At 37.2% G+C, this 144,179-nt stretch overlaps 2 protein-coding genes across 4 annotated transcripts; one reads left to right on the top strand and one right to left on the bottom strand.

The window, feature by feature from the left end:
- Window positions 1-24,603: 24,603 nt before the first annotated feature.
- Window positions 24,604-85,538, top strand: NBDY (negative regulator of P-body association). 3 transcript variants are annotated; one of them, XR_016508615.1, is made up of 3 exons: window positions 24,604-24,948; window positions 26,707-26,842; window positions 85,210-85,537. XR_016508615.1 is itself a non-coding variant. In XM_090265026.1 (2 exons), the coding sequence occupies exon 1, from the start codon at window positions 24,716-24,718 to the stop codon at window positions 24,920-24,922; it is 207 nt and encodes a 68-aa protein (XP_090121152.1). In that variant the 5' UTR covers window positions 24,604-24,715; the 3' UTR covers window positions 24,923-24,948; window positions 85,210-85,538. The 3 variants fall into 3 exon arrangements, 1 of the variants encoding a protein (XP_090121152.1); XR_016508616.1 differs by lacking the exon at window positions 85,210-85,537 and adding an exon at window positions 27,996-28,054; XM_090265026.1 differs by lacking the exon at window positions 26,707-26,842 and having other exon boundaries at window positions 85,210-85,538.
- A 41,349-nt stretch (window positions 85,539-126,887) lies between these two features.
- On the bottom strand, window positions 126,888-128,546 carry LOC149991324 (spindlin-3-like; the record flags this gene model as incomplete). The annotated part of the gene is made up of 2 exons (XM_090264094.1): window positions 126,888-128,161; window positions 128,501-128,546. Coding segments are annotated over 2 exons (819 nt in total), but the record flags the coding sequence as incomplete, so codon positions are not given.
- Window positions 128,547-144,179: the final 15,633 nt, after the last annotated feature.

Below are 144,179 nucleotides of genomic sequence, written 5' to 3'. Positions count from 1 at the left end.
ATTTCTTGTGTACATCTTCACACACCATTTTTTGTGGTGTGCATATATTTAATGGGGTGAATTGGGGGAAAAAAAAACCATAGCTTTTTCTTTTGTTTAAAGCAGATGTTCTGCCTATTACATTTTGTGTGTTCTTAACCAATTAAAGAAGCCAATGACATTTTTAGTTTTATATTGTCTATGCTTTTCACTAGTATATCCCTGTTGATTTGCTGATTTGTGTCCTTTATTAAATGCCATTAAAAACTTTTTTCAATAAAAGGAAAAAGGTTTAAAAAAAAAAAGAATCCAGAAACAAACTAACATGTAGTTGAGAAAATAATTTTCAGTAAAAAAGCCAAAAACACACCATGGAAAAAATAAAGCCTCTTCAATAAATAGTGCTGGGAAAATTGGAAAGCCACATGCAAAAGGATGAGACTAGACTGCCATTTGACATACACAAAAATTAACTCAAAATGGATCGAAGACTTGAAACAATAAATTACATAGAAGAAAATGTAAGTACTATACTTGTGGACCTTGGTCTTAGAGAGTATTTTATGAATTTGATGTCAAATGCAAGGGTAGCAAAAGAAAAAAATTGAAAAGGACTACGTCAAACTAAAAAGCTTCTGCATAGCGAAATAATCCACCAATAAAACAAAGAGGCAACCAATTGAATGGGAGAAGATATTTGCAAAGAATAGCTCTGACAATGGATTAATATCTAAATATATTTAAAAACTCATACAACTCCATGCCATAAAAAACAAACTATGCCATTTGAAAAATATGGGCAGAGGATCTGAGCAGAGACTTCTTTCAAAAAGTCATAAAAATAGCCAACAGATCTGTGATAAGATGCTCAACTTCACTAGCTTTTAGGGAAATGCAAGTCAAAACTACAATGAAATATGACCTCACACATGTTAGAATGGCTGTTATAAACAAGACAAGTAATACATGTTGGAAAGCTTGTAGAGAAAAAGGAAACCTCATTTACAACTGTTGGGAATGAAAACTGTATAGCTGCTATGTAAAACAGTATGAAGGTTCCTCAAAAAATTAAGAACAGAGTTACAATATGACACAGCAACTCCTCTTCTTGGTATCTACTCCCAAAATTGAAAACATTTATTCATAAAGATATGTGCACCTCTATAGTCATTGCAGCATTATTCATAATGGCCAAGACATGGAAACAATTGAAGTGTCCTTCAATAGATGATTGGATAAAGAAGATGTGGTACATATATACAGTGGAATACCACTCAGCCATAAGAAAAAATGAAATACTTCCATTTGTGACAACATGGATGGATCTTGAGAATATCATGCTAACCCAAATAAGTCAGATAAAAAAGTCAAGTACCATATTATTTTACTCATACATGGGATATAAAACTAAAAGCAACAGAAAAACAATCAAGGCAAACAAACAAACCAAAACTTATAGACACAGATAACAGTATGGTGGTTACCAGATATAAAGGGCATTGAGGGAGATGTAGTAAAGTGCTTCTTAGACAAGGTAAAGCTAAAGGAGTTCATCACCACCAAGCCATTATTATATGAAATGTCAAAGGGACTTACTTAAGAAAAAGATCAAAATTATGAACATTAAAATGACAACAAACTCACAACTATCAACAACTGAATCTAAAAAATAAAAATAAAATCCAACTAAGCAAACCAAATAGGAACAGAATCATAGGTATGGGGATCATTTGGAGGGTTATCAGCTGGGAGGGGGGAGGGGGAGAAATGTGGAAATGGTGCAGAGATTAAGAAACATAATCGGTTGGTACAAAATAGACAGGGGACAGTCAAGAATAACATAGAAAAGAGTGAAGCCAAAGAACTTATATGCACGACCCATGAACATGAACTAAGGGGGGTGGAATTGCTTGAGGGAAAGGGGTTACTGGGCAGATGGGAGCAAAGGAAAAAAATTGGGGCTACTATTACAACATAAACAATAAAGTATATAGTTAAGAAAAAAGAAATATAGACTTTAAAACAAAGGCTGTAACAAGAAACAAAAAAGGGCATTTCAAAATGAAAAAGGGAAGAATCCAACAAGAGAACATAACTCTTGTAAACATGTACATGCCAAACAAAGTAGTACCTAAATATGTAAAGAAAATATTGACAGACATAAAGGGAGAGATTGACAGTATTACAATAATAACAGGGATCTTAAACACTGACATCAATAGATAGATTATCCAGACAGAAAATCAACTAATAAACAGTGGCCTTAAGTGTACATTAAAACTGATAGATTCAATATATATTTTTGGAACATTTTACCACAAAGAAGCAGAATTTATATTCTTTTCAAGTACACATGGAACATTTTCCAGAATAGACCATATCTTAAGTTGCAAAACAAGTCAAAAAAATTAGGAACATTGATATCACAGCAAGCATCTTCTATGATCACTATGGTATGTAACTAGAATCAATTACAAGATGAAAATTAAAAAAAAAGAAACACAAACAAGTAGAGGCTAAATAATTTGCTACTAAGCAATAAATGAGTTAACAATGAGATCAAGGAAGAAATCAAAAGATAATTTGAGACAAATGAAAATGAGAACACAGTGACCCAAAAACTAAGGAACACAGACAAAGCAGTTCTAAGAGGGAAATTATGAGCAATACATGTCTACCTAAAGGAAAGAAAATATCTCAAATAAATTGCATCTTACACATAAAGGAACTAGGAAAATAAGATCACTGTCTAAACAAACTAGAAGGAGGAAATGATAAAGATCAGAGAGAAAATAAATGAAATAAAGGCTAAAAAATAATAGAAAACATTAATGAAATGAAGAGCTGGTTCTTGAAAAGATAAACAAAATTGAGAAGCATTTAGCCAGACTCATCCAGAAAGAGAGAGGACAAATTAAATAAAATCAGAAATGAAAGGAGCGAAGTGACAGCTGACATCACAGAAATACAAGGGATTATATAAAAATACTATAAAAATTACATTCCAAATAACTGAATACCTTGGAAGAAATAAATAAGTTCTTAGAAACATACAATTTTTCTAAGACTGAATCAGGAAAACACAGAAAATCTAAACAGAGAGATAACTGGTAGCAAAATCAAATCAATAATCAAAGAACTTCTAAGAAACAAAAGTCCTGGACCAGATGGCCTCAAAGATAATTTTTATAGAACAATCAAAGGAAAATTAATACCTATCTTTCTCAAACTATTTCAAAAAAAATTGAAGAGATGACTTCCAAACTCATTTTATAAAAACAGCATTACCCTGATTTCAAAACCAAAGACATTACAAAAAAAAAAAAGAAAATTATAGCCCAATATCCCTGATGAACATAGATGCAAAAATCTTTAATAAAATATTAGCAAACTAAATTCAACAATACATAAAATGATCCAACACCACGAACAAGTGTGATTTTCCTGGGATGCATGTCAATATCCACAAATCAATGTAACACAACACATAAACAGAATTTAAGATAAAAATCATGCTATCATATCAGCAGATGCAGAAGAAGCATTTGAGAAAATCCAACATCCATTTATGATAAACACTGTCAGCAAAGTAAGGTTAGAGATAGCATACTTCAATATAATAAAAGCCATATTTGACTAACCCACAGTTAACATCATCCTCAAGCACAAGAAGCCTTTTCTTTAAGATCAAGAACAAGATAAGAACACCCACTTTCTCTACTTTTATTGAATATAGCATTGGATATCTTAGCCACAGCAATCAGACAAGGAAAAAAGACATTTAAATAGGAAAGGAAGATATAAAACTGACATTATTTTCAGGTAACATGATAATATATAGTAAACCCTAAAGAATCCACCAAAAATATTAGAAATAATAAATGAATTCAGTAATGTAGCAGAACACAAAATTAGTACTCAGAAATCGGTTGCATATTTATGTATCTATAACAATCAGAAAGAAAAAATAATAAAGCAATCCTATTTACAAATGCAGCAAAGAGAATAAAATAACTAGCAATAAATTTAACCAAAAAGGTATGAGTCCTGTTCTCTGAAAGCTATAACATTGAGGAAAGAAACTGAAAAAGACATAAATAAACAGAAATATATGACATGCTCATTGATACAAAAAATTGCATTGCTAAAATTTCCATACTACCCAAAGCAATCTACAGATTCAATGTAATCCTTATTAAAATAACCAATGGAAATTTTCACAGAACAAGAACAAATAATTCTAAAATTTTTTTGAACCGACAGAAGACCCTGAATAGCCAAAGCCATCTTGAAGAAGAACACAGTTGGAGGTATACCACTACCTAATATCAAACTATGCTACAAGGCTATAGTGCTCAAAATAGCATTGTACTTGCATTAAAATAGATACATAGATGCCCTGGCTGATGTGTCTCAGTGGATTGAGCACTGTCCTGCGGACTGAAGAGTTGCTGGTTCGATTTCCAGTCAGGGCACATGCCTGCGGGTTGGGCCCCCATTTGGGGGCATGCAGGAGGCAACCAATCAATATTCCTCTCACACATCGATGTTTCTCCTCATTTCTCCCTCTTTCCCCCCAAAAGAAAGAAAAAAAATAGATACATAGATCAATGGAACAGAATAGAGAGCCCTGAAATAAAACTTCACACATAAGGTCAATTAATCTATGATAAATGAGGCAAAAATATACAATGGGATAAAAACAGTCTTTTCGATAAATGGTGTTGTGAAAACTGGACAGATCTGTGCAAAGAATAAAACTAGACCACTTTCCTACACCATGTGTAAGAATAAACTCAAGGTAGAATGAAGATTTAAATGTAAGGCCTGAAACCACGAAATTTTTAAAAGAAAACTTAGACAGTAAACTCTTTGAATCACTTTTAGAAATACTTTTGTATATCTCCTCAGGCAAGAGAAATACAAAAAAATAAATAAATAAAAATAAGGAAATGGGACTACATCAAACAAAAAAAAATTTCTGCACAGTGAAGGAAACTATCCACCAAATGAAAAGAGAGCCTACTGAATAGGAGAAGGTATTTCTCAATGATGCATCAAAAAATGTGTTAATATTAAAAAAATATAAAGAACTCATACAACTTAACACTAGAAAAACAAACAATCTGATTTTAAAATGGTCAGGGGACTTGAAGAGACATTTCTCCAAAGAGGCCATACATATAGCCAACAAACATATGGAAAGATGTTCAATATCACTAATCATCAAGGAAATGCACATTGAAACAACAATGAGATATCACCTCACACCTGTCAGAATGGCTATCATCAGTAAATCAACAAGCGTTGGTGAGGATGTGGAAAAGGGGAACCCTCTTGCACTGTTGGTGAGATTGTAAATTATTGCAGCCACTCTGGAAAACAGTATGCAGTTTTCTCAAATAGTTAAATATAGAACTACCATGTGACCCAGTAATTCCACTTATGGGTACTTATCTGACGAAATCGAAAACACTGATTCAAGAAGACGCAGGTACACCTATGTTCATTGCAGCATTAAATATATACAAGATATGGAAGCAACCTAGGTGTTTATCAATAGATATATGGGTAACAAAAATGTGATGCATAATTACACTGGAATATCACTTAGACATAAAAAGAATAAAATCAGACAGAGAAAGACAAATCCTATATAATTGTATTTATATGTGGAATACATAAAACAAAATAGATAAACAAAGGAAACAGAAACAATTTGATAAATATAAAGAACAATTTGATGGTCACCAGATTGGATGGGGGGGTGGGTAATAAGGTGAAAGGGACTTCCGGTCAAGACAAGGCATAGGTAAACACACCTCGCCTCTGCACACAACTAGAGCAAAAAATACAACTAGACTACAAAACAAATATCACTCAGAATTGCCCCAAAAATGAGCTGTGTGGAAGTCCTACAAACAAGGATTTAAAGAAGCCACATTCATCCAGATGGGGAGGAATGGTGGAGACGTGGAGAAGTGGGGAGAGATGAGGAGAGGCACAGAGGCTCAGAGATGCAGAGTGGTTCAGAAAGGGTGGAGATGGGAATGGTAGGTCCCACATCCACATGGCATGGGTAAAAATTGGGAGGGATACCTCAGGAGCAAGGAGTCCCAATCCCAGACCAGACCACCCAGGCCAGGGTTCCAGTGCCAGGAAGACAAGTCCCCATAACTTGTGGCTGTAAAAACCAGTGTGGGTTGGTAAGCAAAAGAAACTGCAAGAGTCTCAAGAGACTCCTCTTAATGGGCCCACAATAAACTTAAGACTCACACAAACCCACTCCCTCTGGGATTCAACACCAGGGCAACAGCTAGAAGGGCACAACTGGCATACGGGGAGTAAATGAAATGACTGGCATCAAGGTGAGAGAAGGGAGACAGCTTCCTCCTGGGCAAAACTCCAGAGGCCATGTAGCTGGACTGTCCCCTCTCTGAGCCCTCCTCCACACAGAGCAACAGAGTGGTGATACAGGTTGCCCTGCCTTGGTGCATACCTAAGACTCTGTCCCGTACAACTTAACAGGTGTGCTTGTCTACAATGGGCCACACTATTAAGACAGGGAGTCAAAGCAGCTCTACTGTAATACATAGAAACAAATACAGCGAGGCAGCCAAATTGAGGAGACAAATAAATGTGGCCCAAATGAAAGAACAGAATAAAACTCCAGAAAAATAACTAAACAAAATGGAGATAAGCAACCTGTCAGATGCACAGTTCAAAACACTGGTTATCAGGATGCTCCAGGAACTCACTGGGTACTTCAACAGCATAAAAAAGGCAGATATGAAGGTTGCGTTTGGTGAAATAAAGAAAAATCTACAGGAAACCAACAGTGGAGGGTATGAAGTTGAGAATCAAGTCAACGACTTGGAACAAAAGGAAAGAAAAAGCATTCAATCAGAGCAGCAAGAAGAAAAAAGAATGAAACAAACAAACAAACAAACAAGGTTAGGCTTAGAAACCCCTGGAACACCTTTAAATGCACCAAAATCTGAGTCATGGGGGTGCCAGAAGGAGAAGAGGAAGAGCAAGACATTGAAAACTTGTTTGGAAAAACAACAAAAGAAAACTTGCTTAATTTGGTGAATAAAATAGACATACAAGTACAGGAAGCACAGAGAATTCCAAACAAGATGGATGTAAACAGGACAACACCAAGACACATCAAAATTAAAATGCTAAAGGTTTAATTAAAGAGAGATCTTAAAAGCAGCAGGAGACAAGAAGAGACTTACCTACAAAGGGGTTCCCATGGGACTATCAGCTGATTTCTCAAAAGAGACTTTGCAGGCTAGAAGGGACTGGCAAGAAGTATTCAATGTGATGAAAAGTAAGGACGTACAACCAAGATTACTCCATCCAGCAAAGGTATCATTTAGAATGGAAGGGCAGATAAAGTGCTTCCCGGACAAGGTCAAGCTAAATGAGTTCGTCATCATCAAACCATTATTATATGAAATGCTAAAGGGAACTATATTTATTTTATTTATATTTTTATTTTTCAATTACAGTTGTCCCATTTTTCCCCAGGGAACTATATTTTAAAAAAAGAAGATCCAAACGATGAACATTAAAATGGCAATACATTCACAATTATCAAGAATTGAATCCAAATAATAAATGAAGCAAACAAACAGAACAGGAACAGAATCACAGATGCGGAGATAATTTGGAAGATTCTCAGCTGAGATGGGGAAAGGTGAGAATTGGGGAAAAGGTGCAAGGATTAAGAATTACAAAGTGGTAGGTACAAAACAGATAAGGGGATGTTAAGAACAGTATCGGTAATGGAGTAGCCAAGGAACTTATATGCATAACCCATGAACATGAACTAAGGGAGGGAGATTGCTAGAGGGAATGAGGTTACCAGGTGGAGGAGGGCAAAGGAAAAAAATTGGGACAATTATAATAGCATAATCAAAAAAAGATACATAAAAAATGAAAAAAGGTGAAAGGGATTAAGAAGTACAATTTGCCAGTTATAAAAAGCCATGTGGATATAAAGTACAGCATAAGGAATATACTCAATAATCTTGTAATAACTATGTATGGTGCCAGATGGGTACTAGACTTATTGGCATGATCACTTCATAAATTATATAAATGTCTAGACACTATGCTGTACATCTGAAACCTATGTAACACTGCATTTCAAACATAATTGAAAAATAAATTTAAAAGGATAAATTTAAAGATTAAAATCATATGAAGCATCTTTTCTCAACAGTACAAATTTAGAAATCAAGTAGAAGAAGAAAGCTGATAAAATTACATTTGTGGAGATTAAACAACTTGCTACTAAATAACTATTGAGTCGATTAAAAAATAAAAGAAGTAATACAAAAATATGTAGACTGAAAATGAAAATGTCACATTCTACAGTCTTCAGTATGCAGCAAAAGAAGTACTAAGAGGGAAGTTGATAGTAATACTGGCCTACCTCAAGAAAAGAGAAAAATCTCATGAAGACAATTTAACATTATACCGTAGGAAGTACAAAAAACAAGCAAAAAAGCCAGAGTTGTAGAAGGCTGGGAAAAATAAAATTCAGGGTAGAAATAAATGAAATAGAAACTAAAAGGACAATAGGAAAAATTAATGCAACAAAGAGCTAGGTCTTAGCAAAGATAAACAAAATTGACAAACTTTTATCCAGACTCACTAAGAAAACAGAAGGAAGGTTCTATTAATAAAATCAGAAAATGAAACAGGGGGAGTTACAACAGATACCACAGAAGTATCAAATATTATATAATTGTACTATAAAAGATATATGCCACCTAATTGGACAACCTAGAAGAAATGGACAAATTCAACCTTGATGGGTTGAATCATGAAGAAATAGAAAATGTGAATAGACCCATTACAAGTAAGGAAATTGAAACAATAAAACTTCTCAAAAATCAAAATTCAAGGACCATATGGCTGCACTGGTGAATTTTACTAAACATTCAAAGAAGATTTAATACCTATTCTCAATTAAAAAAAAAAAAACCTGAAGAGAAAGTGATTCCTAACTTGTTGTATGAGGCCAATATTACCCTAATACCAAACCAGGCAAGGAAATCTCCCCAAGGGAAATTATAGGCCAATATCTCCAAAGAACATAGATGCAAAATTCCTCAACAAAATACTAACAAATCAAATAAAACTACATTAAAAGGGTCATACACTGTAATCTAGTGGGATTCATTCCAGGGATTCAGGGATGGTTTGACATCTGCAAATCAATCAACCTGATACACCACATTAACAAAATGAAGAATAAATAACCTAAGATCATATCAGTAGATGTTTAAAAAGCATTTGACAAGATATAACAACGATTTATAATAAAAAACTTCAATAATATTGGTATAAAAGTACAGGCCAGCAGACACGAGGGAACACCACTGGCTGGCCCACTGCCAGCGCAGGGGAAAATGACCAGCCCGTGCAGCCCCAGCCAGCATGGGAGAATGGCCTGGCCTATTCATCGGCATGCAGAGGAATGCCCCTGGCCTGCGTGCCAGCACAGGGGAACACACCCCTGGCCCTCAAGCCCACCCGCCACCCTGACCCACCTACCAGCTGGCAGAAAAAAGCACACGCCACATTCTACCTGGGCTGGAGCTGAAAGAAAGTAAAATTAACTAGAGGAATTTTGGAAAATTTTGAATGCTGGTTCTGGAGAAAAAACTGGAGGAGCAGCAGAACAGATCCCAGGGCAGACTCAATCTCAGTGCTATGGGAGAAGTCTCATAAGCAGACTACTCCCCTCCAAGAGGCATCAGCAAGAGGCAGTTCAACAACTGACAGAAGTGGGCAGAATGACTCTCAGTCAGCTTATTTAAGAAAATGACCCACCAAAGAGCAACACACAAACAAAACCAAATACTTCTAGAGAGTCCAAATAAAAGGCATAAAGGGCAACCCAAGAGCATCAAGTTAAGGAGATCAAGGAGTATGCACCACTGAATCACACAGATTCCTACCACAGAAGGTCACACCACAAAGGCAGAAAATAAAAGCAGATCAATCTAAGAAGCAGAGACAAACAAGAACAGACATCCAAATTGGGGAGGTGGAATAACATCCCACCAAAAAAAAAAAAAAGAAGAAATTCCCAGAAGGAGGGATAGATGAAATAGAGGCAAGCAAACTATCAGACATGGAATTCAAAACAATAGTAATGAGGAAGCTCGATGAACCCAACAAACTAAAAGAAAACTACAACAAACTCCAGGGAAACTACAAAGAACTTCAGGAAAGCTACAAGAAACTTACTGAGAACCACACCAGCATAAAAAAGGACATAGAAAGTATCAATAAGAACCAGGAATAAATGAATAATACAATTTCTGAACTGAAGAACACAGTAGAAGCAATCAAAAGAAGGCAAAACAACGCAGAAAATTGAATCAGTGAGTTAGAAGACAACGTAGATAAAAATTCCCAGACAATGCAACATAATGAAAAAAAAATTAAAAAGAATGAAAATGGTTTAATAGAACTGCAGGACAATATGAAATTAAACAATATCCATATCATAGGGATTCAAGAAGGAGAAAAAGAGGAGCATGGGATGAAAAACCTTATTGAAAAATTAATGGCAGAAAATTTTCCTAACTTGATGAGAGAAAGAGTCATGCAAGTCCAGGAAGCACAGAGGGTCCCAATGAAGATGAAACCAAAAAGGCACACTCCAAGGCACATGATAGCTACAATGGCAACATTCAAAGACAAAGAGTGAATCCTAAAAGTGGCAAGATAGAAACAGCTAATAACATACTAAGGAACTCCAATAAGGCTAGTATATTTCTCAGCAGAAACATTACAAACCAGAAGAGAATGGCAAAAAATATTCCAAGCAATAAAAAACAAAGGCCTACAACAAAGACTACTCTATACAGCAAGACTCTCATTAAAAATGAAAGGTGAAATAAGGAGTTTCCCAGACAAAGGAAGACTAAAGGGATACATCTCCACCAAACCAGCATAGCAAGAGATGCTAAAGGGAATGCTTAAAGAAAAAGAAGGAAAAGAGAGAGGGAGAGGAACACAGGTACAAGAGGAAATGAATAAGTCCCTGCCAATAATAACATTAAATGTAAACGGATTAAATGATCCGATCAAAAGACATAGGATAGTGGAATGGGTATGAAAAGATTACCCACATATGTGCTATCAACAAGAGACACACCTCAAAACAAAAGATCTACACAGACTGAAAGTGAAGGGATGGAAAAAAGTATTCCAAGCAAATGCACATGGAAAAAAAGCTGGATTAGCAATATTATATCAGACAAAATAGATTTCAGAGCAAAGGCCATAAAAAGAGACAAAGAAGGACATTTCATAATACTTAAGGGAAGAATCCATCAAGAAGACATAACCCTGGTCAACATATATGCACCCAACATATGAGCACCCGAAACATAAGGAAAATCTTGGAAGACTACAAGATGAATATAAACAGCAACACACTTATAGTAGAGGATTTTAAAACCCCATTGTCAACAATGGACAGATCTTCCAAGCAAAGAAACACCAACAATATTGAGGCATTAAACAACACTCCAGAACAAATGGACTTAGTTGATATATATATAGAACTTTTCTCCCCAAAGAAGCAAAATATACATTCTTTTCAAGTGCACATGGAACATTTTCAAAGATAGACCACATGGTAGAACATCAAACAAGCCTCAACAAATTCAAGAACATAGAAATTATATCAAGCATCTTCTCAGATTACAATGCTTTGAAACTGGGAATTAACCTCAAGGAAAAAACTCAAAGACGTTCAAACTCATGGAGAATGAAAAACATGCTACTAAATAATGACTGGGTTAACAATTACATCAAGGAAGAAATCAAGAAGTTTCTGGAAACAAATGATAATGAATACACAACAGCCCAAAACCTATGGGACACAGCAAAAGCAGTCCTGAGAAAAAAGTTCATAGCAATACAGCATACCTAAAAAGAATCGAAGAATCTCAAATAAAAAAACCTAAACCTACAGCTACAAGAACTAGAAGAACAACAACAAAGTGCAGAGTGCATAGAAGGAAGGAAATTATCAAGATCAGAGAAAATTAAATGACATAGAGACTAAACAATTCAAAAGTCAACAAAAGTAGGAGCTGGTTTTTTGAAAAGGTAAACAAAATCGACAAGCCTTTAGCCAGGCTCATCAAGAAAAAAAGAGAAAGGACCCAAATAAACAAAATCAGAAATGAAAGAGGAGAAATCACAACTGATATCACAAAAATACAAAGGAATGTGAGAAATTACTACAAACAACACTATGGCAAGAAACTTGACAAACTAGATAAAACAGAGAAGTTTCTAGGAACATATAATCTTCCAAAACTGAATCAAGAAGCAGAAAGACTGAATAGACCGAAACAAAGAATGAACTTGAAGCAGTAATCAAAAAAGTCCCGACACACAAAAGCCCTGGACCGGGTGGATTCACAGGCGAATTTTACAAAACATGTAGGGAAGAACTAACGCCTACCCTTCTCAAACTATTCCAAAAAATCCAAGAAGGAAGACTTTCAAACACTTTCTATGAAGTCAGTATTTCACTAATTCCAAAACCAGGTCAAGACACAACAAAGAAAGAAAATTACAGGTCAATACCACTGATGAACATAGATGCTAAAATCCTCAACAAAATATTGGCAAACCGGATCCAGCAACACATTAAAAAGATCACACAACACGATCAAGTGGGATTCATCCCAGGGATGCAAGAATGGTTTAATATTCGCAAATCAATAAATAATACACCATATAAACAAAAGACAAAAATCACATGATCATATCAATAGATGCAGAAAAAGCATTTGATAAAGTTCAACACCCATTTATGATGAACACACTCAGAAAAATGGAAATAGTGGAGCATATCTCAACATAATAAATGCCATGTATGAGAAACCTGAAGCCAACATCATACTAAATGGACAAAAACTGAAAGCATTCCCCCTGAGATCAGGAACAAGACAAGGGTGTTCACTTTTCCACTCTTTTTCAATATAGTGTTGGAAGTTCTAGCCACAGCAATCAGACAAGAAAAAGAAATAAAAGGCATCTAAATTGGAAAAGAGGAGATAAAACTGTCATTATTTGCAGATGACATGATAGTGTACATAGAAAACCCTATAGACTCCACAAAAAATCTACTTGACGTAATTAGTGAATTTGGCAAAATAGCAGCGTACAAAGTCAATATTCAGAAATCGAAGGCATTTCTGTACATCAAAAATAAAATATCAGAGATAGAAACTAGAAGAAAGGTCCCATTTACCATAGCAACAAGAAAAATAAAGTACCTAGGAATAAACTTAACCAAGGAGGTAAAAGACCTGTATTCAGAAAACTACAGAACCCTGAAGAAAGAAATTAAGGAAGATACAAATAAATGGAAACATATAACATGTTCATGGATGGGAAGACTCAACATCATTAAAATGTCCGTACCACCCAAAGCAATTTACAGATTCAATGCAATCCCTATTAAAATATCAGTGACATATTTCAAACACCTAGAACAAATACTTCAAAAATTTACATTGAACAAAAAAGACCCCGAATAACCACAGCAACCTTGAGACTAAACAACGCAGTAGGAGGAATCACAATACCTGATATCAAACTATACTACAGAGCCACTGTTATCAAAACAGCCTGGTACTGGCATAAGAACAGACATATAGATCAATGGAACAGAATAGAGAGCCCAGAAATAAACCCAGGTCTATATGGTCAACTAATATTTGACAAAGGGGGAAGGAACATCAAATGGAGTGAAAAGAGCCTCTTCAACAAATGGTGCTGGGAGAACTGGACAGGGACGTGCGAGAATAATGAAACTAAACCAACAACTTACACCGCATACCAGAATAAACTCAAGATAGATCAAAGACTTAAATGTAGGCCGTGACACCATAAAAGTCCTAGAGGAAAACATAGGCAGGAAAATTTCAGATATCCCATGTAGTAATATTTTCATCAGTAGATCTCCTAAGGCAAGGGAATAAAGGAAAGAATAAAGAAATGGGACTACATCAAACTAACGCGTTTCTGCTCAGCAAAAGAAAACAGCAAGATGAATAGGGATCCAACCATATGGGAAAACATATTTGCCAATGATACCTCAGACAAAGGATTGATCTCCAAAATATATAAAGAACTTACACATCTCAAAACCAAGAAGACAGCCCAATTAAAAAATGGGCCAAGGACCTGAACAAACACTTCTCCGAAGAGTATATAGAGAGGGTTCATAGGCATATAAAAGAATGCTCAACATCATTAACCATCAGAGAGATGCAAATAAAAACCATAATGAGATACCACTTCACGCCAGTCAGAATGGCCATCATCAACAAATCAACAAACAACAAGTGCTGGTGAGGATATGGAGAAATGGGCACCCTAGTGCACTGTTGGTGGGAATGCAGACTGGTGCAGCCCCTATGGAAAACAGTATCGAATTTCCTCAAAAAAACTTAAAATGGTTCTGCCTTTTGAACCAGAAATTCCACTGCTAGGATTATACCCGAAGGATCCTGAAACCCCAATTCAAAAGAACTTATGCACCCCTATGTTCATAGCAGCGCTATTTACAATAGCAAAGTGCTGGAGACAGTCTAAGTGTCCATCTGTAGATGAGTAGATTAAAAAGCTGTGGTACATTTACACAATGGAATACTATGCAGCAGAAAGAAAGAAGGAACTCCTGCCATTTGTGATAACATGGATGAAACTAGAGAGAATTATGCCTAGCAAAATAAGCCAGGGAACAAAAGAAAAACATGATGTGATATCACTTAGTATAGGAGATTAATGAACAACACAAACAAATGAACAAAATTGAACCAGAGGCATGTAAACAAGGAACAGAGTAACAGTTACTGATGTGGGGAGGGATAGAAGGGGGATAAGTATGGGAAGGGTTTAGTAATGGAACTAGTATAAATAACCCATGGACATGGACAGTAGAGTGGGGATTGACTGTAGGAGAAGGGGTGGGCTGGGTGGGTGGGGGACCAATGGGGCAAAAAGTGGGACAACTGTAATAGAAAAACAATAAAAATAAATTTAAAAAAGAAAGAAAGAAGGAACTCCTACCTTTTGCAACAACATGGATGGAACTGAGGAGTATTATGCTCAATGAAATAAGCCAGGCAATGAAAGACAAATATCATATGATCTTATCTACTACAGGAAACTAATGAACAACACAAACAGATGAGCAAAACTGAACCAGAGACATGTAAATAAGGAACAGACTGACAGTGACCAGAGGGGAGTGGAGAGTAGGGGAAAGGCAGAAAGAAGGGGAAGGGGCTAGTCAAGAGAGTAGCATGAATGATCCACAGACATGGACAACAGGTGGAGATTGAATGTGGGAGGGTGTGTGTGGGGAGTAAGGAGGAGCAATGGGGGAAAAATGGGACAACTGTAATAGAAAAACAATTAAAATCACATGTATATCTATTAGCCATAAATACAGCCTTAAAAAAGATATGTAATTTTATGGAAAAAAAAAACTATGTTGAAATTGAAGATTCTTTAGAAAATACCAGTGACATGGTATTGGAGAGGAGGAATGCCTAAAATACTGAATGAGGTATGGGAATATGTTCCAGGAATGACTATACTATTCATGTTATGTTAAACTTTCAGATGACCCATATATGTTTTCTTTTAATATGAAAAAAAAAGAAAAGAAAGAAATACTGCAAATAACATAAGTCCTAGAAAAAAAAGGAGAGAGACCCATTGAATGTACTTGGATCTTCTTACTACAGCTTGAGCCTGTATTCACTACCACCTCATCTGCCGAGCTGGGCGGCAAGTCCCGGACACTCTCACCCTGACGTGCCGCCTCCCCTGAACTCCCAGGACAAGAATCCCACCACATGCTTTAATGGTGGGAAATAACTATTAGACGTAGCATCCTCTGTTTTTTTTTAAACCATTACTTGAGGATATAGTTTTATTAATTTAAAAAGAGAGGAAATGGGGAGAGAGACAGGCAGGGAGAGAAAGAGAGAGAGATATATAAATTTGTTGTTCCTCTTATTGATGCATCATTGGTTGATTCTTGTATATTTTCCTTGACCAGGGATTGAAAAAAAAAAGAAAGAAAAGAAAAGTACACAAACACAGTAACGGCCATTTATGAAAATCATACAATTAACATTATACTCAATAGAACAAGACAAGAATGTTCATTCTCACCATATGTATTCAACATAGTAGTGGAATACCCAGCTAGAGCAATTAGGTATGAAAAGTAAAGAGATAAAAAATTAATATACAAAAACCTGTTGCTTTTGTATATGCTAACAACAAACTACAAAAAGAAATGGGGAAACATCACTTACAATTGCAACAAAAATAATAAAACAACTACAAATAAACTTAAAGTAGTGAAAGATTTATGCATTGGCAACTATGAGATGTTATTTAAAATCACCGAAGAAGACACAAAGAAATTGCAAATTATTTTGTGTTCACTGAATGGAAAAATTACATTGTTAAAATATCCACATTACTTAAAGCAATCAACAGATTTGATACAGTAGTTATCAAAATCTCAATGGTACTTTTTACAGAAATAAAACAAAAAATCCTAAAATGTTTATGAAGCCACAAAAGACCCTGAATAGCCAAAGCAATCCTAAAGGGGGTGAGGTGGGGGGAGGGACAACGAGGCCAGAGGTATTACAGTTCTGTTTTTAACTACACTACAAAACTATAGTAACCAAAAAGTATAACACCATCATAAAAACAGACACACAGATCAATGAAAAAAAGAGAGCATAGAAATAAGTGGATACATATATGGCAACTAATTTATGAAAAAAGAGCCAAGAATATACAATGTTGAAAGGAAAGCTTCTTCAATAAATGGGGTTGGAAAAACTGCACAGCCATATGCAAAAGAATGAAACTATACCATTAATTTTCACTAAACACAAAAATTAACTTAAAATAAATTAAAGACTTGAATGTAAGACCTGAAAATATAAAATATATAGAAGAAAACAGATATTAAGCTTCTGGATATCGGTCTCTGTGATGTTTATTGTGAATTTGCTTCCAAAGGGAAGGGAAACAAAATATAAAGAAAAAGGACTAATTCAAATTAAAAATTATCTGCACAGCAAGAAACCATAAAATAACAAAATGACAAATAACCCAATGGGAGATGATATTTGCAAATTATATTTCTTTTTTTTTAATGTATTTTATTGATTATGTTACAGTAGTCCCAATTTTTTTCCCTTTGCTCTAATCTGCCCAGTACCCCTCTTCCGTCCAGCAATCCCACCTCCCCTTAGTTCATGTCCATGGGTTGTGAATATAGTTCTTTGGCTTCACCCTTTCCTATATTATTCTTAACTCCCCCGTCTATTTTGTATCAACCAATTATGCTTCTTGAACCATTTCCCCACTTCTCGCCCTTCCCCCTCCCAGCTGATAACCTTCCAAATGATCCCCATATCTATGATTCTGTTCCTATTCTTGTTTGCTTACTTGAATTTTGTTTTTATTTTTTAGATTCAGTTGTTGATAGTTGTGTTTCTTGAAATTTTAGTGTTCATAGTTTTGATCTTCTTTTTCTTAAATAAGTCCCTTTAACATGTCATATAATAATGGCTTAGTGATGATGAATTCCTTTAGCTTTACCTTGTCTGGGAAGCACTTCATCTGCCCTTTCATTCTAAATGATAGCTTTGCTGGATAAAGTAATCTTGGTTGTAGGTCTTTGCTTTTCATCACATTGAATACTCCTTGCCAGTCCTTTCTTGCCTGCAAAGTTTCATTTGAGAAATCAGCTGATAGTCTTATAGGCACCCTTTGTAGGTAACTCTGCTTTTCTCTTGCTGCTTTTAAGATTCTCTTTTTATCTTTAACCTTTGGCATTTTAATTATGATTTGTCTTGGCGTGGGCCTCTTCAGGTCTAGGTTGTTTGGGACTCTCTGTGCTTCCTGAACTTGTATGTCTATGTCCTTCACCAAATTTGGCAAGTTTTGCAACATTATTTTTTCACATAAGCTTTCAATTTCTTGCTCTGCCTCTTCTCCACTGGCACCCCTATGATTAGGATGTTGGCATATTTAAAGTTGTCCCAGAGGTTTCTAAGCCTCTCCTCATTTTTTTCAATTCTTGTTTCCTCAGTCTGTACTGGCTGTTTGTTTTTTTTTTTTTTTTTTTTTTTTTTCTCTTTATGTCCTACATTATTGAGTTGAACCCTGGTTTTCTTCCCTTCACCATTGGTTTTGTGTTGATTTTCCTTCACTTCATTTAGCATAGCCTTCACTTATTCCTTATGCATTTTCTGTACTGAAGTACATATGTCAAAATGGAACAACTGTAATAGGACAACAATTAAAAAATCTAAGCAAACAAAAAGAATAGGAACAGAATCGTAGATATGGGGATCATTTGGAGGGTTATCAGCTGGGAGGGGGAAGGGGGAGAAATGGGAAAATGGTGCAGGGATTAAGAAGCATAATTGGTAGATACAAAATAGACAGGGGGAAGTTAAGGATAATATAGGAAAAGGTGAAGCCAAAGAACTTATATGCACAACCCATGGACGTGAACCAAGCAGGGTGGGATTGCTGGAGGGAAGGAAGTACTTCGTGCAGGGGAGCAAAGGGAAAAGAAATTGAGACCACTGTAACAGCACAATCAATAAAATATACTTAAAAGTGAATGGATATGTATATGCATTAAAAATTAAAGCTTGCCTTTGCAAAAATATGGGTGGATTTTAATGCATTATGCTAAGTGAAATAAGTCAGAAGAGAAAAGCAAATACCATATGATCTCACTTATATGTGTAATCTAAAACAAAAACAAAACAAGCTTATTGATACAAAGAATAGATTGGTTGCCAGAGGTTCAGGGGTGTGGCTGGTCAAAGTGGGTGAAGGAAGTCAAAAAGTACAAACTTCCAGTTATAAAATACATAAGTCACGGGGATGTAATGTACAACATAATAATAATGGTGTACTGCATATTTGAAAGTTGCTAAGAGAGTAAATCTTAAAAGCCCTCATCACAAGAAACAAAATTCTGTAACTATGTATGGTGATGAATAGTAAGTAGGCTTTGTGATGATCATTTCACAATCTATACAAATATTGAATCATTATATTATATACATGAAACTACACTACAAGTTTTAAAAAAGGCTGTGAAGAAACAAGAAAAAAATAATAATGACCACCATAAAAAGCCCAAAATACAATAATTATTGGTGAGAGTGTGGAGATGTTGGTGATAATGTAAAATGGTACAGCCACTATGGAAAATATTATATTTCTTCAAAATATTAAACATAAAATTTCCATATGATCCAGCAATTCCACTTCTGGTTTATATCCAAAAAAACTTTAATTTAGATCTTCAAGAGATATTTCAACACCCATCTACATAAGTACATTATTCACAATAGCCAAAAGGTAGAAGCAACCCAAGTGTCCACCAAGGGGGTGAATGGATGAACAAATATAATTTATACAATGGAATATTATTCAGCTTCTGAAAGGAAGGACATTCTGACACATGCTACAACATGAATAAATCTTAAGGAAATTATGCTAAGTAAAATAATTCAGTCACAAAATACAAGTGTCATATAATTATATTTATATGTGGTGCTACAGTAGCCAAACTCATAAAAACAAAAAGTAGAATAGTGAGTGCCAGGGGCTGGGGGCAATAGAGAAAGATGAGTTGTTGTTTAATGAGTATAGCATTCAAGTTTTGCAAGATAAAAAGAGGTCTGGAAATTGCTTGAAAAACAATGTGAATATACTTGAACACTACTGAGCTGTACCCTTTAAAATGGTTAAGATGGTAATATTTATCTCAATTTAAAAAGAATAAAAATATAGTACATTTTATGTTATGTATATTTTACCAAAATAAAAAATAAATAAATAGCCCTGGCTGGGTGGAGTGTCATACTGTTCACAGGAGGGTTGCAGCTTCCATTCCCGGTCAGGGCACCTACCTAGGTTTCAGATTTGATTCCCAGTGGAGGAATATGCTTCCCTTTCTCTCTCTTTCTCTCCTCTATCCTTCTCTTTCTCTCTCTCACTTCCTCTCTCTATAGCATCAATAAACATATCCTCAGGTAAGGATTAAAAAAGGAAGGAAGGAAGGAAGGAAGGAAGGAAGGAAGAGAAAGAAAGAAAAAAGGCAAGAAAGAAAAAGAAAGAAAGAAGGAAAGAAAGAGAAAGAAAGAAAGAAAGAAAGAAAGAAAGAAAGAAAGAAAGAAAGAAAGAAAGAAAGAAAGAAAGAAAGAAAGAAAGAAAGAAAGAAAGGAAGGAAGGAAGGAAGGAAGAAAAGAAGGAAGAAAGAAAAAAAAGAATGAAGTACTGATGCATAGTTTATAACATCATGAATCTTGAAAATATTGGGTTGGCAAAAAAGTTCATTTTTTTTTCCATATGATCACTCTAGTAGGGCTTTGTTGTCTTTACTAATGGGGACATGCTTTCTTTATGGGAGTGATGGAAATATTCTAGTATAGATGCACAATTTTGTAAATATATATATATATACTTAAAAACTGAATTGTATACAATATAAAGGTGAATTTTATGGTATGTAGATTCATTTTAAATTTTAAAAAACTGGAAACAACCAACATGTTGACAAACATCCATTCATTGAGAATTAGTTAAATAAAAAATTATGGTAAATCCATAAATTAGGATTGTGTGCAACCTTTAAATTTTAAAGTGAGAAGAAAGAATGTGTTATCTGGAAAACTCACTAAGTTGCATGGTTAAGTTAGAAACAAAGCAAAACAAAAAACTAAGTACAAAAACTGAATATTTCATAAAATTCTTAAAAATTCCTAGCAAAATACATCAAAACCCAAAATAAAACAAACAAAAAAACCCATAGGTGTATTCTCCCTATAAATCATTCTTATTTTCCACTTCATGAGAATGTTACAGAAACTTCATGATTCTTGTCCGTAGTTATATACTTAAAAAACAATTAACAGAAACATTCTTTATATGGCTACATGGAAGAGGAAAATTCTTGGCCTTGAGATGAAAGCTCATTTCTAAAATAAATCACAATGAATCAAACAACATCTCAATTAAAAAAAAAATTAAATGAAAACAAATTACTATTACCCAGAGGTAGGTTCAGTTTTGTTCTTTGTTTTTGTTCTCTCTGTGGTCATTTTAAATTATGGAAGAAACTCAGATTTATAGCACTTTTCAAATCTAGTTCTTCAACCTAACAGTGCCCTCTTCTGGTTCCATGATTCACATTCAGCTAATTCATCAATGCTGAGAAAAGAAAAAAAGCTTAACTTGAGAAAGATAATGGGGAAAAATAATTTTGAAACCTAGAAGTAAAAGGTCTTAGTTTTCCATTTTGCTATGACAAAAATAAGTGAACAAAAGCCCAGTTGCGACTATAATGGTAGTTGCCAAGGGCTGGGGAGAGAGGAGAGTGGAACGGTATGTCTAATGTGTATGAAAAATTTCTGGAGGTTGTACAACATGGGCAATATACTTAACACTATTAAACTGTACACTAAAATGGTTAAGGTGGTAGATTTTGTTATATGTATTTTACCACAACTAAAAATAAAAATAGGTAAATCCAGTTGAAACAGAAAGAGTCCAGAATGATGGCAGCAGCTCCAAATTGAGACTTTTCACCTCAAGTCAAATGTTGACGATAAATCAAAGTCACCTGGATTTAATATAACATTTAATTCCTATCATTTCACTAAAATAGGCACATATTTCTCTTAATTTATGAAAACTATAGCTATAAAACAACCTCATTTCAACTTTTAAAGTCTTTAGTCTTGCAGATTTAGAGAACCATGTAAAAGAAGAAAAATTTCACTTCATTTACTTTGGGAAAACATTAAAATATTCTGCAACACCAAAAAGGAAAGACTCCAAAATTTGACTTCTACTGGGTTGAAGGCATAACATTCACTGAGATGAAAAACACTAGAAAGGGAATAAGTGGGGTGCTACTGGCCTGGGTTGTGATACTGCTAAGCATCCTTCAATGCACAGGACAGTTCCCCTGCCTTCCCAAGTATGATCTGGCCTCAAATGTCAGTAGTGTCAAGAATGAGAAACTCTGGGTTAGAGTTCTTTCCTGGGACTTTGGCTATTTTTTTAGCCTTGTAGTAGGTTTCTCTTTTATCTCTAATTACTCACTATTCTGATTGCCCTTGGCTGGTTTGGCTCAGTGGATTGAGCGTGGGCCTGCGAGCTAAGTGTCGCTGGTTCGATCTTCCAGTCAGGGCACATCAGAGAAGGAAAACTCTGACTCCAAAAAACCTCCGCTGCCTTGCGGCATACCTCTTCAGGGGAAAGGCTAAGGGAGTAAACCCCGACAGAAAATCCGGAGCCGGAGTCCCTAAGGCGGTTTGACGTTGTAGTCAACACCGGCAACTCCTGCGGCGCACCTGAAGCCAAGCTGTATTGACTCCGTCTTTCCCTTGGACCCTTCAGCTGCGAAGAGAGGGGGGGTCTGCTGCATGGGCAACAGCAGACCCTCCATATCACCCTGCCCAGGCTCTGTAGCTTCACTGGAGAGGACACTCCAGCGTCATCGCAAGATGTCGATTCAACACGGGAGGAGACAGATACCGTGTCACTCCCGAGTCGGACTGCACAGCCATTCTCGGCGGTGCAGATAGACTCTTAAGAAGCTACACCATCGTCTCTCGAGACGGATGGCTGCCGACGACATTTTATCTTGGGGATTTAATCCTTTTTCATGACTTCACTACCACATCTATGTTACTGATTCCCACATCTATATGTCTAGTCCCAACCAACCACTCTTTAGCTCTAGAACCTTGTTTCTCTTGATTTCCCTTCACAAATATTCATTAACCTACTGCTACATTTCCTGTCTTTATTAGTAGCATCTGTAGAAAACCACAGGGTCATTTACATTCCAAACACTTCCTGAGTGTCTAGTTTGCATAAAGGGCTGTGCTGGTACTTTGAGAAAGGTAGTGATGGTGGAGATGAGAGGTAATCTTGGTTAGTAAGCACTTTAATTGCATTATCCCTGATTATGGCCATATTTCTGCAAAGAAAAAAATTATCACCTGGAAACTAAAGCTCAAAGTGTTTAATCAACTACTTAAATATTGCAAAGCTTGCATTTAGCAGAGTATTTTAAAAGTTAGTTATATTTTGATATTAAAGATTGGACTATCTGCATTTTTTAAAGTAAAAAGAAATGAGGACACCTACGACCCAGTGATTCCACTTCTGGGAATTTATCCCAAGAAACCCGGCACACTATTTCTAAAGAATATAAGCACTGCTATGTTCATTGCAGCATTATTTACAATCTCCATGACCTGGAAGCCCAAGTGTCCATCAGTAGATGAGTGGACGAAACACTAAGGGAGAATGAAATATTACTGGGCCGTAAAAAGAAGAAGAAAATTTTACCTCTTGTGACAGCATGGATGGACCTGGAGAACATTATGTTAAGTGAAATCAGCCAGTCAGAGAAAGGCAGGTGCTATGTGATCTTACTCAAATGTGGAATCTAATAAACTGAGCTAACAAGGAAAACAGAGAAAGACTCATAGATACAAAGCAGGCTGAGGGCTGGGTGAAGGGGTGAAGGGGTGAAGGGGTGAAGGGATCCAGCAAAAAAGAAAGAACTCATTGACCGGGACAACAACGTGGTGACGAGGGTGCGGGCAGGGAGAAGACGATTCAGGGAAGATAAATGGTAATGGAAAACACAATAAAATGAAATATTAAAAAATTGAGGACAGTGCTGGAAATATGTGGTCTAGTTTGTTTCATAGCCAAAGGGAGATGGGTGTGAATGGTGAAAAGTTCCCCTAGCCTTTTCTTCTAAGCCAATTTGCAACCGCTCCTGGTCAGTTACCATATATTATAGAATATAAAACACTTGTGACAGGAAGATGAATCATTATTTTCCATAACTCTAGGAAAAAATAAACATTACCAATTAAAGTATGACATACAATCAATTTTCCAAGCTGTCCTAGATGTTGAAACATTTTTAAAAAGGTAAGCCTTAAGAGGTTTCTAATTTGTTACAATATGAAAAAAATGTGATCTTAGATTCTATGACATACGGTAAACTTATTGCCCATATTATATCTCCAAGGTCAATGCTAGTGTGCAATTCTGCACTTTAGTCAACTAACACGCTTGTATATTGTTTTTTAAACCGTCGGAGGTAGTTCCGTAGCTTTGTGTTTTGCATCTGCAACGAGATCTTAAAGCACTTACTTAGCTCTTCAATAATTTCTTTGTTCGCCCGCCCCGCCCCTCACACTCTGGGCGGCTCCACAATTCCAGCAGAGTTCATCAGTCAGGAGTAAACCTGAATTTCTTCTATTCATAAAATTGCACAAATTTTATAAAACAGCCCATAGATTTAGTTACACTACGGGGAGAAGCGATGGGAAAACGTTATATTATATAAACGCATCATTTAAGACCCATCCTCATAGAAACGTGAAAATGGGGTAGGGTAGGGAGCTGCGGCGGAGGCGGAGAGGGGATATACGTCTCAGGATACAGGAAATACGGTAAGAGAGAAACCGGGAGGAAGCTCTGTGGCTGGAGGGGACCCGCCGCCATCTCAGCTCTCTTTGCCTCGCTAGTAACCACCAGAGAAAGCTAACGCCCAGGTCCTATAATCCTTATGGGGGACCAACCTTGTACCTCCGGGAGATCCACGCTCCCACCTGGAAACACGCGGGAAACCAAGCCTCCAAAAAAGCGCTGCCTCCTAGCTCCCCGGTGGGATTATCCGGAAGGGACCCCCAACGGAGGTAGTACCCCTCTCCCCTCCGCACCTCCTCCTGCATCACCTGGCCTGAAGTCGCACCCTCCTCCTCCGGAGAAGTAGATTATACTTCTCCCACCCTAAACCAGGTCAGATTCTTTCTCCTCCGGGACATTCTGGCTCTCTGAAAGTTAATTACGCATTTCATAGATCGCCTTCCCGTTTTCCCTGATCTCTCCACGACTTTAAAATTGAAGAAAGAATATGCAAGCATTAAATAGCTCTTCCGCAAAATATGCTTGGGTGTAATTTTTGATATTTAACGACATTAAGTAATTATTTTTAATATATTGTGATAATTGGGGGTTATAGTAAGACGTACACTTAAATGTTTTGCTATGCTTGAAAGTATTGTAATTTAGTGGGGTCGAGGTGGGGGTTATGAACAAAAGGTTCTTGAGTTGATAACTGTTAAAGGTAGGTGATGTATTTATGGGGATTCATTATAATATTCTCACTACTTCTGTGTACATTTGAAACTTTTCAGTTTAAAAATGCTTTGTTTAAGATCAATAACAACAATGTATTCAAGGCCTAATTCCTATGCCTAGAATTGTGCTAACAGAAGGTATTTATAAGGTGAGCTATAGAAGTGTATGATTGTTTCCCTGTGTATGGTGGAAGAAATTAAAAAGTAAAAACAAAGTTACAATATGGTAAGTCAAACCCAAGTGCCTAATGTTTGCTTGTTCAAGGTATTCAGGAAGCAACCTAGGATGGACCCAGTCATTCTGCCTGGTAGTAGTAATCATGAACTTTCAGAAAGGAAAAGGGAAATTTGGGTCAGCCTTAAAGGGTGAGTGACATCTGCCTTGTGGAGGGGGAGAGAATGTGTTTCAGGCCTAGTGTTTCTAGAACAAAAGCCCCAAGACAGACTTGTTCTGGGAAGAGGTTGACTATAACTCAGATCTATGAGAAGAACTAAGAGGTGAAACGGAATATTGCAGGGCCCTGAATGTTATGCAATGGAGTATGCAGTTTAATCTGCAAGCATGGCAACCGTTGGTGATTTTCAAGCAAGTGATGGATGTATTTTAGGAGTCCAGTTTTTTACTATCAGAGACAAATCTATTTACATGAGCTTATAGAATGCAAACAAAAAACAAAAAAACAATCCAAATCTGATCTAAACTTCACAAATCCTTGTAATCCAAAGGAGACAGGGCTTTTTCTTTCATCATTTATGCAATAAACCTCTCTACGAAGCCCCTGCAATGGACTAGGCATTGTGCTGGCAGCTAGAAGGGATGATGACCAAGGCATAGTGCCTGGTACATAGTAGGAGTGAAACAGATATTTGAATAAATGAATGATAGGACAACAGTGGCAACTACAGGGGTTCTGAGTTTAGGGCTTGGTGGTATTGCATAGAAAATGAATGAGCCCTATTTCACTTGAAAGCATCACCAGGTCATTCCTTACAGCCTGAATTCCCTCAACTTTACTTCTGTGTCCAAACAGGTAGTGATGGTGAGTGGGAGAGCAGAAGAATAGCAGTGCTCAGATAGAAAACAAAGAAGGTAGTATAGGGCAAGAAATGCAAGAGCTACATAATTTCCTCCAGTGATTTAAATCATTGAAAATTATAATAGTAGATATTTACTGAACATTTTTATGTACCAAATACCATTCTAAAGGGCTTCCATAGTCTAGGCTTAGTATTTTGCTATTATTATTATTATTGCTATGCAATAAACCCTTTCTAATACAATAAATATGTGTATAACTGTTTTACATGAATCATAATTGAAATGGGAGAATGGTGGAGCATAAGGACTTGAGGAGGCCAGGGGGAAGAGATAAACAGTAACAGAAAAAATTATTTTACCTTATTTATTATTTTTCAGTCTTTGAGGGATTGCAGTATGACTCCATTTCTTGGTGCATTAGTAAAATAGTTTATTCAGTGAAGACAACGAAGATTACTCACAGTACTGCCCTACTTTTCCTGTTATCCTGCACTGGAAAGTTGTGATTTTTAAGGTAATGTCTTTATCAAAAATTTATTAAGGGGGGAAGAAAAATAATAGTTGATTATGACACTAAGTTGATTTTGACATTACAAATGACTAGGCAATCAAAAATTTAAAAAAACTATCACCAAATGATAAAATTGAAACCATTTTCTATGCTAAATGATAACACATAATAATGCTATCTATAAGCTGTTTTGTTAGATTAACTCCTAATTACTAGTTTCTGTTGTTACTGTGAAATGTATATTTTAAATCACATTTTCTGACTATTTCTGGTAAATGGGAACATGATTGATATGTTTACATACTGATTTTATATGCTGCAACCTTTCTTAATTCTATTTACTCTAATAACTTATGGATTCTCTGTTAATTATATTGGGAATAATGACAGTACCTTCCTGTCCAATATTTTTTAGCTTGTCCAATATATATAGAAAATTTTGGTTTGTTTTCTGTGGTAGCTATGAGCTTCAGTAGAACAAAAAAAACAGAAGTGATAGAGAATTTCCTTGTTATCTACTGAACTTACAAGGGAATTTTATAAATGTTTCATTATTTTTAGTAGATTTTATTTTTCAGCTTAAAGAAGTTCCCTTCTATTCTTAATTTGCTGAGAGTTGTTATTATAAATGAGTATGGAGTTTTTTCTCCAGGTACTTTGTAAATATTCATTGCCATGATCATGCCGGTTTTTTCTCCACATGACAGTATGACAATGTGATAAATTACAATAATCAATTTCTAATACATTTCCTGTTTTTGGTTTCATTATGTCTCCATTGAATATTTTCTTTTTTATGTTACTAATTTTTGCTTTTACTTTTTTCCTTTTCTTTCTGTTTGCTCTTCTTCCAATTGATTTATTTGGACCTTTAGCTCAGTAATTTTCAGTTTTCTTTTTCTAAAGTAATTTATGACTAAGTGTTTTACTATGTACAACTTTAGAAGAATTTTACAGGTTTTTATTTGTAGTAATTTGTTACCATTCAATTATTTTATTTTCTCTTATGATTTCTTTTTGACTCGTGAGTTTTGTTTTGTTTTTAATTCACAAACACGTGTGTCTTTTTAAAAACCATATTGTGAAATCATTAGTTCAATTACAGATGAACTTCATCTTTCTGCTCTAAAGTGTTTAATGCTTTTTTATCTTTCAGGTAACAAAAAACAAAATCATACACTGAGCCCTCATCCCAATAGATTTTAAAAATGTAAAACTTTTCCTTTCATTAAATACATAGGAAAAGAGTGATTATATTTTTCAATGGTGGAATTATTGCTGGTGTTTATGCTTGTTTTTAAACTTTTAAATTTTGATCTAATTCTACACTTAAAGAAGATTTGTAAGAATATTACAACAAACTACCATATACACTTTACCCAGATTCACCATTAACACATTGCTATGTTTGCTTTATTATTTTCTATTTCTATATCATTCTTTATCATTTTTATCATTCCACCCCCTCTCACTTCCCTTTTTTCCTTTTCTCCTTCCCCACCTGTTTCCCTTTCCTCTACCTCTCCCTCTTCCTCTCTCCTCCTTCTTTTCCTTCTCTCATTTCCTTTCTCTGAACTATTTGAGAGTAACTTGCAGACATCATGCTCTTTTACCTATAAATACTTCAATGTATATATCCTCAGAACAATGTTTTTCTCTTACATAAATCTCAGTACATGTGATAAAATAAAAATTTGGCATTGTTCCATAAATGTTTGCTGTCAAGATAATACACTCATACTTATTGAAAAAGGGATGAGTTTGGGAAAACATATATTTTAAATAGAAAATGTAAGCTGTGTTCTTTTTTCCAGCTTCATTGAAATATATTTAATATAACATTTTGTATGTTTAATATGATTATTTATTATACATATGTATTTCAGAATGATTAGCACAGTACCATTAGTTAACACATCAGTCATTTCACACTGTTACCATTTTTGGTGTGTGGTTAGAATTTTTAAGATCTATGCTCTTAACAACTTTTAGATACTATGACTATAGTTATATAACTATGTATAAATATATTGTGGTATTATGTACATTATGCTGTACATTAGATCCTCAGAAATTGTTATAGTTAAAGGTTTATACCCTTTGACCAACTTCCTCCATTTCCCCCACCCTCCCACTCCAAGGAAACCACCAATCTACTCTTTCTAGGAGTTAGGCTTTTTTAGATTTCATGCATAAGTGAGATTATACAGAATTTGCCTTTCTCTGTCTGGATTATTTCACTTAGCTTAAGGTCCTCAAAGTTTATCCATTATGTCAAAATGGCAGAGTTACCTTTTTATGGCTGAATAATATTCCATTGTATATATACCACATTTTCTTTGTCCAGTTATCTCTCTGTAGATATTTAGTTTGTTTTAATGCCTTAGTTATTATAAATAATGATGCAATGAATATTGGAGTGCATATATCTTTTGGCAATAGTAATTTCATTTCCTTCAGCTATACATATTCCCAGAAGTAGAATTGCTGAATCACATGGGAGTCCTATTTGTAATTCTTTGAGGAACCTCCATACTGTTTTCCATAGTACGTGTAACAATTTATGTGCACATCAGTGGTATACAATGATTCCCTTTTCTCCACATCCATGTCAGCATTTGTTATCTCTTGTCTTTTTGACAGTAGTCATTCTGACATGTGTGGGATATCTCATTGTAGTTTTGATTTGCATTTCCCTGACGATTAGTGATGCTGAGAAAATTTTTATGTACTTATATTTTGGATATTAATTTCTTAATATGTGGTTTGCAATTATTTTCTGTCATTATATAGGTTTTCCTTACAATTTGTTGTTTATCTTTTCTTTTGCTGTGCAGAAGCTTTTTAGTTTGATGTAGTTCCACTTGTTTTTTTTTTTTTATTATTATTGCTTTTTCTTTGGGTGTTATATCCATAAATTCATTGTAAAGACCAATGTCAAGAAGCATTTTCACTGTTTTTTTTTTTCCTAAGATTTTTACAGTTTCAGGTCTTACCTTAAGTCTTTAACTCGTTTTGAATAAATTTTTGCCACTGGTATAAGATTGGGTTTCCACTTCATTCTTTTTCATGTGACTATCCAGTTTTCCCAGCATCATTTATTGAACAGACTATCTTTCTCCATTGAGTACTCTTAGCTTCCTTATCAAATATTAGGTGACCATATATGTGATGGTGTATTTCTAGGCATTCGATTGTGTTCTATTAGTCTTTTTAATTCCAGTATCATGACATTCTTTTCTGTAAATTTTTGTTAAAGTATAGTAGCTATGCAATATTGTATTAATTTCAGGTGTACAGTATAATGATTCAACATATATATACCTTACAATGTGATCACACTAAGTCTAGTAACCATCTGTTACCATACTAAGTTATTACAATGTTACTGACTATATTCCCTGTGTTGTACACTAGATCCCAATGGCTTATTTATTTTACCACTAAAATTTTGTACCTCTTATTCCCCTTTATATTTTCACCTATCCCCCAACCACCCACCCCTCTAGCAACCGTTAGTTTATTCTCTGTATCTGTGAGTCTATTTTTGTTTAGTTTGTTTTATTTTTTAGGTTCTCCATGTAATTGAAAAAATAAGGTATTTGTCTTTCTCTGTTTGACTGATTTTACTCAGCACAACATTCTCTAGGTCCATTCATGTTGTATCAAGTGGCAAGATTTCATTCACTTTACGACTAATTCCATCGTGTGTGTGTGTGTGTGTGTGTGTGTGTGTGTGTGTGTGTGTGTGTGTGTGACGTCTTCTTTATCCATTCATCTATCAGTGGACGCCTAGGTTGCTTCCATATCTCAGATATTGTTAGTAATGCTATAATGAACATAGAGGTGCATATATCTGTTCAAATTGGTGTTTTCATTTTTTTCTGGTTGATACTCAGAAGTGGAATTCCTGGGTCGTATGGTAGTTCTGTTTTTAAATTTTTGAGGAATCTCCATACTGTTTTCCATAGAGGCTACATCAATTTACAATTCCATCAAAACTGCATATCGGCTCTGCTTTCTCTCCTCATCCTTGTCAGCACTTGTTATTTGTTGATTTATTAATGACAGCCATTCTGACACACGTGAGGTAATATCTTATTGTGGTTTTGATTTGTATTTTGTTGATGATTAGTGATGTTGAACATCTTTTCATGTCTATTGGCCATCTGTTTGTCTTCTCTGGACAGTGTCTCTTTATGTCCTCTGCCCATTTTTTGATTGGGTTGTTTACCTTTTTTGTAATTGAGCTGTATGAGTTCCTAATATATTTTGGGTATCAACTCCGTATTGGAGATATCATTTTGCATATAGTCTCCTATTCAGTAGGTTGTCTTTTTGTTTTGTGATGGTTTCCTTTGCTATGCAGTAGCTTTTCAGTTTTACAAAGTTCCACTTGTTTCCTTTTTTTGCTTTGTTTACCTAGCTTGAGAGGACATATCCAAAAAGATATTACTAAGATGATGTCAAATATTATACTATCTGTGTTTTATTCTAGAAGTTTTATGATTTCTGCTCTTTCATATAAATCTTTAATGTATTTTGGGTTTATATTGGTATATGATATAAGAGGTGTCCAGTTCCTCTTCTTTTTTTGCATGTATCTGTCCAGTTTCCCAACACCACTTGTTGAAGATACTGTTGTTTCTCTATTGTATACTCTTGCCTCCTTTGTCTCAGGTTTGTTGACCATACAACCAAGGGTTTATTTTTAGATTATCTATTCTGTTCCATTGATGTATGTATCTGTTTTTGTGCCAGTACCATATTGTTTTGATTATTATAGCTTTGTAGTATAGTTTAAAACCAGGGAATGTGGCACCTCCAACTATGTTCTTCTTCTTCAAGATTGCTTTGGCTGTTTGTAGTCTTTTGTGGTTCAATATAAATGTTAGAATTATTTTTTTCTAGTAATGAGAAGAATGTCATATGTATTTTAAAAAGGATCTCATTGAATCTCTAGATTGTTTTGGAAGTATGGTCCTTTTAACAGTATATCCTTCCATTTATTTGTGTCCTCTTTTTCTTTTCTTTCTTCAATGTCATATAGCTTTCAAATAATCTCATTGGTTAAATTTATTCTTAGGGATTTTATTCTTGTTGGTACTATTGTAAATGGGATTATTTTCTTAATTTCTCCTCTGATCATTTGTTATCAGTGTATAGAAATGTGATGGATATGTATATTTATTTTTGTATCCTGCTACATAACTGAATTTATTTATTAATTTTTGGTGGTTCCATTAGGGTTTTCTATATATAGTATAATGTCATCTGCAAATAGTGACAGTTTTACCTCTTCTTTTCCAGTTTGGATGCTTTTTATTTCTTGTCTGATTTCTGTGGCTAGAATTTGCAGTACTGTATTGAATAATTGTGGTGAGAGTGGGCATCCTTGTCTTATTCCTAGTCCTGGAGGGAAAGCTTTGAGCTTTTCACCATAGAGAATGATGTTAGCTATGGGCTTCTTATATATAAACTTTTATCATGTTGATGTAAGTTCCTTCTTTTTTCCTTTTTTGAAACTCCCTGTATTTTATTTTATATTTAAGTATATTTTATTGATTATGCTATAATAGTTGTCCCAATTTTTTCCCCTTTGCTCCTGTCTGCCCGGTATCTCCCTTCCCTTCATAACCCCCACCCCGCGCAGCTTAGTTCATGTCCATGGGTCATGCATAGAAATTCTTTGCTTCTCCATTTACTTTACTTTCCTTAAAATCCCCCTGTCTATGTAGTACCTACCAGTTATGCTTCTTGATCCCTGCACCTTTTCCTCTATTCTCCCACGTCCCCCTACCTGCTGATAACCCTCCATATGGTCTCCGTATCTATTATTCTATTCCTGTTATAGTTGTTTACTTATTTTTTTGTTTTTTATATTCATTTGTTGATAGTTTTAAGTTTGTTGTCATTTTAATGTTCATAGTTCTGATCTTAATTTTCTTAAATGTGTTCCTTTAACATTTCAGTTAATAAGGGCTTGGTGATGATGAAATCCTTTAGCTTTACCTTGTCTGGGAAGCACTTATCTGCCCTTATATTCTAAATGATAGCTTTGCTGGATAGAGTAATCTTGGTTGTGGGTCCTTCCTTTACAGCACTAGGAATACTTCTTGCCAGTCCTTTCTTGCCTACAAAGATTCTTTTGAGAAATCAGCAAACAGTCTTATGGAAATGCTTTTGTAGGTAACTCTTCTTTTCTCTTGTTGCTTTTAAGATTGATTCTTTATCTTTAACCTTTAGCATTTTAATTATGATGTGTTTTGGTGTGGTCCTCTTTGAGTCTAGCTTGTTTGGGCCTCTGTGCTTCCTAGACTTGTATGTCTGTATCAAATAAGTTTTCAATTTCTTGCTCCTCTTCTTCTCCTTTTGGCACCCCTATGATCTGGATGTTAGTATGTTTAAAGTTGTCCTAGAGGTTCCTAAGCCTCTCCTCATTTTTTTCAGTTCTTGTTTCTTCATTCTGTACTGGTTGACTGTTCATTTCTTCCCTATATTCCAAATCATTGATTTGAACCCCAGCTTCTTTCCCTTCACTATTGGTTTCATGTGGATTTTTCTTCATTTCACTTAGTGTAACCTTCACTTCTTTCCTTATGTGTTTGCCATAATAAATCATTTCTGTGAGCATCATTATCACCAGTGTTTTGAACTTTGTGTCTGTTAGGTTGGCTATCTCCTCCTGGATTAGTTCTCCCTCTAGAGCCTTGATCTGCCCCCTCTTTTGAGTCATACTTAACTGTCTCCTCAACTTGACAGCCTCCTGTGTTTGCCTGTGTCTTAGGTAGAGCTGTCACGCCTGTTGTGTTGTAAGGAGCAGTGCCTCAGGTATTCGTCAGTGATGGGCGACCAGTTTCACCACCTTGTGGTGCTTTATGTGTGAGAGGGGTCAGAGATGGAAAATGCTTGCTTGGAACTTGCCCCTTTTGCAGTCACTTTACCCGTTTCCTGTATGCAACTTGCACCCCTCTAACTGTTGCCCTGGTGATGGTTCCCAGAGTGGGTGAGTTTGCGTTCCTTCTGGGACCATGGGGGCCCTCTAAACAGACTCTCCTGAGAAACTAGCAATTTCTTCCACTACCCCAACCCCCACTGGTTTCACAGCCAGAAACAATGACGCTTTATTTTCCTGGTACTGGAACTGTGAGTTGTCTAGTCTGGCCTGGGTCTGGGATCACTCTCCAGGTGTCTCTCCCCGTGTTTATAATGTGTGGCTTCTTGTTCTGCTGGCCGGCTGCAGCCACTGCCTTGCTGCCACCACCACACTGTGTCCTCTCCACCTGTCTCCCCATCTCCATCCCTCCTACCTGTCTGGATAAGTATTACTTCTTTATATCTTTGTTTGTGAGACTTACGTGCAGTTTGATTTTCTGGTAGTTCTGATTCTCTTTGTTTTGAGGTAGGTGTAATCCTTATGGTTGTGCAAGGAGGCAAAGCATGTCTACCTACACTTCCTTCTTTTGCTGGAAGTCCCGAGGTGAGTTTCTTCTATACCAACTTCTATGAGAGTTTTTATCACAGATAGATGTGAATTTTGTGAAATGCTTTTATGCACATATTGAGATGATATTTTTATCTTTTTTGTTCATGTGGTCAATCACATTGTTTTGTGGACACTGATCCACTCGTGCATCCCTGGAATAAATCCCACTTGATTATAGTATATAATTCTCTTAATGTTGAATTTCATTGGCCAGTATTTTGTTGAGAATTTTGGCATCTATATTTATCGGGAATATTGGCTGGTAATTCTTCTTTTTCTTTCTTTCTTTCTTTCTTTTTTTTTTTTTTTTTGTATTGTCTTTTTCTGGTTTTGTTATAGAAAAACCCTAGCCTCTTACAATAAGTTTGGAAGCATTCCTTCCACCTCAAGTTTTTGGAGTAGTTTGAGGAGCATAGGTATTAATTCTTCCTTAAATGTTTGGTAGAATTCACCTGTGAAACCATCTGGTCCTGAACTTTTATGTGTTGGGAGGTTTTGATTACTCCTTCAATTCCATTGCTAGTAATTGGTCTTTATAGATTCTCTGTTTCTTCCGTGCTTAGTATGAGCAGGTTTTATGTTTCTAGAGATCAATTTATTTCTTTTAGATTGTCTAATTTGTTGGCATATAATTCATAATGTTCTTTAATCATCCTTTATTTTTGTGGTGTCAGTTGTAATCTTGCTGCCTCTTTCATTTCTGATTTTATTTATTGGGCTCTCTTTTCGTGATGAGTGTTGGTAGAGGTTTGTCAATGTTATTTATCTTTTCAAATATCTAGCTTTTAGATTCATTAATCTTTTCCATTGCTTTTTAGTCTACTTTGTTTATTTCCTTTCTGAATTTTTATTATCTCCTTCCTTCTACGTATTTTGTGTTTTGTTTTGTTTGTTTGTTTTTTTCTTTTTCTAGTTTCCTTAGGTGTCAAGTCACATTGTTCATTTAGAATTTGTTGAGGTAGGCGGTATAGCTATGAACTTTCCTCTTATAACTGCTTTTGCTGTATCCCATGAATTTTGTAAGGCTATGTTTTCATTTTCATGTGACTCAAGGTAGTTTTGACTTCCCATGATACATTGTTTGTTTGGCACCATGCTGTATAATCTCCACATATTTGTGCTTTTTGTCTTTTTAAACAAATCCTCACCTGCGGATATATTTATTGACTTCGGGGAGGTAGGGAGGGAGGGAGAGAGAGAGAGAGAGAGACAGACAGAAACATCGATATGAGAGAAACATCAATTGGTTGTCTCCCGTAGCGCCCCTACAGGTGACCGAACTTGCAATCTACATATGTGCCCTGACAGGGAATTGAACCCATGACCTTTTGGTTTACGGGACAATGCTCCAACTAATTGAGCCACACTGGCCAGGGCATCCACAATTTTTTTCAGTCTTTCTCTTGTAGTTAATTTCTAGTTTTATGCCATTGTGGTCAGAAAAGATGCCCAATAAAATTCCAAGCTCCTTCAATTTATTGTGACTTTTTTGGTGGCCTAATATGTGGTCTATCCTGGAAAATGTTCCATGTGTACTGGAGAAAAATGTGTAATCTGCAGCTTGGGGATGAAACTTTTTATGAATATCTGTTAAGTAAATAATCTGGTCTAATGTGGCATTTAAGACCATTATTTCCTTATTAATTTTCTGTCTGAATGATCTATCATAGTAAGTAGGGTATCAAAGTCCTCAACTACTACTGTATTACTCTTTTATTTTATGCCTTTATGTCTATTAATATTAGTTTTATATACTTGGGTGCTCCTATGTTGGGCCCATAAATACTTATGATTGTTATATCCTCTTCTTGAATTGATTCCTTTATCATTATGGAAAGTCATTCTTTGTGGGTTTTTTTTTTTACATTACTTGTTTAGAGAGTATTTCATCTGATATAAATATTGCTCCCCAGCTTTTTTTTCTGCTGTTTCTATTTGCATGAAGTATCTTTTTCCATCCCTTCACTTTCAATTGATTTGTGTTTTTGACCTAAACTGAGTCTCTTACAGGCAGCATAGAGGTGGGTCTTGTATTTTATACATTCTGCCACCTTATGTCTATTAATTGGAGTATTTAGTTCATTTACATTTAAAGTAATTATAGGTATGTGCTTATTGCCATTTTGTTAATTGTTTTTTGGTTGTTTTTGTTGTTCTCTGTTCCTTTCTTCTCTTGATCTCTTCTTTTGTGGTTTGTTGGTTTTATTTAGAGTTTTTTTTTTGTTTTTTTTTTTTTTAGTTTTCATATCTATTTTTGATGTGTATTGTAGTTTTTGATTGGTGGTTACCATGAGGTTCGTATGTATCAATCTACATTTATAGATATTTAAGTCTGGGCACATTTTAATAGAACTGCATTTTTACTCCCACTCCATACTTTTAAAAAAAGATTTTATTTAGTTATTTTTAGAGAAAAAGGAAGGAAGGGAGAAAAAGAAGAAGAGAAACGTTGATGTGTGAGAGAAACATCCGGGACCGGGCCCACACAACCTAGACATGTTCCCTGACCAGAAATTGAATTGACAACCTTTTGCTTTGTGGAATGACACTCAACCAACTGAGCCACGCTAGTCAGGGCCATACTTTGTTTCTGATGTCATATTTTAGATCTTTTTTGTTTTCTGTATCCCCTAACTACTTATTGTAGCTATAATCTGGGTTCAAATATAATTTCTTCATTTTCTGATTATATACCTGAAGCAAGCTATTGAACTTCTGAGTCCAGTTTTAGTCTCTGTAAATGAGGATATTAAATATCGGTAACATTTGACTTATAAGGTGTTTTGAAGGTCAAGTGACATAAGTAAAATAAAAGAACTATGTGCATATAACAATATATTAAGATAAACCTTGCAATTTTAGTTTTGGCAGAACTCTCAAATCAGTATGTATCAACTCCTCCAAGCTTCCAAAGTCAGCCATGACACCAGCACACTTGACCTGCAAAAAGGTGAATGAAAGCTAGTTTTGTGACTATTACCTTCAACCATAAAGAATATAAGGGTCCACAGGGATAATAGAGGCAGAAATTTTTCTACCAGTGGACAATATGTACCCCATACCCTCTAATAAAGGTGAGAAGTAATTTTTTTTAAATATGGGTAATATTAGCTTATAACATTATATAAGTTTCACGTGTGCAACATTATAATTCAATATGTGTATTTACTACATAGTGCTAACCACCAAAAGTATAGTTTCCAATTTTCACCATAAAATTGACCCTTTTTATCTTGTTCACCTTCCCTCCATTTCACATCTGCTAAAGAATGATCTGTTGTCTATCTCTATGAGTTTGTTTTTGTTTTATATTCTACATATGAGTGCCATTATATGGTATTTATTTTTCTCTCTCTGACTTATGTCACTTAACATGATATTCTCAAGGACCATCCATGCTTTCACAAATGGCAGGATATCACCCTTTATAATGGCTGAACTGTATTGTGCCACATTTTTATTTGCTTGTTTCCATGTCTTGTCTATTGTAAATAATGCTGCAATGAACATAGGGGTGCATGTATGTTTTCATATTCTTTGGATAAATACCTGGAAGTGGGATAGCTGGATCATGTGATAGTTTTTGCCCTTTTTTTTTTTTTTTTTTGGATCAATCTTCCTATAGTTTTTCATAGTGGCTGTACATTCCCCCAACACAATACAAGTTCATGTTTCTCTGCATTCTTTCCAACACTTGCTTCTTGTGTTTTTGATGATAGCCATTCTAACAGGTGACGTGATATCTCACCCTGGTTTGGATTTACATTTTCTAAATAATTCGTGATATTGAGCATCTTTTCATGTGCTTGTTGGCTACCTGTACATCTTTTTTAGAAAAATTTCTATTCAGATCGTCTTCCCATTTTGTTTTAGAGAGAAGGGATAGGAGGGAGAAAGAGACAGAAGCACCATGTGCGAGAGAAACGTCAATCAGTTACCTCTCGCATGTCCCCAACTGGGGCCCTGGCCCACAACCCTGTCATTTGCCCTGACTGGGAATCAAACAAGCAGCATTTTGGTTCATAGACCAGTGTTCAATCCATTGCACCAGGGCCATCTGCCCATTTTTAATTCGTTGTTGTTGTTGTTGAAATGTATTTCTTTACATATTTTGGACAGTAACCCCTTATTGGATGTATGGTTTGCTAATACCTTTTTCTGTTTGGTAGGGTGCCTTTTCATTTTGTTGATGGTCTCCTTTGTTGGGCAAAAGCTTTTTAGTTTGATGCAGTTCTATTCCATTATTTTTGCCTTTGGCATCAAATCCAAAAGGGCACTCCTGAGACCAATGTCAAGATGCTTATTGTCTATATTTTCTTCTATGTGTTTTATGGTTTCAAGCCTTATATTTAATACTTTAATCTATTTTGAGTTTTTTTTTAATGTGTGTATGGTGTAAGACAGTCCAGGTTCATTCTTTAGCATATGGCTGTCCAGTTTTCTCCACACCATTTATCCTTTCCTCATTGTATATTCTTGGTTTCTTTGTTGTAAATTAATTGAACATATATGATGCATGGTTTTATTTCTGAATTCCGTATTCCATTCCATTGATGTGTGTGTGTGTGTGTGTGTGTGTGTGTGTGTGCATATATACTTTTAGCCTCATCCAAGGACACGCTTATCAATTTTAGAGAGAGGGAAAGGAGGGAGAGACAGAGACAGGGACAGAGACATCGATTGGTTGCCTCCTGTGTGCATCCCTACCGACAACCAAACCTACAATTCAGGCATGTTCCCTGACTGGGAATCGAACCCACAACCTTTCAGTTTACAGGACAACACTCCAACCAACTGAGCCACACTGGCCAGGGCCTATGTGTCTGTTCTAATGTCAATGCCATACTTTTTTTTTATTACTATTGCTTCATGATAGTTTGAAATCAGGAAGTGAGATGCCTCCTCCAGCTTTGTTCCACTTTCTGTAGATTGCTTTGACTATTGGAGGTGTTTTGTTGTTTCATACAAATTTTAGGATTTTTTTCTCTTTCTGTGAAAAATGCCACTGAATTTTTGCTAAGGATTGCATGGAATCTGTAGGTTGCTTTGTAGTAAGGATATTTTCACAATATTTATTCTTTCCATCTATGAGCATGGATTATCTTTTTTCCTTCAATTTCTTTCAATAATGTCTTTTAGTTTTTAGTGTATAAGTCTTTCACCTCAATTAATTTTATTACTAGATGTTTAATTATTTTTAATGCTCGTAAATAGTATAATTCTATTATTTTCTCTTCCTGATATGTCATTATTAGTGTATAGAAACACAGCAGATTTTTGTATACTATTTTTTTTTCTGCAACTTTATTAAATTTAATCATTTGTTCTAAAAGTTTGGGGTGTTTTTAGGATTTTTTATTTTAATTTGTTATTAACACATAATTGACATACAATATCCTATTTGTTTCAGGTGTACATCATAGTGACTGATATTTCTTTATATTCTGTAATGATCCCCATGATAAGTCTAGTTATCACTTCTAACCATACAAAGTTACAGTATTATTGACTATATTCTTTATGCTATATGTTACATTTCCATGGCTTATGTATTTTATAACTGGCAGTTTGTACCTCTTAGTTTCTTCACCTATTTCACTCACTCCCCAACCTCTCTCCTCTCTGGTAGCCACCAGTTTGTTTCTCTCTTATCTGTGAGGACATTTCTGGCTTTTTATTTATTTATTTGTTTTGATTTTTAGATTGCACTTAATAAATTAAATCATATGGTATTTATCTCTCTCTGCCTCACTTACTTCACTTTGTATAATACCATCTGGGTACATCCATGATACACAAATGGCAAGATTTCATTCTTTATATGCCTAAGTAATATTTCATTTAATATATATATCTTCCTTATCCATCAGTCTATTGATGGACAGTTAGGTTGCCTCCATATCCTTGCAATTGTAAATAGTGTTGCAGTGAACATAAGGGTGCATATATCTCTTTGAATTAGTGTTTTTGTTTTCTCTCTATAAATACCCAGAAATGGAATTGGTAGATTATATAGGAATTTTACATTTCATTTTTGTGGACTCCCCATACTGTTTTCCATAGTGGCTGCACCATTTTATAGTCTCACCAACAGTGTACAGGGGGTCCCTTTTTTCTATATCATGCCAACATTGGTTACTTCTTTTCTTTTTGATATTAGCCATTCTGACAGATTTGAAGTGATATTTCATTGTTGTTTTGATTTTCATTTTTCTGATGATTAGTGATGTTGAGCATCTTTTCATGTTCCTGTTGGCCATTTGTATGTCTTCTCAAGAAAAATGTTTGTTGAAATCTTCTGACTTTTTTTTTTTATATTGTTGTGTGAGTTCTTTATATATTTTGGATATTAACTTCTTATAAGAAATATGATTTCTTATAAAAAGTTGGTTACTTTTTCATTTTGTTGGGTTTTGTTTTTACTGTGCCAAAGGTTTTTATTTTGATGTAGTCACATTTGTTTATTTTTGCTATTATTACCCTTGTCTAAGCACACTGATCCAAAAAAATATTACTATGACCAATGTCAAATAGCATACTGTCTGTTTTTTTCCAGGATTTTTATGGTTTCAGATCTTGCATTCAAGTTGTTATTTTGAACTTGTTTTCATATATGGTATAAGATAATATTCCACTTTTCTGTTTTGCATGTATCAGTCCAGTTTTTCCAACTATATTTATTGAAGAGACTGTTTTTGCCCCAGTGTACATTCTTGCCTCCTTTGTCATAGATTAAATGACCATGTATTTGTGGGTTTATTTCTGGGTTCTCAATTCTATTCCATTGTACTATGTGTTTCTTTCATGCCAATAATATACTATTTTAATTATTGTAGCTTTGTAGTATAGTTTGATATCAGGGATTGTGATGTCCCCAGCTTTGTTCTTTTTTTCTCTCAGGATTTTTTTGGTATTCAGGGGTTTTCGTAGTTCAATACAAATTTTAGGATTCTTTGTTCTAGTTCTGTGAAAAATACCATTGGTATTTTGATGGAGATTACATTAAATCTCTGGAATCTTTTGGGCAATATGGACATTTAACAATAATAATTCTTCTAACCCATGAGTATGATATATTTTTCAATTTATTTCTGTCATCTTTAATTTCTTTCTTCAATGGCTTGTAGTTTTAGAGATTTTTTACTTGCTAGATTAATTTATCCCTGTGTATTTGATGCAGTTGTAAATGGGGATCTTTAAAATTTCTTTTTCTGATAGCTCATTATTATTGTATAGAGAGGAAGTCAATTTCTCTATGTTAATTTTGTATCTTGTAACTTTACTGAGTTCATTTATTCGTTCTACTTGTTTTTTGTGAAATCTCCAAGGCTTTCTATATAAAGTATCAGGTCATCTGCAAACAGTGACAGTTTTGTTTATTTATTTCCTATTTAGATGCCATTTATTACTTTTTAAAAATTAATTGCTGTGGCTAGGACTTCTAATGCTATCATGAATACAAATGGCAAGAGTGGATATTTTTGTCTTGTTCTTGATCTTAGAAGAAAAGTTTTAACCTTTCATCACTGAGTTTTATGTAAGTTGTGGGTTTGTCATATATGGCCATTACTATGTTAAGGTATGTTTCTTCCATAACCACTTTGTTGAGGTTTTCATCATAAATGGATGTTGAAATTTTCATATGCTTTTTCTGCATCTATTGACATGAGCATATGATTTTTATTTTTTGTTTTGTTAATATGTATCACATTGATTGATTTGCATATTTTGAGCTGTTTAAGACTTCTTACATATAATATCATGCCATCTGCAAATAGAGATAGATAGTTTTACTTCTTACTTTCTAACTTGACTATCTTTTTTCCTTTTTCTTGCCTAATTTGTCTGGACAGGTCTTACAGTACTATGTTAAATAGAAGTGGTAAAGAGTGGGAATCCTTTGTATTGTTCCTGATCTTAGAGGAAAAGCTTAGATTTTCTTTGTTTATCATATAGAGATGTTTCATTTATTCTTTTCTTATTTATTCTTTTACAGTTGCCCCAATTAATTTTTTCTCTTTTGTCCCCCTTCACCCAGCCCACCCCTCTCACCCACAATCAGTCCCCTCCCCATTGTCAATGTCCATGCACCATTCATACATGTGTACATGTTATTTGACTAGTCCCTTCCACTTCCTTCCACCATTCCTCCTCTCCTTCCTTTCTTCTTATAGCTATCAGTTTGTTCCATGTTTCCATGCCTCTGGTTCTATTTTGCTCATTAGCCCTTTGAGTGTCATGCGTAATTTGAAATTTGGATCAACATGAGAAAGAGTTATATCAATATATAACCTGAGGTACAAAAAAAGAGAACAAAACATAAAATATGAATTATTCCATTGTTATTTACATTTATAGCCATCAAAAAAAGAGTCACTGAGAGCAACGCTGGCACTTTTGGGAAAATTTGTTAGAGTCGCTCACAGCGATGTTGTCACTCAAAGGGTTAGTTTATTTTGTTCTTAGATTCCAATTATAAGTGAGGTCATATGGTATTTGTCTTTCGCCGACTGGCTTATTTCACTTAGCATAATAGTCTCCAGTTCCATCCATACTATTGTAAAAGGTAGAACTTCTTTTTTTCTTTCCACTGCATAGTATTCCATTGTGTAAATGTACCACAGTTTGATCCACTCATCCACTTGATGGGCACTTGGGCTGTTTCCAGCACTTAGCTATTGTAAACAGCACTGCTATGAACATAGAGGGGCATAAGTTCTTTTGAATGGTGTTTCAGGTTTCCTCAGGTATATTGCCAGCAGTGGAATCACTGGGTAATAAGAAAGTTCCATTTTTAATTTTTTGAGGAAATTCCATAGTGTTCCATGGTGGCTGCACCAGTCTGCATTCCCACCAACAGTGCACTAGGATGCCCTTTTCTCCACATACTTGCCAGCACTTGTTTTCACAACTGAGTATAATGTTAGCTGTGGGCTTGTCATATATAGCATTTATTACATTGTAGTACATTCCTATTATATCCACTTTGTTGGAAACATTTTTTTCATAAATGGATGATTAGCTTTGCTTAATCAGTTTCTTGCATCTATTGAGATGATTATATGATTTTATCCTTTATTTTGTTTGTGGCATGTCATATTGGTTTCTTTGTGTATGTTGAACCATCCTTGCACCCCTGAAATATGTCTCTCTTGATCCTACCTTATGATCGGTTTCATGTGTTGTTGAATTCAATTTGCTAATATTTTGTTGAGGATTTTTGTATATATTTCATCAGGGATATTTGGCAGGTAATTTTTCTTTCTTGTGGTTTCCTTTTCTGGTTTTGGCGTCAGGATAATGTTGGCCTTGTGAAGTGAGTTTGGAAATGTTCCTTCCCCTTCTATTTTAAGAAGGATTTGTATTAATTCATCTTTAATGTTTGGTAGAATTGAGCAATGAAGCCATCTTATCTTGGACTGTTTTGGGGAAACTTATTGTTACTGATTCAATCTCTTTCATAGTAATTAAATTTTCAAATTTTGTATTTTTTTTCTCACCCATTCTTGGAAGTTTGTATGTTTAAAGAACTCAATTTCTGCCATGTTTTTTTAAATTTTTGGTGTATAATTGTTCTTAGTAGCCTCTTATGTTTCTTTGTATTTCTGTGTATCTGTTGTAAGGGTCCTCTTTAAATTCTGATATTATTATTTGAGCCCTCTCTGTGAGCCTTGCTAAAGCCTTGTATATTCTATTTTTCATTTTAAAAATCAGCTCTTAGTTAAATTTATTATTTCCTATTTTCTTTTTAGTGTCTATTTGATTTATTTCACTCCAGTCTTTCTTATTTTCTTCATTCTAAGACTTAGTTTGTTCTTTCTTCTAGTTCCTTGAGGTGTAAAGTTAGCTTGTTAATTTAAGATCTTTCTTGTTTCTTCAAAGTAGTGTTTATTGCTGTGTTCCTCCCTGTTAAAAACTGCTTTCGTTGGCCCTGGCCAGGTGGCTCAGTTGGTTACAGCGTCATTCCCATATACCAAGGTTGCAGATTTGGTCAGGACACATACAAGAATCAGCCAATGAATACATAAATAAGTAGAACAGCAAATCAGTGTCTCTCTCTCTTTCTCTCTCATCAATAAATAAAACCATTAAAAACCTGCTTTTACTTCATACCATAAAATTTAATATTTTATTTCAATTTTCATTTGTCTCAAGGTTTTAAAAAATTTCTCTTTTGATTTACGCTTTGACCCATTGAATTTTTAGTAGCATGTTATTAGGCTCTACATATTGGTGGGTTTTCCAGTATTCCTATTGCTTTGTACTTTCATACCATTATTGTCTAAAAAGATTGTTGATATGATTTCAATATTCTTCAATTTATTAATTATTGTTTTCTGTCCTAAAATGTGATCTATTTTAGAGAATATTCCATATGTTCTTCAGAAAAATGTGTGTTCTCCTGGTTTTGGATGGCATATCTTGTAAATGTTAATCTGGTCTAATGTGTTATTTAAAGCAAATGTTTCATTACTATTTAAAAATTTTTTACTTTATTTTTATTGTTGACAGTATTATAGATGTCCTCATTTTCCTCCCTTTGCCTACCTCTACCCACCCTTCCCTCTGGCCATCACCACACTATTGTCTGTGTCAATGAGTTATGCATAGAGGTTATTTGGCTAATCCCTTCACCTTTCTCCTCCACTCCTCCACTCCCCTTCCCTCTGACAACTCTCAGTCTATTACTTACATCCATGCCTCTGTTTTTATTTTGTTCCACAGTTTATTTTGTTCATTAGATTCCAGATATAAGTGCAATCATATTGTATTTGTCTTTCTCTGACCGGCTTATTTCTTATAGCATAATATCCAGGTCTACCCATGCTATCACAAAAGGTAAGATTCCCTTCTTTTTTATGGCCATGTAGTATTCCATTGTGTAAATGTACCACTGCCTTTATTTTTTTAATTCTCACCCAAGGATATGTTCTATTCATTTTAGAAAGTAGAGCGAGAGAGAGAGAAACATTGATGTGAAAGAGAAATATCAATCGGTTGCTTCCTGTATGCACCATGACAGGGGATCGAACCCACAACCTAGGTATGTGCACTGACTGGAAATTGAATCTGCAACCTCTTGGTGTACAAAATGACACTCCAAGCAGCTGAGCCACCCTGACAGGGCTGTACCACTGCTTTCATATCCACTCATCTACTTATATGCACTTAGGCTGTTTCCAGATCTTGGCTATTATAAATAATGCTGCTAGGAACATAAGTGAGTATATTTTTCAAATCAATGTTTTGAGATTCTTAGGATATATTTGCAGAAGTGGGATCTATGGGCCAAAACGCAGTTCCATTTTAATTTTTTGAGGAAACTCCATACTGCTTTCTATAGTGGCTGCACTGGTCTGCGTTCCTATCAACACTGCATTAGGGTTCCCGTTTCTCTACATCTTCACTAGCACTTGCTTATTGATTTTATTGATGGTAGCCATTCTGGCAGATGTGAGGTGATATCTCATTGTGGTTTTAATTTGCATCTCTGATGATTAGTGACATTCAACATTTTTTCATATGTCTATTGACCATCTTTATGTACTCTTTGGAGAAGTGTCTGTTCAGGGCCTTTATCCATTTATTAATTGGATTGTTCATCTTCCTGGTGTTCAGTTGTAGATGTTCTTTTTATAATTTTGAAATTAACCCCTTATCAAATGTATCATGCTGAATATGTTCACCCATACAGTGGGTTCTTTTTTCATTTTGTTGGTGTTTTTTTTCAGCTGTGCAGAAGCTTTTTAGTTTGAGATAGTCCCATTTGTTTATTTTTTCCTTTGATTCCCATGCCCTAGGAGTCATAATGAAAAAATATTGGTACATGAAATGTATTAGATTTTATTGCCTATGTTTTTTTTCTAGGATTTTCATAGTTCTGTCACTTACATTTAAGTATTTTATCTATTTTGAGTTTATTCTTGTATAAGGTGTAAGTTGGGTTTTTTGTATGTACCTAATTTTCCCAACACCATTTATTGAAGAGACTGTCTTTACTTCCTTGTATGCTCTTGCCTCCTTTGTCAAATATTAATTGACTATATAGCCACGGGTTGACTTCTGGCTCCTTGCTCTTCTATTCCATTGATCTATATACCTGTTCTTATGCCAGTGCCAGGCTGTTTTGATTGCAATGGCCTTGTAGTATAATTTGACGTCGGTATTGTGATACCTCCAACTTTGTTCTTTCTCAAGATGGCGGAGGCTATTCGAGATCTTTTTTGGGTTCCATGTAAATTATTGAAATATTTGTTCTATATCTCTGATATATGCTATTGGTATTTTAATAGGAACTGCATTGAAACTATTGATTACTTTGGGTAGTATAGACATTTTAACGATGTTAACTCTTCGAATCCAGGAACATGGTATGTGATTCTACTTATTTATATCTTCCTCAATTTCTTGCTTCAATGTCCTATAATATTCCAAGTACAAGTCTTTTACATCCTTCATTAAATTTATTCCTAGTTACCTCATTTTTACTTGTTGTTGTAATAGTAAATGGATTGTTTTCTTAGTTTACATCCTTATAGTTTATTAATGATGTCTGAAAATATGGCTGATATCTAAATATTAATTTTGTATCCCACTACTTTTCCAAATTCATTTAGTAGATCTAGTAGTTTTGTTGTGTTTTTTATTTATGTAGCATAATACATTTATTTGAATAATATTGGTAATCTGAGATACACAGACCTTTTTATTGTTGACACATATCATTATGCAGTATCAAAGCTCACATTCATTAATATCACTCTCAATCTCAAAAAAAAGTCTCAAGATTGGGAAGCTATCAAGCTCACAGAGGTAGATTCACATTTTTGAAAATTTTTGCTTGAAAGCTCACAGATTATCATTGGTTAAAAATTCTGTCAGTTGTTTTTCCTTCCAGTAGGCTCCCTTCATTCAGTTTTGAATAAAGGTCAGCAAAATATCCAGATTGAATAATCATGTCATCACTCTTTCAAGTGAAATTGGTGTTCTGTGAGATAAAACAGCTTATTCAACTTTCTTTCTCTCTCTCTCCCTTCCTCCTTCCTTCCTTCCTTCTTTTTTTTCTTTCTTATTTTTATTGTTTTTGTGTTACAGTTGTCCAATTTTTTCCCCATTGTTCTCCCTGCCCCGCCCACTGCCTCCCTCTCCCACAGTCAATCCCTACCCTGTGGCCCATGTCCATAAGTTATTTATGCTAGTTATTTGACTATACCCTGCCCATTCTTTCCTCCCTTTCCTCCCTCCTTCTTCCCCTCAGTTCACTGTCTGTCTGTTCCTTGTTTACTTGCTTCTGGTTCTATTTTGCTCATTAGTTTGTTTTGTTCATTAGGTTCCTGTATTACGTGAGATCATATGGTATTTGTTTTTTGCTACCTGGCTTATTTGACTAACCATAATATTCTCTAGTTCCATCTATGTTATCGCAAAAGAGTTCCTTCTTGCTTTCTGCTGCATAGTATTCCATTGTGTAGATGAATCCTAATTTTTAATCCACTCATCCATTGATGAGCACTTAGGCTGTTTCCAGCACTTGGCTATTGTAAATAGTGCCGCTATGAATATAGGGGTGCATAGGTTCTTCAATTGGTCTTTCAGGATTCTTCAGGTATAATCCTAGCAGTGGAACTGCTGGATCAAAAGGCAGTTCTATTTTTAGTTTTTTTAGGAAATTCCATACTGTTTTCCACAGTGGCTGCACTAATCTGCATTCCCACCAACAGTGGACTAGGGTTCGCTTTTCACATCCTCACCAGTACTTGTTGTTTGTTGATAAGTTAATGATGGCAATCCTGACAGGTGTGAGGTGGTATCTCATTGTAGTTTAATTTGCATCTCTCTGATGGCTAGTGATGTTGGGCATCCTTTCATATGCCTATAGGTCCTCTGTATGTCCACCTTGGAGAAATGTCTGTTCAGGTCCTTTGCCCATTTTTCTATTGGATCGACTGTCCTCTGGGTGTTGAGTTGTGTAAGTTCTTTATATATTTTGGAGATCAAACCCTTGTCCAAGGTATCACTGGCAAATATGTTTTCCCATAGGTTGGTTCTATTTTCATCTTGCTGATGTTTTCTTTCACTGAGCAGAAACTTTTTAGTTTGATATAGTCCTATTTTTTTATTCTTTCCTTTATTTCCTTTGCTGTAGGAGATACAGCAGCAAAAATATTGCTATGTGGGATATTTGAGATTTTTCTGCCTATGTTTTTATCTAGGGTTTTTATGTTGTCACAGCTTACATTTAAGTCTTTAATCCATCTTGAGTTTATTCTAGGGTATGGTGTAAGTTGGTGGTCTAGTTTCATATTTTGCATGTCCCTGTCCAGCTCTCCCAGCACCATTTGTTGAATAGGCTCTTTTCACTCTATTTTATGTTCCTTTTTCCTTTGTCAAATATTAGTTGTCCATGTAGACCTGGGTTTATTTCTGGGCTCTCTATTCTGTTCTGTTGATCTATATGTCTGTTCTTATGCCAGTACCAGAATGTTTTGATTACAGTAGCCTTGTAGTATACTTTGATATGAGGTATTGTGATTTTTCCTACTGTGTTCTTATTCCTCAAGATTGCTGCAGCTGTTCATGGTCTTTTTTTGTTCCATATAAATTTTTGAAGTATTTGTTCTAGGTCTGTGAAATATGCCATTGGTATTTTAATAGGGATTGTGTTAAATCTATAAATTGTCTTGGGTAGTATGGACATCTTAATGATGTTAATTCTTCCCATCCATGAACATGGTATATGCTTTCATTTGTTTGTATCTTTCTAAGTTTCTTTATTTATTCAGTGTTTATAGTTTTCCAGAAACAGATCTTTTACCTCCTTAGTTGAGTTTATTCCTACGTACTTTATTTTTCTTGTTGCTATAATAAGTGGGATTTTTTTTTCTAGTTTCTATCTCTGATATTTCATTGCTGGTGTACGGAAATGCCTTCAATTTCTGAAATCTGAGTTTGTACCCTGCTATTTTGCCAAATTCACTTATTAGGTTCATTAGTTTTTTGGTGGAGTCTGTAGAGTTTTCTATGTATACTATCATCGTCATCTGTAAGTAATTACATTTTTCCTTCCTCCTTTCCAATTTTGATGCCTTTTAATTATTTTTCCTGATTGATGCTTGATATAATTTCAATTTTCTTGAATTTGTTGAGGCTTGTTTTGTGTTTTACCCTGTGCTCTATCTTTCAAAATGTTCCATGTGTATTTGAATAGAATGTATATTTTGCTTCTTTGGGGTGAAAGGTTCTGTATATATTAATTAAGTCCATTTGATCTAGATTGTTGTTCAGTGCTTCAATATCCTTGGTGTTTCTTTGCTTAGAAAATATCTCCATTGTTGACAATGGGGTATTAAAGTCCCCTACTATGAGTGTGTTGCTGTTAATATCCTTCTTGAAGTCCTCTAAGATTTTCCTCATATATTTTGTTGCTCCTATTTTGGGTACATATGTGTCTCAGGATTATATCTTCTTGATGGATTGTTCCCTTAAGTATTATGAAATGTCCTTCTTTGTCTCTTTATATGGCCTTTGTTGTAAAATCTATTTCGTGTGATGTAAGTATTGCTACCCCAACTTTTTTTATGTCCATTTGCTTGAAATATTTTTTCCATCCTTTCACTTTCAGTCTGTATAGGTGGGTCTCCTGTAAACAGCATATATGTGGGTCATGTTTTCTTATCCATTCAGCTACCCTATGTCTTTTGATTGGAGCTTTTAATCCATTACATTAAGGTTATTATTGATAGGTACTTGTTCATTGTCATTTTTCCCCTTTGTACTTTTGTTCCCCCCCCTCTCTCTTTTTCTTTATCTTCTTAGAGTAATCCCTTTAGTATCTATTTCAATGCTGGTTTGGTGGAGATGTATTCTTTTAGCCTTCTTCTGTCTGGGAAACTCCTTTTTTCACCTTCCTTTTTTTTTAATGTGTTTTATTGATTACAGTGTTACATTTGTTCCAATTTCCCTTCCCTTTGCTCCCCTCCACCCAGTGGCCCCCCTCCCTCCCCTTGTTCCCCCCCTTTTAGTCCATGTACATTGGTGGTGCATATAGTTCTTTTCAACCTCTGTCTATTCCATTCCCTCCTACTATGTTTCTTAATTCCTATACCATTGCCCTCCCTCTCCCCCTTCCCTCTTCCTGCTGACCTCCTCCCAATATGCTCCCCATACCTATAGTTCTTTTTCCACTCTCATTGCCTATTTAATTTGCCTTTGTTTCAATTCCGTAGTTTCTGTTGTTGTTTCTTGTGATGCAGTTTTCATTTTAGTGTTCATAGTTTTGATCCTCCTTTTTCTAAACCAGTCCCTTTAACATCTCATATAACAGTGGTTTGGATCTAATGAACTCTTTCAGTTTTATTTTGTCCTGGAAACACTTTCTCTGCCCTTCTATTCTGAATGACAGCTTCGCAGGATAAAGTATTCGTGGTTGTAGGTTTTTGCTTTTCATTACTTTGAATATTTCTTGCCAGTCCCTTCTTGCCTGCAGGGTCTCCCTTGAGAAGTCAGCTGATAGTCTAATTGGGACCCCTTTGTACATGATTCTTTTCTTCTCTCTTGCTGCTTTTAAGAGTCTCTCTTTATCTTTAACTTTTGACATTTTGATTATAATGTGTCTTGGAGTGGTTCTCCCTAGGTCCAGTTTTTCTGGAACTCTTTGTGCTTCCTGGACCTGTAAGTCTATTTCCTTCCCCAAGTTTGGGAAGTTCTGCTTTATTATATTTTCACTTAATTTTTCTATTTCTAGTTCTTCTTCTTCACCCTCTGGCAATCCGATAATCCGTATGTTCAATCTCTTATAGCTGTCCCAGAGGTTACGGATCCTCTCATCATTTTCCTTGCTTCCCGTTTCCTCTCTCTGCAGTGGTTGACTGTTTGTTCCTTCTCTATGTTCTAGTTTGTTGCTTTGAACTCTGGATTTTATTTCCTCATCATCTGTCTCATATGTGGTTTTGTTCCTTTCAGTATGAGTGTTTTTCAATTCTTTCTCATCTTTTTCCAGATCTTTTGTTATTCTGTAAGCCACATGATAACAATGGCCCTGAACTGAGCCTCTGACAGGTTTCTTATTTGTTCATCTGTCAGGTTCTTCATCTGTTGCCTGGTGAGCTGCACCACCAGGATTTCTATAGTTGTCTGCCTCATTTTGACAGATGCGTTTTGTTTTCTTGGGCCGGCTATAGGGGGCAGTGCCTGTGTACTCGTCACAACCCAGCGACTGGCGGCAATCCGCAACCTTTTTTGCCGCGCTGTGGCCCTTTGTCGTCACCACCCAGCGACTGGTGGTGATCCGCAACCTATTTTGCAGCGCTCTGGCGCTTTGTGTGGGGGCGGGGGTCCAAGATGGATTCCTGCAGTTATTCTGCTAGGAGACCGGGATCCGTCCTCCCGCCCTCTGGGCCTCACCGTTCGAGGTGATGTGGTGGCTACTTTTTTCAGCGTTGGGGTCGCAAGCTGCCGGGGTTAGACTGCAGCTGAGATTGCTCTCCCTGCCACTGCCCCTGGTGCTACCGCAAAGAGCACCGCCCCCTTTTGCTCTTCTTACCTACCCAAAGAGCGCTGCTGGTTTGTAACTTTGTACGTTGGGCTTCCGTGTAGTTTTGTTTTCTGGAATTTCTAGTTATCTTTTGTTTTGAAGTAGTTGTATTCCTCTCTAGTTGTAGAGGGAGACCGAGCGTGTCCGTCTAAGCCTCCATCTTGGCCGGAAGTCCCACCTTCCATTTTTTAATGAGAGTCTTGCTGGGTAGAGTAGTCTTGGTTGTGGTCCTTTGCTTTTCATTGCTTGGAGTATTTTTTTGACATTCTCTTCTGGCTTGTAGTGTTTCTGTTGAGAAATTGGCTGATAGCATTATCAGAGCTGCCTTGTATGTTATTTGCTGTTTTCTCTTGCTGCCTTTGGGATTCTCTCTTTGTCTTTGAGTTTTGCCATTTTAATTATGATATGCCTTAGAGAGGTCCTCTTTGGGTTCATCTTCATTGGGACCCTCTGTGCTTCCTGGACTTCAATGACTTTTTTCTCTCATCATGTCAGGGAAGTTTTCTGTGATTACTTTTCAAACAGGTTTTCTATCCCTTGCTCTCCTTCTTCTCCTTCTGATATCCCTATGATATGTATATTATTATGTTTCATGTTGTCCTGCAGCTCTCTTAAGTCCTCTTAATTCTTTTTCACTCTTTTTTTCATTTTGTTGCACTGTCTGGGAATTTTTTTCTATGTTGTCCTCTCACTCACTGATCTGATCCTCTGCTTCATTTAGCCTGCTTTTGACTTCTTATACTGTGTTCTTCAGTTCAGAAATAGTAGTCTTCATTTCCTCCTAGCTCTTATTGATAGTTTCTATGTCCTATTTAATGTTGGTGTAGTTCAAAGCAAGTTCCTTGTAGCTTCCCTAGAGTTCTTTGTAGTTACCTTGGAGTGCTTTGTAGTTTCCTCTGAATTTGTTGGGTTCATTGAGCTTCCTTATAACCATTATTTTGAATTTCATATCTGATAGTTTGCCTCTATTTCATCTAGCATTCTTTCTGGGGTTCCTTCCTTTCCTTCCATTAGGGGGTTGTTTCTTTGTCTCCCCATTTTAGGTGACTCTTCTTGTTTGTTTCTCTGTCTTAGATTGGTCTACTTTGACTTCCTGTCTTCATGGTGTGACCTTATGTGATAGGAGACCTGAGGGATTCAGTGGTGCAATCTCTTTGATATCCTGAACTTGATGCTCTTGGGATGACCATTATGCCATTTATTTGGGCTGTCTGGTTGTATTTCAGTTTGGGTTGTTGTTTTGTTGCTCTTTGGTGGGTCGTTCCCTCTGGCTAGCTCATTGAGAGTCACTCTGCCTACCACGTCTTCTATACTTTTGTGGAGGTGGGCAGAGTGACACAACCCAGGCAAGAAACCCACACCTACAAAAATAACCCTATCCACAATCATACTATCAACAACAAATGAGCCAGTTTAATATAGATGTAAATCAACTAAGACTATTATACTAAAGGAAAAACAGATAAGAATTGACTAACTGAGAGAAAAATGATTTTTGACTGAGGTGCTGGAGAAGCAATAAGAATAGTGAGTAGGGACAAGGCAGTGTGAGAAAGAAAGTAAAATTTCCATTGTATGTAAGAGAGGAAGGAAAGAAGGCAGAAGGAGGTAAGAGAGGAGAAGCATATACTATTAGGTTTAAACAGAAGTTATAAAACATATATATAGTGCGAGAGAGAACATAAATTAAACAAAAAAAATAAGAAGAGGAAGAAAAAATATGAACCAAATTAGAGAAAAAGTTTCTCCCCAGTATTATCAACAACCACTGAGCAAAGAATAATATAGGTGGGATGGGAATAAGTGGGAATAAAGAAACAAAGAAAAGCTTAAGAGATGTCTGAAGGAAAGGTAAGTGTTTTTGAGATGATAGAGAAATAAGGAAAACTAAGTGTGAGGAATGAAAACCAGGCTAAAAGGGAAAAATTCAAATTTAAGATTAAAGAAAGGGCTAGATGAAGGTACTAATCCATTAGTAGAGGGGAATGGCAGGATTTGAGATTTGAAATACCAAAACAGTGAAGATCTATGAATAAAACTGCAGTAATGCCACTACCACCATATTCATAAACAATGAGCAAAGACTGACCAAGGTGGAGAGAGAATAAGTGTTTGGTTTTTTTTGTTTGTTTGTTTGCTTTTTAAGAACGGGAAGAAGAATGTGAGATGACTAATGAAAAGAAAGATGGTTTTGAGAGTTTGGAGAGGGGAAAAGTAGTATGAGTGCAGAATGGATACTAGTCGTAGTCAAAGAGAAGATAGAATTTAAAACAAATGTGAGAAGAGGAGATCAGATGATAAAGTGGAGTAATAGAAGGGAGGAGCAAAATTTGAGATTTAAAATAAGCAACAATATGAAAACTAGTGACCTAAAATGCATAAATTGGGAGGACAAAAAAAGAACTCATGAAGAAAACCCCAGTGGAATTCATCTCAGTAGTACATGGTTTTTACCACTTTCTTCTCTTTCTGGAACCACCCCTGGTCAAAGTTCCATGGATTTTTTATCTTCCTTTCTGGCTGGCTGTGAGGAGATCTAGCTGGATGCTGAGGCTGCTGTTCTCTTGCTTGTGAGTCTGCTGACTTTTCCCCTTACTGCAGCTCTCCTCTGTGAGCCACACTGTGTTGGGTCCCACCCACTGGTCCTGTGGTACCTTCTAGTACTCTTCTATTTGTTTAACAGAGCCTCTGTTCCCATGCACTGGCATTGGAGCCCAGGGTTCCTGCCGTGTCTCGGGTTTTGCCTCCACCCTTCTTCCAAGAGTCTCTGTGTCATCCCCAAACTGCAGCACTAGCCCCTCTGCATTTTTGTTTAGCAGAGCTACTGGGTCTGTACACAGGTGCATGAGCCCAGGTTCCATTTCATTTAGTTCTCTTCTCGAGATTCCTCCTGTTCTTTTATTTGGAGCCTATTTCTTTGTCTCCCCATATTGACTATGTTCTTGTGCTTGTTTCTATGTATTAGATAAATCTGCCATGACTCCCTGTCTTTGTGGCATGGTAGTAGGAGATATCCTGTGGGACCCAGTGGTACAGTCTCCTTGATCTCCTGAACTGGGGACTCTAAAAATGTCGCTTATGTGGGTCCTTCTGTTGTAACTGAGTCTTGATTGCTATTGTCCTGTTTGTGAGTGTGATTGACCCTCAGGCTGTCTGAATGTGAGGCTCAACCCTGACCTTGGCATGTAAGCTGCTGTACAGATGCAGTCTTGATGTGGCTTCTTCTGTAAATCTTTGGTTATAAGACTCCTCTTCAGCTAGTCTTTAGTTGGTTATTCAGGTTGATTCTTATTTAATTTAGTTGTATTTCCAGTTTGGTCCTGGGAAGAGTTAAGTATAAGATCTACTTACTCTGCCATCATCTTGAAAGTCCTAAAATATTTCATTATTAATTTTCTGTCTGGATGATTTATTCTTTGTTGAAATTGGGTTATTGGAATCCTCTACTCTTAATATGGACTATTTTTCATTGTATGTCTGCTAATATTGCATTATATAATTATTTGTCCCTGTGTTGGCTACATTAATATTTACAAACATTATGCCCACCTGTTAGATTGACCCCTTTGTCATGATATAATGACTTCCTTTGTCTGTTATGAATGCCTTTCTTAAAGTTTTTTTTTATAACATAACTTCCATATTTCTTTGGTTTCCATTTGCATGGAATATCTAATCATATACCTTTGCTTTCAGTCTGTTTCTTTAAAGCTGAAATACATCTCCTATTGGCAGCATATAGTTTAGTCTTGTTTTTTAATCCATTTAGGCACTCTTTTTTCTTTTTCTTAGAAAATTTAGTTCATTTTCATTTAAGTAATTATTGATAAATATGAATTTATTGATATTTTGATATCTTTTTGCCTGTTTTGTATTTCTGGTGTTCCATTTGCCTTAATTTCTGCCTTCTTTTTTGAACTTATGATTTTTTTGTAATGGTATTATTTGATTCCATTCTTTTTATTCTTGAATCTACCATAGTCTTTTGCTCTGTGACTTTCATGAGGATTACATAAAGCATATTATAGATTTAACACTCTTATGAAGATAATAACTTCCATCTCACATGAAAACTTTTCTACTGCATATTGAATAATAATTATTGTAGCTATAATTATTTTTAGTAGTCTTGTTCTTTGTTATTATAGTAAGGAGCTAATATTCCACTATGTTACAGTATTTGAGTAGTCTGAGTTGTACTGTATACATACCTTTACCAGTGTGTTGTGTATTTTCATGTTTCCATGCTGCTAATTAGTATTCTTTATAGGTTGGAAGAACTTCTTTCAGCATTTATTGTATGGCAGATCTAGTAGTGAAGAAGTCTCTTAGCTTTTTGTTTATTTCTGAGAGTCTGTCTCTCCTTCATTTCTGAAGAAAAGCTTTGTTAAGTGAAATATTCATGGGTGGAAGGTTTTTTTTCAGCACTTAGAATATATAATCCATTGACAGAATAATGTGGGTTCCCTTGTAAGTTACAAACTTCTTTTCTCTTGCTGCTCCTAAGATTTTCTATTTTTGATTTTTTATAGTGTTAGTACAATATTGTATAGAGATAAGTATTTTAAGTTGATTTTCTTTGGTGATCTTTTAGCTTCATGAACTTGGATATTTAAATCCTTCCCCCAATTTGGGAAATACTTGGCCATTATTTCTTTTCACATGCTTTTCTGCCCCCTTTTCTGCTCTTCTCATCTTGAAACACTAATATTTCACAAAGTGGTTCTTTTAATTGTCTATCACAGGTCATGTAAGTTTTCTCTATTGTTTGTTATCCTTTTTATTTTTAGTTATCCTCTGACTTTTAATTTTGAAGATCCTTTCTTATATATGTAAGAGTCTATCTTCTGATTAATCAAGTCTGCTGTTAATGCTCCCTATTGTATTATTCCATTTCATTCATTTCATTCTTACACTCTATCATATATGTTTGATTCTTTTTAATTTTTTATTTAAACTTTATTATATTTTTTCCATTACCATTTTTATCCCTTATACTCCCCTCCCCCAAGCGATCACCAACTGTTGTCTATTTTCATGAGTTCTTTTTCCTTTTTGCTCAATCCTTCAACCCCATAACCTCCACCCTTGCTGTCATCTTGCTCTCCATCTATAACTCTGTCCCCATTTTACTTATTACTTCAGTTTGTTCATTAGAGTCCACGTACGAGTGGAATCATATGGTATTTGTCTTTCTCTGACTGGCTTATTTCACTTAGCATAATATTCTACAGGTTCATCCATACTGTCACAAAGGGTAAAATTTTCATCCTTTTATAGCTGAGTAGTATTCCATTGTGTGAATTTCCTATAGTTGTTTTATCCACTCATCTATTGATGGATACTTGGGCTGTTTCCATATTTTAGTGAGCGTAAATAACACTGCAATAAACATAAGGGAGCTTAAATTTTTTTGAATTAGTGTTTTGGGTTGCTTTGGATATATTCCCAGAAGTGGGATAGCTGGGTCAAAAAGCAAATCCATTTTCATTTTTTTGAGGTATCTCCATACTTCTTTCCACAGTAGCTGCACCAATCTGCATTCCCACCAAGAGTGCAAAAAGTTTCCCCTTTCTCCACATCCTCCCAAGCACTTGTTTTTTTTTTAATTTATTATGATAGCTGTTCTGACAGGTATGAGATGATATCTCACTGTGGTATTAATTTGGATATCTCTGATGATTAGTGGTGTTGAGCATGTTTTCATGTCTATTGGCCATCTATGTCCTCTCTGGAGAAGTGTCTAGTCATGTCCTTTACCCATTTTTTAATTGGTTGTTTTTTGGTGTTTTGTAAGTTCCCTATAAATTTTGGATATTAACCCTTTCTCAGATTTATCAGCGAGTATGTTTTTCCATTCTGTGGGTTTTCTTTTTATTTTATTTTGTTGCTGTTTTCCTTTGCTGTGCAAAATTTTTTTAGTTTAATATAGTCTTATTTGTTTATTTTTTCTTTTGTTTCCTTTGTCTGGGGAGATATATCTGATAAAATATTGCTACAAGCAATTTCTGAGATTTGCTGCCCATGTTTCTTCTATGACTTTTTTGGTTTGTACCTAACATTTAAGTCTTTAATCTACCTTAATTTATTCTTGTGTATGGTCTAAGAAGGTGGTCTAGTTTCATTGTTCTGCACATATCTATCCAATTTTCCCAACACAATTTATTGAATAAATTATCTTTAGCGCATTGTATGTGCTTGCTTCCTCTGTTGAATATTAATTGACTATAAAGGTGTGGGTTTATTTCTGGGCTCTCTATTCTTTTTTTAATGTATATTTTATTGATTATGCTGTTACAGTTGCCCCCCTCAGCTCAGTACCTCCCTTCCTTCCAGCAATCCTTCCTCCCCTTAGTGCTGGCTTGGTGATGATGAACTCCATTAGCTTTACCTTTTCTGGGAAGTATTTTATCTCCCCTTCCATTCTAAATGATAGCTTTGCTGGATAGAGTAATCTTGGTTGAAGATCCTTAGTTTTCATCGCTTTTAATACTTTTTGCTAGCCCCTTCTTGCCTGCAAAGATTCTTTTGAGAAATCACCTGATAGCTGATAGTCTTATAGGAGTTCCTTTGTAGGTAACTCTCTTCTTTTCTCTTGCTACTTTTAAGATTCTCTCTTTATCTTTAACCTTCCGCATTTCAATTATGATGTGTCTTGGTGTGATCCTCTTTGGATCCAAATTGTTTGGGACTCTGTGCTTCCTGGACTTGTGTGTCTATTTCTTTTGCCAAATTAGGTAAGCTTTTCTTCATTATTCTTTCAACTGAGTTTTCAATTTCTTGCTCTTCCTCTCCTCCTCCTGGCATGCCTGTGATTCGGATGTTGGAGTGTTGTTATAAGTTGTCCCAGAGGTCCCTAATCCTTTCCTCATTTTTTTAAATTCTTGTTTCTTATTCCTGTTCTGGGTGAATGTTTATTTCTTTCTTTTACTTCAAATTGTTGACTGGAATCCTGGCTTCCTTTCCACTGCTGGTTCCCCATATATTTTTCTTTATTTCACTTTGTATAACCTTCACTTCTTTAACTTGTGGCTGTACTCAATCATTTCTCTGGGCATCCTGATCATCAATGTTTTGAACTTTTCATCTGGTAGATTGGCTATCTCTGTTATGTTTAGTTATTTTTCTGGGATTTTGTTCTGTTCTTTCATTGGGCCAAATTTATTTGCCTCCTAATTTGGCAGCCTCAGTGTGTTTGTTTCTGTGTATTAGGTAGAGCTGGTTTGACTCCATGTCTTGGCAGTGTTGCCTAATGTAGCAGGTGTCCTGTAGGGTCCAGTGGCACAGCCTCCCCTATCACCCAAGCTGGGTAATTGAGGTGCACCCTTCCTGTGGACTGAGTACACCCTCATCTTGTAGTTGAGCCTTGGTTGCTGTTGGCAGATCAATGGGAGGAATTTTCCCAGGCCAGTCAGCTGCAAGGACTGGTTGTGACCACTGAGACCAACCTCCACCCTCCGTGGAAAATCAGCTGTGCCAGGGCAGGGTGGTGGTGCTCCGATGTGGTCTATAGCTTTCCACTGGTGCACTGGCCTTGGGGTTTCCCAGGTGGTGCAGTCCAAAGTCAGCCCACGCCTTTGTTTTCCCCAGGGCTGCCCTTTCTGAGCTATAAAGCAATCTGAGATGGCTGCTAGTTGTGCTGGGCTTAGACATTCCCAGGTGAAGCCAAGGTGTGAACCTAAGCTGTCTGCTGGTGGTGCAGGGCCTTGAGCTCACTGAGGCCAGATGTTGCTTGTTTGATAGGATTTAGGAAGTTGTGAAGCTTGAGCCAAGATAAGCCATTCATATGGAAAATCAACTTGGGTGGGACCCTAAGTTGGGTAGGACGGAGTCTCTGGGGATCTCCAAGGCAGGTCAAACAGTGTTAGACAGGTTGATGGAGTCTTAGATATGGCACTAGCTTGCTGGCTCTGTCTCAATGAATATGGTTTCTTGAATTCCATTGTTGCCACACTTCCATTTAACTCAATTTCTGACAGTTCTAGCTGATGGTTGTTTTATATTTTAGTTATAATTTTGATGTGGTCGTGTTAAGAGGTAAGCCATGTCTGCCTATGCTGCCATCTTGACTGGATCCTGGGTTCCTATTCTGTTCAGTTGATCTAAGCGTCTGTTTCTATGCCAGTACCCTGCTGTTGTGATTATTATTGCCTTATAGTACAGTTTTATATTAGGTAGTGTGAATCCTCCACCTTTGTTCTTCTTTCTCAGGATCAATATTGCTCTGTGGGGCCTTTTTTGGTACCATATAAATTTTTGAAATATTTGGTGCAGTTCTGTGAAATACATCATTAAAGTCTTGATAGGAATTGCATCGAATCTATAGATCACTTTGGGTAGTATGGAGATTTTAATGATGTTAATTCTTCCTATTCATGAACATGGTTTGTACTTCCACTTATTTGTATCTTTCTTAATTTCTTTCTTCAGTGTCTTATACTTTTCTGAGTACAAGTCTTCTACATTCTTGGTTGGGTTTATTCCTACATATTTTATTCTTTTTGAAGCAATTGTGAATAGCAGTGTTTTCTTAATTTCCCTTTCTGTTAGTTCATTGTTGGCATATAAAATACAAATAACTTCTGGATGTTAATTTTGTTTCCTGCTATGATCCAGAATTCATTCATTAGTTATAGTAGTTTCTTGGTGGATTCTTTAGGGTTCTTTATGTACAGTATCACATTATCTGCAAATAAAGACAGTTTTACTTCTTCCTTTCCAATGTGGATGCCCTTTATTTCTTCCTCTTGTCTGATTGCTGCGGCTAGGACCTCCAGTACTACGTTGAATAAGGGAGGTGAAAGAAGACATCCCTGTCTTGTTCCCGATCTTAAGGGGAACACTTGTAATTTTGCCCATTGAGTATTATGCTTGCAGTGGGTTTGTGATATATGGCATGTATGATGTTTAGGTATGTTCCCTCTAATCCCTCTCTGCTGAGAGTTTTGTTCATAAATGTGTGCTGGGTTTTATCATATGCTTTGTTGCAGTTATTGATATGATCATGTGGTTTTATACTTCATTTTGTTTATGTGGCAAATCACATTTATTGATTTGCAAATATTGTACCAACCTTGCATTCCAGGAATAAATCCCACTTGATTATGATCTTTTTGATGCATTGCTGTATTTAGTTTGCTAATATTTTTTTGAGGATTTCAACATCTTTGTTTATCAGAGATATCCAATATGCCCATACTTTTCTTTCTTTGTAGTGTTGTTCTCTGGTTTTGGAATTAGGACAATGCTGGCCTCATAAAATGAGCTGGGGAAGCTTCCCTCCTCTTGAATTTTTTGAAATAGCTTGAAAAGGAGTGGTGTTAGTTCTTCTTGGAATGTCTGATAAAATTTACTTGTGAAGTCATCTGCTCCAGGGCTTTTGTTTGTTGGGAGTTTCTTTATTACTGCTTCAATTTCACTAGATATAATCTGTCTATTCAAATGCTTCGATTCATCCTAATATAGTTTTGGAAAATAGTGTTTTTCTAGAAATTTATCGACTTTATCCAGAATATGAAGTTTGTTAGCATATAGTTGTTCATAATATTTTCTTATAATTATTTGTATTTCTTTGGTGTCTGTTGTTATTTTTCCTCTTTCATTTCTGATTTTATTTATTTGGATCCTCTCTTTTTCTTGATGAGCCTGGTTAAAGGTTTATCAGTGTTGTTTATCTATTCAAAGAAGCAGCTCTTAGATTCATTGATGTTTTGTATAATTTTTTAGACTATTTTTTTTTTCTGCTCTGTTCTTTATTATTTCCTTCCTTCTACTTACTTTGGTCTTTGTTGTTGTTTTTCAAGTTACTTTAAGGGTAAAGTTAGATTGTTTATTTGAGGTTTTCTTGTTTTTAAATTTTTTCATTAAAAAAAATGTTTTAGTTAGGTCTGTATTGCTATAAATTTACCTCTTGGGATTGCCTCACAGATTTTGGACTGTTGTTCCTTATTTCATTTGTTTCAAGGTATCTTTTGATTTCTTCCTTGATCTCATTGTTTACTCATTCATTGTTTAATAATGTGTTATTTAGCTTCCATGTCCTTGTGTGTTTTTCAGTGTTCTTCCTGTGATTGATTTCTAATTTCATAGCATTGTGGTCAGAGAAGATGTTTTATATGAGTTCAGTCTTCTTATGTATTGAGACTTATTTTGTGTCCTGACATGTGGTCTATCGTAGAAGACATTCCATGTGTGCTTGAAAAGTATGTATATTTTTCTGCCTTGGTATGAAATGCTCTGAAGATATAGATTAAATCCATTTGATCTAGTGTGTCATTCAAGGCTGCTCTCTTCTTGTTGATTTTCTGCCTAGAAGATCTATCCATTGAACTCAATGGGGTGTTAAAATCCCTGACTATGACTGTATTTCTGTCAATCTCTCCATTTATGTTCATCAAGATTTGCTTCACATATTTAGGTGCTCCTGTGTTGGGTGTGTAAATGTTTACTGGGGTTATATCCTCTTGTTGGATTGTTCCCTTTATCATTATGTATGTCCTTCTTTGTCTCTTTCTATAGCCCTCGTTTTAAAGTCTATTTTGTCAGATGTAAGTACCGCTACTCCAGCTGTTTTTCCTTTCAATTTGCATGAAATATCTTTTTCCATCCCTTTACCTTTAGTCTGTGTGTATCTTTCAATCTGGGGTGGGTATCATGGAAGCAGCATATATATGGGTCTTGTTTTCTTATCTATTCGGCTACCCTATGTCTTTTGGATGGAGCATTTAAGCCATTTACATTTAAGGTGATTATTGATAGATATCAATTTAGTGCCATTTTATTGTTAGACTATTTTCTTCTGGTTCTTCCTTTATTTATTTTTGGGGAGAGGGGAAGGGAAGGAGAAAGAAATAGAGAGAAACATCAATGTGTGAGAGATACATTGATATGTTGCCTCTCGCATGCCCTCAACTGGGGACCTGGCCCGCAACCCAGGCATATCCCCTGGCTGGGAATTGAACCTGCAACCATTTGTTTCACTCTGGCACGCAGTTCACTGAGTCATACCAGCCAGGTCAAGCCTTACCATTTTAATTAATGATATTTCTCACTATAGGCCTCTTTTTGTCCAACTTGTTTGGGACTCTCTGAGCTTACTGTATTTGCATCTTTTTTTCCTTTAATAGATTAGGGAAGTTTTCAAATAGGTTCTAGATCCCTTGCTCACTCGCTTCTCCTTCTGGTATACCCATGATGTGAATGTTGTTACCCTTCATGTTGTCCAAAATATTTCCTAAGGTCTCCTAATTTTTTTAAATTCCTGTTTTCTTTTTGCTGCTCTGCCTTAGTGTTTTTTTCTACGTTGTCTTCCTGATCCCTTATTTGAGCCTCTGATTCATCTAACCTACTGTTTATTCCTTTCAGTGCATTATTTATTTCAGGTATTGCATTTTTATTTCTGACTGGTACATTTTATGTTTTGTATCTTTTTTTTTTCATGCTGCTGAGTATCTTATCTGATAAATTATTTCCCTCCATTTCATCTAGCTCTTCTAGAGAATTTGCTTGTTCATTTTTTCAGGGGTCTCTTGTTGTTTTCCCATTTTGGCTGCTTCTTTGTATTTCCTGTATGTATTAGGTAGATCTGCAAAGACTCTGGTGTAGGCCTTTGTCAGACACTGCTTATGACTGGCCCTGGTCAACCTGTTTGGAGCTATTAGTGATCCACAGTGTATGGCTCTATATGTGTGCAGAAAGAACCAGGTTGTACACCAAGACCATCTTTCAGCACCATATGTGTGCAGAAAGAACCAGGTTGTGTGCCAAGATTGGCCTTTATCACTACCATCCCTTGGTGGGGGGGGTCAGCTGAAGTCTCAGAGAGCTCCCACAGATCTGCCTTAGTTGGTAAACTAATGAGTGATAGAGCCTCCAGCTGTACTCAGCAACCCAGCTGAAGTTCCACAGGGTGGGGCAGAGTAATTCCTACAGGCAGGGCTATTGCTTTCCCCACAGGCTGATGCCTCAGGAGAAAGATGGCTTCTGCAATATGGGGAATGACTCAGCACAGGGATCCTGGTGGCTGTCCCTTTGGTTCTCTCTCCAGAGCTCCCAACCCCAAACTTTCCTCAAGCATCTCTAGTCCACTGTATCCTCTCTCCACTGGATCCCAGGGTAAGTGGCTGCAAATGAAATTTCATGCATTGACTCTTTAAGAGGCTCTCTGAGTCTCTAGCCATCTCTCCATAGCAGACAAACATTGCTGCTTTTCATAGCTAGGTGTTATCTGGCTTCCTTTCTAGCTCTGATGCTGTAGGCTGGGGATCCCAGCTTGGAATTTAGACCCTACATGTCTCAGAGGGAGCCCCCCAGCTGCTTACATTTCCCTCCGGAGCCTCAGTTTCTACTCGTGGCAGCCTAGCCAGCCCTCTCATTACTCCTTTGCACTCCCTACCAGTGTTGTGGTGACGTGGTTTCTTCTGTCTGATGGTTACAAAGCTTCTCTCCAGCTAGTGTTCAGCTGGTTACTCAGGATGTTTTCTCTACAATTTAGTTGTAATTCCAGATTGGTCTTGGGAGGAGGTTAGGTCAGCCTCCACTTACTCTTTTGCCATCTTGGATCATTGTTTGGTTCTTTCTCAAATGACTTGTAATTTTTTGTGTGTTCCAGAGTGACATCTTTAAATGGGTTGGTATCAATTATATCATATTTTCTGTGACTTTTTAATTCCCTGGCCATACAAATAGACTTATTCTAGATTGACATTGGGTCAGTTTGTGTTCCAGATTCCACTCATCATTCTTCTTTTCTCTTGGTAGATCTAAGGTGAGTCTGTCAACTGAGAACTGTACAATTGGGAAACTGTAGTATAATTCAGAGAGTTATAATAAATACAGCTTTCCTAAGGAGGTAAAATCAGTAATACCTTGTGAGTCAGTGAGACCTGGCTTGAGCTCAGCCAGACCTGCAGCCTTCCTGTGCATCAGTATCCCCAAGGGCAACCTCACAGGATAATTTAAAGAGTCAAGAGAAACAGTGGGTAGGCAAGTGATTTGTAAACTCTTTCGTGTGCTTTGTGCATGGGAGGAAGATTGAGATGAGAAAATGATGACGATGATGATGATAAAATTGTTGTGTTCTTGAGGTTTAAGGTGTGAGGAGAAAAGTGGAATAAGTAAAGGCAAAACTTCACATTTCTTATTTAATACATGGCCTGAGGAGGCTGCTGCTCAAAATGAAAGCAGTCACAAAGCACCAAGGCAGCCAGGGAAGGGGTTCAACTTAAGAACAAAGGCAGCCTTTTTGGTATAAAACAGAACCTGTGAGTCTAGTTTGCACTTCATCTGTGTTCTGTTAGATGGCCTGCAGAGCAATGTATCCTGCCTTTTTGTCCTCAGTTTAATTTATTTTTAATTTTGTTTCACTCCTGCCCCAAACCACCTCCCCCTTGGAAACAATCAGCTTGTTCTTTGTATCTATGGTTCTGTATCTGTTTAGTTTAGTTTATATTCTACCTGTTAAGTGAAATCATTTGGTATTTGTCTTTCTCTGTGTGACTTATTTCACTTAATATAGTACCCTCTTGGTTCATCCATGTTGTCACAGATGACATTCTTTTCTAATTGTTGAACAATATTCCTTTTTATCTATACCGCATCTTATTTTCTTTTCATCTATTGATGGACATCTAGCTTGGTTCCATATTTTGGCTATTGTAAATAATGCTGCAGTGAGCATACAAATGCGTTAATCTCTTCAAGTTGCTTCTTTTGTCTTCTTCACATAAATATCCAGAAGTTCTATTGCTGGGTCTATGGCAGCTCTATTTCAGTTTTTTGAGGAATCTAAATAATTGTTTTCTGTAATGGCTGTACCAGTTTACAATCTTAACCACAGTGTATAAGAGTTCCTTTTTCTCTACATCCTCACCAGCACTTTTTATTTGGTGATTTATAAATATATTTTTTGCTCATTGCCATTCTAAGAGGTGTATGCTGTTGTAACAGAACCCCTGGGCTGCTTCGATTGAAACAGAACCCACGGGCTGTTTAGTTAGGGGCCCGATTGCCCGCCACCAGAATCATAACTCTGAATACCAGAGTTGGTGGAAAGAAAAAGAATTGTTTATTTGCACATAGTCCTGCCTCCCCCTCCCAGACCTGGCCAGTCTTAGGAAAGTCAGAAACACCGTTTCCCTACTTCCTAAGCACAGTTCAGCTTTACCAGTAGCTGCCAATCACTCAGTTCTGATTGGGGAGGTCCTTTCTGTGCTGTGGTGCCCTCCAGTTCTCAATGCAGGACCGCCTGGATTCTCAGCCTCCTTGCAAACTGCCTTCTTCCTGCAAACCGCATGGATCTCCTCTCCTTCTCAAAGCAGCCTGGCAAGAGCCTCTTCTTAAAGCAGCCTGGACATCCCTTCTCCAAGCCACATAGAGGGAGCCCACAAGAGCCAGAGAGTGAGGGCGTGAGGGCCAGAGAGAGCCTGAGAGAGAGAGCCTCCTAGAGCCAGAGCCAGCCCAAAATGTCTGCAGCTCCTTCTCTTCTCCCTCCCTGCCTCCTCTCTCCCCCTGCCTCCTCTCACGCAGTGGGTGTTGCAAACAGTTCTGACAATTCACAGAACCCTACCTAGGCTCTGTCTGCTTCTTCCGTACCAGCCCACAGTCCAAGATCCCTCCTATCTTCCTGAGTCTTGGAAGTAAAGCGGATCTTTGCAACAATGTATCCAGCCACTAGCTCCAGGCATGCAAGGGCATCCTGAAAGCTGCTTCCTGCTCCCTACCTCCCAGCCGCAAACTCTGGGGTTTGTTTTTGGACTCCCCTGTTTCTGTAACACTGTCATCTCACTGTGGTTTTGATTTGCATTTCCTTAATGATTAATTATGTACATCTTTTCATATGTCTGTTGGTCATCTGTTTGTTCTCTTTGGAGAAATGTCTGTTAAGGTTCTCTGCCCATTTTTTAATCAGATTGTTTTTATGGTGTTAATTTGTATGTGTTCCTTATAAAGGATATTAACCCTTTATTGGATATATCACTTGTGAATATCTTCTCCCATTCAGTAGGTTGTCATTTCATTGATGCTTTCCTTCATTGTGCAAAAACTTTTTAGTTTGATATTGTCTCATTTGTTTATTTTTTCTTTTTTTGCCTTTGCCCAAGGAGACATATTTAAACTGTTTTACTAAGACTGATGCCATAGAGTTTACTGCCTATATTTTCTTCTAGGAGTTTTATGGTTTGGGTCATACATTTCAGTCTTGAATCCATTTTGAGTTTATTTATATATGGTGAAAGAAAGTGGTCCAGTTGCATTTTTTTTTGCATTTATCTCTACAGTTTTCCTAACATACTTTTTGAAATCTCTTTATACAATTGTATTATCTTGCTTCCTTTGCCATTGATTAATTGACCATGTAATAGAGAATTTATTTCTTGACTCTCTGTGGTATTCCATTGTTTTTTTATTTTTTAATTTAAAATAATTTTTTATTGTCATTCTGTTACAGTTGCCCCAATTTTCCTGCTTTTGCCCTCCTCTGCCCATCCCACCCCCAACTCCCACACTCAATCCCCACACCGTTGTCCATGTCCATGGGTCATTCATACATATTGTTTAGTTCATTCCCCTTCTTTCCACCATTATCCCCCTTCCCGCTCCCCTATGGTCACTTTCAGTCTGTTCCATGTTTCCATGCCTGTGGTCTATTGCTTTATATGTCTGTTTCTATGCCAGTACCATACTATTTTGATTGTTGTATCTCTTTAGTATAGTTTGAAATCAGCGCACATTATACTTCCAGCTTTGTTCTTTCTCAAGATTGCTTTGGCTGTTCAGGGTCTTTCGTGGTTCCATATAAATTTTATGATTAGTTTTTCTAGTTCCAAGAACCACTACCATTGGTATTTAAGTAGCAAGGACATTTTAACAGTATCAATTCTCTGAATCCATGAACATGATATATCACTCCATTTATTTATGTCTGCTTTGATTTCTTTCTTAATTTTCCAATAATTCTATGAGTACAGGCCTTTTACCTCCTTGGGTAAGTTTACTCCTAGGTATTTTATGCTTTTCAGTGCAATTGCGATTGGTGTTGTTTTCTTAATTTCTCACTCTGGTAGTTTATTATTGGTGTATAGAAACACACCAGATTTCTGTACATTGATTTTATATCTTCCAACATTACTGAATTCATTTATTAGTTCTAACGGTTTTTTGATGAAGTCTTTAGTGTTTTTTAGATATAGAATCATGTTGTCTGCAATTAGTAACAGTTGTACTTCTTCCTTTCCAATTTGGATATCTTTAATTTTTTTTCATGGCTAATTGCTGTTTTTAGAACTTCTGATACTATGTTGAGTAGAAGTAGTTACAGTGAGTGTCCTTGTTTTGTTCCTGACATTAGAGGAAGGGTTTTCTGCTTTTTGCCATAGAGTATGATATTGATTGTGGTTTGTCATACATAGGCTTTATTATGTCGAGGTATGTTTCCTCTGTAACCACTTTTTTGAGAGACTTTTTTTTTAATCATAAAAGGATGTTGAATTTTATCATCTTTTCTGTACTTATTGAGATGGTCATGTGATTTTTCTTCTTCTTTTTTAAAATATATATTACATTGATTGATTTACAGATGTTGATACATCCTTCCATCCCATATATAAATTCCACTTGGCCATGGTGTGTAATTCTTTTAATGTGTTGTTGGATTCTGTTTGCTAATATATTTTTTGAGAATTTTTGCATCTATGTTCATTAAGGATGCTGGTTTGAATTTTTTTCTTTTAGTAATGCCTGTTTCTGCTTTTGGTATCAGTGTAATGGTGGCTTTATAGAATGAGTTTAGAAATGTTTCTTTGTCTTCAATTTTTTGAATACTTTAAGGAGCATAGGTATTAACTTCGGGTTTCTTTCTCTTTTTAGCTCTTCAGGTGTAAATTTAAGCTATTTAGGGATTTTTTTTGTTTCTTGATGTAATCCTGTATAGGTATGAATTCCCTTCTTAGAATTACTTGTGCTGCATCTCATAATTTTGGAAAGTTGTGTTTTCCTTTTTTGATTTAATATTTATTGTATTTTAGTCCCTTATACCCTTCTCCCCCCCAGCAATCACCACACTGTTGTCCATGTCCATAAGTCCTTTTTCCTTTTTGCTTAATCCCTCCATTTGTCTTAAGGTAGTTTTTTCATTTTCTGTATGATTTCATCCCTGATCCATGGTTGTTTAATGTTGTGTTATTCATTCTCCATATATTTGTGTGGTTATTTTACAGTTTTCTTGTTGTTCATTGCTAGTTTCAAGCAAATTGTGGTCAGAAAAGATACTTGCTATGATTTTAGTCTTCTTGAATTTATTGAGGCTTGTTTTGTGGCTTAATATGTAACTGGTCCTGGGGAATGTTCTATGTGCACTTGGAAAACGTGTATTCTGCAGTTTCTGGATGAATTTTTCTATCATATCTAATAAGTCAATCTGCTCTAATGTGACATTTAAGGTAATTATTTCTGTATGAATTTTCCATCTGTATTATCTACGCATTGATGTCAGTGGGATAGTAAAGTCCCCTATTATTATTGTAATACTGTAGAATTCTCCTTTTATGTCCATTGATATTTGCTTTATATATTTAGATGCTCTTCTGTTGTATGCATAGATAGTTATGATTGTTATATCCTCTTCTTCGACTGACCCCTTTAAAATTATGTAATGCCCTTATTTGTCTTATTTTACATTCTTTGTTTCCAAATCTATTTTGTCTTATATGAGTATTGCTACCCCAGCTTTCTTTTTGTTTCTATTTACATGGAATATCTTTTTTTTACCCACTTAACTATCAGTCTGTATGTGTCTTTGAATTTGCAGTGTGTCTCTTGTAGTCAGCATATAGATGGGTCATGTTTTTTAATTCATTCAGGCGCCCTGTCTCTTTTTATTGATGCATTTATTTTATTTATATTTAAAGTAATTATTGATAAGTATATAGTTATTTTCATTTGGTTAACTGCTTTTTGGTTATCTTTATAGTTCTTCTCTGTTCCACTTACCTCCTCTCGATCTCTTCCCTAGTGGTTTGATGGTTTTCATTAGTGTTTTTTGGGGGGTTTCTTTCTCTATATTTTAGGGGTTTTGTTTGTGGTTAGCATGAGGTTTATGTACATCATTTTGTAACAGTCTATTTTAAGCTGATAGACATTTAAGTCTGAATATATTCTAAAAGGACTACATTTTTACTTTCCCCCCCATGCTTTATGTTTTTATGTCATAGTTTTAAGAGTTTTTGCTTTCTGTACCACAAACTACATGTTGTGTTTTTTATTTCGAGTTTTGACTTTTGTCTATTGATCTTCATATTAGCTTTTAAAATGGTTGGTTTTCTGTGTTTTTAAATATGTGCCTTTATGAGTTTTTTCTATCATATTTTCTTATATCTGGTTATGGTCTTTGCCTTTCTGCTTTAAGAAGACCCTCTAACATTTCTTGTAAAGCTGTTTTACTTATCCAGAAAAGTCTATTCTTCTATTCTAAATGATAACTTTGCCAGGAAAAGTTTTCTAGATTGTAGGTTGCATTCTTTCAACACAATTTATTTTTTTCAATATGTTTTATTGGTTATGCTGTTACAGTTATACCAATTTCTTTTCCCTCTGCTCCCCTCCACTAGGTGGCCCCCCCTCCCTCCATTTGTCCCCCCCTTTTAGTCCATGTCCATTGGTTGTGCATATAGTTCTTCTCAACCTCTTCCTGTCTACTCCATTCCCTCCTACTATGTTTCTTAATTCCTGTACCATCTCCCTCCCTTTCCCCTTTCCCCCTCCCCGCTGACCTTCCCCCGATATGTTTCCCATACCTATAATTCTTTTTCCACTCTCATTGCCTACTTAGTTTGCCTCTGTTTTGATTCCCTAGCTTCTGTTGTTGGTTGTTGTGATGCAGTTTTCATTTTAATGTTCATACCTTTGATCCTCCTTCTTCTAAACCAGTCCTGTTAACATCTCATATAATAGTGGGTTGGATCTAATGAACTCCTTCAGTTTTGCTTTGTCCTGGAAGCACTTTCTCTGCCCTTCTATTCTGAATGACAGTTTTGCTGGATAGAGTATTCGTGGCTATAGGTTTCTGATTTTCATTACTTTGAATATTTCTTGCCAGTCAGTCCCTTCTTGCCTGCAGGGTCTCCTTTAAGAAATCAGCTGAGTCTTATTGGGACCCTTTTCTACATAATTCTTTTCTTCTCTCTTACTGCTTTTAAGATTCTCTCTTTATCTTTAATTTTTGACAATTTGATTATAATGTGTCTTGGAGTGGTTCTCCCTGGGTCCAGTTTTTCTGGAACTCTGTGTGCTTCCTGGACCTATAAGTCTATTTCCTTCCCCAAGTTAGGGAAGTTCTGCTTCATTATTTTTTCACATAATTTTTCAATTTCTAGTTCTGCTTCTTCGTCCTCTGGCAATCCTATTATTCGAATGTCCGTTCGCTTATAGCTGTTCCAGAGGTTTCTGAGCCTCTCCTCACTTTCCTTACTTTTTGTTTCCTCTTTCTACACTGGTTAACTGTTTGTTCCTTTCCTATGTTCCGATTTGTTGATTTGATCTCCGGATTTTATTTCCTCACCACTTGTCTCATGTGTGTTTTCGTTTGTTTCAGCAGGACTAGCCTTCATTCCTTCCCTATCTTGTTCCAAATCTTTTGTTAATTCTGTAAGCAACCTTATGACTATAGCTCTGAACTGAGCCTCAGAAAGATTTCCTATTTGTTCATCTGTCAGGTCCCGCATCTGCTGCCTGGTGAGCTGTGTCACTGGGATATCAATCATTGTCTGCTTCATTCTGACAGTCTTGTGTTTAGCTTTGCTTCCTGATCAGGCTATAGGAGGCAGAGCCCCGTGCACTCATCACTACCCTGCAACCGGCGGCGATCGGCGACCTTTTTTGCTGCACTGTAGCGCTTTGTGTGGGGGCGGGGGTCCAAGATGGATTCCTGCCATTACTCTCCACTGAGAGACCGGGATCCATCCCCCTGCCCTCTGGGCCTCACCATCCGAGGCAATGGGGGACTGCCTTTCCCAGCTTTGGAATTGCGAGCTGCAGGGTCTCGGCTGCAGCCAGGATTGCTCCCCTGGCATTTCTCACAGTCCTGCCGCTATCCCCACTGCTACCATAAACAGCACCGCGGTTTCTTGCCCCTCCTACCCGTCCGGACGAGCACCGCTGGCTTATAACTTCAAACACTGGGCTTCCATGTAGTTTTATTTTCTGGATTTCTGGTTATCTTTTGTTTTGAGGTAGTTGTATTCCTACTTAGTTATAGAGGGAGACTGAGTGTGTCAGTCTAGGCCTCCATCTTGGCTGGAAGTCTCTCTTTCAACACTTTAAATATGTTCTGTCATGCCCTTTTGTCCCGTTAAGTTGCTGTCCAGATATCAGCTGATAGCCTGGCATGTAACTGTTTGTTTTCCTCTTTTTGTCTTCATGATTATCTTTAAATTTTGTCATTTTAATTACAGTATTCTTGGTGTAAGTCCCTTTGGGTTTATCTTGTTTGGTACGTTTTGTAATTTGGATATAGATGCTGTTTATTAAACTAGGAAAGTTTTCAGTCAGCATTTCTTCAAATAAACTTTCTGCTTCTTTCTTTCTTGCTCTCTCTCTCTCTCTCTCTCTCTCTCTCTCTCTCTCTCTCTCTCTCTCTCTCTCTCCTCCCACCCCTACCCCGTCCTTCTCCTCCTCCTGGGATTTCTATAATGTGAATATGTGTGTGCTTGATGACCATTTACTTGAATTGGTCTTTATGACCATTTATTTGAATTCTTTTCCAGCAAATTACTTGTCTCTGTTTCATTAGTTTTCTCCCCTTGGGGATTTTTCTTGTTATTTACTTGAGATATTTTCTTCTGTCTTCTCATTTTGACTTCCTGTGTTTGTTTATATGAAGTAGACAAAAAGTTACCTCTCCACGTCTTGGAAAAGTGACCTTGTGTAGAAGCAACTTCTGTGTAGAATGTATGTGTTGGGTGGTTTTGGCCTGTTCATTGCAGCCATGCGCAGAAGGAGCCATCTATAGGGCAGGGGAGGTGTGTTGGTGAGACACATCGGTTATCGTGGTGCCCATGGGACAGTTCAGGGGATCTGTAGGTGAGGCTATCCTATTGGGCAGGCTATGTTATGTACTTTTTAATTCACTTAGTAGGATCTGCATCCCTTTAATGTCTTTAAGTGTCCTATCTGCTGCTCTCCTTGCTTCTTCCTATTCCTCCCCTTCATATAGCTCCTGACTGTACTGAGGATGGGGTTAGAGAGGAATGATCCCCATTGTCAAAATTCTGCACAACTAGGGAACCTGGGTGTCCACTCATAAGTTCTCTCTTTCATGGGATGATGAATTCTCTTCTTTCCTTAAGCTTTGCTGCCTGGGTAAGTGGTAACAGAGGTAAAGATAACCATTATCCTTATCAACTCCAGTATATCTAATCTTGTATTTGTTTTTTTTGTTCCAATGGAATTTGGAACTTCTCTCAATACCAGGACATCCACAAAGACTTTCTCATCCATGTGTGATGGTCTAATTCAGTGTTCTCCAGGGGTTCCCTGATTGTGGCTAAAAGGAGCTGGAGCCAGTTCACAGACCTCTGCATCCTCCACAGCTGGAAATGAGGTTGTCTGCCTGTTTCAATATGTATGGGTGGGTAAGAGTCATCCTGGGTCCCTTTGCATAAGGTGGTGAACTCAACAGCTCCCTTAAAGGCACTGTTATCCTGTATGTTTGTGGAATTTTTTTCTTTATTTTTATTGATTATGCTATTACAGTTGTCCCAATTATTCCCCCTTTGCCCCCTCTGCCCAGTACCTTCCTTCCATCCAGGAATCCTCCTTTCTTAGTTCATGTCCAAGGGTCATGCATATAGGTTCTTTGGCTTCTCCACTTGCTTTACTATTCTTAATGCCTCCTTGTATATTTTGTACCTACCAGATATGCTTCTTGATCCCTGCACTTTTCCCCCATTCTCCCCCTTCCCCCTCCCCACTGATAACACTCCATATGATCTCCATATCTATGGTCCCATTCCTGTTCTAGTTGTTTGCATAGTTTGCTTTTGTTTTTTAGATTCATTTGTTGATAGTTGTGAGTTTGTTGTCATTTTACTGTTCATAGTTTTGATCTTCTTCTTTTCCTTAAATGTGTCCCTTTAACACTTCATACAATAAGGGCTTGATGATGATGAACTCCTTTAGCTTTACCTTGTCTGGGAAGCAGTTTATCTGCCCTTCCATTCTAAATGATAGCTTTCCTGGATAGAGCAATCTTGGTTGTAGGTCCTTGCTTTTCATCACTCTTAGGAATAAGATCTGGGTTCTGGGAATTCAGGTCTAACTTTAGCAAGCCCCAATAAATCTGCTGCCCCCATAGTAACTGCTGACTCCAGTGACTGCCTATGTCCTTCAAAGTTATCTTTGCTGACAAGAATTTAGTAACTTCTCTGTTCTCAGAAACAGCTCACCCATTGGACCATCTGCAGATAGTTCCTTCAACTCCCCCAGAGCCATCTGCAGAAGGTCCTGCCAACTCCCCCACCCCTTAAAAACCCCTACCTTGCTGCTACTCAGGGCTGACCCCACTTTGCTCTCAAGCAGCCTGTTTGCAGCTGGCTGAATAAATCATATAAACTCATTGCCTGTTCTATCACTTGTCCTCTCACTCGGCTGAACCTAACAATCACTTTGAAAACTGTTAGTCCCTTCTTGCCTGCAAAATTTCTTTTGAGAAATCAGCTGACAGTATTATGGGAACTCCTTTGTAGGTAACTCTCTTCTTTTCCCTTGCTGATTTTAAGATTTTCTCTTTATCTTTAACCTTTGGCGTTTTAATTATGATGTGTTTTGGTGTGGTCCTCTGGTATAGGTTGTTTGGGACTCTCTGTCCTTCCTGGACTTGTATGTCTATTTTCTTAACCAAATTAGAGATATTTTCCTTCATTATTTTTTCAAATAAGTTTTCAATTTCTTGTTCCTCTTCTTCTGGCACCCCTATGATTCAGATGTTGGTACGTTTAAAGTTGTCCCAGAGGTTCCTAAGCTTCTGCTCATTTTTTTCAATTTTTGTTTCTTCATTCTGTACTGATTGCTTATTTCTTCCTTATGTTCGAAATCTTGATTTGAGCCCTGGCTTCCTTCCCTTCATCATTGCTTTCATGGGGATTTTTCTTCATTTCACTTAGAATAGCCTTCACTTTTTCCCTTATGCATTTGCCATACTCATTCATTTCTGTGAGCATCATTATCAATTGTTATCACCAGTATTGTGAACTCTGCATCTGTTCAGTTGGCTATCTCCTCGTCACTTAGTTCTCCCTCTGGAGCCTTTTGGGCCATACTTCTCTATCTCCGCAACTTGACAGCCTCCTCTGTTTGCTTCTGTGTCTTTGGTAGAGCTGTTCATGTAAGGGGTGGAGCCTGAGGTGTTCATCAGTGCAGGGGACCCATTTCACCGCTTTGTGACACTTTATACGGAAGAGGAGTCATAGAGGGAAAATGCCTCTTGCTTAGCACTCACACTTTTTCCAGTTACTGTACTTGCTTCCTGTATGTGACTGGCCCCCCTCTAGCTATTGTCCTGGTGATGGTTCCCGGAGTAGGTGAATTTGCAGATGTTATAGGACCATAGAAGCCCTCTAAACAGACTCTTTTGAGATATCAGCAGTTTCTTCTACCACCCCAACCCCTGACTGTTTTCACAGTCAGAAGCAATAAGGCTTTATTTTCCCAGCACTGTAAGTTGTGCTGTCTGGCCTGTGACTGGGATCACTTCCTTGGTGTCCCTCCGACTTTTATAATATATGACTGCTTTTTCTGCTGGCCAGCTGCAGCCTCTGCGTTGCCACCACCACTGTCCCACATCCTCTCTGCTTCAGCTCCCTGTCTCCACCACTCCTACCCAGCTGAATGAGTATTACTTCTTTATATCTTTGTTGGGCTTCCATGCAGTTCAGTTTTCTGGTAGTTCTTGTCATTTTTTGTTTTGAGGTAGATATAATCTTTCTTATGGTTGTGGTAGGAGGTGAAGCGTATCTACCCATGCCTCCATCTTGACCAGAAGTCTCTCTGGAATTTTTTTTCTTTTAGCAGTGGAACATAAATGAGGAATGTCTTATGCCTCAATTCATTTACACTGATATTCAATCATTGATAGGTAAGAATTTACTATTTTCGTTTTTAAAAATTGTTTTATGACTCTTGTAGTTTCTTTCTGTTATGCTGTCTTTATTTCTGGTTTGTTGATTTTTAGTGGTATATTTTGATTCTTTTCTCTTTTTTTTTACCTACTACAAGTTTTTTAGTTGTCATTACCATGGGGTTTAAATAAAATATCTTACAAATATAAGTTTATTTTAAAGTGATAAATTCAACTGTATATAAAAACTCTACAATTTAAATTCTCCTCTGCCCACATTTTGTGCTATTAATGTCACAATTTACATTTTTTATATATGGTGTGTCCCGTAATACATTATTATAGCTGTATTTTATTACATTTTTATTTTACCTTTATACCAGATTTAAGCTTGGTTTATGTACCACAATTACATTATTTAAGTATTCTGAATTTGACTACAGTCATGCACGGCTTAAAGATGGGGCACCATTGTGCGAACATCATAGATTGTATTGTACTTCCAAAAACCTAGATGGTATAGCCTACTACACTCCTAGGTTATATGGTATAGCCTATTGCACCTAGTATACAAGGTTGTATAGCATATTAATGTATGAAAACAATACATGATTAAATTAAGTGCAAAAGAAAGTGATTCAATTAAGTGATGTAGTAAGCACAGTATGTGTGAGGCTGCTGCTGACATAATACAGCATATTGTTTGACACAAACTTTTTTATATGTGGAAACAGTACATTCTACAATTATGACAAAAGTATAGTATATAGCAAATACATAAACTGGTAACATAGCATTCTCAAGTATTAGGTGCTGTACACACTTGTACATGCTATACTTTTGGATGACTGTGAGTGCAGTAGGTTTGTTTATACCAGCATCACCACAACCACATAATGTGTTGCACTACAATATCATTACAGCTACTACTTCGCAATAGGAATTTTTCAGTAATTGGTCAAAAAGTCATTATGTGGCACATGACTGTACATTCTTACCTTTATAGTTATTTTTATACTTACATTTGTTGATATGTTATAATCATCTTTTCATTTCAACTTAAAGAACTTCCATTAGCATTTCTTGTAAAATAAATTTAGTTGTAATGAACTCCCACATTTTTTCTTTTTCTGGGAAAATATTTCTCCTTCATTTCTGAAGGACAGCTTTACCAGGTATTCTTGGTTATCACGTTTTTTTCTTTTTTCAGCACTTTGCACACATTATTCCACTCTCTCCTGGCCTGCAAGGAGAGTATAGAATATTAATCACTTTATGGTGGCTCCCTTGAATATGAAGGGTTTTTTTTCTGTTTCTGCTTTTAAGGTTGAAGCTTTGGGGGGGGGCATTATGGGCTTTATGAACTTGGATGTCCACATCTTTTTCCAGATTTGAGGAGTTCTCAGTCATTATATCTTTAAATATTCTCCCTCATTCTCCTTCTCTTCTCTTTCTATGTCTCAAATAATAAATTGATTATTCTTTTTAATAGTATTCCATAGTTCATAGGCTTTCTTCACTCATTTTCATTCTTTTTCTGTTTGCTCCTCACTGGATAATTTCAAATATATTTAAGTTCACTAATTCTTTTGCTTCATTGAATCTGATGTTGAAGTTCTCTGTTGAATTCTTTTTCAGTCATTGTGTTCTTTAACTCTATGGTCCCTGTTTTAAAGGTTTCTGCTTTGTTGTTGAAATTCTCAGTTTGTTTATGCATTATTTTCCTAATTTTATTATTTTCTTTGTTTTCTTGTAGTTCACTGAATTTCTTTAGGAGAATTTTTCTGAATCCTCTGTCAGATAGTTCATATATCTTTATTTCTTTTCTGGTTTCATATTTCCTTGACTTTTTGTGATTCATGTAGCCTTGCAATGGTGTCCACAGTAGTTGATCTGGAGTCTGTGTCCCTGGAGAAGGGATTTGGGTGAGAGGTGTGGGCCTGGTACTAGAGTCCAAGGTGGTGAGCTTATGAGAATCAACTGGGAACTGTGGTTCACAGGAGCGAGCCTGGAGGCTGGGTCTGTGATGTTTGGTTTGGCACTGAGCCTTGGCATGTGGAAGATGGCTGGAGCCTAGGTCTGTTGGGATAAGCCTGATTCTGTGGCTATCCTGAAGCCACAAGTTCAACCAGGAGGCTAGAGGCACAGAGTGCCAGTCTGAAAGCTTTGTCTTCAGAGACCAGCATGGTGCTGGGGCTGGATCCATAAGATTTGGTATGGAGGCTGGGTCTTCTAGGGCCTGACATTATAACAGGCTAGGGGTCAGGGTCCAGAAGAGCCACTGAGGAGGCTAGTTCCATGAGGCCACTCTGCCTCTGGGGCGGGGTTTTAGACTGAATTATTGGAGTGCAGCCTGGCACTGGGGGAGTCAGGGGCTTAGTGCATGGGAGTATATCAGGTTCAGGGGCAAGCCTGGTGTCTAGTTTCACAAAAGCTGGTCTAGAGGCTGGATTGTCAGAGCTTGTCTGGAGGCTGGGACCACAACAACCAATCAGGTTCTAGTGTGGGCGAGGAGCCTGGCTCTGTGGGAGCTTGTCTGGTACCTGTGGCTTCTGCTGCCAATTTGACACTGAAGCAGGTCGGGTCCCTGGGTCCTTGTGAACCTGCCTAGAGGCTGGGGCTCTGGTGGTTGGCCTGGCACTGGTTTGGGTCTGGTACTGAGGTCCACAGTGAAGTAAGGTGTTTATTTAACTCCCTTCCTCCCATTAGGAAAATATTGTTATCTGTGCTACATTACCATAAGTTTGGGGAGGAGTGACAGGGGTAATGTGAAACTCTTTCCTACCCTCTTCAGTGAATCTTTTCTTATTTCTGTACTCCATGCAGGTTCTTTAATTCCTCAACTGCAATCTTTAGCTCTTGAGAATGTATTTTTGTTCACAGATAGTTGTTCAAATTGATGTTTCTCTTAGGGAAGGAGCACTGGAAACACTACCACCTTGCAGATATCACTACAACTGTGGGCTATTAATATCTATTAACCTCTATTAATAGGCAATGAAGATTTATTAATTTTATCTGTATACAATTTTGTGGTTTTCTTTGTTTCAGTGTCTATTACTTTTGCAAATGAAATATTTTTATATAAAACATTTAATTTTTATAATGAAAGACATCATGCACAAGTTAGAAGACAATTGATGTATGGTGTGATAAGACTTAAAAGACCTACAATGGATAAATTATTAGTTTCCAGAATATATAAAACATTCATATATAATAATACAAAAACACTATTTTGATAGAAAAATTATCAAAACACGTAGAGTTCTTATTAAGTTAACAAACTATTAATTGGACACCAGCTATGATACAAAAGCACTCTTAAGGTTTGAGAGCAAAAAGATGGATAAAATAGAACTTTTGAGAAGAAAATTATTCTGTTATACAATATATTGTTATGAGGCAGGAGAAATACTAGGATATATATATTTTGATATAGAAAAATTATTAAACAAATCCAAGATGGCAGAGGAGTAAGTGGTAGCTACAGTAACCTCCTCCCAGGACCAATCTGGAATTACAACAAATTTGGAGAAGTCATTCAGAATAACCAACTGAACACTAGCTGCAGAGAAGCCTTATAACCAAGAACAGATAGAAGAAAGCACTTTATCACAATGTGACTGGTACAGAGTGTGGAGGAAATGCAGGAGAGCTGGCTGGGCTCATATGGGATGCAGATAAAGTACTGGAGGTAATTTCAGCAGCCAGGTAGTTCTCCCTGAGAAGTCGGGGTCTAAATCCCAAGCTGGAGTCTCCAATCTATAGCATCAGAGCTGGAACGGAACCCACATAACGTCTACTGTGAAAAGCAGCAGGGTTTCTGTCTGCCAGGGAGAGACAGCTGGAGTCACAAAGAGCTTTTTAAAGGGCCAGTGCATAAAATTTCATTTGGGCCACTTACCCTGGGCTCTGGCAATAGGGTGGCAGAGTGCACTAGAGATGCCCGAGGAAAGATTGGGGATGGTGAAGAGAACTGAGGGAGCAGCCAGTAGGATCCCCATGCTGAGTCATCCCCCATACAGTAGAAACCATATTACTCAAGCAGACCATCCCCTCTGGGTGGCATCAGCCTAAGGGGAAGCAATAGGCCATAGCAAGAGACAAAGAAGGACATTTCATAATACTTAAGGGACCAATTTATCAAGAAGATATAACCCTTATAATCATGTACATATATGCACCCAACATAGGAACACCCAAATATATAAGGAAAATCTTGGAGGACTTCAAGAAGGATATCAACAGCAACACACTCATAGTAGGGGACTTTAACACCTCATTGTCAACAATGGACAGATCTTCCAAGCAAAGAAACAACAAGGATATTGGGGCATTGAGCAACACTCTAGATCAAATGGACTGAATTGATACATTTAGAACATTTCATCCCAAGAAGCAAAATATACATTCTTTCCAAGTGTACATGGAACATTCTCAAAGAGAGACTACATGGCAGGACACAAAATAAGCCTCAACAAACTCAAGGAAACTGAAATCATATCAAGCATCTTCTCAGACTATAATGGCTTAAAATTGGAAACCAATCTCAAGGTAAAAACTCAAAAACATTGAAATTCATGGAGCCTGAATAACATGCTACTAAACAATGAGTAGGTTAACAGTGAAATCAAGGAAGACATCAAAAAGTTCTTGGAAACAAATGAAAATGAACACACCACAGCCCAAAACCTATGGGACACAGTGAAGGCAGTCTTGCGATGGAAGTTCATAGCAATACAGGCCTACCTAAAAGGATAGAAGACTCTCAGATAAACAATCTAACCCTACAACTACAAGACCTAGAAGAATAACAACAAAACCCAGAGGAAGCAAAAGGAAGGAAGTCATCAAGATCAGAGCAGAATTAAATGACATAGAGACTAAAAGAATAATTCAAATGATCAATAAATCCAGGAGCTGGTTCTTTGAAAAGATAAATAAAATTGACAAGCCTTTAACTAGACTCATCAAGAAGAAAAGGGAAAGGACCCAAATACATAAAATCAGAAATGGAAGAGGAGAAATCACAACCAATACCACATAAATATAAAGGATTATAAGAAATCGCTACAATCAACTATATGACAAGAAATTTGACAACCTGGGTGAAATGGACACATTTCTAGAACATATGATCTTCCAAACTGAAACAAGAAGAATCAGAAAGCCTGAATAGGCCAATAACAACTAGTGAAATTGAATCAGTAACCAAAAAACTCCCAGCATACAAAATCCCTAGACCAGACGGCTTCACAGGTAAATCTTATCAAACATTTAGAGGAAGAGCTAACTCCTGTCCTTCAAAAACTATTTCAAAAATTTCAAGAAGAAAGACTCCCAAACTTTTCTATGGGGCCAGTATTATCCTAATTCCAAAACCAGGTAAAGACACAGCAAAGAAAGAAAACTACAGGCCAATAGTGTTAATGAACATAGATGCGAAAATCCTCAACAAAATATAGGCAAACCGAATCCAGCAGTACATTTAAAAGACCATACACCATGAACAAGTGGGATTCAACCCAGGAGTCAAGGATGGTATAATATTCGCAAGTCAATAAATGTAATACACCACATAAACAAAATGAAAGACAAAAATCACATGATCATATTAATAATGTTGAAAAAAAGCATTTGATAATGTATAGCACCCATTTTTGTGACAAAAACACTCAGCAAAGTGCGAACAGAGGGAGTGTACCTCAACATAATAAAGGCCATATATGAGAAACCTACAGCCAACATCGTACTCAACAGTTAAAAACTAAAAGCTTTCACCTTCAGTTCAAGAACAAGACAAGGGTGTCCACTTTCACCATTTTTATTCAGCATAGTATTGGAAGTCCTAGCCACAGTGATCAGAACAAGAAAAAGAAAGAAAAAGCATCCAAATTGGAAAGGAAGAAATAAAACTGTCGTTATTTGCAGATAACATGATAGTATATACAAAAAACCCTATAGGCTCCACCAAAAAAAAAGTACTCAACCTAATAAGTGAATTTAGAAAAAATAGTGGGATACAAAGTCAATATTCAGAAATCAAAGTAATTTTTGTATACCAATGTAGGGAACCGCTCCTCGTGGTTTAGGGAATTGTAGTCCTGGCCTGAGCATTACTGCTGCCGGCATTCCGGTTGTGCTTGTCTTTAAGTCTCAACATAAGGCTGTGTGTGAAACATAACCGAAAGCCACTCAGAGGGTTTCCGTGGGAATTGGATTTAAATAATGCTTATTATGCTTTAGAACTTGATCTGCTTTATCATTAATGTAACATAAACAATCTCTAGCAAGGAATGTATGAAACCTTGCACCTACTGCCAGTGTGGCATCAAGATGTTTGATAGACCCCGACACAGACGGGTCACTGTACCCTCTGTAATCTGTTACTGTCAACTGTAATCCTAACACCTCCAAACTATTGATGATTCATGAATTTTGACCTTGTATCTCTCATGCGTATCCTCTTCAATAAAAGTCATGAGGGAAGAAGGTCTAATCGCTGTCCTCCACTAGAGAGAGCAGTCGCCTTCCTTCCCCCAGACATAATGAAATGTCCTGGGTAAAAGTTTGTGCATCAGACATAATAAAGTGCCCTGGGTAAAAGTTTGTTCTGCTGTGGTCACAAAGACTCTGCTGGACAGAGCAGCTTCCAACCGAGCCTAGGGTGTGTGAGGCACATTCACCTCATACCAACAATGAAATATCAGTTGCAGAAAGTAGGACAAAAATCCCATTTACTGTAGGATTAATAAAACAAGAAAAATAAAATACTTAGGAGTAAGCTTAACCAAGAAGGTAAAAGACCTATATTTGGAAAACTACATAATACTGAAGAAAGAAATTAAGGAAGGTACAAATAAATGGAAGCATATACCATGTTCATGGATTGGAAGAATTAATATCACTAAAATGTCCATACTACCCAAAGCAATCTGTAGATTCAATGTAATCCTGTTAAAACACCAATGACATATTTCACAGAATTAGAAAAAATATTTCAAAAATTTATGTGAAACCATAACTGACCCTGAATAGCCTTAGCAATCTTGAGAAAGAAGAACAAAGTAGGAGGGATCACAATACTGATGTGAAACTATATTCCAAAGCTGCTGTAATCTAAACAGTCTGGTTCTGGCATAAGAGCAAATACATAAATCAATAGAACAGAACAGGGAGCCCAGAAATAAACCCGAGGCTTTATGTTCAATTAATATTTGACAAAGGGAGCAGGAGCATAAAATGGAGTGAGAATAGCCTCTTCAATAAATGGATTTGGGAGATCTGGACAACTACATGCAAAAAGTAAATAAAACTAGACCACTAACTTACACCATACACCAGAATACACTCAAGATGGATCAAAGACTTAAATGTAAGCCGTGACACCTTAAAAGTCCTAGAGGAAAACATAGGCAGGAAAATTTCAGATATGCCATGTAACAATATTTTCACCGATACATCTCCTACGGCAAGGGAAATAAAGGAAAGAATAAACAAATGGGACTACATCAAACTGAACTGCTTCTGTTCAGCTAAAGAAAATATCAAAATGAAAAAGGAGCCAACTGTATGGGAAAACATATTTGCCAATAATACCTCAGACAAGGGTTTGATCTCCAAAATATATACAGAACTTATATGACTTTAACACCTAGAAGACAAATAATCCAATTAAAAAATGGGCAAAGGGTCTGAACAGACACTTCTCTAAGTAGGAAATACAGAGGGCCCTTAGGCATATGAAAGAATGCTCAACATCACTAGCCATCAGAGATGCAAATTAAAACCACAATGAGATATCACCTCACACTGACCAGAATGGCCATCATTAACAAATCAAGAAACAAGTGCTGGCAAGGACTCAGAGAAAAGGGAACCCTAGTGCATTGTTGGTGGGAATGCAGATTGGTGCAGCCACTGTGAACAACAGTATGGAATTACCTCAAAAAACTAAAAACGGAACTGCCTTTTGAACCAGCGATTGCAGTGCTGGGATTATACCCGAAGAATTCTAAAATGCCAATTCGAAATAACCTATGTACCCCAATGTTCACAGCAGCGTTATTTACAATAGCCAAGTGCTGGAAACAGCCTAAGTACCCATGAGTGGATGAGTGGATCAAAAAACTGTTGTACATTTACACAATGGAATACTGTGCAGCAGAAAGAAAGAAAGAAGGAATTCCCACCTTTCATGACAGCATGGATGAAACTAGAGAGTATTATGCTAAGTGAAATAAGCTAGGGGGTGAAAGACAAATACCACATGATCTCACCTATAACAGGAACCTAACGAACAAAATGAACAAGTGAACAAAATAGAACTATAGTCATGGAAACAAGGAACAGACTGACAGTGATGAGAGGAGAGTAGGAGGGGGATAATGGTGGAAAGAAGAGCAAGGGTCTAATAAAGGAACATGCGTAAATGAGCCATGGACATGGACAATAGGGTGGGAATTGACTGTGGGAGCACAGAGTGGGCAGGGCAGTGGAGAGCAATGGGGGTGGGGGGAATGGGGACATCTGTAATAGAACAATAAAAAAAGAAAAATTAAGACATTATTAAGTGCTTTAAAACAAATTGCAGAATAGTGTATATGATATGATATAATTTATATTCAAAATCTCTTATCTAAAACTATATTACTTAAGTACTTTATATACATATAAACAAAGAGAAAAATAACGGACACATGTGTTTTCTTCTTGAGATAGGATGACTGAAGAAAGACAAGTTTGGTGGCAAGGGTAATTTTGTCTATATAGTTTAGATTATTTGCAGTTAAATTATAGTCATGTATCATTTGTCTATACAAATAAATATAGGTATTCTAAATAATATAAGAATGTGTTCAGGTTTAATGGTAGCAGAATTAGACCAGCAATTGATTATGGAAGCCTAAAAAAAAAAAAAAGACACACAGAGGTAGACATCCCAGCACTTGTCTCAGTGAAGGATGTCTAGGGTGATGGAAAAAAAATATTAGTCTACACAACAGATATCTTTTTTGTGTTGGCAAATACATCAGGTATAAATCATGAAGCCAGTTATCAGCATCCTGTGACTTAATGTTTAAGAAGAAATGCTCCAGTAATTTTGCTTCCATTGTAATCTGCCTAGAAGTAAAAGTGGACTGTTATCCTCATAACAGATATATCTGATGTATATGAGAATTATATTTCTCAATATATTGTAAATAAATAAATTGTCTTTCTCATTTTATATCTTTCAGTATTGTGATATAATCCGCATAGTACCATCTTCTGATTTGGATGGGTTCTTGGACATGACCAAGATCGGGCAGTAGACCTCTAAGATTGAAGACCATGGCCTGGATCATGGTGAACTCACCAAAGCAAATAATGCCTGTGAGATGGCCCTGCAGCAGCCTATCAGTGCTCTCTTTTGGTGACACCCAGACCTTATTATATAACTTTGAATTTCTATAAATTCATTATGGTCACAATAAATTTTGTCTCTCATTGCTGTGTTAGTTTTGTATGACTACAATCCAGTAAATTGTGAATTTTCAGTAAATGTTTCATAATAACTCCAAATATAAAATATTACTAAAATTGGTGTCAAAACATGATCTTCTTCCTACAAATGGACATTTACTCATACTTTGTAGTATGAAAATATCAGGAAAGTGTATGTGGGGGGATAAGGAGTAAAATTAAAAAAAGAATTAAGTTTCTAGAATGTTCTTTTCACTCTACTGTCAATTTTTCTTTGGTATTTATCTCTGTGTTCTTTAATATCCATGATTCTACATAAAACCTCCGCTGCCTTGCAGCATACCTCTTCAGGGGAAAGGCTAAGGGAGTAAACCCCGACAGAAAATCCGGAGCCGGAGTCCCTAAGGCGGTTTGACGTTGTAGTCAACACCGGCAACTCCTGCGGCGCACCTGAAGCCAAGCTGTATTGACTCCGTCTTTCCCTTGGACCCTTCAGCTGCGAAGAGAGGGGGGGTCTGCTGCATGGGCAACAGCAGACCCTCCATATCACCCTGCCCAGGCTCTGTAGCTTCAGCTCCACTGGAGAGGACACTCCAGCATCATCGCAAGATGTCGATTCAACACGGGAGGAGACAGATACCGTGTCACTCCCGAGTCGGACTGCACAGCCATTCTCGGCGGTGCAGATAGACTCTTAAGAAGCTACACCATCGTCTCTCGAAACGGACGGCTGCCGACAACAACGACGACATCTTAAGTGTTTTCCTGGTCAAGATGGTTGGTATGATTATTATTTGTAATTTTCTACTTCATTTCTAAACTACTCAAATAAGTAGAATATATTAATCGAAAGCATTAATAAAAATTATGGTGGAAAATACAAGAATAGGAAAACCTCAGTCAGCAACCTTCAGTATTTCATATAATTCAAAATTGTTCAGAAATTTTATGGAAAATTAAAGTTAATTTTGGGGAGATCTTTACATTAAATAGTGCAGTAGAAGTACAATAATTAAACTAATATATTACTGTCATAGAAATATATATACACAGACGTGAACATAGGCTTATCTAAGAATTTAAAGGTGGCATTTCAAATTAGTGGGGAAGGGCTGAATCATTCACTAAATAGTGTTAAGAATATCTGGCTGATCATGTGGGAAAAAATTAGATCTCCCTCCTTGTACCATAAATTTAAATGAGACATCAAGTCACAAAAATATTAGAAGGAAACTTTGATAAATATTTATATTATTGTGGAATGGAGATAAACCCATAGATAACAATAATTCAGTCTTTAAAACTTATTGATTAAATAATTATGATGAGACAAATGCTAGTCCAAGGACTGGGAGTATCATGGTAAGATAGCAATCAGTATAGCTTAGTCTTACTAGGGAGAGCATATTATTAAACAAGTTATAACTCATGGCTGGATCCATGTGCTCAAGTTGCCCTCAGACACTTCTCCTTATCTCCCAGGTCAGCTTCCCTTTGCTTACTTTACTTTTAGCCAGGCCATTTTTTCATATTGAGAAAGATGGCACCCCACCACCTTCAGGATTACATTACATTAAGCTGACATATTCAGAAGGAGAGGTGATCTCTTTTCTAACTCCACATATAAATAGCTTGAAAAATACTTAATTTGACTCTGGATCACATATCAATTTATAGATGATTCACTATCCACCAGAGTAGGTGCTCCTATTGGACAGTCTAAGACTATGTTCACCACCAAAGAGAGGAAGATGAGTCTCCTTGATTGACAGCCTCACCTGAGTCATACTGAATCAGGGAGGGACAATTCCTAAAATTAAGGGAAGAGGGACAGATTGCAAAGTAATATGTTCACTATAAAGCTGGAGAATGATGAGTGGTAACTAGGCAGCCCTGACCAATGTGTCTCAGGTGCTTGGGCGTTGTCCTGCGAAGCTAAGGTTGCCAGTTTGATTCCTGGTCAGGGCACATGCCTAGGTTGTGGGTTCAGTCCCTGGTCAGGGGCACTTACAAGAGGCAACTGATTGATGTTTCTCTCTTACATCAATGTTTCTCTCCCTTTCTCCCTTCCCCTCTTTCTAAAAATAATTAAATAAAATCTTTTAAAAATAGTATTTAGGCAAACAGAAGGGGAAAGAGGATGTCAATCAGAGCCACCATGTGAAAGCCCAAAGGTGAGAAAACTGCATATTTGACAAATTTAAAGAAGGTAGATGGAGTGGTGAGAGATCAGGCAGGAGAAATATGTAGAGATCATAAGGAGATATGTAAAATTGTGTCACAGAATTTAGACTTTATACCAAAGGTTTTTTATTGCAGTAAAATATACATAAAATAAAATATACCATTTTAAGTGCACATTCACAATTATTTAATGTACAATCATCACCATCATCTATCTCCATAAATTTTTTCATCTCCCCAGACTAAAACTCTATACCCATTAAGAATCAAATTGTTTCTTCCTTCCCCCATCCCCTGAACACCACTGATCTACTTTCTGCTTATATGAATTGAACTACGTGAGTACCTTGTATCGGTGGAATTATGTGTGTATAGCTTATTTCACTTAGCATAGCACCTTCAAGATGTGTTCATGTTGTAGCAATGTAATAGAATTTCCTTCCTTTTTTAATTGTGCTGAAATGCATAATATAAATTTACTATATTAACCATTTCTTTTTTTTAAAAGATTGTATTTATTTTTAGGGAGAGGGAAAGAGAGGAAGAGAAACATTGATGTTCGAGAGATACATTGATTGGTTTCCTCTGACATGCCCCCAACTGAGGACCTGGCCTGCAACCCAAGCATGTGCCTTAACTGGGAATCGAACTGGTGACCTTGTGATTTGCAGACTGGTACCCAGTCCACTGAGCCACACCAGCCAGGGCTATATTAACCATTTCTAACTATACATTTCAGTCGTGTTAAGTATATTCATACTGTGCTACCAATCTCCTCTTCATCTAGCAACACTAAAATTCTATATACATTAAGCTACTCATTTCCCCCTCCCTCCAGCCACTCATAGACAGCATTCCACTTTCTCTTAGTTTGACTATTCTAGATACCTCCTATAAATAGAATCATATGGTATTTGTCTTTTTGTAATTGTCCTGTTTCACTTAGCATAATATCCTCAAGGCAGCATGTAATAAGATTTCATTCCCTTTTTAATATTTTTTTAAAGATTTTTTTTAGAAACATTTAGATTCACAGAAAAATTGAATATAAAGTACAGAGTTCCCATATACATGCATAGACTCCCTCATTATCAACATCACCCCCCAGAGCGGTCCATTTGTTACAATTAGTAAACCTACTTTGACCAATTATAATCACCCAAATTACACAGTTTACATTAACTCTTGGTGATTTACATTCTGAGGATTTGGACAAATGTATAATATATGAACATGATTATAATATTCTACAGAATATATTCACTGCACTAAAAATCATCTGTTTCATCTATTCATTCCTCCCAACTCCTGGCAACCAAACCACCGATTATTTTTTACTGTCTCCATACTTTTGCCTTTTCCTGAATACCATGCAGTTGAAATCATACAGTATGCAGCCTATTCAGATTGGCTTCTTTCACTTGGTAATATGCATTTAAGCTTCCTTCTAGTCTTTCCATGGCTTGATAGTTCATTTATTTTTAATGCTGAATAATATTCCATTGTATGGATGTACCACAATTATAAATCCATTCACCTACTGAAAAACAACTTGTTTGCTTCCAAGTTTTGGCAATTATTAATAAAGCTGCTATAGACATCCATGTGCAGATTTTGTGTGGAAAATTTTTCTTTTTTTTTTTTTTTTTTTTTTGTTTAAATACCAAGGAGCACAATTGCTGGACTGTAGAGTAAGGATTGCTTTACCTTTGTAAGAAATCACCAACTGTATTACAAAGTGGTTGTACCATTCTGCATTTTGGTGGGAGTTCTTTTTGCTCCATATTCTAGCCAACATTAACTATTGTCGGTGTTCTGGATTTTTGTCATCATTCTAATAGCTATGTAGTGGTATCTCGTTGCTTGAATTTTCATATCCCTGATGACATATGATGTGGAGCATTTTTCCATATGCTTCTTTGCCATGTATATCATCTTGATGACGTGTCTATTAAGGTCTTTGGCTCATTTTTAAAATCAGGTTGGTTGTTTTCTTATTGTTGTGTTTTAAGAATCCTTTGTATTTTTTTTTTTTTGAATAACAGTCCTTTTACGGGTATTTTCACCTCAATCTGTCACTTGTCTTCTCATTCTCTTCAAATTCTCTTTTACAGAACAGATGTTTGAAACATTAACGAAGTCCAGCCTATCAATTATTTCTTTCATGAATCATGCTTTTAGTGTTGTGTCTAAAAAGTCATTGTCAAGCCTAAGGTCATCTAGCATTACTCCTATATGATTTCTTAGGAATTTTACAGATTTTCATTTTGCATTTAGGTTTGTGATCTTTTCTGACTTAACTTTATTGAAGAGTGTAAGTACTGTGTCTAGATTTTTTTTTTTTTTGCATGTGGATGTCCAGTTTTTCCGTAACCATTTATTAAAGAAATTTTCTTGTTTCTTTGTATTGTATTTGCTCCTTGTCAAAGATCACTTCCTTGTATTTATGTGAGTCTATTTCTTGTCTTTCTATTCTGTTCCATTGATTTATTTGTCTATTTTTTTGCCAATATCACACTGTCTTGATTATTGTAGCTTTATTGTAAGTTTTGAAGCCAAGTAGCATCAGTCTTTCAACTTTGTTTTTCTTCAAAAATGTGTTGGCTACACTGGATATTGTGCTTCTACATACAAACTAACCACCTGGGATTTCGAGTGGGATTGCATTGAGTCTATAGATCAAGGTAGGAGGAACTGATATCTTAACAATATTGAGTCTTTCTGCAAGCATGAAATATCTCTCATTTATTTAGTTCTTGGATTTTGTTAGAGTTTCATAGTTTACCTCATACAGATCTTGTACATATTTTTTTAGATTCATACCTAAGTATTTTATTTTGCTGCATTGTAAATTGTATTGTGTTTTTAATTTAAAGTTCCACATGTTCATTACTGGTATGTGTAGGAAAGCAACTGACTTTTGTATATTAATCTTATACCCTGCAACCCTGCTATAATCACTTATTAGTTCCAGGTAGGTTCTTTGGTCAATTCTCTCAGATTTTCTGCATAGACTATTATGTCATCTGCAAACAAAGACAGCTTTATGTACTCATTTCAAAAATGTAAACCTTTTATTTCCTTTTCTTGTCTTATTAGCTAGTACTTCCAAGTACAGTGTTGACAAGGAGTGGTTACAGGGGACAACCTACTACTAGTGGGTAAGCTTTTAGTGTTTCACCATTATACATAATATTAGCTGTCTGTTTTTATAGACATTCATTATCAAGTTGAGGAAATTCCTCTTTAATCCTAGGTTATCGTTCTCAATATGTGCTAGACTCTGTCAAATGCTTTATCTCTGCACTTATTGATATGAACATGTATAGTTATTTAGCCTATTGATGTAATGGATTACATTAATGTGTTTTTGAATGTTGAACCAACTTGCATATCTGAGATAAATCCCACTTGATTTTGGTGTATATTTTTAAATATAGGTTGGATTCAGTTTGCTTATATTTTGTTGAAGATCTTTGCATCTATGTTTACAAGAGATACTGGTCTGTAGTTTCCTTTTCTGATAATGTCATTGTCTGCTTTTTGTATTAGGGTAATGCTGGCCCTGTAGAGTGAGTTGGGAAGTATTCTGCTTTTAGAAAAATGACATAATTTCTTTCTTAAAAATTTAGTAGACTTCACCCATGAGTCCACCTGAGCATGGCGCTTTCTCTTTTGGGAGATTATTAATTATTATTTCAATCTCTTTAATGAATGCAGGCCAAATCAGATTGTCTATTTATTTTTGTGTGAGCTTTGGCAAATAGTACCTTTCAAGTGATTGGTCCATTTCATTTATCAAATTTGTGTGATGAGAGGTTGCCCAGTGAGTCCTTCTCGCCGGTCCCTGTTCTGTGCACCACTTTAGAGGTTCCCTGTCCTGCAGCATCCTCAGTGCGGATGAAAGAACTGACTCAGAAATATCTTGTCTGAGGAGAGAGAACGGTGAGTGTCTCTCCTAGGAGATCACTGACCACTCTTTTCTCAGTCAGGGTTTTTATTGAGTTTGCTGCATGAAGAAATGCATGGGGTAAGCATGCAGACCTCCACCAAATGGTTGGGAGTAACAATAAAGGGAAACATAAATCAGCATAGGGAGATAGGTAGCAAGACTGTGAGGTGTCAAGGCATATCATAGAAGTCCAGATGTCTCTTTTTACTTAAAAATTTTGTTTTTACATTCTACCGATAAGATTTTGGGACTACACAGAGGAAGCAGGCTTAATCAGCTTCAAAGAGTACATTGCATTCCTATTCTACTTCTAAAATCCGGCAGAGTGTGGGACCAGCAGTATGGTATGTGGGGTATGGCAGCTACAGCCCTCTGTACCATACATACTCGTCTCCCACAGTGTGAGTAGAGTTGCTCATAGTATTCCTTTATTATCCCTTTAATATCTGTGGGATCTGTAGTGATTTCCTCTCTTTCATTTCTGATATTAGCTATTTATGCCTTTTTTCCCCTCAATTAGCCTGGCTAGAGGCTTATCAATTTTATTGATGTCTTCAAAGGAACACCTTCTTTAAAATGTATTTTTTAGCTTTTTCCAGCTTAATTAAGGTAAACTGACAAAACATTTGTATTTATGGTGATGATTTGATATATATATGTATGCATCTGATATGATTTTGACAAATTAATTAACATCTATCACTTCACATAGTTATATTGTGGTAAAATACTCATAACATAGAAATTACCACCTTAACCATCTTTAAGTTACAGTTAAATGATATTTAATTTCATATGATTAAGCAACCATAACCACCATTTATGTGCAGAATACTTTCATCTTGCAAAACTGAAACTGTGTACTCATTCAATAACTGTTCCTGACTCTCCATCTACCTAGACTCTGGCAACCACCATTCTAATTTTTTTCATCTTCCCTTTCCCCCCACAACTCAGCCGCTGATGAGCAATATTCTACTCTGTTACTATAAATACATATTTTTATTATATATATATATAAAATACATATTTTTATTATATATATATATATATATGTAATAATCCTTTCCACATATAATCACATATAAGAGAGATCATGCAATATTTGTCCTTCTGAGTCTGGCGTCTATCATTTGGCATAATGTCTTCCAGTTTCTTTTGTGTTGTTGCAAATGGCAGGGTTTTGTTCTTTCTGATGGATTAATAATATTTTATATATACAATATTCCCTCACTTATCGCAGGTATTACGTTCTAGATCCCCCTGCGAAGTAGGAACCTTACATTTAATCTCACTCTAAAACCTACGTAACTTTAACAACATATATATACAGTACCACAAAATCCCGCGATACAGCGAAAAATCTGCAATAAATAAATATATTTTTAAAAATCCCGCAATACAGTGAGGCCACGATAAGTGAACCGCAATATAGAAAGGGACTACTGTATGTATATATATTCACGTTATTTATACATTTTTAAATTACTTATTTGTCTGTTTATTTATTTATTTATTTTTAGAGAGAGGGGAAAGGAGAAAGAGAGGGAGAGAAACATCACTGTGTGGTTGCCTCTCACTCATGCCCCCAACTGGGGACCTGACGTGCAACCTAGTAATGTGCCCTGACTGGGAATCGAACCAGCGACACTTGGCTCTCAGGCCAACACTCAATCCACTGTATTTATACATTTATTCATCATTGGCATTTAGGTTGTTTCCATAGTTTGGCTAATATGAATATTGCCACAATGAATATGGAAGTGCAGATATCACTTCACAATAGTGATTTTATTTCTTTTGGATATATGCCCTGAAATGAGATTGCTGGATCAAAGGGGGTTCTTTTCTTTTTTCTTTTTTTAATTTTTAAGGAACCTGAAACCATTTTCTGAAATGGCTGTATCAGTATACATTTCCATCATAGTGTATGAGAGTTCCCTTTTCTCCACAATCTCATCAAAACTTATTAAATTTTGTCTTTTTGTTAATAGCCATTCTACCAGGTGAGAAATGATATCTCATTGTGTTTTTGATATGTAGTTCTCTGATTATTATTGATGTTGAACATCTTCTCATATACATGTTGGTTATTTTTGTCTTTGAAAAATGTCTTTTTGGGTTTTCATGCCCATTTTTAAATTGGATTATTATTATTATTATTATTATTATTATTATTTTATTAAATTTGAGTTTCTTATATATTTTGAATATTAATCCCTATTATTTATGTAGTTTACTAATATTTCCTCTCATTCCATAGGTTGTCTTTTTGTTGTTGATTGTTTCATTTGCTGTGCGGCAACTTTTTAGTTTCATGTAGTCCCACTTGTTTGTCTTTGCTTTTGTTGCCTTTGCTTTTTGTATTATTTTTTTTAAAAAGCATTGCCAAGACTGATGTCATAGAACTTTCCACCTATGTGTTTTCCTAGTAATTTTATGTATTCAGGTATTGTGTTTTAAGTTTTAATCCATTTTGATTTAACTTTTATGTATAATTTAATGTGTCAAATTTCACTCTTTGTATGTGGATATCCCATTTTTCCAAAAACATTTATTGAAAAGACCATATTTCACCATTTTTAGTGCCTTCGTTTAGAAAATAGTTAGCCATATATGCATGGGTTTATTTCTGTGCTCTCTATTCTATTTCATATGTTTATGTGCCTGTTTTTATGCCAATACCATACTCTTTTGATGACCATGGCTTCATAATATAGTTAAAAGTCAGAAAATGTGATGCCTCTAGCTTTGTTATTCTTTCTCAAAATTGTTAGAGCTATTTGGGGTATTTTTTTATTTCCATATGAATTTTAGTATTATTTATTTCTGTGAAAATGCCATTGGAATTTTGATAGGGATTGCATTGAATCTGTAGATTACTTGAGTAATATGCATTTTAATATTTATTCAACCCAGGAATATGGTATACCCTTTGATATATTTGTGCCTTTATCAGTTTCTTTCATCACTGTTTTAATATTTTCACTGTACAGATCTTTTACTGTCTTGGTTAAATTTATTCCTGTTTTTGATGCTACTGTAGATGGCATTGTTTTCTTAATTCCTTTTTCAGATAGTTCATTGTTAGTGTGTAAAAATGTGAGTTTTGTATGACTTTGATATGTTGATTTTGTATCTTGCAACATTACTGAATTTGTTTATTAGGTTTAACAATATCTTTGGTGGAATCTTTAGGATTTTCTACATATAAGATCATATCATCTGCAAACAGGGACACTTCTTTTTTCACATTTTGAATAATATATATTTGGTCAATTGCTGTGGTTAGGACTTCTAATATGTTTAATAGAAGTGATGAGTGTACCATTTCATCTTCTAGAAGAACAATGCTTTTTTGGACTGCTCCTAATTAAATATTGTGAAATTTTCTGCCAAGAAAGCAGTGATTCTGTGTTCTATCAAAATCATTTTCAGTGTTTTATGTCATCTAATCAGGTCCTTGATTACTTAATAAACAGTCATCTCAATAGTAAGAGCTAATCTTCTGTATTTGTCTTTGAAATATTTTAGTATTACTTTGGTCAATGTATTAAGCATTGTTTCATAATAATCTGTGTTCATATATTAAGCCTTCTGTATGTTGTATCTGTATAGGTGTATAAGTATTCCAGAGAATGTGTGAAATTTCTGTAAGTCTGATATGTTCTTCAATAAGACGTTGTCTGTCTTATAAAAACTGAGTCTCACACTTAAAGGACTAAATCTGAGTATCAAGGAAATACCCTAATTGACTTTCTTGTAAAGGCAGCAGCAAAAAAAATAGAAAGTTTGTGGCACATGTGGATGAAGTCTATTCTGCTTCTGCAAAAATGACCCCTCAGTGCCCAACTTGGACTACCTTGTAACATGACAACAGTCTGTTCCTAAATCAAAGAAACTAAGATGGGTAAAGAATGTCTGTAAACTAAGCAAATAGGACTATGGAAAGAAACAAGACAGCCACTTCACTGTTCAAGCCTCCCTGGCCAAGGTCCTTTTTTAGTTAGTTTGTTTTGTAATCCTTCATTCTCCCTAGTGCATTTAAGCTGAACTTCATTCAGTTGTCACTCATTATGGGTTCTTGATATGTTCTTGTTGTATGTGTGTTTTCTAGATGGGCTGAAGCCTCCCCCTGCCAAAAGGCTAATGTACCCACAGTGGCAAAGAAACTGTTAGAAAATGTGTTTCTGAGTTGAGGTACATCTTCCACAATCTACTGTTCAAGGCATCCACTTTACTAAGCAAATCATACAAACCTTGATGGTAAGCCTTGAAAACTTTTTGAAATTATCTACCACTAGCCATAGCACCTGCAATCACCAGGCATAGTTAAGAGAACTAATGGAAAAACTGCATTAATTAAGTGCTCTTAACAAAAAGATCACAAGCAACAAAAATTAATAAGGGACTGAATGAACTGATAAGAATTGTTATTTCTTTGAATTTTGTTTGAAATATTACTGATTCTTTCATATTTTGTTTTCTAGATATAAGAAAACATTTTTTCTTAAGCTACCTATCACTTAGAGCAAATTTATAAATTATACCTTTGTGAGCAGAATTGAAACACTTATAGTTTTCTCCCTACTTGATTCCTCCAGAATTCAGAAACTATGTGAGTATTCTTATTTTCATTGCAATATTGTTAATAGCAGAATTTCAATAAGAATCTGTTTTCTTTGTAACAGGACACGATTGGAATCTGGTTATAGTACAAAGGCTTTGGTTGCAATGTTATATTTAAGAGACATGCATAGAGTCAGATATAACCAAACAGCTGTAAGGAACTAGGTTTGACTTATGTAGGCCAGTAAAACCCTTATAGATATCAGTCTGGTACCTTCCTTACAGGGTCCCCAGCAGCCTTACCAGGCAAGTAAAGCTGGCAGGTACAGGAATCTTGAGATACTCTGGGACCTTGAGAAGAAAGGAACTCACCCAAATTTATAGGTATTGCAGGCAAAGTCTAATGGCAAGTCCTTGCCTTGACTTTTCTGGTCTCAAGAGGCCTTTTAAAATTCAATCTGAAGATACTTAATGAAAAATTCCAGCAAAGAAGATTTTTAAAAGCCTATGTGAATTGCAGGAAAAGTTTATTGAAAATATACCTATTTTAAAAATACCTTAGTTTTAATTTGGCTATCTTTTGTAAAACTGAGGGTGATTTTGGAAAAAAATGTTTCAGTAATACACCTTTTTGCATATTAAATTCTAGTGCTGCTTATTATCTTTTGAGGTTTTTTTCCTATTTTTCCTGTCTGTTAATTTGACTGGGTCTAGAATTATTACTATTTCCTACAACATCTGGCTGACTTTCCAAATTAACATTTCCAATTTTTCTCCCACCTTTCTGACTTGCAATCATTGAGAATTAAAACAGATCCAAAATTTATACAAGCTAAAGTGGGACAACTTAATATAAACTTCAGAGAAATCAGAACACCTCATATATATTTACAATCTCAATGCCTATTGCAGAAAAAAATCACCAGGGACATTCAATCTACAGTCTATCATATTGTTACTTTCTTCCTTCACTCCACCTGAAGATTCTTCAACCCAGACACCTAAAAACCTTTTCAACTGGCTGCCTTCAGAAATGAGAAGGTGGGATAATAGTCTGCATCAATCATTAACCATTGCTTATCTTTTCATTTCCATAGGGCTACCTCTTAGTAAATACCTGATTACTTATATTAATAGGCCTAACTTTGGGAACCACCTGCATCATTGCCTCCTGAAATGAGACAACTGTTTAACTGAACTGACCTATTTTCAACACTGAGACTGCCTTTAAAACATATAATAATAATGTCCTAATTGGGCCTTTATTAAGGTTTCAACATGAAAATTGGCACAAATATTGAGCTGAATATAAACTCATATACCCCTGGCTGCTGTGGCTCAGTGGATTGAGCGTCGGCCTGTGAGCCAAGTGTCACTGGTTCGATTCCCAGTCAGGGCACATGACTAGGTTGCATGTCAGGTCCCCAGTTGGGGGCGCAAGTGAGAGGCAACCACACAGTGATGTTAAAAAAACAAAAAACACACACACAAAAAAAACTCATATACTGCAAGCATGCCTCTTGCCTGTATCCCCCCTCCAATGGACATAATGGATCCAAGAAAGGCTTTGTCACCTTGGCATCAAGGACTTTAAAATGTTTTGTTTGATCTATGATGGTTTCTGAGAGAAAAATCTTGCTCAAAAGGAGAAAATTAGGAATGGAGTAAAAAAATAAAATGGAGTCACTATAATTAAGCTGCTAAATTACTAACTTCAAATAGGTTAAGGTATGAGAATACTATTCTATTCTTCTTTTAACTACACTGAGAACTTAACATTTATAAACTTTCCAGTCCTGTATCAATGCCTGTATATACATCAGACCTCTAAGTGACCCTCTGATTAACCCCTGAAGAATTAAGGAAAGAACTTTCATGTATCCAGACCACTGGTCATCTAGAGAATTACCATCTTGGACCAATCCAGAGGTTAAGAATGCAGGACTGATTTTTCTCAACCATGTACTCTTTACTATAAAAACCCTTCGTAGGCCCTGGCTGCTGTGGTTCAGTGGATTGAGCATCGGCCTGCGAGCCAAGTGTCGCTGGTTCGATTCCCAGTCAGGGCACATGACTAGGTTGCACGTCAGGTCCCCAGTTGGGGGCGCAAGTGAGAGGCAACCACACAGTGATGTTTCTCTCCCTCTCTCCTTTCCCCTCTCTTCAAAAATAAGTATATAAACAAACAAATAAATAAATTATAATAAAAAGTTTTTTTTTAAAAACCTTCGTTTTTCTCCTTTTTCTTTTTTTCTCTCCCCCCCCCCCCAGGAGACTGGCTATAGCCTAGCAGTGTTTTCAGTTTGCAAACCCTAAAACCCTTGAATAAATTATATTATTTGTTTTTAGCAAAACCTCCAGACATTCTGAATTTGTTGAACACAGGCAAGTTTAGGAGCCACACTGGAGGTTTCAGCAATTCCAAAATGAAAACAAAAAGCCAGGAAATGTCAGAGTTTATTAGTCTGCACTCTGGGTACGTTCTTCTTTAAAATATCCACTGAACGTTTGGACCTTGTTATTTAAAAACACCCATTCTTAGGTATATACCATTCTGCTTTGCCTTTGTCAAGGATGATTTGAAACCCCCACCCACACTGGAGGCCCAAATTTCACCCAAGTTCAGATTCTTTGGTGGAAGTGTGCTGGTGGCCACCATCCAAGTGACACGGAGAAAATTCTGAGATGTCCTACATTAAATTACAGCAGGCTGGAGGGTGGAAGGAAGAAATGAGAGGTTAGCAGTTAAAAAGTACATGGCAAGAGAGGAAAGGGTTTGGGGCACTGGGTGGAAAAGGAGAAAAGATTAACAAATCAGTAGTTAAAAAAAGTCATGGGAATGTAAAGTACAGCATAGGAAATATAGTCAATAATACAGTATTAACTATGTATGGTGCCAGGTGGGTACTAGAAATATCAGGGGATCACTTTGTAAAGTATATGGTTATCTAACCACTGTGCTATACATCCAAAACTAATACAAAATAATAATGAATGTAAACTGTAATTGAAATTAAAATTTTAAAACTGCAGGGCAAAACCAACAAAAGGCTAAGTACATTCTTGAATGTATCATATGTTGAGTTTTGAACTAATTTCCAGGTGGCTATTTCCTCCATTATCTAAAGAGAATAACCAGCCACCACTTACAAGCATGCACCCCAACTTCTTGCTTACACAAGAACTTTCCAGACTCTTGTCCACCACCAATCCAAAGGAACAAAAATGTTTTCCTTAATGAGGACTATGCACCTATCCCAGAACTAGCCTTTCTTCATTTTTTCCCACTCCCTTTATCCATAGCAATGTAAATTTTTTCAAAACAGCTTACCTATTTCTTCCCCAAACTGTTTGCAATATAGTGCCCATTAGCTCCAGGACAGAGGACATGTTTGTCATTTTCAAGAAACCCTGCTTCTGCTGCTTCAGTCTGCACCCCAAGACCTGGTCCTTTCCAGCTAACATTTTGGCTGTATAAACCCTTCCTTCAGAAAAGCTTTCAGCTGTGAAAGTTTTTTTGTTTAACACAAGCATTCTCAGTTTTACCCTTAGTACCAGCAGAGGGAAGGACACAGAAGACAGGACCTCAGGGTCTGCCAAAACCCTGGGGGAAGAGCAGAGCAACCAGGGGAAAACACAGGCATCTATCTATACAGACTTTGAGAAGAAAAGACACTTTTAAAAGGCTAGCGCTTCAGGATACCTCATTCTTTAACAAATACAAGGATGGGCAAAAGTAGGTTTGCAGCTATAAGTACGTGAAACATGTTTATTCTTGTATTATTTATTAATTATATTATTTTCCATACAAACTGTAAACCTATCCCCCCCGCCCCCGTATATTGGGCTCTCCTTTTTTCCACATTATAATACTGGCTTTCCCCCACCCCCCAACCCAGGTATTCAGAACTTAGATTTTCCATGTCCACATGCAATTCCATCAATGGATATATCTTGGTTTGCCTAGGGATTTCCTTCATGCTCAGCTATTCCAAAGCAGTACCATTCCAGTAACTGGAATATCTTTGAACATGAACATGCATTTCAGAGTGTTTTGAGATAGACGCCTAGGGGGTCTTAATGAGACAAAGCCTGTGACTGTTTTCAAGAGACATTGTTTATACAGTACTTTAAAACTCACTGGACCTGCATTTATTCTTCCTTTATTGTCCTAATAATTTGGGGGGCCAGCCAGTAATAATTTGCATTTCCTTTGTCTTATATCCATTAACCTATCTGCTCTTGTGATTCAGATATTATGAAATAGAATGCTTCCCTTCATATTGTGCACTCGTATACACTGAATGTAAATAAAATCAGATTTAAATATGCCAGTGCATCTGAAAATCCATCACTATTTATTCTGGTGGTGTCCTTTGCAAAAATTTTAACTATTGGTATGGCCTCTAATAATTAATAGTACCACAAAACAGAGAAAAGAAAAAAATGCAGTGTGTGAATTCTAACTCTGTAGGTGAGAATGTGCTGCAGGAAATCTCTGAACTGTAGGACATTCATAAAATATACCCCTCGTAATGAAAACCACCTTTTTCAGCCTGGCATCAAACGATCTTCATGACCTGGGTTTTTTCCTCCCTTTTCAGACTTCACTATGACTCGTGAACTATCCTATACTACTTACAGATCCTTGTGCTACAGGCTATTTACCTCAAAATTCCAAGTTATTTCAATGTATATATTTCAGTAATAATTTCTTTTTTATTTTTAATTTCCTGCCTCATTCTGAACCAGCAGATAAAATGTCAATTTGTTCATTAGATACATAGATTATTAACCAGGTATGTGGAAATTAAGGCATTAAGCATATATAAACAAGGACCCTTAGTGAGAACAGATTAGAATTCTAATGCTGTTTGGACCTTTGAGATGAATTAGTTCACCTCTTCACTTGCACTGAGTATGAAACAGGTCGAGAGAAGAAAATATTTATCATAACTGTGGTGTCCTATGAGTCAATTCAGTGTTCCCTGACTCCTAGGACAAGCTGCCACTACTGATGCTTTTCCTTTCAATTTTTTTCACAAAGGAAATATTTGTAATATGTGTAGCCCTTATTGTGTCCCTTCCCCTTTTTTTCCTTTGACCCTGAACTGAGGTGAGTGTTCACCCTTCTTACAGTATTCATTATTTATGTATTTATTTATTTTCAATTACAATTTACATTCAATGCCATTCTGCACTAGTTTCATACGTACAGCACACCAGCCAGAAAATTACACTCTATAAAGAGCAGTCTCCCTGATGCCCCAAGCACCCACCTGGCCCAACACAGCCACCACGACACTAATGACTATATTCTTTATACTGCAATCCACACCTCTATCAATATTTTGTGACTACCAATTGGTACTTCTTAATCCCTTCACCTTTTTCACCCAGGCCCCTAACCCCTTCCCCTCTGAGAAGGGTCCGTCTGTACTCTGCATCTATGAGTCTTCTACTTCATTTATTTTGTTCCTTTGTTTCCACATATAAGTGATATATTGTATTTTTTTCCTCTGACTTATTTCATTTAGCATAATACCTTTTACGTCCATCCATGCTGTCACAAAAGGTAAGCATTTATTCTTTTTTATGGCCAAGTAATATTTCATTGTGTATATGTACCACATCTTTTTTATTCATTCATCTATTGATTGGCACTTGGTTGCCAATAACTTAGCTATTGTAATTAATGCTGCAATAAACATAGGGGTGCCTATATTATTTCAAATAGTGTTTCAAGTTTCTTCTGATATATTCCCAGAAGTAGAATTTCTGGGTCAAAAGACAGTTCCACTTTTAATTTTTTGAGGAACCTTCACACTATTTTCCTCTTACCACTTTTGTGATTTTTCCATACTCTTCTTCTTCTTATACTATATTTTTTCCTGAGAAAATGCATTTAACTATTAAATCATTTCCCAGAATAATGCACCATCCAGTGATATATTGACAGTTGCTCTGATATCTTTGAAATACCTCATGACTTAGCCCTGGCTGCAGTGGATTGAGCATCAACCTGCGAGTCAAGTGTCGCTGGCTCAATTCCCAGTGAGGGCACATGACGAGGTTGCACGTTGGGTCCCCAGTTGGGGGTGCGAGTGAGAGGCAACCATACAGTGATGTTTTTCCCCCTCTCTTTTTCCTTTCCCCTCTCTCTAAAAATAAACAAACAAATAAGTAAATAAATTATTTTTAAAAAAAGAAATACCTCATGAATCATCTAAGATCATCTAAAATTCTGCCATTGCTACTGCAGCTTAGGAACCATTATACTGCACTTCACTTAGGTTAACTGTGGTGTCAACACAATGAAATTTATCTCTAACAGAATTTTGATCTTTCATACTCTTGACCAGAAAATTCTACCTGCTGCTTCATCTTTAACATGACACTCCTTTGTCCTGCTAACAAAGATTCTCTCCTTGACCAAGCTCTACTCAAGCTCTTTTGAACTGTCTTCTCAACTAGGCCCTGACTCTTGGGCTTCTTTCTGTATTTTTCTCAGCATTGTCAATGATAGCAAGAATTCTACTAAGTAAGTTTAGCCAGAATCCCTCATTCTTGATATCTGACTATCTTCAATATCTAATTAGGTTCTTCATCCTGCACCATCCCCTCAGATGTCTGATCACCCTGGCCTCCCTTCAACGAAAATCCTGTTAGGACACTTTAGCCATAATCCTCCTCTTACTGCTGATGTTTCCTCGGTAATGTTTTATCTGACTCCCCAACCCCACCCTGCTCCTTGGCTAAAAATTTCCACTTTTCCTTGTGTATTCAGAGTTGAGCCTTTTATTTCTCTCCCACTGCGAGATCCCATTGCAATGGTCCCTATACTTATCATGGTAGTCCTCCCTTGAATGAAATTTTTCTTACTGCTTCTACAAGGGTCATGTATAATTTTTTCTTAAACAGTTATGGCGCCATGACATGGATAGGATTGGATCCAACATTGAACCCCTAGGCCACTTAACGTCCCTAGGTGTGCACCTTTGAAGCCTTTGTCTTCACTCTTTTTTTTTTTTTTTTTACTTTTATTAATATTTATTTTATGCTGAATTTACTCCCGGGCCATAAGCTTTTGTTTCTTCAGTTTCTTCTGGGATATCTTTTTCTTCTGTGCCACCTCCTCTTCTGGTTTAGGAACAATCTGCTCCTTTTCAGTGAGGATCATCTCAATGTGGCAGGGAGAGCTCATGTACGGATTAATCCGCCCGTGAGCTCTGTAAGTTCTGCGTCGCATCTTGGGAGCTTTGTTCACCTGGATGTGCTCGATGACCAGAGAATCCACATCTAAACCCTTAAGTTCAGCATTACTCTCTGCGTTTTTCAGCATGTGCAGCAAAAACTCAGCACTCTTTTTGGGCCATCGAACCTGTGTCCAGCCCCACTGTTTGGCCTGGGCACACCTACCAACTCCCCCGTTGTATCGACGGAAGGGGACACACTGCTTCTTTAAAGTGACATCTTTCAGATACTTGGTGGCCTTCCGAATGCATACCCTTGATGGCTTGGGCAGTTTCACGTGTGTTCTTAAAGTGAACACGAAGATTCGAATCTCTCGATTTGCATGACTTCGTGGGGTTTTCTGGGTCAAACGAATAGCAAACCATTTTCAGAGGTCATCTCTGGTCACTTTCTGGAAGAGCTGTCTTCACTCTTGACTGATAATGGTTGAGTATTCATTGGTAAGCCTGACTACTGAACCACTGTTCTGGACAAATTTCTGTTGAAGCTGTTAAGAATATATTTTTATTTTTAAGATTTTTTAGTATACCCTAGGAGGTGGATTGGAGTCCCAGATCAACAGAGGCTGCATTAGAGTACCAGGTTTTCTGTTTGTAAGAAGTTGGTTTACAGAGCCCCAGGTTTTTTTGATTGTTTGTTTTTATTGTTTTTCTATTAGAGTTATCCCCTCTTTTCCCTCATTACTCCCCCCCACCCAACCGACCCCTTCTCCCACAGTCATTCCCCACCTCGTTGTCCATGTCCATGGGTCATTTATATTCTTTGACTAGATTCTTCCCCTACTTACCCCTCTTCGCTCCCTCCCCCCTCCCCTGATAATTGTTATTTTGTTCTTTGTTCAATTTTGCTCATTTGTTTGTGTTGTTCATTAGTCTCCTGTATCAGGTGATATCATGGGGTATTTTTCTTTCATTGCCTGGCTTATTTTCCTAAGCATAATTATCTATAGTTCCATCCATGTTGTTGCAAATGGCAGGAGTTCTTTCTGCTGCATAGTATTCCATGTGTAAATGTACCAGTTTTTTATTCCACTCATCTACAGATGGGCACTTAGGTTGTTTCAGGCATTTAGGCTGTTTCCAGCACTTGGTTATTGTAAACAGCGCTGCTAAGAACATAGGGATGCATAAGTTCTTTTAAATTGGGGTTTCATGATTCTTCAGGTATAATCTTAGCAGTGGAATTGCTGGTTCAAAAGGCAGTTCCATTTTTAGTTTTTTGAGGTAATTCCATACTGTTTTCCATAGTAGCTGCACCAGTCTGCATTCCCACCAGCAGTGCAGTAGGGTTCCCATTTCTCCACATCCTCGCCAGCACTTGTTGTTTGTTGATTTATTGATGATGGCCATTCTGACTGGTGTAAAGTGGTATCTCACTGCAGTTTTTATTTGCATCTCTTTGATGGTTAGTGGTGTTGAACATTCTTTAATGTGTCTATGGACCCTCTGTGTATCTTCCTTGGAGAAGTGTTCGTTCAGATCCTTTGCCCATTTTTTAATTGGGCTATCTGTCTTCTTGGTGTTGAGACATGTAAGTTCTTTATATATTTTGGAGATCAATCCCTTGTCTGAGGTATCATTGGCAAATATGTTTTCCCATATGGTTAGTCCCCTTTTCATCTTGCTGATGTTTTCTTTTGCAGGACAGAAACACTTTAGTTTGATGTAGTCCAATTTGTTTATTCTTTCCTTTATTTCCCTTGCCATAGGAGATGTATCAGTGAAAATATTGCTACATGGGATATCTGAGATTTTCCTGCGTATGTTTTCCTCTAGGACTTTTATGGTGTCATGGCTTACATTTAAGTCTTTGATCCATCTTGAGTTTATTCTGGTATGTGGTGTAAGTTGGTGGTTTAGTTTCATTTTTTTTACATGTCCCTGACCAGTTCTCCCAGCACCATTTGTTGAAGAGGCTCTTCTCGCTCTATTTTATGCTCCTTCCCCTTCTGTCAAATATTAGTTGACCATATAGACCTGAGTTTATTTCTGGGCTCTTTATTCTGTTCCATTGATCTATATGTCTGTTCTTATGCCAGTACTAGACTGTTTTGATTATGGTGGCTTTGTAGTATAATTTGATATCAGGTATTGTGATTCCTCTGCTGTGTTCTTCTGTCTCAAGATTGCTTTGGCTATTCGGGGTCTTTTTTGGTTCAATATAAATTTTTGAAGTATTTGTTCTAGGTCTGTGAAATTTGTAACTGGTATATTAATAGAGATTGTGTTGAATCTGTAAATTGTTTTGTGTAATATGGACATTTTAATGAGGTTGATTCTTCACATCCATGAACATGGTATTTGCTTCCATTTATTTGTATCTTCCTTAATTTCTTTCTTCAGTGTTATGTAGTTTTCCGAGTACGGGTCTTTTATCTCTTTGGTTAAGTTTATTCCTAGATACTTTATTTTTCTTCTTGCTATAGTAAATGGGTTTTTTGTTTGTTTGTTTTTTTAGTTTCTGTCCTAGGATTTTATTGTTGGTACACAGAAATGCCTTTGATTCCTGAATATTGACTTTGTACCATGTTATTTTGCCAAATTCATTTATGTTGAGTAGTTTTTTAGTGGAGTCTATAGGGTTTTCTATGTACACTATTATGTCATCTGCAGATAATGAGTTTTACTTCCTCTTTTCCAATTTGGATGCCTTTTTTTTTTTTTTTCTTGTCTGACCTCTGTGGCTAGGACTTCCAAGACTATGTTGAAATGGAGTGGAGAGAGTGGACATCCTTTTCTTGTTCCTAATCTCAGGGGGCATGCTTTCAGTTTTTGTCCATTGAGTATGATGTTGGCTTCAGGTTTCTCATATATAGCCTTAATTATGTTGAGGCATGTTCCCTCTATTCCCATTTTGCTGAATGTTTTCATCATAAATGGGTGTTGTACTTTATCAAATGCTTTTCTTCATCTATTGATATGATCATGTGATTTTTGTCTTTCATTTTGTTTAGGTGGTGTATTACATTTATTGATTTGCAAATATTAAACCACCCTTGCATTCCTAGGAAGAATCCCACTTGAGCGTGGTGTATGATCTTTTTAATGTGTTGCTGGTTCCTGTTTGCCAACATTTTGTTGAGGATTTTAGCATCTATGTTCATCAGCGGTATTGGCTTGTAGTTTTCTTTCTTTCTTGTATCTTGACCTGGTTTTGGGATTAGGGTAATACTGGCTTCATAGAAAGAGTTTGGGAGTTTTACGTCTTCCTGGATTTTTTGGAATAGTTTGAGAAGGGTAGGCATTAGTTCCTCTCTAAATGTTTTATAAAATTCGCCTGTGAAGCCATCCGGTCCAGGGCTTTTGTGTGCAGGGAGATTTTGGATTACTGTTTCAATTTCACGCTTTGTTATAGGTCTGTTCAAGCTTTCTACGTCTTGTTGATTCAGTCTTGGAAGATTATATGTTTCTAGAAATTTGTCCATTTCATCTAGGTTGTAGTTTCTTGCCATACAGTTGTTTGTAGTAATTTCTTACAATCCTTTGTATTTCTGTGATATCACTCATGCTTTCTCTTTTTTCGCTTCTGATTTTGTTCTTTTGGGTCCTTTCTCTTTTTCTTGATGAGCCTGGCTACAGGCTTGTCGATTTTGGTTATCTTTTCAAAGAACCAGCTCCTAGTTTTGTTGATCTTTTGAATTGTTTGTTTAGTCTCTATGTCACTTCATTCTGCTCTGATCTTGATGGTTTCCTTCCTTCTACTTGTCCTGGGCTTTGTTTGTTGTTGTTGTTCCTGTTTTTGTAGCTGTAAGGTTAGATTTTTTAATTTGAGATTCTTCTGTCCTTTTCAGTGCGGCCTGTAATGCTATAAACTTTCCTCTGAGGACTGCTTTTGCTGTGTCCCATAGGTTTTGAGCTGTTGTGTGTTCATTATCATTAGTTTCCAGAACGTCTTGATTTCTTTCTTGATGTCATTGTTAACCCTTTCATTATTTAATATCATGTTATTCATTCTCCATGGGTTTGAATGTCTTTGAGTTTTTTCCTTGAGGTTGATTTCTAGTTTCAAGGCATTGTGGTCTGAGAAGATGCTTGATATAATTTCAATTTTCTTGAATTTGTTGAGGCTTATTTGTTTGTTTTAAAGATACCTACTGGGCTAAAAGTCATCCTGGCTCTCTGTATTAATGGAGATTATTCCCTCACTCTCTGGGCTAAAGTCATTTTTCTGGCTCCTTGTTTTGATTAGTGCTCATCACTGACTCCTGGACTAGAATGGTTTTCTCTTACCTCTTTGTTTTGAGTGGAGTTAGCTCCCTCACCCTTGGACTTGAATTTTTTCCCTAGATCTTTGTGAAACCTCTCCATTCCAATCTCTTTGATCCTGCTTCTCCGGTGGGAACTTACCAGGCGATTGAAACCCTCTTCCTAACCCCTTGCTGACTATATCCACCAACTGTGTCCACCTCCCTCTGCCAACTATGTCCACCGCCTTCTCACTGGCATGATTTTGTTGAGAATAATTTGGAACTTTTCAGCCTCCTTGAGAATCTTACAATCTCCCCAAACTGGTTCCTCTAATGCCTTTCCCTTCTCATTACTTCTACTTCTTCCTCCCCTGTTTAATGCATCTGATATTTTGTTCACTCTTTTGAATACTTTGATATGTCCTCCTTTGAACCACTACTTCCTCCATCCCTCTACCCACCCCTGCAACACTTTTTCTTCCCTCTTCAGCCCATCAGGTCCCTATAGTTGCTTGAACTTTAGTCCCTTGCCTCTGTTGGGGCTTGTCAAGGGACTCAAGGTTCAGCAAGAGCAAGTGCATGAGGCTGAATAGAAAAATGGCTAATTAGAAACAGACTAATTGTTTATCCAATAAGGTAATTTTGGTGACCTCCAAATAGCCATTATATATCTCTTGAGCCTAAGATATAGCCTACGACCTCCGTAAGATTACATATCAAGATAAAATAAAATTGTTAAAAGTCTTCACCACAAATATGGGTAAAAAGCATTTTCCCTCATATTGACCATGTAATCTTTACTTGTCCCATTTTGGCCAGAAATACAATGAGATATAAATATAAAGTGGAGTAAGATGAGAAGCAGCTATTTTATATAAACAAATGTTTTTTATTGCTGTGTTGCCTGATTCATGGTTAAAGTTTTACAATAATTATATAAGATTTTTGTTTTCATCTTTCTGTTTGTGTATATATGCATTTATATTATGTATATGTGATATTTTTCTACCTCCAGCTGGTATTACTGAAGTAATTTATGAAAAAATTTCATGACTTCTATTTAAATTGACTTAGATATAAAAAAGAGTTAATATAAATTAAATATTATTAAAACTATCAAAAATATAGGGGCAAGTTTAAAGGTTATTCAAGTTAACATGAATTTTGAAAATCTTTTGTAAATAATATTAGTGTAATTATTTTTGTATAAGAAAAAGAGCTGTATCTTCTGAGTTATCAGCATTAAATATGTCAGCATACACTTTTATTCTCACCTGGGTCTCCTAACAAAATAAAGTTAAAAATAGATAATAAATAACTTGAGATGATGGATAGCTTTCATTGATGTTACAGTATGTCTGCCTAAAAGCAGTTTCCAAAATTTGCTTTGTTCACTTGCAAGTATAGTTTTGCTAAGTTAAGTAATAAATATTTATTAAGTGTCTGGGTCATTTCTAAGTAATATAAGCAACTAAAACACTAATTACTGAACCTAATATTAAGTTTATGTACCTGGTCATCTTGTTTTTAAATGGTATAGAGAAGCTAAATGTATTTAGGACTATGAATTAACCTGAAAAATTATCCTATACATAGGACACCACCAAGATGGTAGAATAGGAGACCTAAGCTTTTGTCCATTCAAAAGATCAATAGTTTGCCATCTCTACTTGAACAAAACCTGGAATAGCACAGGAGTACACTTTAGAAAGTTCAGCGACAACATATCTGAGAATAATGATCCCCAAGCCAGTGTTGCTCATCACCAAGAGGGAACTCCCCAGCTAGAAGGAGTTTCCCAATGGGAAAAGGGAGAATGATGTGAGTGAACAGCTTCCCCTGCCTTTTGGGGCACTGCAAAAAGAACCAGGTTTGGTTTTACTCCACCCAGAAACTGACAAAGCTGAGACATACAGAGATGGCTAGGACCAAAGAAGAAAAGTGGAGGCTACCAGTTTCAGCCATGTATCAAGAATGCCCATGGTTTCCAGTGACCAGCTCTACAGAAGACCCTTTCAGCTGCTTTCACCACTGGAAAAACCAATGGCCAGCACAGCTGCCACAGATATGTAAATTTCACCAGGTTTCACCCCACAGGTGTTCATGTTTGCAGATGCCAGCCACATGACTCCTTCTCCACTCCTTCCCCACCCATTCCAGAGCCTTTGACCCCTACTAGCAGCTACTCCAAGCCTGTGCTGATGCAGAACTGCTCAATGCAAGTCCAAACCTCCACAACCAACCTCCAGTAATGGGCATGCTTGGGGCTAGCCCCTACAGATGTGCATCTTCCCTCTAACATCCAGACATACATTCTCCTCTTCCATTGCCGTGTGTAACCATGTTAAGATTGTTCATCCATGAAAGTACACACTAACAACCAAAGCCACCACAGCTGCTTGTGGGCTCAGAATCCATTCTGTGTTCTGTCATTGGTCTGCACTGGGATCACCCGTAGCTAGCTCCACCAGATGTACATCTGCATGCCCCTGGCTTGACTCCTGATGTTGGTCTCTTGCCATGCCCCTATGGTGAGGGCCAGCAGCCACAGTACTGCATGCCAAACAGTCAAGCTTCTAGCAACTGCAGGTGTACCCAGAGTTGATTCCAAACCTTGTTACTTGCCCTGCTCCACACCACTAACGTGTTTGTGCACCAGCCTCTTCCACCACACAAGTATACTCCAGCTGGTTCCTGCAGCTGAATGTGTGCACCCCACTGGATCTATCCCTGATGCCTGCCCTGGTCCCTAGCTGCTGGACTTGGAGTCACTGCTGAGGACCCCAACAACCTTTGCAGCTTCTAAGGACCCTCCAGAGTGCTTGACAAGGAAGAGGTCATTGTCAATTCTGTGGAATCTTGCAGCCTGAACTAACAGACACCATAGCTCCCAGACCTACAGTTGCTGCATACCCCTGTACTTGGCACCCTTCCCCACTATAACAGATCACAGCATGCTTCAAGCTCCAGTGTGCCTTCACCTTCAGATGAAGATCTTTTCTTACCAAAGTCAATCTATAAAGCGTAGAAGAGGTGCCTGCTTTTTCAAATGTGCAGATATCTATGCAAGGCTACATGGATCACAAAGAATCAGGGGACCATGAGACCACCAACGAAAACAGTAAATTTCTAGTAACTAACCCCAAAGAAATGGATGTAGACTAACTGCCAAAAAAGGAATTAAATAAATATTTTAAAGATGCTCAGAAAGCTACAAAACGACACAGATTAACAATGTGACAAAATCGGGGGGCGGGGAGAAGAAAACAGAATGAGAAGTTCAGCAAAGATGTAGAAAATATAAAAGAAAACTACAAAGAATACTTGGAGCTGAAAAATACAATGACTGAACTGAAAACTGTAATCGGGAGCTTCAACAGTAGAGGAAAATCAGAAGAAAGAATCATAGAGATTGAGTAGCACACATTTGGTCCACACCAAAAGGTCTTTGATATTTGGTCTTTGACATGTACCATCGCTAGCTAGACTACCAAGGCAAAAAAACAAAACAAAACAAAAAAAATAGTTATGTTTGACAATAGAGCCACAGCACAATTATTTAACCAATAAAACATAATAGTATTTTTATTTATTAATCATGTAAAAAAACTATAAATAAATGTTTTGGTTATTTGAACCCAGAGATATTATCTAAGTGGTGACACTTTTCACAGAAGAAAATATCAAGGACAGTTTTGTGTGGGCCAAATATGTTTATGGACATTTTTTATAAGACCAAATTTTAAACCATTTGGCATGGGCCAAATGTCTCAGTGGATGTTCTGTACAGGGCCCAATGTCCTGCAAGGGTGTGTTTGAAGACAGATTATTTGAAATTATCCAGTCAGAAGTGCTAATTTTTTTAATGAAAAAAATGCTAAGGGATTTATGAAACAAAATTAACAGAAGCATTCTACACATTGTTGGAGTCCCAGATGGAGGAAGGACTAGAAAGCCTATTTAAATTTTAAAAAATGGCTTAAACTTCCCTAAACTGGAGTTTTGAACATTGAAGCTCATGAAACTAATGAGTCACACTAAAATTTCAATCTAAAGTGGTCTTTTCCAACACATGTTATTTGAAAACTCTAAAACTAACGACAGAATTTGAAAAGCATCAAGGCAATATAATCTCATACAAAGGAACCCATATAAGCCTATTAGCAGATTTCTCAGCAGAGAGAGGGGAGGTCAGGAGAGAATAGAATAATATATTCAAAGTGCTCAAAGATAAAAACTTCAAACCAAGAATACTGTCCAAAAAAGTTGTTCAGAAATGAAGGGGAGAGAAATATTTACCCATACAAACAAAAGCTGATATAATTCATCACCACTAGACCTGCCTCACAAGAAATTCTGAAAGGTGTTCTTCAAGCTGAACTAAAGGGGTGTTAACTAGTAGCATTAAGACAAATGAAAATATATAAAACACTGGTAAAAGTAAGTATAAGTAAAATTCTGAATACTCTAATACTATAATATGGTGGTATTAGCCACTTAACTCTAGTATAAAGGTTAAAGGAAAACAGTATTAAAAACAGCTATACCATAACAATGTATTAATAGATAAACAATATAAAAATATATAAATTGTGGCATCAAAAACTTAATATGTAGAGGGGTAAGAAAAGGAAAGGATTTTATATGCAATTGAAGTTAAGTTCTTATAAACTTAAAATAAACTTTTATAAGATTTTTAAGTAAGCCTCAATGTAACCACAAAGCAAAAGCCTACACTACATACAACCAAGATAAAGGAAAGGAAATCAGAGTCTAACTATGGAATATCATTAATTCTCAAAGGAAGACAGCAAGAAAAGAACAAAGGAACCAAAACAACAACAACAACAACAAAAACCAGCTAAGACAATTAATAAGGTGGCAATAGTAAGTCCTTACCTATCAATAAATATTTTATTTTATTTTACTGAGAGGTGGCAGTTTATTTTTTTCTAATTTCTCAATAATTACTTTAAATGTAAATAGATTAAATGCGCCAAGCAAAAGGCGTAGAGTGGCTGAATGGGGTGGGGGACTAAAAACAAGACCCAAGTTTATTCTATTTATAAGAGACTCAGTTCAGTTTGAAGAACACAGACGCTCAAAATGAAGACATGGAAAAAGATATTTCACGAAAATGGAAATCAAAATAGAGCAGTAGTAGTTATGCTGTTATCAGACAAAATAGACTTTAAGCCAAAAGCTGTAACAACAAAGACTGTCATTACATATATGATTATGTGCATAAAAAAGGAGGTTCTATAAAAAGTAACCTCACAGGATGATCTGCTCATAAATTCCTAACTGGGCAAGTCATAGTGGCTAGTCACACTACAGACATATAACTTCTTTAGTAAAAGGCTTATCTTTGCGTTAAGCATGCCCTCTCCATTTTTTTTCTGTGCATCTAGGTTAACACACCTTTGAAATGCCTTTTTCAGACCTCTCCTTCTAATACATGACCATCCTTTTAGGCCCCTCCTTTTAAAACATGACCAAGCATAATCAAGGGAGCACATAATCTTAACTATCCTGTAATATAATCCCTGACTTACTTTCTCCCACCTTTATGTAAACTTCTTTATGTTCCCTCCTTCCTTTCAAATGCATTAAAGAAACTACAAGCTCTTTTTCTTGGAAGCATTCTTCTCAGTCCATTGAGATCTTGCTTCTAGGCATATCCAACATTTGTTTTAACTCAAACTCATATAAAGTTCTACAAGATTGGGCGTTTCTTACATTGACATTAACTTGGCATAGTATGGCAGAAATCTGAAGAAGCCCACTCCAGACCATCCCGTGGATCCGGTGCTAGGTACTAGCAGGGGACCATTGTGCTCTACTAGCTCCCTGCTTTGCATTGGGTAAATTTGGGTGAGTCTTTCAATGGAATCCCAAACCTACCTGCTTTAGGCAGAGGTTCCTGACTTCATTTGAACTGTTCTTATGTGGCTGCTTATAACTGTGGCTTTAACTGGCCAAAACAAAAATTAAATTTAACACGGGAAATCATGCCTCCAAAGCCAATGAGACCCACAACAGTCAGCCTCCTTTCAGTACTCCAGCCAGTTTTATGTACAATACATATGGAACCTCAACTTGCAAGTATCTACAGAAATGGTGAGATTTCAGTAAAAGTGATATCAGCTTTAAGACAACTGAGATGGAGCTCTTTTGATACCTCCAAATTAAACTTTCTGCATGCTCAATTGGAACAAGCAGCCTCTAAAATTGAACTGAATAAATGAAACACTTAGCTTGATTGGAAAATACAAGCTTCTAAAAGGAGCACAGACTTTCTTCTCCTCAGGAAGTAGTGAGAAACTTTTAAGAGACAGTCTCTGAACTAAGAGGCTTCTAGAATTGTTCAATGCCAAAACCCCACTTTTCCCCTTTCTCCAGCAGCCCCAGTACTTTGAGTTGCCTTTTCCAGATTTGCCCTCCTTTTCTCTTCCACCTCTTCTTTTCTCTATACTTCCTCTACCATCTCTCTCAATCGACTTAAGGAAAACTTAGAATATAAAGGCAGACCAAGATAGCCTAGAAGAACCTGAAATTCTGGCAGCTTTAGAGAAAAGTCTGTCTCTTGATAAAGGGAACTGGCAATAATTTACTATCCTTAGACTAAAGCAGAATTAAGAAATTTAAAGATTTTCCCAATTCTCTCCATGACCCTGTTGATTTCATAATTTTAGAATATATGATCATAAAAAGAATATGTGACCATGGCTATTCTGACATTTTCCACCTAATATACCTATTAACTTCTGAAAGCAAAACAGCAGAATGGTTAGATAGGACTAGTGGAAAATTCCTATAGAGGATTTTTTTAAAGATTATTTATTTTTAGAGAGGGGGAAAGGAGGGAGTAAGAAAGAGAAACATCGATGTGAGAAACATGGAACAGGTGACCTTTTGCTTTGCAGGACAATGCCCAACCAATTGAGCCACACTGGTCAGGACTAGAGAGTATTTTTAAACAAAGAGAAACAGAATGGGAAAAATGCAATGAAATAGCTCTTCCTGAAAATCCAGCAATGTAGATAAAAACATGATGAAAAACCATACATGCTTTCTTTGAGTGTTTTCAAAATGTTTCAAACTATATTCAAATTGTCTCCAGACAGTTTTAAGGATAATTTAAAATGATCCAATGCTCAATTCAGCATTTCTGGAAGGATGCAGAGCTTTTAACTCGAATTAAACAACATGAAAAAAATTTTGACCCGTCACACACATGCTGATTAACTAGCAACTCTGGCCAAACAATTATTTAAAGCTATTTAAAAAGAAGAAAAGGATAAAGCTACTAAAATTATGAATTTACAGCCCCAGCAACTAAGCAATCATGCCAGATTTCCCTGTAAACCTTTTTTTCACACATAGAAAGCAGGGACCGCTTTTACTCTAGAAAGCCAGGTCATCTTAAGAATGGTTGTAGAAAGCTGAAATGGGATTTAGAAAAAGAAAGGAGCAAGAAGCAAGCATGGGGCTGTTCTGAGGACTGGGAGGGCATTTCCCTTTCTCCTTACCCATACTTTATGAGAAATTAAAATTACCATAAAAGGGGAAACTATTAAGGTTCTTGTGGATAGCAGGGATAAGTTAATTGTTCTAAATCTTACCCAATTAAGTTTCCCTTCTGTTACCGAACAGCAAGTTGGGGTCCTGCTGCCGGCCGCCACCCTCTAGGCAAAATTTGAGGGGCAAAGGTTCAGTGATAAAAGGAAAAGAGACTTCATTCAAAATCAGTCATTTAACTGATCCAGTCACAGCTTTAATTACTTAAGTCTATCAATTAATGCTAAACTGACACCCAGGTTTTCCTAGCTTTTCCCTTGTTAGTTTCTATAGGGTTAGTTTACAAACTAAAACAACATAATACACAAAAGCTACACAATTGCGGAAGAATGCCAGGTTTCTGCCTCAGAGGTAATCCCCTCTAGAACACCCAAAGAAGAATAACCCTGCCACCCTCTGCCAGGTCAGCGAAAATACCATCTGTTGGGAAGTGCAGGCAGCTGCAGCAGGATCATCCAGGTAGTGTCGAGGAAGAACAGTGAGCCCAAGAGCCTGCGCCAGAGGCAGAGCCTGAGAAAGAGCCAACTCTGGAGCCAGAAAAGCTTGCGAGCCAAAGAGCCAGCTCTCTTTTTATTTCCATTGGCTCTGGAGGCATTCAGTTTCTCAGCCAGTCCAGTCCTAGACTACTTTCCATTGCCTCGGCAAACTCCTCTCATGGCTCCTCCTACTTCTCCCCAGTGATCTTAATCGGATCTCTCTGTATCACTCCCCTCTGGAGTAAAATGTCTACAGATGACAGGGATATCCATTTAACCAATGTCTATTTTTAAATCAGAACCTGTTCCCTTTCAGTTGGGTAATGTTCCAGGGTAACATGTTTTTGCTAGTCAAATCTGCTCCAATTCACTTGATAGGGTGAGACTTTCTTGAATCCCATGGTACCTACATACACATTTCTACAAAGGGTGAAATGTATTTAGAGCTAAATGAATCAGATGCTGAACCAATTGAGAAAATAATGATTTTAAAGAAACCTCCACAAAAGAAAATGAATCTGGAGCCAACATTTGTTGCAAGGCATTTCTATTGAGCTCTGGGCTCTTTCCAGTATAAATGTTGGGAAGATCAAGTCAGCCACGCCTATAAAAAAAAAAAAAAAAAAAACTATTGACAATACTTTGCCTTTACCTAATCATCATCATCGTCATCGGCAGCCGTCCGTCTCGAGAGACGATGGCGTAGCTTCTTGAGAGTCTATCTGCACCGCCGAGAATGGCTGTGCAGTCCGACTCGGGAGTGACAATCCCTGCCGCACTTGTTACAGGTGAAGGCAGATGGCTGTTGTTGCTGCTGTTGACGCCTTTACCTAATATACACCAAATATCCTTTAACCTATTTCTTGTTTAGAAAAAGAAAAACTGCAGCTCACTGCCACTACTAAAAAAGAATGCTACAAATAGAATGATGTCATTTGTTTCCAAAGACTCTTCATATATGTGAGTGATACAAAAATAATAATAAAGTGAGGTATTTTGTGGGTAAGGTTAGGACTGTAATCTGCAAATTATCTCGGGGTAAATGCTGCAGCCACAAGCAAGCTCTGCCAATGAGTATTCTTGAGACAAACGGAAAATGGGTTAATTCCTAATGCACTAACTGAAATTAAGCTCGCTGTACAAGATTGCTTTAAAAGGGGGCTTATAATTCCATGTATGGGCCCCTGAAATTCTCCTATTCTCCCAGTAAAGAAACTCATGGTAAAGGATGGAAATTTATACATACAGGGTCTCAGAACTATTATTAAATAAAAGTTATTATCAGGCATCCTGAGGTTCCAAAGCCACACACCATATTATCAGCCATTCCTGAGGACTGCAAATATTTTTCAGTAATATATTTATGTAGTGCCTATTTCAGCAGTTTTGTAGGAAAAGAGTTAATATCTCTTTTTCTTCTCCTGGGAAGATTACCAATTTATTTGGACCGTATGCCCCAGGGATATACAGAGTTCCACTATTTCTCTCAGACACTAAAGGCTAATTTATTATTTATTTATTTATTTATTTATTTTGGTTTTTCAATTACAGTTGTCCCATTTTTCCCCCATTTCTCTCCCCCACCCAGCCCACCCCTTCTCCCACAATCATATCCCCCCCGTTGTCCATGTCCATGAGTCATTTATATATGTTCCTTGACTAAACCCTTCCCTTACTTAACCTCCTTCTCTCCCTCCCCCTCCCCCCTGTTGACTGTTATTCTGCTTTGTCCTATTTAGTTCGTTTGTTTGTGTTGTTCTTTAGTTCCTGTATTAGGTGATATCATATGGTATTTTTCTTTCTTTGCCTGGCTTATTTCACTAGCATAATTCTCTCTAGTTCCATCCATGTTGTTGCAAATGGCAGTTCTTTCTTTCTGCTACATAGCATTCCATTGTGTAAATGTACCACAGTTTTTTGATCCACTCATCTACAGATGGGTATTTAGGCTGTTTCCAGCACTTAGCTATTGTAAACAGTGCTGCTGTGAACATAGGGATGCATAAGTTCTTTTGAATTGGGGTTTCAAGATTCTTCGGGTATAATCCTAGCAGTGGAATCGCTGGTTCAAAAGGCAGTTCCATTTTTAGTTTTCTGAGGTAATCCCATACTGTTTTCCATAGTGGCTGCACCACTAAAGGCTAATTTAAATGATGTTAATTTTCCCAGAGGTTCTACTTTAATCCAGTATGTGTGTTTACTTTTATGCTCTAGAACATTACTTGATTCCTCAAAGGACACAATTTGCCTATTAGAACAGCTAGCTATAAAAGAACATAAAATCTCAAAGAACAAGCTTCAATTCTTTTTGCCCCAAGCAAAATATCTTAGTCATCTTCTATCTAAAGATGGGCCACTAATTAACCCTGAAAATATTCAGAGGAATCCTATCCTTTCTTCTTCCAAGAACAAGAAGCAGCTTAGAGGTTGTGTGAGGTTAACTGGATACTGTTGCAACTGGGTTCCAAATTTTTCATAAATGGCTCAACCTCTGTATGCCTTTTTAAAATCAGATTGACCCAATCAAATCCAATGGAATCCCAAAGGGAAACAAGCTATAGAATCCCTAAGGGAAGAATTATTTAAAGCTTCTTCTTTGGGGCACCATAATTATAAATTTCCTCTCTTCCTTTTCATACATGAAAACAAAGGAAATGTTTTAAGAGTCCTAAGTCAGAAACATTGAGCTCATCATAGACCTATAGCATATTAAAGCCAGTAATTAGACTCAGTAGCAAAGGGGTTCCCTCCTTGTATGAGGCCCATCTTTGCAACAGCCATGTTTTGCAAATAAACAGAAGAGATAGTTATGGTTTCTCCTTTAACCATTAATGTTCCTCATTTTGTTGAATCTTTGTTAAACTCTCAGGATACTCAGCATTACTCAATCAGCCAACTGATTTCTTTCTTATGAAGTACTGGTTTCTTCACATGATAGTACTGTAGTTGATGTAGCAGTCTTAACCCAGCAACTTTACTACCTTTTTTACAGGATGAGAACACCCATGACTGCATTTTATTTACTGAATACTTTCTTGCTTCTAGGAATGATTTACAGGAAACTCTTATCGATAATGCTGACTTAATTTGGTTTACAGATGGAACTTAAAGATGAACAGGGTAATTAATGCAGTAACTTCCATTGTGGATTTAATTTGAAAATTTTTACTTACCTGAAATAAAATCTTCCCAACAAGCTGAATTAATTGCTGTAAATCAAATTTGTCAATTGGCCAAAGATCAAATAGCCAATATTTACACTGACAGTCTCTATGCCTTTGGTGTAGCTCATGAGTTTAGAATGCTATGAAAGCAACAAGGCTTCATAACTTCCCCAAGACTGTCTATAAAAATAATTTTTTAAATAGGTTGCAGAATTATTAGATGCCATACAGCAACTGATAAAATTTGCAATTATCAATATTACAGAACATTCTAAAGCTACCACCATGGAAGCAAAAGGAAATCATTTTTCTGATGCTGCAGCAAAACAAGCAGCAGTAAGCAATCAAATTATCCAAACATTAGAATGTTCTTTGCTCCCTGTTAAATTAATAAAAGACTTCTTTTCAGTTCTAAAGGAGCTACAGAAGAGTAAAAGAAGATATGGAAACAAAAGGGGGGGAACCTTTTACCCAAACAGATATGATTTGGACCCAGTGAAGAACCAATCTTACCTATAAGGGACTCAATTGCCTATACGTCAACATGTACATAAACTAACACATTGGGGTTCTAAAAAGATGATTTCATGGAGTAAACAATACTACCAGAAGCCTTCTCCTACTGTAACTCACAAAATGTATAGCAGATATACTATCTGTCCAAAATATAATCCTGAAAACCTACTTAATGGATCCCAGGGACATTTTTCATTCCCTTTAGGTCCATTTCAGGTATGGCAATTTGATTTTATCCAAATACCACCATCTCAAGGATACAAACATGTTATGATTTGTATATTCTCTCATTGGATTGAGGCACTCTCTTGCAGCAGAGCAACAGCCTTAATGGTAGGTATATTTTTATTGAAAATAATTTCCAGTTGGAGAATTACATCTGAGTTACATAGTGACTGAGGGACTCGTTTCACTGGGAAAATAATGCAATTCATTTGTAACATACGGCCTATTGTACATTTTGATTGTACTTGTCACCCCTATTCCTCTGGATTGGTGGAATGTACAAATGGTACAATTAAAACTCAACTAGCTAATTTTTTAAAAAGCTTTTATTCTTCCTTAGTCAAAAGAGCTCTCTATTGTCCTCTTCAACCTGAGGTCTACCTCTTTTGGTAAACATAGCCTTTTTCCATGTGAAATAGTCACTGGTCACTCTATTCCTCTGGGTGAAGGATTATATGAGCCAACCTTATTAAGAGGAGATATTCTGTATTATTGTCAAGGACTTATTATCCAGTTTAAAGAAATTCATAAATTAGCAATTTATTCATTTGATTGAGTGCTCCTGGGAGACAAAGACTTCAGAGACCATGTCTTACAACCAGATATTATTTATTGTAAAAGACGTCAAATAAAATACCTCCAATCTCATTGGAAGGGACATTATCAGGTGTTACTAACTAACCCATTGGCAGCTAAACTTAAAGGGGTTATTCATGAATGAAAATTTTTCATCTCAAAAAGATGCCTAGCCTCAGATGAACATCTACCCCTGTCTCTGACATTTGCCTTCAACAACAGACATCAACGTCTCCTCTAGAAGCTAGTGACATCAGAAGTAGACTGTTATCTAAAGCTATTGACAAGGCTTGTATATCTACGGATCACTATTGAACTCAGAATCCATTTTTTATTGTATTTTTCTGTCTGCTAATTATACTAGAACGATAGTTATACTTTTTCTTTTTTATACACCATAGTTTTTATTAGAAATTGAGAATTAAATGGTTAAAATTTATATATATATACTTTGTAGTGTTCCAGAAGGGCTCCTGGAACACCTAAAAATATTTTTTTAATGCTAAATTGCATGGGAAGCATTGTAAAATAAGTGATGAAAAACTTCTAGTGTATTATGTATGAGTGAACAATGGTTGTAAATTAAACAAATAGTTGGGGCTATGGGCTATGGCAAACCCAAGATGATGGCTTGGTTCTTCCCGGCTCCCTGGCATCAACATAGGGAATTTAAGCTGGACTTAAATGAAGGAATTTATAAGCTGACATTACTGACAGAGGCAGTTTACAATATTGCCAAGCTACTGAACACATATGAGTCAGGTTTTTTGAAGATTTTACTTATTATTTTTAGAGGGAAAGGGAGGGAGAAAGAGCAGGAGAGAAACACCAATGCATGGCCACCTCCTGCATGCCCCCAACCAGGGACCTGGCTGGAGACCTGGCCTGCAACCCAGGCAAGTGCCCTGACCGGGAACCAAACTGGTTACCCCCTGGTTTGCAAACCAGCGCCCAAACCACTGAGCCACACCAGTCAGGGCTAAGATAGTTTTAAATTCTCTTTATGGCTCATGTAAACATTATAATTCCAGATTGACTGATTTAAGATTTAAGAAACATTATAATAGATGTCATATACAGAAAAATGAGACAGAAAGCAAAACTCGGATCATGACAGTTCACAGGATAGAAATGACCCAGAGTTTTTTTTTTTGTTTTTTTTTTTTTTCACAAAGGAGGCCACAAAACCTGACTGGCTTTCATTTATCTGCCATTCCCTTTTGGGGAAAATTTAGTTTTCACTCACATTTTATAGATCCAGTATTGCTCCATCCCCAGTGGTCCACTGTTTAAATAATACGTCAATACTGAGACTTCCTAGGAATGAGTCTTCCTGATGCTGTGAGACAACACTGTCTGACCAAAAGGTTATACATAAATGCATTCTCCAGATTAATGTATGACCACAATGGGGAATTGTGAATGAAAAAGGGGTTCTATAAAAAGTAACTTCACAAGATGATCTGATAATAAATTCCTAAGTTAGCAGGTCATGTTGTCACAAATAGTAAGATTTTATTGATTTTATTGCTAAACATTCTGTTGTGTGTGTATAATATATAAACATTTCATTTACCTATTCATACACTTAGGTTGTTTCTATCTCTTTGTTATTATAAATAATGTAAATAGTGTATTGTTTTACTCTTGAAACTTATATGGTTTTGCAAACCAATGTCACCCAAATAAATTCAATAAAAGATAATACTAAAATGAACATGCAGGTGCATATATCTTTTCAGCTTAGTGTTTTTATTTTCTTCGGATAAATACCCAGAACTGGAATTTCTGGATCATATGGTAGTACCATTTTTAGTTTTTTTAGGAACTTCCATACTGTTTTCCATAGTAGCTGATCCAATTTACATTCCAGCCAAGAATTTACAGGGGTTCCCATTTTTTCTCACATCCTCACCAACACTGGTTCTTTTTTTAAAATAGACATTCTAAAAGGTGGGAGGTGGTATTTCTTTGTGGTTTGATTTGCATTTCCCTAATGATTATTGATGTTAATCACCTTTTATACCTATTGGCATCGGTGTCTTCTTTGGGAAAAAAAATGTCTATTTAGATTCTCTGTCCATATTTTTTGTTGTTTGGTTTTTATTGCTATTTAATTTTATGAGTTCTTTACATATTTTGGATATTAATCCCTTATCGGATATATGACTGGCTTATATTTTCTCCCACTCAGTAGGTTGCCTTTCATTTTATTGATGGTTTCCTTTGCTATGGAGAAGCTTCTTAGCTTGTTGTAGTCCCAGATGTTTATTTTTGTTATTGTCACCTTTTCTTTTTGTATCAGATAAAAAAAAATCACCAAGTCAAATGTCAAGGAGCCTAATACCTATATTTTCATCTAGGACAGTGGTTCTCAACCTTCCTAATGCCGCGACCCTTTAACCATAAAATTATTTTCGTTGCTACTTCATAACTGTAATTTTGCTACTGTTATGAATCGTAATGTAAATATCTGATACGCAGGATGTATTTTCATCGTTACAAATTGAACATAATTAAAGCATAGTGATTAATCACAAAGACAATATGTAATTATATGTGTTTTCCAATGGTCTCAGGCGACCCCTGTGAAAGGGTCGTTCTACCCCCAAAGGGGTCACGACCCACAGGTTGAGAACCGCTGGTCTAGGAGTTTTATGATTTCAGGTCTTACATTCCAGTCTTTAATCAATTTTGAGTTAATTTTTGTGTGTGGTGTAAAATAGTGGACATTTCATTCTTTGCATGCTTTGCTGTCCAGTTTTCCCAACACCATTTATTGAAGAGACTGTCCTTTCCCCTTTATATTGTTTTTTAAAAAGCAACAACAGGTGAAAGGGAAAAAAATCAACTTATCCATATCACAAAACCAAGACTTAATACCTAACTTGATCACAGTTTCAGCATCTCCCAGGAATGGAATCTTAAATCAGTCAATCTGGAATTATGTCGTCGTCGGCAGCCGTCCGTCTCGAGAGACGATGGTGTAGCTTCTTAAGAGTCTATCTGCACCGCCGAAAATGGTTGTGCAGTCCGACTCGGGAGTGACACGGTATCTGTCTCCTCCCGTGTTGAATCGACATCTTGCGATGACGCTGGAGTGTCCTCTCCAGTGAAGCTGAAGCTACAGAGCCTGGGCAGGGTGATATGGAGGGTCTGCTGTTGCCCATGCAGCAGACCCCCACCTCTCTTCGCAGCTGAAGGGTCCAAGGGAAAGACGGAGTCAATACAGCTTGGCTTCAGGTGCGCCGCAGGAGTTGCCGGTGTTGACTACAACGTCAAACCGCCTTAGGGACTCCGGCTCCGGATTTTCTGTCGGGGTTTACTCCCTTAGCCTTTCCCCTGAAGAGGTATGCTGCAAGGCAGCAGAGGTTTTTTGGAATCAGAGTTTTCCTTCTCTGATGTGCCCTGACTGGAAGATCGAACCAGCGACACTTAGCTCGCAGGCCGACGCTCAATCCACTGAGCCAAACCAGCCAGGTACTGGAATTATGTAGTCATCACTAATAAGGTAATCCGCCTGAAAAGGAAGGTTACATTACCACAACCAATCCACATTTTGCTGGTAAAACTTCCTTGTCCTTTTCCCATTAGCATATAAAAGTCTCATTTTGCACAACTCCTCAAAGCTTTTATCTGCTAAATGGAATAATACCTGATTCATGAATCTGATTAAAGGCAATAAGATCTTTAAATTTTATTCTTTAGACAGTATATTCTTGGCCTCTTGTCACAAATTAATTGACCGTATATGTGTGGGATTATTTCTGGGTTTTATATTTTGTTCCATTGATCTATGTGTCTGTATTTACACCAATATCATGCTATTTTGATTACTGTAGCTTTGTAATAGTTTGAAATCAAAATATGATGCTTCCAACTATGTTCTTTCTCAAGATTTCTCTGGCTATTTGGGGCCTTTTGTGATTTCTTACAAAGAAGTTCCATGAAGTGTTGAATCTGTACATATCTGGCTAGAATGGACATTTTAACAATATTAATGCTTTCAATTCATGAGCACAGAATATCTTTCTATTAATTTGCATCATCTTAAATTTCTACCATTAATGTCTTGTGGTTAAATCAACTAAACAATAAGGAATCAAAGAGGGATTAAATATCAGCTTTAATATATTGTTAAATGAAAAGGCAAAATTCAAACAGCATGTATAGAATGCCACCATTTATATAAAAAAACTGATAAACACACATATATAATATGCTTGTAAATACATGGATTATCTCTGGAATGATACATAGCAACTAGTAACTGTGGTTACTTTTGGAATATGAGATTGATTGAAGGACTGAGGTAAGGGTGGGAAGGAGAAAAGGAGACCTTTTACTATACCTTTTTGTACTGTTTCATTTTTACCAGCGATGTGTTTTTCTCCAAAAAAAATTATATATTAACATTTTTTAAATAAAAATATATAACAGCTTTATTACTGATATGAGACCATGGTTTGGACCTGAGCCTGAAATGAACTTCTACCAAGTCTAAAATAGACATTTACCCACCCACGTTTTCCCATACCTTGCTTGAGGAATGAGCTGAGGAGCCAAGAGGGACCTAGGTTGCTTATCCATAATATGCTTTTTTCAATTTTACCAAGTTATTCCTCCTCCCATATGGAAGACTGAATGAGAGACAAGTGGAGATGGGTAGAAGTTTTCTTCCAAATACTTTTGAGAAGTAAAGTCCTTTATTTTTCTTTTTTTTTTCTTGAATCAGAAACATGAAGAGAGACATAAGACACATCCCATCATACCCATGGACATTTTTGTTCTCTGAGCTACAATGGTCAACACCCAAGACTATGGTTAACAAACAGAGCTTGGCTGCCCCTTATGGGAATAACCAACAGTATCTTAAGAATGTACTGCTTCCATCTGTGGAAAACTAGTGAGCAGTTTTGTTTTTGACCCTAGAGAGCTCTGAAATAAGTCTGAATAGAACAATAAATAAGTTAATTCCAAGGCTACATTATACCCCATGCTGAAAATTCATTCACTATTTTATCCCTAATTTACAAATTAGGCCCAGCCACATTGTATGATATAGCTTACAAAGATGGCATATTAAAATACTCCAAAGATTATAATATCAACATGATGAGAATGTCATAATTTGAACTATATAAAACCCACTCCAACTATTAACTCCAAAGGAGAAAGTAATACTCCTAATTAAATTTCTATTTTAAAGTCCAAAATTTTGCCTTTCCCAATTTGTTGTTTTGCTCATTTCAGCCATACAGGCCTCACAAAAGATATCTGGACAGATGCGGGGTTCCTTCAGCAGTCAAAATCGGAGCTGTCTTCCTCTTGATTACGTGTGGTTCAGGATTTTAGGGGCTGAATTAATCTAACCCCACAACTGCATGTTACGCATTTTTAAGAGTCCATAGTATCAGCAGGACAAAAGATGATCATCCTCACATCAAAAAAAAAAAAAAAAAATTAGAAAGCACACTAATTCTCAGTCACTAAAACTGATACCCCAAGCAAATTTATATCTTCAGGATTTAGTACACTGGGTAGTACAGACTTAAATTGCTGTTGTCAAATATCTGATAGGAGACAGTGGTATCAAAAGAAAGAAAAGTAAACAGAAAACATGGGAGAACAAAAGATATTTTCTTGCTTTCATACTCAGCAGGAAGCTAGTCTGCCTGTGCCAGCAGTCCAGAATCCATGATGTGTGAACTTAAAACTGATTTGGAAGATATTTCCCAAGTGTTTGATTATATTGCCAGGAGTCCCAGCCCCAAATCTGTGGAAGCTCAAGGCCTGTCTGTTGATGCTAATGGAGCTTCTACAGAAACCCAGTAAGAAAGTGTTAGCTTTTGCCAGATGCTCCTCTCCAAAATCTTACTTATTTTTCAACTTTTTACCCCCTAAGCTTTGGTTAACCTTTACCAATGCCTTCAATAATGGAAGGTACAGTACCCATTCTGTTCCTTATTTTTCTGCTGCAGCAGGGCTCACCCTTATCTTCACATGAGTATCTTAGGACCAGCCAACAAACAGGATACAGTTGATTTCTATCTACCAATGCCAGCCAGCATTAAGCACTTAAAACATCATTAAGTCTAGTAATTATCTAGCACTGATTCTAACCTATGTGTTCCACAGTTCTGCTAAGACAACATAATAAACGAGCCTACCGGTTTCTGTGAAGAAGCAAAGACTTCGCAGCCTTTCTTATTTTTGGCAACAGCCTTGCCCACCTTATATTCCTGGGACTTGGAAGTCCCCTAAGATTCTAATCTAAAACCTAATCTAAAATTTCTCAGAGTCTCTCTTGGTATAGGAAAGAAATCTGTATCTCAGCCTGAATCCAGATTTTTGCTTTCATTCTGAGATCCTAGACAGGCCTGATAACCCTTGCTAAACTCAGGCTCTACCCTGTGACTGTGAACTCTAGTCAAGAGTCTGGCTTAATGCTCCATTGGTTGGCAAAGCCTACTTGTGCTAAAGTCTGCTAGCCTAACTTTGTTAAAATCCATTCCATGTCTACAGGTCCTACCTACCCTTAGATATTGCAGACCACAGAAACCCTGATACCACTGGTGAACAACACTGATTTCTCCACTTGGAGTTTGGTTCCCAAATGTTTGTCCTCTTATCAATTTTATATGGTTTCTTAGCCTATGCTTATGTACTGAAATGCAAAGTAATTACCCTCTTGATTTTGAGACAAGTTGAGCAATAGGTGCAAGAATCAGAAGGGGAACAACATGTAAGTCTTACTTTCAGTAGTTAGAATTTAAAACGCAACTTAGACAGGAGAGCAAAACGGGCTCCCACTCTTCCCCAAATTACACTTTCAAAGCCACCTAGGGGGAAGTGTTGAAGTTGCAAAGAAACTTACCCAGCCAGTTATACCTAATACCTGAGGAAATGTTACAGTTTAATGAAAGCAGAGTCCACACACCCAAAAGAATGAGGAAACAGGTGTTCATGTACAATTAATCTATTAACCTCACCCAAGATAAAAGTATGGGCCAATGGATGTCAGACTTTATCCTTCTCACTAAACAGATGCATCATCCTCTTGTGGGAAGAAACCTGTAAAAAGATTGGAGAGAAGGGCAAAAGGTTTCCTCCAAAAATATTTGAGTGCAAGTTCCTTTTGGGGGCGGGGGGGACAGGCAAAAACGTGCAGAAATGGAGAAAATGGTTCTTACAAATTCGAAAACAATCAAGATTTTGTGTGCAGATTTTACAAATAGCCTCACAGAGTTGGCAAATTTTAAGATGACCTTTAAGATGTTTTTATCAAATCATAGACATAGACATGGAAATCGTCATCAAATTTAATGAAATACACAGAGGGTTTTGCTTCTACCTGATGAATGACCATGCCAGTTCTCTTGGAGCCATCATCTGTGGCATATTCCACCTGTTTACCTACCAAGCTGTCTATGACGTCTGGTTCCCTCTCTGCAGAAGAAATATTGGAATCAGGAAGGATGCGTAGGTCACCGTCTTTATAATCATCTAAGAGCTGGTACATATATAATACAGGATCCTTCTCATAGGTAATGTAAAACCATGTTTTCATTACAGGTGCCTGAGCTAAGACCATCCCCCTCCATTTATTTTTGGAACCTTCCTCTGTCTCAAAAATATGTTCCACTGCTTTGCCAATAATAATTTCTGTTAAGTGTGTATCACTGATTCTAGATGATGCAACAATATTAGGAAAGACTTCAAGTGATGACACTCTTTCATCCCTGTGCAGTTCCAATCCATAAACACAGTCAAATCCATCATATTTGATAAGATACAGAGAGGGGTTTACAAGTACCTGATCCAAAACAGTTCCTTTCCACTGTGTTAGAGGCTCATCTCCATCTTTCCATCCGTGCTGAATTCTGCAGCCAACAATGTTCCTCCAAGGCTGGTAAGGGGGTCTACTCCTTTGCTTCTTGTGTGCAGCCTTTCTCTTCATCATGGTAACAGGCACACTGGCATGCCTTGAGACTGTTCTGGACTGCTGCCCTGCAGACGCCTTTCCGAACAGGGTCTTCGTGCCTGAGAGGAGCACAGTAGCAAAGCAGGCCAAGAAAGGAAATTAAAGAAAAAAGTAATTTCGATGCATGACACAGTGAGTTTCGTCTCCTAATTAGTGTATTCCGTGCACCCACGCCTAAGTTTTTCCCGAAAGTTACACAGGAAAGCTGGAAAATCAAGGCATCCTCGCGCGTGCCTGCTGTAACCTTGCTCCCCAGTTCGTTCTAGCTATCTAGAGCGAGGGAGTTGTTGTTAGGGTCAAAGAAACAGGAGGCACCCCCTACTTCTCTCCGCCCGTATACCAACACTGTCCATGTCAGGTGGCACAGACTCCCCAAAGCCAAGGATCGCGGGCGTCACGTGCCCAAATCCAGCACTTCTCTGCTGCCTTCACTATGAGCCTGAGGGGGAAAGAGGATCAGCAGGCGCCGAGCAGGGAGCTTGCTGAAGCTGGTTGGATTGAATCCGTAGATGAGGAGCGTATCTAGGAGGCGGCCAGGCAGGCGAAGAGGATGTTGGCTGTGGCTCAAGCACTGTGATCGCGGGACCTCGGCCTCCCTGTCAGCGGCAGACACCAATCTGCCACATCCGGATTCCGCTCCCCGCCCACCCACGAGCTGCTACAGCTGCAGCAGTCCCCTCCCTCCCTCCATAGCGCAGCTTCCTTCCAGAAGAGAGGCCTCCCCTTCCTGCCAAACAACGTGCGCCTCCCTCCCCCAACTCTCACGCCCACCTCCACCCTGGACTAGAGAAGAATCCTTTGACTCCGGGACCCTCCCCTTTCCAAAATCCGAGGCAGCCTAGCCCAAAACAACCCCACCCCCCAACCACCCACTGTCTCTTTCTCCAGTTCCGGGCCCCCAGGCTCCCCACCCCCACCTCGGAGCCCCTGCCCCATTTGTTTTTTATCTAGGAATTCGTCCTTTCCTTTACCCGGTGCTTTTCTGGAGTTATTCTTTATACACAGAAACCTGCCTTTCTAGTAAATTAAAGGGATTTGTGGTGGAATGAGAGAAATGCACTAGTGATTAGTCTGCCACCTTGACCCAATCCCTAGGTGATTTTTACTGATTAGTCATTCCTGGACTTTACCCATTGAGGATAATTTTTTTTTCCTTTTCTCTTTTTCTGTCTCTCTTCCCCCACTGCCGACCGATAGCAAAAGAATTGTATGCACAATGGTGCCATGGTGTAAAAAACTGAAAATTGACATGAGGAAAATAATAAATGTAAGTTCACCTCCCTTTCCCCACACCTCAGTAAAATATTAACTCTTTCCATTGCCTTCTTAATAAGGTTCTACAAGGCTGCAATAATTTTGCATATGCATTTTCATGGTGTACCCTTTTCTTATAGAACAGACAGTTGCTCAGTTTATTAGATATTGTCTGAAATATTTTTTTGTAGTAGCCTCATTAAAACCAGCATAACGATATTTCAATAAATTAACCATTCTCTCCTATCTTCAGATGTTTGGATTTTTAAACAAAAGCTTATAATGACTGCACAGGAATTATTAATCTGTTCTCTTGAACAGAATAGACATAAACCTATAATCAAAATAATTACTAAAATTATAATAGAAATTTAGTATTTCAACACTAAAATTATAAGTCTATGGGAAAAACTTACTATTTTAGAAGTGATTCAATAATTTTTTTTTTCCATTACAGCCATCTTAGTTGGTGTAAAGTAGTATCTCATTGTGGTTTTGTTAGAGCCAGAGACACCATGTTGCCTGCCCCGCGTAACCTGCCACCTGAGTCAGGCCTTGGCAAAACAGGCCATGGCCAGTGGTCACAGTGTTCTTGGGAACTGTGGCCTACAGTCACGCAGGACCTGAGCCACCACCTGTGCCGAAACAGAGGCATTACCCGTCAAGCACCAGATCACAAGTTTTCCCATTAACAGAGGCGACTAAGGCATAGCCACCGCATCCTGCTGAGAACTAATTACACCTCCATTTCCCCTTCCCCTCTCCCTTAATCATTTACCACAAGTCTCCTGACAGCCATCTCTAATCGGGGGACATTGTTCTTTAGCAAACACCTATACCCTGGACTCTAGAGCCGACCAGAAGTGTGACCCATCCACCTGAGGGTCTGCTCCAAGCCCTTAAAAATCCCTCAATCCCTTCCCTTGCTGCTGTAGTCCACTCGGACTCAGCCGCCTGCTTGAATATCCCTCAATAAAGGCTTGGAACTGGCCGACCAGACTCCTCCCTTCTTCTGGGCACAAACCTGAAAGGTTTTAATTTTCATTTATCAGCTAACTAATAATGATGAGCATGTTTTCATATGTCTGACATTTGCATATCTTCTTTGGAGACATGTCTACTGAAGTTCTTCATTTTTAAAATAGGATTCTTTGTCTTTTGTTGTAAGTGTTCTTTATAAATTCTGAATATGTGCTCTTTATCAGATACATGATTTGAAAATATGTCTTTTCACTTCCTTGACAATGTTTTTGATACATGGAAGTTTTACATTTTGATGAAATTTAATTATGTATTTGTTTTTATTATTGCTCATACTTTTAAAAATATGAATGTGTTATTTCATTTTTTAACTAGGCTATTACATTTTATTCATAACTGTTATTTAAGTAGCTTCATAGTTCATTTTTTAATTGAACTTACTGCATTGGGGTGACATTGGTTCACAAAACCATGCAAGTTTGAAGTGTATAACTCAATAAAACATCATCTGCACACTGCATTGTGCTAAAACCGCCTCAAGTAAAGTCTCTTTCTGTCCCCATTTTTTCTTCTTTGCCCATCTCCAACTAGCCACCACCACCCCCTTTTCCTCTGGCTATTACCACGCTGTTTTCTGTGTATGTGTGTGTGTGTGTGTGTGTGTGTGTGTGTGTGTGTGTGTGTGTGTAAAATGTTTTTGGTTAATCCCTTCACCTTCTTTCATTTATTCCCCCAACCCCCCTCCCCTCTGACAGCTATCAGTCTGTTCCGTGCATCCATGCCTACTTCCATTTTGTTCATCAGTTTATTTTGTTCATTAGCCTCCACATGTAAGTGAAATCATATGGTATTTATCATTCTATGACTGGGTTATTTCACTTAACATAATAATCCCCAGGTCCATTCATGCTGTCAGAAAAGGTAAGATTTTCTTCCTTTTTACAGCTCAGTTGTATTCCATTGTGTTAATGTACCACGGTTCTTTTTTTGTTTTTAATATACTCACCTACTGATAAGCAATTGGGCTGTTTTCAGATCTTGGCTATTGGAAATAATGCTGCAATGAACATAGGAGGACATATATTCTTCCAAATTAGTGTTTTCCGTTTCTTAGCGTACCCGGTCTGTCTGGAAGGTATCCAGCCATGTCATAAAAAAATAGAGACATTTATTAAAGAAGATACAAGAAACATTGTACATAGGACAATGATGCCTCAGTCCCCTTTAAAGTAGTCACCTTGAGACCTCACACAGTTCTCCCAATCACCATCAGCTGCCCTGTAGAATTTTCCTGAATCTCATCAAGAATCTGAAATCTGTTTCCTTTCAAAAGTGATTTTAGCATTTGGGAAAGGCAGAAGTCGCAGGGTGGCAAATCTGGTCTGTAGGAGGTCTGAGTCACCTGGGTGATTTGATGTTTCACTAAAAAATTGCATGAGATGTGATGTGCGAGCAGGAGCACTGTCATGATGAAGCTGCCAATCACCAGTTGCCCATAGCTGCGGCCTTCTGAATCACCCGAATAGTTTCTGCAGAGCAATGTTCAAGCTTAACGCAAAATTTGATGCAGATTCGTTGCTCTACTGACTCAGTCATTTTGAATGTGATGGCTACACAGTACACATACTCACTTAATGATGTATACCACACCCACTGACTAGTACGGTGAAGTCATCATCGTTCACACATGCTCATTCCAGTCTTTTCTCCTTGTCTGCCAGGTTACATCAATGTCGTCCAAAGTGTCTTCATTATATTAGCAATGACTGGACTTTTTCCAGACAGACCTCATATATTCCCAGAAGTGGGATCACTGGGTCAAAAGGTAGTTTGATTTTTAATTTTTTGAAGAAACTCCATATTGTTTTCCACAGTGGCTGCACCAGTCTGCATTCTCTCCAACAGTGCACAAGGATTCCCTGTTCACCACATCCTCCCCAAGTCTAGTTGTTTGTTTATTTATTGATGGTAGCCATTCTGGCAAGTGTGAGGTTATATCTCATTGTGGTTTTAATTTGCATCTGTGTCATAATAAGTGAGGTTGAGCATTATTTTATATGGCTATTAGCCATCTGTATGCCCTCTTTGGAGAAGTATCTATTTAGGTCCTTTTCCCATTTTTTAATTGGGTTGTTTATCTTTCTGGTGTTGAGTTACAAAACTTCATTATATGTTTTGGTCCGTCGGCGGCGGCAGCCGTCTGTCTCGAGAGACGATGGTGTAGCTTCTTAAAAGTCTATCTGCACCGCCGAGAATGGCTGTGCAGTCCGACTCGGGAGTGACACAGTATCTGTCTCCTCCCGTGTTGAATCGACATCTTGCGATGACGCTGGAGTGTCCTCTCCAGTGAAGCTGAAGCTACAGAGCCTGGGCAGGGTGATATGGAGGGTCTGCTGTTGCCCATGCAGCAGACCCCCCCTCTCTTCGCAGCTGAAAGGTCCAAGGGAAAGACGGAGTCAATACAGCTTGGCTTCAGGTGCGCCGCAGGAGTTGCCGGTGTTGACTACAACGTCAAACCGCCTTAGGGACTCCGGCTCCGGATTTTCTGTCGGGGTTTACTCCCTTAGCCTTTCCCCTGAAGAGGTATGCCGCAAGGCAGCGGAGGTTTTTTGGAGTCAGAGTTTTCCTTCTCTGATGTGCCCTAACTGGAAGATCGAACCAGCGACACTTAGCTCGCAGGCCGACGCTCAATCCACTGAGCCAAACCAGCCAGGGGTATATGTTTTGGTAATTAACCACTTATCAGATATATCATTGACAAATATGTTCTCCCATTCAGTAGATTCTCTTTTCATTTTGTTGATGGTTTCTTTTGATGTATGAAAGCTTTTTAGTTTGATGTAGTTCCATTTGGTTTTTCTTTTTCCCTTTGTTTTCCCTTCCCAAGGAGATATATTGACAAAAATATTGCTATGAAAAATGTCTGAGCCCTGGCTGGTGTGGCTCAGTGGACTGAGTGCCAGCCTGTGAACTGAAAGGTCACAGGTTTGATTCCCAGTCAAGGCACGTGCCTGGGTAGTGGGCCAGGACACCATTTGGGGGCGTGCACATCAATGTTTCACTCCCCTCTCTCTAAAAATAAATAACATATTTTTAGAAAATGTCTGAGATTTTTACTGCCTGTATTTTCTTCTAGGATTTTTATAGTTCCATGACTTACATTTAAGTCTTTTATCCATTTTGAGATTATATTTATGGTCTGGTTTCAGTTTTTTTACATGTACCCATCCAATTTTCCCAACACCACTTATTGAAGAGACTGTCTTTATTTCATTGTATGCTCTTGCCCACTTTGACAAATATTAATTTTATTTTTTATATTTTTTCATTTTAAGTATATTTTATTATGTTGTTACTGTAGTTCCAATTTTTCCCCTTTGCTCCCCTCTGCCCAGTACCCTCCTTCCCTCCAGCAATCCCACCCCCCTTAGTTCATGTCCATGGGTCGTGCATATAAGGTCTTTGACTTCACCCTTCCCTATATTATTCTTAACTTCCCCTGTCTATTTTGAACCAACCGATTATGCTTCTTAATCCCTGCACCATTTCCCCATTTCTCCCCCTTCCCCCTCCCAGCTGATAACCCTCCAAATGAACCCCATACCTATGATTCTGTTCCTATTCTGGTTTGCTTACTTGGATTTTGTTTTCATTTTTTATATTCAGTTGTTGATATTTGTGAGTTTGTTGTCATTTTAGTGTTCATAGTTTTGATCTTCTTTTTCTTAAGTAAGTCCCTTTGATATTCCATATAATAATGGGTTGGTGATGATGAACTCTTTTAGCTTTACCTTGTCTGGGAAGCAGTTCATGTGCCCTTCCATTCTAAATGATAGCTTTGCTGGATAGAGTAATCTTGGTTGTAGGTCCTCGCTTTTCATCACATTGAATACTGCTTGCCAGTCCCTTCTTGCCTGCAAAGTGTTTTTTGAGAAATCAGCTGATAGCCTTATAGGCACCCCTTTGTTAGGCAACTCTCCGCTTCTCTCTTGCTGCTTTTAGGGTTCTCTCTTTATCTTTCACCTTTGGCATTTTAATCATGATTTGTCTTGGTGAGGTCCCCTCTGGGTCCAGCTTGCCCAAGACTCTCTGAGTTTCCTGGACTTGTATGTTTATTTCCTTTGCAAAATTTGGGAAGTTTTCCTCCATTATTTTTTCATGTAAGTTTTCCATTTCTTGCTCTTCCTCTTCTCCTTCTGGCACCCCTATGATTCGGATGTTGGCACGTTTAAAGTTGTCCCAGCGGTTCCTAAGCCTCTCCTCATTTTGTTCAATTCTGGTTTCCTCATTCTGTACTGGTTGACTGTTTTTTTCTTCCTTATGTTCCAAATAACTGATATGAACCCCAGTTTTCTTCCCTTCACCATTGGTTTTGTGTGGATTTTTCTTCGTTTCAATTAGCATAGCCTTCTTTTCTTCTCTTATGCGTTTGCCATACTCAAGTATATCTGTCAAGCCTGCAAGCATCTTTATCACTAGTGTGTGGAATTCTGCGTCTGTTAGGTTGGCTATCTCTTCATCACTTAGTTCTCCCACTGGAACCTTGATCTGATCCCCCTTTTGGGCCATACTTCTCTGTCTCCTCATCTTGACAGGCTCCTGTGTTTGTTTGACTCTGTGTCTTAGGTAGAGCTGTCGCTTCTGTTACGTTGAAAGGGACAGAGCCTTAGGGATTTGTCAGTACAGGGCGACCTGTTTCACCACGTTGTGGCGCTATATGTGGAGTAAGGGTCTGAGAGGGAACAATGGCGCTTGCCCAGCACTTGCCCCTTTTCCAGGCACTTCTCCCATTTCCATAAGGGACTGGTGCCTCTCTAGCTGTTGCCCTGGATGTCGTTCCCAGAATGGATGGGTCTCTGAACATTCTAGGACTGTGGGGACCCTTTAACAAGTGGACTCTCCTGAGAGACTGGCAATTTCTGCCTCTACCCCAACCCCCACTGGTTTTCAGTCAGAAGCAATGAGGCTTGATTTTCCCAGGTGCTGGGACTGTGAGCTGAGTGGTCTGGTGAGGAGCTGGGAATGGTCCCCAGGTGTCCCTCCTGACTTTTCTCAAGGTGTAACTGCTTTCCACCCGCCTGCTGCTGCCACCACCATACCACATCCTCTGCCCCAACTCCACCCCTCCTACGTGTCTGGATGAAGTATTTCTTCTTTATATCTTTGTTTGTTGGACTTCCATGAAGTTTGATTTTCTGGAACTTCTGGTTGTTTCTGGTTTTGAGGTAGTTGTATTCCTTCTTAATTGTGGAGGGAGATGCAGTATGTCTGCCTACGCCTCCATCTTGGCCGAAAGTGAGCTCTCTGTGTTGATGTCTGTTGACTATCTTTTCTTGTTCAATTTGTGATTTTCCTTGTTCTTGGTATAATAAGTAATTTTAAATTGTATCCTGGACATTGAGTATTATATGTATTATATTGTGAGAGCCGAAATCCTATTTAGTCTTTCTTTTTTGCAGATGGTGACCCTGTTTAGGTGTTGCTTGTCATCAATGGTGCTGCAGGATTTCAGATATCTTCTAGGCTCTGCTCTCACCAGGGAAGTGAGAAGTGGAGTGCTTAATTATACTACATTCTTGGGATGGAACCTCAACTCCACACTCTGCCCTCCTGACACTGGGTGAGTGGGAAAAGGAGTGACTAGCTCAACCTCTCATTATTTCAGTCTGCCTCATTGATACCAGATAAAAGTGGAGGCTTAGCTTCCCTATTGCAGCCAGCTGACACACCACTCCGGCTAAGAATTGTAGTACAGGCTACTTTTTCTAGACATAGGGTGGAAATTACCTCTTTGCTCATCTTCACTGACACTACCCCAGTAGGAAAGTTGGAACACTACCTGCTCTCAAGTGGAGGTTTGAAGTTCAAAAAAAATGCCTGCTTAGTGAGGCCAACATGACTTTGGCAAGGTAATTGGCTAATCTCCTGCTTTTTCTTGGTGGGAGATAAGTCAGCTTCCCATTTGTCCCTACCAGTATTTCCTTGGTGGAGCAATTGGAGCTTTGCTGCCTACTTCCAAGAGACATGAACTGGGAAGAAAGATAAACTCTTAATTCCATCCCACTGAAATTACAGGTGGAATTGTTTTTTCTGTTCATGTTTGGCTATGCTTGGGCAAGTACTACCCAAAAGGTTTTCTGTTCTTTTTCTTCGTGTTTCAACTAGAGAACAGGCTTTTCTTAAAGCCCTTCTTTGTCTGCAATTGATGGAAATAGTGAGTTGGAGGCTTGTATAGTACCCTAATATATATGGGAGATAATAAAAGAAATCAGAGAACTCACTACCAGATCATTCCTTAAGACCCAAGGTTTCTAGATAGTTTGCCTTCTTTTTTCCCACCTTACAGAGAGTTCCTGTTTGTTTGTTGTGTTATTGCCAGAGGTTTTTTGTTGTAAGTGTAAGGACATGGGAGTAATAGAAAGGGCTGCTGCATCTTGGGTGGAACTGAAAGTCCCTCAGTACCTGAACACACTCACTTTAGGGTATTAGAATGAAGCTCCTGATGGGTCCTCAAGCCAGGAAGATCCAAAGGCTGAAAAGTCCACTAATGTACTTCTAAGACATGATAATTTACTCTGCCGACAAGCATGAGTTAAAAGGCAAAAATATATTGCTTGGTAGAATGCAAAACTGGAAAAAGTCTAAAGAAAGTACTTTGCAGTAGTTATCGTCGTCGTCGTCGGCAGCCGTCCGTCTCGAGAGACGATGGTGTAGCTTCACAAGAGTCTATCTGCACCGCCGAGAATGGCTGTGCAGTCCGACTCGGGAGTGACACGGTATCTGTCTCCTCCCGTGTTGAATCGACATCTTGCAATGACGCTGGAGTGTCCTCTCCAGTGAAGCTGAAGCTACAGAGCCTGGGCAGGGTGATATGGAGGGTCTGCTGTTGCCCATGCAGCAGACCCCCCCTCTCTTCGCAGCTGAAGGGTCCAAGGGAAAGACGGAGTTGATACAGCTTGGCTTCAGGTGCGCCGCAGGAGTTGCCGGTGTTGACTACAACGTCAAACCGCCTTAGGGACTCCGGCTCCGGATTTTCTGTCGGGGTTTACTCCCTTAGCCTTTCCCCTGAAGAGGTATGCCGCAAGGCAGCGGAGGTTTTTTGGAGTCAGAGTTTTCCTTCTCTGTTTGCAGTAGTTATAAACTATAAAATTGACCATTACATGAACAAATAAATAAAGAAATAATTATATATTATTAATTAATGTAGAGAACATTCATTTTTTAAAGAGTTTATTTTTATTTATTTTCAGAGGGAGGGGAAGGGAGGAAGAAAGAGAGGGAGAAAAACATGGATGTTCAAGAGAAACATCAGTCAGTTGCCCCCTGCTCACCTCCAACTGGGGACCTGGCTTGCAATCCAGGCATGTGCCCTGACCAGGAATCAAACCAGCAACCTTTAAATTCAAAGGCCAGTGCTTAACCCACTGAGGCACACCAGCCAGGGCAAGAGCATTCATTTTAAAAAGATGTATACCAAATAATTGGGAATAATATAAATCCACAGTTATATGCTAATGGTTATTTAATGGTGTATCCATATATTAGTATGTCCCACTATGTATGTTAATACTTCAAATATTATTGAATGACATGGGAAATATTTAAACTATAACATGTTAAACATTAGCACATAGAACCTGTAATAGAACACAGAAACAATAGCAAATAACATGTTTACCTGGAATCCCAATGTTGTAGAAATACTGAATATATTTATATGTGTGTGTTTAGTATGTATGTGTATATATTTTTGGTACAGTGTTTTATTAATTTTGAATATATAAGTAGTCAATGATCACAGAAAAAATGGGAGAAGTGCAAGAGAAATATTTATTGAATCTTTGTTTGATGTTAAGATTCAGTCTGGTTTCCTTATCAATGCAGTAAAGTGATTCTATCAGTTAAAGTGATTTTGGAGGCAAACCCCAGAAACCCAACTCACAATAGATTATGTAGTAAATAAAATTATTTTCTCATGCAATGGACTGTCCCAAGTTTGGTCAGAACATGGTTTGATCAAGTCACTCATCATGTTTTTTTCTCTTGTCTTCTCTTAACTCTTTCTTCCTCTTGAGCCTCCATCTGATTTCTCTTATAGAAGTGGCAAACCCAGTTACATGCTATCTTATGAAGGGAAGGAGTATTTCTTCCCACAACCATTGAACTAGAGTGTTGTTATTTTGTGATTCTATATATATATTATTTTATTTTATTATTGATTATGCTGTTACAGTTGTCCCAATTTCCTTCTCCCCTGCTCCCCCCTCCCTTCAGTTGTCTCCCCGCTTAGTCCATGCCCATTGGTCCTGCATATAGTTCTTTTCAACATCTTCCTGTCCACTCCACTCCCTCATACTATGCTTCCCAATTCCTGCACCATCTCCCTCCCTCTCCCCCTCCCCGCTGACATCCCCCCAATATGCTCCCCTTACCTATAATTCCTTTTCCCTCCTTGTTGCCTACTTAGTTTGCCCTTGCCTCAGTTCCCTAGCTTCTGCTGTTGGTTGTTGTAATACAGTTTTCATTTTAATGTTCATTGTCCTGATCCTCCTTCTTCTAAACAAGTCCCTTTAACATCTCATATAACAGTGGTTTGGACCTAACAAACTCCTTCAGTCTTACTTTTTCCTGGAAACACTTTCTCTGCCCTTCTATCCTGAATGAGAGCTTCGCTGGATAGAGTAATCGTGGTTGTAGGTTTCCGATTTTCATTACTTTAAATATTTCTTGCCAATCCCTTCTTGCCTGTAAAGTCTCCTTTGAGAAATCTGCTGATAGTCTAATTGGGACCCCTTTGTACATGATTCTTCTCTTCTCTCTTGCTGCTTTTAAGATTCTCTCTTTATCTTTAATTTTTGACATTTTGATGATAATGTGTCTTGGTGTGGTCCTCCCTGGGTCCAGTCTATCCATAACTCTCTGTGCTTCTTGGACCTGTAAGTTCACCTCCTTCCCCAAGTTAAGGAAGTTCTGCTTCATTATTTTTTCACATAATTTTTCTATTTCTAATTCTTCTTCTTCACCCTCTGGCAATCTGATAACCCGAAAGTTTGTTCTCTTATAGCTGTCCCAGAGGTTTCTGAGCCTCTCATCATATTCATCATTCTTTGCTTCCTCTTTCTGCACTGGTTGACTGTTTGTTCCCTCCCTATGTTCCGATTTGTTGATTTGATCCATGGCTTTCCCTTCCTCATCACTTGTTTTGTATGTATTTTTGTTCATGTCAGCAGGGCTAGTCTCTATTCCTTTCCAGTCTTGATTCAGCCCCGCTGTTAGGTCTGTAAGCTGTCTTATAACCATGGCTCTAAACTGAGCTTCCAAAAGATTTGCTATTTGTTCCTCAGTCAAGGATTTTATTTGTTTTTTCGTTAGCTGTGTGATTGGTATTTCAATCATTAATTCTGCCATTCTGACCATTTTGTTTATCTTTCCCTCTTGGGCGGGGCACTGTCACACCTCCTATGCTGTATTGGGTGGAGCCCCGTGTGCTTGTCACAACCTGGCGACCTTTCTCACCACCCTGTGACGCTTTGTGTGGGGGCGGGGGTCCAAGATGAATTCTTGCTGTTACTCTCCGCTGGTGAACAGGGCCGCCTCCCAACGGGGTCTGCCCTCTTCACTGTTGGAATTGCAAGCCGAAGGATTCGGTCTGCAGCTGGGGTGACCCCAAGGCACCTCTCTTCTCCCTCCAAACACAGGCGTCTGCTCACTAGGTCCTGCTGTTGGCTGCTGCGGCTGCCACCTCCAGTACAGTTCGATCTTTCTCAGCCGTGGGCTCGCACTTCCTACCCGTCCAGATGAGTACCACTTGTTTATGATTGCATATGTTGGACTTCTATGTAGCTTTATTTTCAGGAACTTATTATTATTTTTAGTTTTGCATTAGCTGTAATCCTTCTTAGTTGTAGAGGGAGACAGAGCGTGTCGGTCTATGCCTCCATCTTGGCTGGAAGTCCTAGATATATTTTTGAAGTTATTGTATCCATTCACTTTGATAAAGAGGATGAGATTAACATGAGAAACTTACGTTAATTAGAACACAGCTGAAGAGTGTAGAATGTAGTTTCTGCACAAGGGGGAATAGAATAGGTGATTTGGAGAACATCATAGTACCCACTGCAGGGTTCTAGAGTCTCTTATTATTTTACTTCACATTCCATTAATTGGTTTAGTAGGATCCTTCATTATTGGAAAGAGATAAGATTCATATGGAAGTATATGAAACCAACAGACAGTCTGCAGATTTTAATGGCTTTGATATATCATTTAACAATTAGTATAACAGATTTTGTAAGGAGCCCTCGTTTCTTCATATTTCCAAGTAAAAGAACACTAGAAATGGGAAAACTTTCTAATATTCTATCAAAAGAGAGTAAACTAAAAATGAGATACACGTATAAAGCTATTTCCAAACTCTTTAGTGTTCAAAGCCTTTTACAATTAAGCTTTGACTATTTTTCCAATTTCATCTCCTGTGACTCCTTTCAATTCATCATATTCTTCAGCTAATTTGAATCAGTCATCATACCCAAAACAGAGCATGTGATTCTAAGCATAAAATAAGTTTTCCTGGAGCCAATATTTAAATAAAATAAAATAAGAAATCTAGTAGATTCATCAGCTTTTCTACCTTCATGCATGTGGGAGAAGAGGAATGTATCAATGGCTCTTTTCTGATTTGACAGAACAATTTTACAAATATTTACTTTATTTAGAAACACAAATATATCAAAACATTATGACACGGGAACGAAATTATCAAGTGTGACAACCAATTGGAATTAGAGATTTCTATTTCAAGGATAGTTTTACTGGGCATAACAACAATTTCTTTAAACTTAGGCATTCTTTCACAGTCATTTATTTAAATTATACTTCCAAGGACAGATTTCTATTAATAGAGCCAAACCAAATAGATAACAGCTATGAATATTAACACAGGTTGCCACGTTCTGCAGGAAAAATAAAACTGTTATATTTTAAATGTTTTGAATTTAACATCTGATCAAATAAGTTTATTTGAACTGGGTATGTTGCTGTGGAACAAGCTCTTTCCCTTTATAACTGTAGGAGAAAGAAAAGAGATCACCTTTATTTATTTATTATTGAAACTTTTGTAAATTACAAAGGTTTGCATTTTAAAAACAAGTCTTTAGAATTTGATGTGTTAGCAAAGAAAGAAAGGAAGGAAAGAAGGAAGGAAGGAAGGAAGGAAGGAAGGAAGGAAGGAAGGAAGGAAGGAAGAAAGAAAGTAAAAGAAAACAAGAGAGCTTCTAAAGTTAACTATAACTGGCAGAAATGGAGTTAAGAGGGAATAAAATTTTACTTACAGTGAAATTAGAAGCCGTATACTCTATGCATCAATTACCTCCAATATACATACCACTTTTTTCACCTGGGAAACTTATACCATATTTTTTGGGGGGGAATTCCAGGTAAAATATTGTCCCCTCTTTGAATACTTTCAGGCATCCACAATGAATAATTAATTGTTCCTGACTTCCGGCCAAGATGGAGGCTTAGATGGACATGCTCGGTCTCCCTCTACAACTAGAGAGGAATACAACTACTTCAAAACAAAAGATAACTAGAAATTCCAGAAAATAAAACTACACGGAAGCCCAACGTACGAAGTTATAGACCAGCGGCGCTCTTTGGGCAGGTAAGAGCGAAAGTGGGCAGTGCTGTTTGCGGTAGCATCTGGGACAGTGGCAGGGAGAGCAATCTCAGCTGCAGTCTAACCCCGGCAGCTCGCGACCCCAATGCTCAGAAAAGCAGCCACTACATCACCTCCAACACTGAGGCCCAGAGGGCGGGAGGACGGATCCCGGTCTCCTAGCGGAATAACTGCAGGAATCCATCTTGGACCCCGGCCCCCACACAAAGCGCCACAGCGCTGTGAAATAGGTTGCGGATCTCCGCTGGTCGCTGGGCAGTGATGACAAAGCGCCACAGCGCAGCGAAAAATGTTGCGGATCGCCGCCGGTCGCTGGGTATTGACCACTAAGGGCCACAGTGCAGCAAAAAAGGTTGCAGATCGCCACCGGTCGCTGGGTTGTGACAAGTACACAGGCACTGCCCCCTATAGCCGGCCCAAGAAAACAAAACGCATCTGTCAAAATGAGGCAGACAACTATAGAAATCCCGGTGGCGCAGCTCACCAGGCAACAGATGAAGAATCTGACAGATGAACAAATAAGAAACCTGTCAGAGGCTCAGTTCAGGGCCATTGTTATCAGGTGGCTTACAGAATTAACAAAAGATCTGGAAAAAGATGAGAAAGAATTGAAAAACACTCATACTGAAAGGAACAAAACCACATACAAGACAGATGGTGAGGAAATAAAATCCAGAGTTCAAATCAACAAACCAGAACATAGAGAAGGAGCAAACAGTCAACCAGTGCAGAGAGAGGAAACAGAAAGCAAAGAAAATGAAGAGAGGATCAGAAACCTCTGGGAGAGCTATAAGAGACCCAATATAAGAGTCATTGGTTTGCCAGAGGGCGAAGAAGATGAACTAGAAATTGAAAAATTAAGTGAAAATATAATAAAGCAGAACTTCCCAAACTTGGGGAAGGAAATAGACGTACAGGTCCAGGAAGCACAGAGAGTTCCAAAAAAACTGGACCCAGGGAGAACCACTCCAAGACACATTATAATCAAAATGTCAAAAGTTAAAGATAAAGAGAGAATCTTAAAAGCAGCAAGAGAGAAGAAAAGAATCATGTACAAAGGGGTCCCAATTAGACTATCAGCTGACTTCTCAAGGGAGACCCTGCAGGCAAGAAGGGACTGGCAAGAAATATTCTAAGTAATGAAAATCCAAAACCTACAGCCACGAATACTCTATCCAGCAAAACTGTCATTCAGAATAGAAGGGCAGAGAAAGTGTTTCCAGGACAAAATAAAACTGAAAGAGTACATCAGATCCAAACCACTATTATATGAGATGTTAAAGGGACTGGTTTAGAAAAAGGAGGATCAAAACTATGAACAGTAGAATGAAAACTGCATCACAAGAAACAACAACAGAAGCTAGGGAATTGAAACAAAGGCAAACTAAATAGGCAACAAGAGTGGAAAAAGAACTATCGGTATGGGGAGCATTTTGGGGGGAGGTCAGCAGGAAGGGGGAAGGGGGAGAGGGAGGGAGATGGTATAAGAATTAAGAAGCATAGTAAGAGGGAATGGAATAGACAGAGAGAGGTTGAGAAGAACTATATGCACAAACAATGGACATGGACTAAAAGGGGGGACAGCTAGAGGGAGGGGGGCCACCGGGTGGAGGGGAGCAGAAGGAAGGGAAATTGGGACAAATGTAACACTATAATCAATAAAATACATTAAAAATAATAATTGTTCCTTTCTCTAAGCACCCATATGTTCATATTTTGACCATACACCTATTTTTTCTTTTTAATTTTTTTCTTAAGCATTTTACAACCAACAGAAAAGTTACAAAACTGGTAGAGCACATTCCTGTATACTCTTCACCTAGTTTTCCCTATTGTTAGCATATTACATAACCACAGCACAATTGTTTTAAAATGTGGACAATTAACACCTGTACAACACTACTAATTGCAGCCCTTATTAGAATTTCACTCATTTTCCCACTAATCATTTTGTGTACCAGAATCTAATACAGTTGTCATGTCTCCTTAAATCTCTTTCAATCTGTAAGTTCCTCAATTTTTTACTTTTATTTCATGACTGTGACATTTTTGAAGTAAAAATGGCCTTCAGTTTCTTTTCTGATGTTTTCACTCAAGTAGATGGAGGTAATGCATATTTGGCAAGAATACCACAGAAGAGATGTTGTATTCTTCATCATAGTAGG

This window comes from Furipterus horrens, unplaced genomic scaffold (genome assembly GCF_987537825.1).
Source record: "Furipterus horrens unplaced genomic scaffold, mFurHor1.1.pri manual_scaffold_17, whole genome shotgun sequence".
NCBI lineage: Eukaryota > Metazoa > Chordata > Mammalia > Chiroptera > Furipteridae > Furipterus > Furipterus horrens.
The sequence above is the reverse complement of the archived record's forward strand: the minus strand, read 5'-3'. Positions and strand labels throughout refer to the sequence as shown.

Excerpts from the sequence above, each read along its gene's own strand:
- NBDY (XM_090265026.1), top strand. The coding sequence starts at position 24,716 with ATGGGGGACCAACCTTGTACCTCCGGGAGATCCACGCTCCCACCTGGA.